Source organism: Ursus arctos, unplaced genomic scaffold, assembly GCF_023065955.2.
Source record: "Ursus arctos isolate Adak ecotype North America unplaced genomic scaffold, UrsArc2.0 scaffold_4, whole genome shotgun sequence".
Classification (NCBI taxonomy): domain Eukaryota; kingdom Metazoa; phylum Chordata; class Mammalia; order Carnivora; family Ursidae; genus Ursus; species Ursus arctos.
In genome coordinates this window covers 71,668,567-71,812,745 of record NW_026623056.1, presented here as the reverse complement: position 1 = coordinate 71,812,745, position 144,179 = coordinate 71,668,567, and the positions used below count along the sequence as shown (strand labels likewise).

At 34.3% G+C, this 144,179-nt stretch overlaps 2 pseudogenes; one reads left to right on the top strand and one right to left on the bottom strand.

Annotated features, from left to right (window-relative positions):
* Positions 1-62,087: 62,087 nt before the first annotated feature.
* Positions 62,088-133,033, bottom strand: LOC113256966 (magnesium transporter NIPA2-like; annotated as a pseudogene).
* Positions 133,034-136,356: 3,323 nt separating this feature from the next.
* LOC113256973 (heterogeneous nuclear ribonucleoprotein D-like) lies at positions 136,357-143,073 on the top strand (annotated as a pseudogene).
* Positions 143,074-144,179: the final 1,106 nt, after the last annotated feature.

Sequence of the window (144,179 nt, the reverse complement as noted above, 5' to 3'; positions counted from 1 at the left end):
AAGGAAAATCGGACCTGGACCTCATAGTTTTCTTTAATGTCTCCTTGAAAGTTGAGCATGATGATAGCCTAGAATAAATGGGTGAAAATGACAGTACTACCTTGTTGGAGTATTGAGGAAGGCATAAGTAGGTTCAGAATATATTTAGGACATAACATCTAAGAATTCTGTTTCCTGGATAAGCCCAGAAAATACTCCCTTCACTGGAAAATAAGGAATGTAGTGAGGGGACTACTGTTATCTTCCATGGACTCCATGGTGGCTCTTCTCTATAGACAAGAATTAGTAGTGGGTACTGTTGTCATGGAACTTGAGTCCATAGTATATTGGAGACTTTTAGAATGGCAACATGCAAACATCAAAAGTGAGATGAAAAGAATGCTATAAAAGGCAGAAAGGTCAGTTACAAACAAGGTATTTGACCACCAGGGAGCTGATAAAGCAGGCTGATTCACCATGGCACTCCCAGGGGCATGATAGGTATACAGTTAACTACAGTGTTTCTTGAATTGTCTGATTTCAATAATCATAAATTAATGACAAGATACACAAGCAAAAAAATAACAAAAGCAAACAACTAAAGTTTAGCACTTCATGAAAAGTTATCTCCCATGCAGTGCATAGATGTAAATCTATCACAGTCTCTTGATCACAAAGTGCTGAGTCCTCTTAAGAAAACAAACACGTGCTGGGGGACGTATGTGTAATAGATATGCCTTGCATCCTACCTGAAAAGATCAGTAGCCAGTTGTGAACTCTTAGACTTTGAATCTTAGTTCACATTGCTAGGGCACCACAAATATCATACAAATTGGATAATTACATAGACTTGCTAAACCCCACAGAGCATGCTATTATAAGGCTTTATTGAGGATAAATTATATGAACACGAAGGGAAAACGAGTGTAGACAAGTTTGGAGGCCCAAAAGACTCCCAGGCATATCCCTCAGTGTTCTTTTTTATAAAGCTATTTCTTCATCTTCAGAATTTGAATGATTAAGGTTTGTGTGAAAAATGTGAATTTTAGGAAAACTCCACAACAGTTTCCAGTAGGATGTTTTATATCCTTCTTGTCACATTAGCGACCAATAAACAAGCCAGACTTGGGAGCCAGTATGGGAATTTGGATCCTTAAAAACCATATTATAAATTATTATTTAGCCCATTCGATATTGTTTTGACCAGAGATAAGTATCAGAATAACAAGTTTCCTCGGAGATAAGCAAAACGCAGTCCCAGTCCAGCTATAAGATAACCTCTTATACTAGGCCCTAAAATACTAACAGATTTTCTGGTTAGTTTTTTGATGAGTAGAGTTTTGGTTCAAGCCTATATCACAAAGAGTTCAACTTGGAGGGATATACTTAGGATCTGAGAATTCTCATGTCTGTTACCTCACCTGTGGAATAAAAGGACATTATTTTAGGAAATGGCTTATTTCTGAGCAAAATAGCAAATCAAAAGCAATTTCAAATTTTAGATGGAATTCAGATTTGAGTTCCATCACCAACATCTTGAAAGAATGAAGGAGTGGTGATTCTCATCAGTCCCCATTCATTTTATTTCTCTGGCCTCTATCAAACCACATGGTTATGGTATATGATTAAAAATGATAGTAAACATAATCCTAAAAAAATATAGCCCTAGTTATATCTTCTGTGATAAATGTGGTCTCCTAACTGTAAGAGATCCACCCAATATTTGGCTGTTGAGCTGTTGAATCCATTCTTCCTAATCTTTATTATCAGAGAGGATCAAATTCAGTTCATCTTTATATGGCAAGGGCAAGAGTGCACATATACTGTCTTGCCACAGAACTAATTAAAAACTTCTCTCTGTCATAATATAGTTCAAGTCCTTGACCCTGACATTCCAAATAATAGCTTCCTTGCGCATTATATAAATGGTATGTTAATTTGTTCTGGTAAGAAGGAAGGGCTGAGTTCTTTAAATTTTCTTATAAAACAAACTCATTCCAAGACATAAAAGATAAATTCTGTGAAGATTCAGAAGCCTACTCTATATAAGCAAATGTTTTAGGAATCCAGTCATCTGGCCCATATTGGGACTTGTAAAGTAGGGGATTTTTTTTTTTTTTTTAAATCTGACTCTCCTTTCATTAACGCACAGCACTAAGTCAGCCTCTTTGTATTGTAGAGACAGTATAATTTCAAAAAACTATTGTGAACATTTTGGTAGAGTTAGAAGGCTGAAAGTTTCAAGAGGATCCCAGAGCAAAAGTAGATTCTGAACAAGTTGGTAATGTGTTACAAACTGCATTGCTACTTGGACCATATAACCCTGCAGATCTGAGAGTACTAGAATAGAAGGATGTGTCACCCATGAAGATACTTTGTTCCCAGCTAACTTCAGTAGAAGAGTAATAGTATAGAATCGAAAGATTCTAGAGCAAGGCTATAACTTCTACATCAGAAAATTAACCATCATTTCTAAAATAGCTCCTCACTGCTACAGGACTTAATACTGGACATTGGAACATGCGACATCAAATGATAATGCAATTATATAAGATCTTCATGAAGTGGGTATTAGAATCACCAAGTGACAAGGTTAAACACAAATTGAAATAATCCTCTGTCCATTGAAGTGGTTTGTTTGAAGTCAGGCTAGAACAGTCTAGAAGACATGAGTAAATTATATGATAAGAGGTCCAAACGACTATGTTACTTGCCTCAAAGCTAGAGATTCATGGGGCGTTTCTCTACAACTAACTGATGATAGAGAAGGAATAGATGTAGGGCTTCCTCACAGACAAATTAGGGAATTATGTTGGTGATAGCCAGAAATCAAAACAAAATTGTCACATTAGTAAGCTGCAGCAGCTTCCTATTAACAAGGGAAAGGTAACTAAAAGAACAAACCTCTCCAGGATGAAGGTTGAGACCTATTACTAGTCAAGCAACCAGACCAGTAGAAATTCTGGCTGAAAGTGGACATATTGAATGGGTTGTGGAAAAGGGAGATCATTCACACCCTTGGGTAGTGAGGATTGTAGATTGTTTCACTTATCCTCTCACCGGGTCTTTTCAGGTATTGTGGCTGCTCACCAACTCTTGGAGGTAAGAAGTAAAGGCATATTATTTGTTATATAATTTAGAGTTTCCACAGAGTTGGATGCTAGCTTGATAATAAGGGCACAAAAGGATCTGAATGGGCTAACATGACTTTATAAGATACCTAGATACCATCTCAGATCTTCTTGAATCTCTTTCCTGGCCCTTGGTCATTTGCTTCATCCTAGATTCCACTGGGACAACTGACTATGAGTAGGTTTTGCACACTATAAATCAATTTTCTGGATTAAAACATAAAAAGGCAAAATTATTCCATCTTATCTATTGTTACACTGATCATTAACCATTAAATTGACTATACTGAATATTTCAGATTGTTTCTCCTGTTAATATCTGGTTATTTTAGTTACTGGAAGATATGTTTAGTGGCTTAGTAGAAATACAGAAAGAGAGTTAAGGTATTTAACTCAATTTATTTTCTTAAATTACCCAATATATCTGTATTTACAACAATAGGTGTTTTTTTAGGTGTTAATTTAAATTTTAGTTAATGCATAGTGTAATATTAGTTTTAAGTGTATAATGAAGTAATTCAAAACTTCCATACCACATCCAGTACTCATCACAACAAGTGCATGCCTTAATCCCCATCCTATTTAACCCATCCCCCTACCCACCTCCATTCTGGTGACCATCAATTTCTTCTCTACAGTCAAGAGTTAGTTTCTTGGTTTGTCTCTCTCTCTTTTTTTCCCCTTTGCTCATTGGTTTTGTTTCTTAAATTACACATGTGAGTGAAATTATGTAGTATTTGTCTTTGACTGACTTACTTCACTTGGCATAATACTGTATAGCTCCATCCATGTCCTTACAAATGGCAAGATTTCATTCTTTTTTTGTGGCTGAGTAATATTCCATGTGTGTGTGTGTCTCTGTATATATATATATATATATATATATATCCCAAATCTTCTATACATTTTCTTCAGTCAATGGACACTTGGACTGTTTTCATAATTTCATAGATAATGCTGCTATAAACATCAGGGTGCATGTTTTTGCCCTTTGAATTAGCATTTTTGTATTCTTTGGGTAAATACCTAGAAGTGCAATTGCTTGATCATAGGGCAGTTCTAACAACAGACATTTTTGACACTGATTACTGTTCAGGCCTGATCATCACCGATTAAGGATAAATTCAGGGTCAAGACTCCAAGCAGAAATATAGAGTGTCCATTTGCCTGTTTCACAGGAATCTAGAGCATGGAAGGTAATATGCAGGAAGTTCATACAGTAGAAGAAAGTGGAAAGCTAACATCTTGGGTAAATAACTATTAAACAATACTTCAACAGTAATCAGTTGGACCAGATTATGCAATTTTTACATATCTTTTTTCTCCAGCCTAGCTGTTTGCTTTTCTTTTCATAAACTCACACTTTAAAGAAGAGATATATTAAAAAATGAGAGGAAATGCAAGCATCAGTTATTATTTTTAGTATTTACTCGATAAAGAGTGAAAAATATATACAATTGGCTAGTGAGAGTATGTGGGATTATTTGAATTAACTTTTCACTCAGCTTTGCTGTGCTGACATTAACTATATAAATGTAAATAAATCACACAAAGGGCAGCAGTAAGCATGACATATTTGCTCCCCTGGTATACTAGTCAGACAATATTTTTCAGTGTGTGCATTTAATCTCACTAAATGTGTGTGTGTGTGTGTGTGTGTAAAGAGAGAGAATTTTCTTCTGATTTAGAATAATAAAATACTGAAATAAGTTATGTCTTTTATTTTTATTTTTTTTAAAGATTTTATTTATTTATTCAACAGAGATAGAGACAGCCAGCGAGAGAGGGAACACAAGCAGGGGGAGTGGGAGAGGAAGAAGCAGGCTCATAGCGGAGGAGCCTGATGTGGGGCTCGATCCCATAACGCCGGGATCACGCCCTGAGCCGAAGGCAGACGCTTAACCACTGTCCCACCCAGGCGCCTCATAAATTATGTCTTTTAAAAAATTAGAGAAGTTGACCAGAAACATACCCACACCTATTTTATAAATTATGACTTATTTAAGGCAACTTAAAGAATATGAAGAATGAATATGAAGAATATGAATATGACTTAAAATATGAAGAATAAATTCATTTATTTTAAAATGTCAAATAAAATATTTTCCCTGGAAGGGATGATAGATAAAGATGTAGATACAGGTTAAATTGTATAGCACTAGTTTATATATATGTTGAAACACAATTATTGACCCAACAATGTTTTATATTATTATAATATTAAGAATGTTTCCCTTAGTTTAACAAAAATCTTATTTAAATAGAAATGATTCTTGGTGATGGGTAGTAAGGAGGGCACATATTGCATGGTGCACTGGGTGTTATACACAACTAATGAATCATCGAGCCTTACATCGAAAACCGGGGATGTACTGTATGGTGACTAAGATAATATAATAAAAAATCATTATTAATAAAAAAAAAAAAAAAAAAAAAAAGAAATGATTCTTGGAAAACTAGTCACTTACATATTTGTATTCAAATCCAAATATTCATTTTATAATTCTATTTGAACCATGCTTTAAATTGAATTTTTAAAATAGTCCATGAAAATCTTTAATAGGAAAACTAGCACTCTCCCAATAAAATCTAAAGGAATAATTTCACTGTTTATAATCTCCATGAACAGCTCATTTCAATTGCAATGAACATACCAGCAGTGGTTGTATGTAAGCTGTTTTGGGAGAAGTCTCCTGCCATAACAGTCTGTTTTGTATTAATAAAGTACTTTCATGAGAAGAACCCCAAAAGGCTTTATAAATATTATTTCATTATTCCCCCAACACTCAAGTGGCAGGTATGTAGTGAAAATTATCTTCCCACTTTGTTATATAAATGAGCCAAAGATGGCCGCTGTGTATTGGTCCCTAGGTTGTTTATTTCTTCACTGCAGGCTGAAATCCATTAGTTTAAAAGTCCACCAGCACCAGACTCAAACTTTTACACATCCAATTATTTCAAAAGTAGCCTCAAAAACCATATTTTTAGTCATTTAGAGCCTGCCTACTTTGCACACCTATGAAACTTCATCCTGCGTGTGCTGTCCTTTGATAAGACAGGACTTTGGAGTTCTAAGGCCTCAGGCTTCTATGGCCCTGTGTAGCTCTCTGACCCAGAGACTCTCTGCCATGCTCTTGAGCAACATTACTTAGACATGTCAGTGCTTTCTCTCATCCCCCTCTTCCCTGGGATTTCCATTACCCTCTTCCCTTTCCGAATGGTGGCCCCCTCACCTTAAGTCTCTGAATGGTCTCATGTTCTCAGGGACTTCCCCTCTTACGAAATCCTGCCCAAGCATCCCCCAATAAAACTTACTGTGAGTTGCTGCCTCTTGTGGTCATTACCTTTTTCCTTCATTAACCCCCACATCCCTTGAACCACCTACACGCTTTTCGATGGAAATCAGGCATGGATATCAGATAGTTATGTAGTGAGCTGATAGCAGACAATGGGTAACTCAGCCCTGAAACTCCCAGCTTGGCACTTTATCCAGGCATATTTCTCTTTTCAGGTTATTATTTTCCATAATCTGCTTTGTGCACATACGTAAGATCCCTGGAGTGTGCTTGTCATATTATGTTCTTTCACTGTTTCTACAGAGGTTTAGTGGGTGGATACAGGATGCAACAAAGCATAAAAGACTTTGTTTGACGCTAGGATTTATTTAATGTTTATAATTGTGCATTTTTAAGAAGCGATAAAGTTAAGGTATGAGATTGAATGTTATACCAGAATAAGCAAAATCGTTATGGTTATACATGTAAATTTTATTTTCTCATGTCGTTAACACTAGATCTATAAAGAATAATTAGTAACATGAGGGAACTGGCATGGTGATTTTGTGTATTTTATATTTTTCTAATTACAGGCTAGTTTTATGTATGGGCATGTGCCTGAATAATAAAAACATAATTTGAGGGAAGTGGTCTGGTGTGAGGAATAAAAGAAAAATTGCAAGGGTGCCTGCATGGCTCAGTTGGTTAAGCATCTGACTCGGGCTCACGTCATGAACTCAGGGTCCTGAGATGGAGCCCTGTGTCATAGGTTTCCTCGCTCAACAGGGAGTCTGTTTGTCCCTTTCGCTCTGTCCCTCCTCTTGCTTGTGCTGTCTCTCAAATAAATAAACAAAATCCTAAAAAAGAAAGAAAGAAGGAAAAATTGCAGAGAAAAAGACACAGCGAATACAAGATATGCTATAAACATTTTCAAGTCTGAAGGCATATTATACCAGCACAGGTGGTATGTAATCTTTATATCATTGAAATGTTGAGATCAAATATAAACTCTTGGCTCACTGAGTCCACAAATTTCACAGCAGAAATGAATGAGTAACCTGAAGAAAATAGGGAAGAAAAAACAAGGACACTGGAGGAAGGTGAAGCCTCTGGCACCACAGCTGCAACGAACATAAACAAGCCCAGCCTAGCTGGATTAACATAAACCTCACACTAGAGGCCTTTTTATCCCAGTTCCTATTACCTAATATATTATGCCTGCCTTTTAATAACAACAGCAACAAAATATAAGGCATACTAGAGACAGGAAGAAAAACACCAACGTGGGAAAAGACAAAGCCTGCATCAGAACCAAACTCAGAAATGACACAGATTTTGGAATTATCAGTTAGAGGATTTAAAATAACCTTGAGGAATACATTAAGAGTCTTAACAGAATAAAAAGAGAACATTCAAGAACTAGTATGTGATGTAAGAAATGGAAACTAAGAAAGTGGAAACTAAGAAAGAATTAAAAGGAAATACTAGAAATAAAAAACACTGTAATAGAAATGAAGAATACCTTTGATGTACTCATCAGTAGGTTGAAAATGGCCAAAGAAAGAATAATTGTGCTTAAAAGCAGGTCGATACAAATCTTCCCAAACTAAAATACAAAGAGAAAAATTAATGAATAACAGTAAAGAACATCCAAGAACCGTGGGGCACTTAAAAAAATGTAACATATGCATAATTGTAGCACCAGAAGAAAAAGACAGAGCAGAAGAAATATTTGAATAATGGCTGAGGACTTTTAAAAATTAATGACAGAAATCAAATCATTGATCCAAGAAGCTCTGAGAATAACAAACAGAATAATTGCTGATAAAACCCGACCCACTGATCAAACAACAACAAGCTACACTTAGGCATATCATAATAAAACTGCAGGAAACCAAAAACAAAGAAAAAATCTTTAACAAAGCCAGAGGAGAAAGAATACCTTCCTCATAGAGAAACAAGTGTAAAATTATGAGAGACTTTTTGTTAGAAGCCATGCATAAAAGGGGAGAACGGATTGAAACATTTAAAGTGTTCACAAACCACCAAAGAAAAACAAACAAAACCCGCCAACTAAGAATTCCATATCCAGCAAAATTATTCTTCAAATGTACAGTAGAAAAATGACTTTCTCAGCCAATAGAAATGGAAGGAATTAAGAAATGTTAGACTTTTTTTTTTTCTTTTTAAGAGAAGTGGGACATTATAGAGGTCAATAACACAGATCTATCTAAAGAAATGTAGAGTGTCAGAGAAGAAATAATAAAGGTTAAAATAAGGTTTAATAGATAACTGGAATGTAATGGACAATGTGAGGAAGAAATTGGGAATACTGTATTATAAAGTAACTATACTACTCCTGAATTTGAAGTTGAAAACTTACCTGAAAGTGGACCTAGATTAATTTTAAATAAATCTTGCAAATGCTAAAGCAATCTGTAAAAATAAAGGCTAATTGATATGTTTTGATTGATAAAGTTGCTTCCCATAGGATTATAGTTTAAAAATTCTGTTACTGCTGTAAATGTGTTATGAAATTTAAGAATTAAATAAATCATGGCAGATTGTGGAACCAAATTTCTCATTGTTGGAATGGGAATTTACAGTAGAGAAAGCTAGAGTAGTCTATGTGGTAATGAATACAAGTTGATGTAACAGAATTCATGTTTAGTTTAATATAAATACAGATGGTTATATAAAGAATATTTATAGGTCTGTGTGGATATCCAGAGTTTGGCATATACACACATATTTTCTCCATCAGCTAACAGGTCCTAGCAGAAATTACCTCTCAGTTACAAAGAGCACACCTAGCACCTGGGTGTTAGTTTCTAAAACCATTCTCCAATAAAATGAACTAGCAGTCCTTGGAGAAATGGCTTATTCTAGGATTAGAACAGGAAATATAAAACATGGACCTGGAGCATCTTGTAGTACCAGAAAAATAAAGAAGAGTTCAAAAACAATAACAACAACAACAACTTTCACATTGATAAGGTATGTAAAAAGGGCCCAAGTGCCAACTGAAAGAGGTCCCAATGGCAAAAACAGGAAAAATTTGAGCAAAAAATAAGTAAGGTAATATTGGATTATAACTCAAACTATACAATAAATATCCATGAGTCTATACAGACACACATAAATGATCAAAAAATTTAATAAGTGGAAAAGACAAATCACCCATGCAGAATTCAAAATAATTTACATAGATACTCCACTCTTAAGAAGGGAGAACATAACTCTCCGTGTAAATGTGGGCTGTAACAATGACTTCCTTTCAAAGAGTACAGTGTGGAGATAGAGAAAAAAAAGAGTAACTCTAAAGTAGTAAACTTGACAAACTGTATTTCATCCAGATCAAGGTCTATGTCAATAGTCATAAAACTTGATAGTATGTGCCTTTTGTATGATACAATGGAAATAACATTGTACAGCTATGATCTTCCTCCCAAAACCCATAACCTCAGACTACTCATAAGAAAAATGTCAGACAAATTCTAACAGAAGGACATCCTACAATAAGCCTGACCAGTATTCCTCAAAATAGTAATCTACAAAAAGTAATCAAAATCATGGCAATTCTGAGAAGCTATCACAGCCAAGAGGAGCCTACGGTGATATGACAACTAAATGTAAGGTAATATGTTGGAAAAATCCAGGAACAAAAAGATATAAAGTAAAAACTAAGGAATTCTGATAAATCCAGGACTTCATTTAATAACAATCTGTCAAGGGGCACCTGGGACTCTTAGTTTCAGCTCAGGACCTGGCGTCAGTGCTGTGAGATCGAGCGCGATGTCAGGCTCTGTGCTCAGTGCAGAGTCTGCTTGTGATTCCCTCCTTCTCCCTCTCCTGCTTGTGCTCTCTCTCTTAAATAATAATAATATTAATACAAATAATAATAATAATAATCTGTCAGTATCAATTATCTAACTATGACAAATATACCACTCTAACATAAGATGTTAAAATTAGGGAGAATTACATGAGGTGGGGAGGTATATGGGACCTCTCCATACTACTCATTTCTATAATTCTAAAATTGTTCTAAAAGATGTAGAAAATAGGTATGTACACTAAAGCGATGATTAGGAAATTTGTGCATGGTTATACTTGTCACGGTGCTCCAGAAAAACAGAACTAATGGGATATATAGAGAGAGAAAGACAGAGACAGACTTACAGGAATTGGATCATGTGGTTAAAGAGGCAAAGTGTCCCATGATCTGCCATCATTTGAAAGCCGGAGACCCCAGGAAAGCCAGTGGTATAATTCAGTCTGAGTTTAAAGGCCTGAGACCCAGGAGTGTGGATGTGGAGGACAGGGGAAGATGGATGTCTTAGTTCAAGCAGACAGAGTAAATTGACCCTTCCTCTGCATTTTTGATCTATTCAGGCCCTCAGTGGACTGGATGGTGCCTACTGGCATTGGCAAGGGCCATCTTCTTTACTCTGTCTACAGATTCAAATGCTAATCTCTTCCAGAAACACCGTCACAGACACACCCAGAAATAATGTTTTACCAGTTATCTGGACATCCTTTAGCCCAATATAAAGTTATCATTACACTTATAGTCAAGAAAGAAAGATTATAATAAAAATAATACAATGTTTTGATAGAAAAAATTGTTAAATGAATTAAGGATTGAAAGTAGAAAGTGTAGATTTTTTACTTTTAGATTTTTTTCTCTAATACTATTGTCACTTTCAATTGTCAATTAAAATTCTGCATAAAATAATAAAACCTCTGATAAAAATAATGGAATTACCTAATGGGATGCCATAAAAAAGTGATTATAAATAGTAGACATATTTAGATGCTTTTTCAGAGCCATGCTTATTAAATGATATTGGAGCCAACAGAACTGGAACTTTCATGTTTTCTATAAAAATAATACATTTGGATGAAGATTTGTGATACCCAGGATATGAATTATCCATAACTAACCATGTTTCTTCAATTAACTATGCATGTGTAGATGCATTCAAATATATTGAAAGAGAATTCCAATTTCGACCCACTGTTTTGAGGAATGCAGATAATCATCATATGCAATTATTTCATGAACAATTATAAGTTCAATTCAGCACAACGGACTTGCCTCTTTAAAAAGCTTATTGCAAATTGTCCTTTAGATCTCCATTTAATTATTAGCAGGCTTTTAAAATAACTGTGTTTTCTCTTTGTGTGTAAAAGGAGTGAAAATTCCTGACTTTTTCTCAAATGCTCATAGGTATTTCTTTAAAGTAGAGAATAGGTTTTGCTAGAGACCATGAACCTGCTGTGAGGGTGTTCAAAGATATTCAAAATAGATAAAATTATTATTGTGTTCAATAAGTATGGCTTTGGTTATTTCAAAACAGTTATTTCTGTCACATATAACAGTAGGAAAAGAGATACAAAAGTGGTAGGTTATGAACCTGATATGCATTACCGTTCTTATTGCTATTATTTTTTATAAAGGGAAAGAAGCCAGTGGCTCATAATTAAAGATAATTTTTTAATTCTGTAATTCTTTTCTAATACACTTTACATAGTGAAATAAAATTCATGTCTTAATGATTGAAGAGAATCCAAAATCCTAATATTGCTAATTATTTGAAAATATGTGGTCACAGTGCCCTATAAAGAGCCAAATGTGTATCTGAATTCCTTTCCTTTTGTAGGGTGGAGAGCTTTCATTAGCAGTGGTTTGGGATGGGAATGATTAACTGGAGAACTTGGGAGTTGTGAATAATTCCTAACTGGGGCAGTGAGACTTATCTGAATGGAAGTTTGTAATTAGGACAATTTGTGCTTCTGAATACAAGTTAGCATGGTAGAAATTATATACCACGCTTGAGCAAGAAGTTTCCAAAGAAAGGTATGAGTCTTGGGACACCTGGGTGGCTCAGTCAGTGAAGCATCTGACTCTTGGTCTCAGCTCAGGTCACAATCTCAGGGTCATGAGATGGGGCTCTGTGCTCAGTGTGGAGTCTACTTGAGATCCTCTCTCTGCCTCTCCTTCCCGCTCTGACCCTTCCCCTGCTCCTACTCTCTCTCTCTCAAATAAAATCTTAAAAAAAAAAAAAAAAAGAACGAAAGAAAAGAAAAGAAAAGTATGAGTCTTGGGTCTAAGTCATTTCTCGGAGCTACTGAGGGTCAAGCCTCGGTAGGCTTGAGATAGAAGGCAGGACTATTTGCAACTTGAGTGAAGGACAAATTCTTAAAGGCTCCTAAATGATCAAGAAAGAAGTTATGGACATTTAGGTTGCCCTACTCATCTAATGTGTCTTATTCTCTGCCTAGGATATTTGGAAGCATGGAAAATTTATACACTGAAGCCTTAGGCTTGGAATAATTAAAATTTGAATGTAATCTTTTGATGCAGATAAGACGAGCCACATTGCACCCTCTGATGAAATATCCCTTCCTCTTACCTGTTTGGACACTTTTCTGTGGGAACAAGAAATTGACATTATGGTGAAAGGTTATTATTAAATGTTTCAAGTAGCAAAAAATTTAAAACTGACAATTATATTTTTATGTGCTGCTCATATTATAGTCTGGAATTACAATTTATTTGATCAAGAAAGATGAGCATAATTCTAGTTAGTAAAAGAAATAAAGACTAAGTTAACTTGAGTTTTTCAATATTGTGTCCTGTACTGTCAATTGCAAAGGTTTCTGAGGACCAACACTAAGAAGAATTGACTTCCTGGGGCTCCTGGGTGGCTTAGTCATTAAGTGTCTGCCTTCGGCTCAGGTCATGATCCCAGGGTCCTGGGATCGAGCCCTGCATCGGGCTCCCTGCTCAGGGACAAGCCTGCTTCTCCCTCTCCCACTCCCCCTGCTTGTGTTCCCCCTCTTGCTCTGTCTCTCTCTGTCAAATAAATACAATCTTAAAAAAAGAAGAAGAAGAAGAAGAAGAAGAAGAAGAAGAAGAAGAAGAAGAAGAAGAAGAAGAAGAAGAAGAAGAAGAAGAAGAATTGACTTCCTAATGTATCATGGGTACCATGTTGTCACTTTAGGAGCAGGGACAAGAATGAAGGAAATGGAACCCTGTCTAAACTCTTGGCTTGGGTTTTTACTATCATGACACTGTTTTTTGAAGAAGGACTTGACTTCTATAATCCTATATCCATGAATGCACAAGATTTCCATTTTCTTCCTGTTCTTCTCTCCCCTCCCCTTCCCTTCCCTCCCCTCCCCTCCCCTCTCCTCTCGTCTCCTCCCTTCTCCTCTCCTCTCCTCTCCTCTCCTCTCCTCTCCTCTCCTCTTTCCTTTTGTTCCCCTTCCTTCCTTCCTTCCTTCCTTCCTTCCTTCCTTCCTTCCTTCCTTCCTTCCTTCCTTCCTTCTTGTCTTCCTTCTTTAACTTTATTTTTGTAGAAATTTGCCACATGTACTTCAGTCTGTGCCTCAGAGTATCTTTCCTCCACCTTTGCCTGTCTAACAATGGCTTTCAGTATTATATAGCTTTCATTTATTTCCTTCAGATAATTTCATCAGTGGAACTGATGATTTAAAAAATATTCTCCTGTTTACCAAATTGCTCTGAAAAGTCATACTGAAGTAAAATTTCATAATTACAAGTGGAACTCTCTATTTACTGCCACCATCACTACCCCAAGAAAGTAAAATTTTAGTAGGTTAGGTAGGAAAAATACTTCATTTTTAATAAAATATTTGTATTGCTGAACAGAGTAAATGTTGAGTTACGTTTTAATTGATAATTTGTATTTTTTCTTTTGTGAGTTCCTTCTGCCCATTTCTTTTCTTTTTTTTTTAAGATTTTATTTATTTATCGGAGAGAGAGAGACAGAGAAAGAGAGAGAGAGCACGAGCAGGGGGAGGCGCAGAGGGAGAAGGAGAAGTAGACCCCCTGCTGAGCAGGGAGCTCAACAGAGGGGCTCAGTCCCAGGATCATGACCTGACCCTAAGGCAGACGCTTAACAGACTGAGCCAGCCAGGCGCCCCAAATGACCATTTCTGTATTGGGGTCAGCCAAACATATTCCAGCTTGAACGGTCTGTTTCTGGGTTTTAGGAAGAGCAATAACAGTTTTTCAAAAAAGTGTAAGTTCTGAAGTAGTTTAAGGTAAAAGTGGACAAAGTTTGTGGCTTTGTGTATAGGATTAACAAAATTCTTTGCTAAAATATATTTATTTGGCAAATAAATATAATTACCAAGTAAATATAAATATAATATGCTAAGAATAAATATCTACTGTGTCCAGACTTTGTTGTATGAGAGCCTAAACATAGAGAATCTTTATCAGCAGAGGTAGGTATAGAATTGTCAAGCCTAGAATGTTACAGCCAGCCCTCAGCTGTTATGGGAGTTGACTGGTAATGGCTCACAGCTACCCCATATTTTTAGGGAATTTCCCTTGACTGATGGGAGCTACATCACTAGGAAACTTAAAAACACCACCCCTTCTTTAGGGACTGGCCTGTAGCCCATGATTTAAAATATGGGAATTTAAAAGCTCTACCCTCTGACCTAAAGAAGGAACAATCTTGTGGGGTGATGAATAGTCCAGACCCTTTGCCTCTGTGCCCTCTTTGCTCTTCTTTTACCCTTCCTTACGCTGCTTCAATTCTTCCTTGCAGATCACAGCCCTCCATTCCCCAGGTTCAAGTACAGTCTCGGGCTTTGCTTCTAGTTAACTTGTTCTAAGTGTCCAGCTCACTGCACATTAAAAACAAAACAACAAAACAAAAAACCCACGAAAAACCAAAACTTTGAGGCATTTGAGAGGGTATTATCAATAGTGTTAAAAAATGATTTTTAAAAAGAATAAAACCATGGCTTTCATACTGATATAACATTGAAACTGTGAGAGATTTTATCAACTCATGAGGGGACCAAGCTGATGATGGAATTGATTCAAAAAGGAATCCAAAGAAGAAACGCATTTATAAATTAGGAATGTTGAACATATAAATGAAGGCATTTTTTTTTCTTCAGAGGGTAAGAAGTTTGTTAATTGAAAATCTATTGGCCATAACAATTTAAATGTTCATAGGAATAATTTTGTTTGATTATCTGTTGCTACCACTGCAGAGTTATAAGACAGAAAAGACAATGGAAGACTAGAATCAGGTACATAATGTGGAAGAATGTCCTCTTCTAGACACTGAATAGCTTTAAATATCCATCCAATGAATCACATTTTTTATAATAGCAAATAATCAGTGAATAAGCTCACATGTATACATTTATTTTATCAAGATGGATAGGTAGTATTCTTATTTCTAATGCTTTTCCCCCCCATTCTTCCATTTTCTATTTAGTTTTCTTCAATATGTTGTAGGGAGGAGTGCCATATCAAGGAGAAGCTTATTTGGCTAGACATCTATCTAAGAGTAACACTGTACTGGGGAAAATTGGTTTATAAATACAGTAAATAGGTACCCTGGATAGACATCATTTGAACAGAAATTAATCAATTTAACTATGAGTTTCCTGATGAACAGTTTTACACAGTTAAGTAGCCTCAGACTTATATAGTAGTCAGAATACAATGTCATCAGTATTTTTAAAATGAATTGAATTTGGAAAATGTTGAGGGCCTTCAGTGAAACAATGGGTACAATATGATTAGTCTGCTGCCCTCTCCAGTTTCACCTTTGCCATTTTTAAAGCACTTATGACTTTTAGTTAGTTTATCTGATGACAAGCTTCTCTCTTTCAATGGGCTATAAATGCCTCCATGGCGGGGGCTTGATTTATACATCATAATAGCTCCAGCGACTAGTACTGAGTCTGTTATAAAATACTTTCAATATATTTATATATTTTTTAAACTGTGAATGAAGAGAAATTTAAGATGATTGAAACTTTGCCCATTTGGCAATTCTGCATAGGAATGGATATGCTTAGATTTAAACTGCACATTAAATATTAATAACTGCCCTTTTGTACTCCTGCCCTTTTGTACTTAGAGAAGCATTTTAAATGTGATCTCCCTCTCTCTATTTCTCTCTCACTCTCACACTCTCTCTCTCTCTCTCTCTCTCACACACACACACACACACATACACACCCAGGGATGTACACATTCAGTCCTATTAATATCTATCCTAGATACATAACATAATAGTCAAAAGAGAGATAACATTGCACATTGCTCTGAAGAGAAGTTAATAATATTTATGTCACAACCTACAAAGAGTTTCCTTTCCTTGTGGGAGCTATACATTTAAATCTGGAAGTATTTTGTTTATTCCAAAGAGAAAATAAGTTTTATAATGAATAAAAGATAAATTAATTTATGTGTTGCATTTGTGGAAATGTGATGATAAATGTGACAAATACTATTAATTACAGTCATACAAATATTTGCTCCGTTTGTTTTTATGCAACACTGGATAAGTTAGATTAAACGAAAGCAAATGTTTAGGCAAATTTTGATACCTATCCATGAACTTCAAATAAAAATGATCATCTTTTAAATTTACGGCTACCACAAAAGGGTGAATGAAGAACTCAACCCTGTATATCTAATTATATCATTCTCTTCCCAGTGATGTTTCTGTGTTACAAAATCATTGTGGTGTTTTTAACTGACATTTTTAAATGATAATATTTTATGAAGACATTACTTTCATACAGTATATTTAATCCTTTTTTAGTATAAAGTTTCATGACTATTGATAAGTGCATATAGTTCTGTAACGGCTACAACAATCAAAATAAAGAAAAATCCATCAACCCAACATATTCCACTGTGTTGCTTTGTAATCAGTTACTTAACCCCATGAATGTTCATAAGAATAGGGGGGGATTTGAACCCCTTATACATTTACTCCCAGCAATTCCACTCCTAGGTAAATTCCCAGGGGAATTGAAAATATGTTAACACCAAAATGTTGCCCTCGAATGCTCTTAATAGCATCATTCATAAGGCCAGAATGTAAAAACAACCCAGTGCCTGTTAAGTGATGAATGGATAAACAAAACATGATATATCCAAACAATGAAATATTATTCTGCCATAAAAGGGAATGTAGTACTGATACATGTTTCAAAGCAGATGAACCCAGAAAACATTTATGCTAAATTAAAGAAGCCTGACCAAAGAAAAAAGTTCACATATTGTATGATTTCATTTATATGAAATGTCTGTAATAGGCAACTCCTTAGGAACAAAAAGTAAATCAGCGATTGTCAGTGACTTGCTGGAGGGACGGTTGTGGAAATGATGCCGATATGGGGATTTTTAGGTCATGATAAAAAATGTTCTGGAATTCGATATTAGCAATGGTTGTACAATCTTATGGGTATATTAAAACTGCTGAATTATACACTTTAAAAAGGTGATTTGTATGGTTTTGTTAATTATATCCCAGTGAAGAAAAACAACTACAGAGACTGGGAAAAGGTCAATGTTTGCCAGGTTTTGGTGGGTGGGAAGTAATTAACTACAAAAGAACAGTGAAGGAGACATTTTAAGGTAAAGGGAATGTTACCTACGGTGTTGGGTGGTAAATGCATGACTATGCATTTGTTGAAATTCACAAAAAGCTATACATCACAAATAATGAAATTTAATGTGCACAAATAATAACAAAATCAAACATGAGGTTCGGGATCCTAAGATGGGACATATAGTATGAGAAACGAATTTAACTATGTTATAAATACAGAGACATAACTACCCTAGACATACTACCCTGAGAGGCTTCAAGGGGGAGAAAAAAGGAGCTGGCCTAAGTAATATTGGGAAAAAAGTGTTTTCACTGGAATCTGTACACCTAAGACAAAATGAATTGTGCCTAGTAAATATTGTATTAGTGTTGTAAATTAATTTCCTATAGCCATACAGTTTTAACATTCTGAAACTCCTTTACATGTATATTTGATGGAACAAATGTGTAAATATAGGGTTTATGATGGTAGCAAGCTTCACTGTTGGCATAGAAGTTGCAGATAAGCAAAAAGGGAAGGCTAGAATAAACTGTTACATTAGAATTGAAGACCCAATGAATTTATGCTTAGCTTAATATAAATGCACATGAATAGATGCAGAAACAGTTATAAATATGCATGTATAGATGGACTGGTCTATGTAAGTATATTACTAATTTTGTCTGCTCAGAGGACCTTGAATCGATGACATGCCAGTAACAACAGGCACTCCTTATCCCCAGATCTAGGCACTAAATACTTTTCTTTAATTAATAGAACCAGGGCATCTATGAGAAATGGTTCTACAGCAGGGGCAGGGCAAATACAAAATGGATCTGGACTATCTTGCATTAAGCTGAAACATAGGGAAGTGTCCAAAAAACAAAAGGATGAGGGTATGTTAAAGGACACAAGAGCCAACCTGAAATAGTTAGCACATGTTGTGATGAGCACTGGGTGTTATACGCAACTAATGAATCATTGAACACTACATCAAAAACTAATGATGTACTATATGTTGGCTAACTGAACATAATAAAAAATAATAAAATAGTGATCAAATCTGGAGCAAAAAAATAACATTTTACTAGATTATAAACCCAACTATAAAATAAATACAAATTGATAGAATTACTGAATAAATAAAAAGTAAAGAAGAAACAGATATTTCTTACAGGGCAATTCCAAATAACATATGTAGGGTAATCCCCCTCCCAAAGGTGCTTAATATCTCCCTCTTTAGTGTGTGGTCTAAACTTGGTGACTTGCTTCCAAATTATAAGACTATAGAAAGGGGATTCTATAGGACTTTAAAGAGAATTCTGGAAAGATCTGGCAAAAGCCACTTTCACCAAGGGTTTAAAGTTACCATCACAAGTGATGTCATATGGATATCCTATAACTCCTTAATTTGATGTGATGAGAAGGTTACTTTGCCTCTGTGGAATTCTTTTCAACAAAATATCTGATCCTTACTCATCAAAATTGTTAAGGTCATGAAGAACAAGGAAAGTCAGACAAACTATCACAGACTAGAGGAGACTAAAAAGACATGACAGCTAAATGCAATATGGTAACCTGTACTGTATCTTAGAGCAGAAAAAGAACATAATGTAAAACCTCGTGAAATTTGAATACAGTTTGGAGTTTAGTTCATTAAAAAAAAAGTGCAATTGAAGTAGGAATTTAGACTGAACTTGGTGCCTTGCCTTTAAAAAGTATACAAAAAGGCTACTTTTATTCCAAAAAACATTTTGTGTTAAAGTGGTTAATTCTACCATAATGACAGTAATTATCCAGAAGAAAAAGTTAATCATATGTGTTATCAAATCTGCTATTTTCTTGAGGCATAGATGTCTAATGGTAATTAAATAATATTTAATTAAAATAGGGAGATGTATCAAATTAAATAATATTTTTCAAGAAATGTAAAGAAATTGTTTTTTAGGAAATTCACTTAAAAATAATTAGCAAATTAGTTACCCATAATATGTTTATTTATGTCTCTGTGTTTGTTTGCTTAAAACCTGTGACTTTTTTTTCCAATCTAAAAGACTTGAAATTCCAAAGAAGTATACATATTAAACCCTCAGTTAATTTTAAGTCAGAATCAATGCTCATATCTTATGGGAGTTCACACAATGTGCATGTTTTAGTATTGAAAAATCCTATAAAATTACAGAATTTTGAAATATATTAAAATGAGCACAATTGGAAAATGCTGGTTATTAGTAAAGAAGAATAGTAGTGCAATATTGTACACATATAATTTAATTTTTTAAAGGTGTTAAGTTTATTTTCACCTTTTATCAATATAAATTTATTTAGCTATGATCGTTCAGTGTAAAAGACAGGTTTTTTGGAGGAGAATAAAACCAACACACTCAGTTTTATTTTAGACAATAGGAGAAGATTATTACTGGTTGATTTCGTTTCTTTCACTATTTATGAAGGTCAATTATGGAATTCAATATGTTGAACTCAATATTAATACTGCCACCTAAGGCGGAAGTAATCACCACCGTCATTAGAGGTTTTAACATGGAGGTTTAACCTTAAGCTGAATGTCCGAGGCAAGAAGCTACTGAGGAATTATGCTTGAATATTGCCTGAAAAGTAAAATGGAAGAAAGGTAAGGCTATATAAAGAAAGGTAGGGTTGACACAAAAATGAGTTTACAGTGTCTTCTTGCTTCTCTTAATATAGATAGGACTAATCACTCTCCCATTTTTGATTGTTCACGTCAATTAAAGCAATCTTCACTTTCTCAATTCTCACTTCTTTCTCTGGACGTTTCTCTGTTAACCTCTTCATTATTGTTGGCTTGTCTGTTTTATAATAAAAATGATTGTATAATAACTTTAGAATGAATCTTAACAGCCAGCCAGCTCTATGTTAACTTTTACCATGGGATCCTACTGCTTATGTTTTAAATTTTCTTTTATGAAATGGATAAATAAATTAAAGAATTATGGCAAATTATATGCATGACCAAAGATTCAATCTATATAAAATAATTTTTCGCTACTAATACTTTTGTAGGATGCTTCTCAACCCATTAAATCAATTTAAAAAGTGGCATTATAGAATACTTTGTTTTTCAAAATTACATCTATTTTCAAGGATTGTAGATAATCAAACATTAAAACTACTTTCTAATTGAATAGAACGTACTAGTCACAATTAAATGTGATGTCTTTTTATTGAACAACTTTTGACAAATGTTATAAATACATTGCATTATCTTTTGCTTCCAGGCTCCATATTTTTTTTTGTTGCCCACTAGTTATTATTATAACTGTCAAAGCAATTAATTTCACTGCTTTTATCCTTAGAACAACAACAACAAAAGGTAGGATTAAGTACATCTGTGAGCTAGACAAGTCTTTTAGAGAATGTATTCCCTTTAATAATTTGCTTTTATACATACGTATATACATATATATGTATATGCAGGTACAAATACGTAATCTTATATCTATCATTTTGTTTTTAATATTCTGTGGTTTTTACAATGCAGTAAATTAATAAGTCTAATATGTGTTTCCTGTAGCCAAAAGAACACTCAACCCTTTCCTAAATAAACAGTTCTACATACCTTATATCACATTTATTTACATATAGCTGTGGCATATTAATTAACTAATTGCACACTTAAAACTTAATATTCATTTAATCACTTAACTTTTTTCCCAATAAACCTACTAGTTCTTATGAATTTTTCATTTTTATCATTGTGGAATTCTAGTTTAATTTTCCTTACCAAATCTCTAGAAATTTTCTTTTAAAGTTTAAGAAATTCCTAAGTTAGCACTTTTGTCTTATATCTGGGGTAAGAAAGAGATACTTTCCCAAATTTAAGTGTTTCCTCAGTTTTCCTTTTGAACCTTTTACATAAATAGGAACATTCATTTATATACTAACAACAATAATACAAAAACATATACACAAACACAAATATGTACAACATTTATTTCTACATCATATGCTTATTCTCCATGGTTTATCTCTTTGGAGTTTAATCATTTAATATCATCTATTAAGAAAATACTAATATGATAGTGTGGGAGATGAAGTTATTCTGAGAGCTTGTACCATGTAAAATAATCTGGAATTTGGATAAAAGCTAAGGGGATTGTGAAAGGAAAGAGAGAGTGTAAACCAAAGTACAGCCAGCATATTCAGAAAACAAAACAGTTCAGTTTTAAACAAACAGAAGAGAATGGAAAAGGTAAATAATTAATTTAAGAGTAGGTTGACATTAGGAAGAAAAGCACAGTGTATTGAACATAATTTTACTTCTCTTTCCTCTTGTGTTTGCATTAAATCATAATAATAGTGTCAAAAATACAAATCCATAAGCTCTACTATACTGCAGAGAGGAGAGGAATCAAGTGTCTTTAGAAACTGAGGAAAATGGTGCTTCAATAGACTTAATGGAGCAAAGAAGCTGAAAGCTAAGTCTCAGCACAGGAAACAGGCAAAGCCAACAGCAGCAACCTGAACTTTGTCACAGAGACCCAGAAAAATACCAGGCATTCTGAATGTAAATGTGCTAATTGGTATTAAACACAGACAAATTACGTAGAATAAGTATTTCAATGATAATATTCTATTGCTCAGCCAGGAAACAGTTCTGGCAAAGACCAGATTTAATCTCTAGAGGTCTGACCAAAGGGAGTCAACTCTAGGACATTAAAAACTACTAAATGCTTAGATACTGAACTTTGTGTGGACTGAGAAATCCCTGGTCCTTTTCTCCCTGCTTGTGTAATAAGATACCTAAAAATCATAGAAAAACTTTTTAAAGTCATATAGTAGAGTAGGAGAGTAGAAAGATGATTATTATGGTAACACTTACAATTGATACAAAAATATGTTTAACCCAGCAAATTCAGGAAGAAATTAAGGTGTCTCTATGCGGAAAAGAAAAAACAAAACAAAAACCTAGAAGCCAATCTCTCGGATGAACATAGGTGCAAAAATCCTCAAAAAATATAAGTAATCTGAATCTAACAATACATTAAAAAAACTCATTCGCCACTATCAAGTGGGATTTATTACTGGGACGCAAAGTGGTTTAATATTTGCAAATTAATCAATGTGACTCATCACATCAACAAGAGAAAGAATAAAAATCATGATCATTTCAATAGATACAGAAAAACATTTGACTAAGTACAGCATCCATTCATGACAAAAATCCTCAACAAAGTAAATTTAGAAGGAACACACCTCACATAATAAAGGCTATATTTGAAAAAACACAGTGAACATCAAGCTCTAAGAATAGGAACAAGACAAGGATGTCCACTCTCACTGCTTTTATTCAACATAGTACTGAAGTCCTAGCCACAGTAATCAGACAAGAAAAAGAAATAAATGTATCCACATTGGTAAGGAAGAGGTAAAACTTTCATTATTTTTGCTGATAACAAGCTACTATATATAGAAAACCCTAAAGATACCACCAAAAAACTACCAGAACGGATCACATGAATTCAGTAAACTTGCAGTGTGCAAAATCAAGCTACAGCAATCTGTTGGATTTCTATAAACTAAGGGTGAAGAAGCAGAAAGAGAAATTCAGAAAACAATCCTGTTAACAAATACATCAAAAATAATAAGATGCCTAGGAATAAACCTGACCAAGGAGGTGACACACCTGTACTCTGGAAACTACATAAGACATTGATGAAGGAAATTAAAGGTGACAGCAACAAATGCGAATATATTCCAGGCTCATGGATTGGGAGAACAAATAGTGTTAAAATACTACCCAAAGCCATCTACGGATATAATGCAATCCCTAGCAAAATACCAACAGCGTTTTTCATAGAACTAGAACAGATAATCCTAAAATCTGTATGGAACCACAAAACACCCCGAATAGCCAAAGCAATCTTGAGAAAGAAGAACAAAACTGGAAATATTGCAGTCCCAGATTTCAACATACACTTCAAAGCCATAGTAATCAAAACAGTATGGGACTGGCACAAAAGTAGACAGATCAATAGAACACAATCGAGAGCCCAGAAATAAACCCCCGATTATATGGTTAATTAATCTATGGCAAAGGAGGCAAGAATATGCAAGGGGAAAAGGCCAGTGTCTTCAACAAGTGGTGTTGGGAAAACTGGAGAGCAACATGCAAAAGAATGAAACTGGACTACTTTCTCCCAACATACACGAAAATAAACTTAAAATAGGTTAAAGACCTGAATGTGACCTGAAACTGTAAAATTCCTAAAAAGAAACATAGGCAGTAATCTCTTTGACATTGCCTTAGAAACATTTTGACATTTTTTGCAAAAACAGAAAAGTTTATCCTAAAATTCACATAGTATCTCAAGAGGCTCCAAATAACTAAAACCATCTTGAAAAGTAACTCCTTTTCAGGAAAAGCCGTGGTGTTCCACTGTTCCTTTTATTATGTTTCTAATTACTATATCTTGCCTGTGGTCCTCTCTTTTGTTTGCTTATTCTGTTTCGTTTTAGTTACACATCATGACAGTATAAAATAAAAATATGCATTCATCCATTGATTGATTGATTGATTGATTGATTCATTCTTTCCTTCCTTCCTTCATCAGTATTTAATGACCATTCCGTGTTGAGCACTGTTCTGAGTGCTGGTGATAGTTTAAAAGGCACTTACAAATAAATATATGCATAGATACACACACACAAACAATAAATGTATATTCAAAGATCAGTATGAATTCTATGAAGAAAAGAAAGTGATGAATATTGAGGAACATACAAATGGTACTTAACGAGGGTTATTACCCACCTTTGAAAATGTATTACTTAGCTATAGTCATCTCCCAACTCATTTGAAAATATAGGGCCTTAAAACAACAATCATTTATTTTACTTAAAATTTTGTGGTTTGACAATTTGAGAGGGGATTAGCTGGGTGTTATTCTGATCTCAGGCTCACTGGTACATCTGTGATCAATCGCTAAAGTGGCTGGTTTGGGATGATCTAGTTGGGATGGCTTTTCTCCATTCTGTATCATCTCTTATCTTCCAGCGGAGAATCCCGAACTTCTTTACATAGCTGAACACTTCAAGCAACTGAGCCAAAGTGCTCAAAACCTTTTAAATACTAGGCTAGGAAGAGGCATAAATGTCACTTTTGCTGTATTCAATTAGTCAAAGCAAATCACAGGGCCAATCCTCTTAAAATGGCTGCAAAGGCACATTGCAAAGCAACAGGCTTATAGAAGAGAGAAGAATTGTTGCTATTTGAAAACAACATTTGAGCAGAGAGTTGAATAAAGTGAAAGATAAAGGAAAATATCGTTGGAGGAGATGCGTTTCTAGTAGAGGAAGCAAGTGGCACAAATTTCTTAAGGTATAAAAAAGCTTGGCGTGTTCTAGAAACAGAAAAACATAGTCCAGTGCTCAATATTCTACCTGAAGCTAGAATCTGAGGGAGAGAGTTGCAGGAGATAAGGTCAGAAGTCAAAGAAGTAGCCGTGGAGACATATTGGCAAGGCCACTTAGGTTATGTTAAAACTTTCTAAATTGAAATAACACTTCTAAGGTCCTCTTGTTTTGAAAATTGATAACACCTTTATTAATATTCTCTATTTAGTCTATAGTTGAACCTGTGTTAAAAATGAGCTATTTACTTTAATATAATATAATCCATAAAAGGTTCACTTAGAATTACATATTTTAAATACCAAAATTATAGTTTAACTGGAAATATAAAATCATGTCTTGAAATTAGATTCCACTCATAGTTTTTACTTATATAAAATATACTTTTGTAACATAGATTTCCAAATCTATAATCATTACAAATCTAAATATATAATTGAATAGCCTGCATTTTTAAGGTTCTACTTTTTAAAAAGCCAGTAGCACAGTACTGATGAATGCTCCAATGATGCACACTTTCTTCCCCCATTTTCATAGTGTCTCTCATGCTACCCTTTCCCTGACCTACATGTGAAGTTTGGGTGGCTCCTCTGTTCCTTAGAAGCACCAAGCATAGTCTCACATATTGTTAATATATTTTAACACAAAAATCATGCGTGGATAGAGGGTCACTGTGGTAACAGATAGAGCAGCATCACAGAAAAGAAATTCAGATTTTGTTAGGCAATCTAAGACTTAGTCCCAAAATAATACACCACTGCCTTATTTCACTGCATGCTTAAATTCACAAGGTCAGGTTAAGTCACCGCAGTCAGAGGCTCTTCTCTTTCACTCTTTCTATCACTTCCTCTACGTTTCTCCAGAGATTGTTGCCTGCTTGATACTCCCCACTGATGTGGCTTATTAATGTGATAAATTTTCATGTTTTACTTTTACATATAGAAAGTGAAAAAGCTGTTTAACAATGCCCATCTAAGAAAAGCTGGTTTAATGCCAACTTTGTTTTTTCTCATGGCCAGCACTTTGAAAACTACAAAGTTGTCAGTATAATATATAAACTGGAATTGAAGGAAATGGTCAGTAGGTATATATTCAAGATTCATCCAGTCCAGATAAATGTCATTGCAATTGCTGTGTACTTGAGGATTCTTTTATTAATATGCTCTTTGGAAATAAATGAAGATCACCCAAATGAAGATAGTCTATTCAGAGCTTGCTATGGTAAACTTCAGTTTGGCAGAGACTCAAGGACAAGCAGGGCAGTGGGAATGCCTTACAGTGAAAAAATGAAAGCCTTCATGTGTGCTCTAATTGGAAGTCATTTTCATGAGGTTGCTTGAGGTCAGCTAATAGCAGGGCATTTTATGTGATTGGTTTGGGGAACATATTGGACATTCTCTGGTCCTAAGTTGGAGGCAGAGACAAAAATAGAGAAGCTGGTGTCATGACCAACCCCTGAACATTTTGGGTCAATTGATGCAGAGGCTGTTCTTGGCTTCTAGGACTTATATCGATTACAGTTCTTTCATCATATGTATTCTGGCCATTGTATATTCCAATAGTCATTTTCTCAGCTCTGCAGTCTTGTCAAACTTGAGTTACAATTGAGCTAAAGTAATGATACAATGTCACGTAATATATTATAGTGTAATATGAAGTAATGATATTATTGGTCACTTTATAATTATATGTTTTAAATGCAATATTTTTAGATTGGTTAAATAAAAATTGCATCTGAAGATTGACTGCATTAGAATTTTGTTATTTTAATGGAAACCATACTTCCTTCATATATATTTCCAAATGTTTTCTCAGCTGTTTACCACATGGTCAAATGAATTGAGAGAAGTGGTGTCAGCAAGACGGCAGAATAAAACGCCACAGATTCTCTCTGCTCCCCACCCCCCTGACCCTGAGACAAGGGTTCAACAACATGTGGAACAGTTCCCTTTGTGAGAAACTAGTGAAGAGGCTCCTGCACGCCAGGAAAGTGAAAAATCAGCCACATCCAAGCCAGCAGGAAAATTCATGACCCTCACTCACCATAGTCCCTCCCTCTGGGTTCAGTGCAGTGCTGTAGGCAGGAAACTCACAGCTCCTGGCTTCTTAGCAGGGAGGGAAATAGAAAACTGAACTATACATATGCAGTATTTTGACTTTTCACAAGGGATTCTCAAAGGACTTGCTTATGTCTTGCTTGAATGAAAGTGCTGAAAAGAAAACACTAAATTGGGGTCTGCTGAGAGCAACCCAAGGTTTAGACTATCATGCACTCACTCACCAATGCCCCTCCTCTTTGCCAGTGTGGAATGAACGGGAGAGGTTTTCTCCTAGCTCTCCCAGAAGAGGGAACAAGTTGGAGCATGCATCCAGTGTTCCAGCTTTTCAGGGGAATAGTTTCTGTCTTGCTTATCTTGGAACACTATGGGATTTGGCATATTCTACATGTCTGGGAGGCACTGAGAACAAAAGAGAGCTGGGTGGCGTGCTGCTGCTCCAGAACACCTACAATACAGCAGACACAGGCCAGTGCAGCTCAGCAGCATCTCCTCTGGGACAGGGTGAGGGTGGGAGACAATAGTAAAGCATATGTCTAATGTTCCAGCTTTTCAGGGGGCTGCTCAAGAGACTGGTTTCTGTCTTGCTCAACTTGGAGTGATGATGGTACTGGTATACTAGAGAAGCCAGGGGCTGTGTAAACAAAAGAGAGCTGAGTGCCTGCAACAGCTCCAGAGACCCTGCATACCTCAGACACCATTGGAAGCAAGAGATTATGATCTCCTGGGGGTGGGGGGGAAGGTAAATCACTCTGATTGTGAATTTGCATTTACAAGTGCAGAGAAGATGTGTCCATAGAAAAGGTTTTAGAGGCCCCCATAATCTCTAGACAAACTGATTGGTTAAGGTCTTTCCTTTGTATGAAGCTAGTCCATAAAGACTGGGAAGTTTGCACAGATCGCCCCAAAAAGTTAAAAGCCATGAAGAAATAGGGAAACATGGCCCAGTTAAATGAACAAAAAGAAAAATCTCCAGAAACAAGTGGAGGTATATGACTTACCTAACAAAGAATTCAAAATAACCACCAAATAGACACAAGCTCAGGAAAATAATGTATGAACAAAATGAGAAAATCAACAAAGAGATAGAAAACATTAAAAAGTGCAAAACAGAAATGCTAGAGCTAAAGGTTGTAATAACCAAATTGAGAAATTTACTAGAGGTGTTCAATAGTAGATTTGATAGAGAATTAAAAATCAGTGAAATTAAAGACATTTGAAATGATCCAGTCAGGGGAACAAAAAGAGCAAAGCATGAAAAATAATGAAGAAATCCTATAGGATTTAAGGGATACCATCAAGCCAATCCATATATGCATTGCAGAAGTACTGGAAGAAGAGAGAAAGGGGTAGAAAGCTTTTTGAAGAAATAATAGAGATCAAAGACCACAAAAAAATATATGTATCTCTGGAAGATACACAAAATAAAATGAGAAATGAATGTAAGCATGTCACCATAAAAAACCAACAAACCAAAAAGGGAGACAGCAAAAAGAGGAAAAGAGGGACAAAAAGGTGTAAGAAAGGCAGAAACAATATGGTAATAGTATTTCCTGCCCCATCAGTAACTGCCCCAAAAAGTATTGGATTAAACTCCCTAGTCAAGAGTAATTTAGCTTTTTTGGTGTCAGGAAATGGGTTTCACAAAATTCATTGCTGATAAAGTGTAGGACTAGTAAACTGACAGAATATACACTGCACACCTTAATAAATGATTTTTTTTGTTTGTTTAATTTTAATACCAGTATCGTTAACATACAGTGTTATATTAGTTTCAGATGTATAATATAGTGATTCAACAATTCCATACATTACTAAGTGCTCATCATAGTAAGTATACTCCTGATCCCCTTCACCAGAGGACAATGGGGGGGGGGGCGGAGACTGAATGGGAAGAAATCAGAGAGGGAGACAAACCATATGGGACTCTTGACTCTGGGAAACAAACTGAGGGTTGTGGAAAAGGAGGTGGGGGGGATGGGGTAACTGAATGATGGGCATTAAAGAGGGCACATGATATGATGAGCACTGGGTATTATACTGAACTAATGAATCATTGAAATTGTCAAAAACCAATGATGTACTATACCTTGGCTAACTGAATTTAAACAATAAAAAACTGTAAGGGTGCATATATGTTTTTGAATTAGTTTTTGTATTCTTTGGATAAATACCCAGTAGTACAATCACTGGATCATATGGAATTTCCATTTTTAATTTTTTGAGGAACCTCTATACTGATTTCCACACTGGCTGTAACAGTTTGTATTCCTACAAACAGTGCATGAGGGTTCTTTTTCCTCCACATTTCACCAATATTTGTTGTTTCTTGTATTTTTTATTTAGCCTTTCTATCAAGGGTGAGGTGATATCTCATTGTGGTTTTGGTTTGCATTTCCCTAATGATTAGTAATGTTGAGCATTCTTCATGTGTCTGTTCACTATCTGTATGTTTTCTTTGAGGAAATGTCTGTTCATGTCTTCTGCCTATTTTTAATTGCATTATTATTATTTTGGTGTTGAGTTGTGTAAGGTATTTATATATTTTAAATATTAACCCCCTATTAGATATCTAATTTGCAAATATCTTTTCCCATTCAGTGGGTTGTCTTTTTATTTTGTTGATTTTTCTTTTTTCTGTGCAGCAGCTTTTTATTTTGGTGTAGTCCCAATAGTATATTTTTGCTTTAATTTCCCTTGCATGAGGAGACATATCTAGAAAAATGTTTCTAAGTCAATGTCAAAGAGATTAGTGCCTATGTCTCTTTTTAGGAATTTTACAGTTTCAGGTCACATTCAGGTCTTTAACCTATTTTAAGTTTATTTTCGTGTATGTTGGGAGAAAGTAGTCCAGTTTCATTCTTTTGCATGTTGCTCTCCAGTTTTCCCAACACCACTTGTTGAAGACACTGGCCTTTTCCCCTTGCATATTCTTGCCTCCTTTGCCATAGATTAATTAACCATATAATCGGGGGTTTATTTCTGGGCTCTCGATTGTGTTCTATTGATCTGTCTACTTTTGTGCCAGTCCCATACTATTTTGATTACTATGGCTTTGAAGTGTATGTTGAAATCTGGGACTGCAATATTTCCAGTTTTGTTCTTCTTTCTCAAGATTGCTTTGGCTATTCGGGGTGTTTTGTGGTTCCATACAGATTTTAGGATTATCTGTTCTAGTTCTATGAAAAACGCTGTTGGTATTTTGCTAGGGATTGCATTATATCCGTAGATGGCTTTGGGTAGTATTTTAACACTATTTGTTCTCCCAATCCATGAGCCTGGAATATATTCGCATTTGTTGCTGTCACCTTTAATTTCCTTCATCAATGTCTTATGTAGTTTCCAGAGTACAGGTGTGTCACCTCCTTGGTCAGGTTTATTCCTAGGCATCTTATTATTTTTGATGTATTTGTTAACAGGATTGTTTTCTGAATTTCTCTTTCTGCTTCTTCACCCTTAGTTTATAGAAATCCAACAGATTGCTGTAGCTTGATTTTGCACACTGCAAGTTTATTGAATTCATGTGATCCGTTCTGGTAGTTTTTTGGTGGTATCTTTAGGGTTTTTTATATATAGTAGCTTGTCATCAGCAAAAATAATGAAAGTTTTACTTCTTCCCTACCAATGTGGATACATTTATTTCTTTTTCTTGTCTGATTTCTGTGGCTAGGACTTCAGTACTATGTTGAATAAAAGCAGTGAGAGTGGACATCCTTGTCTTGTTCCTATTCTTAGGGGAAAAGCCTGAGAGCTTTTGAGCTTGATGTTCACTGTGGGTTTTTCATATGTAGTCTTTATTATGTTGAGGTGTGTTCCTTCTAAATTTACTTTGTTGAGGGTTTTTGTCATGAATGGATGCCAAATGCTTGAATGCTGTACTTAGTCAAATGCTTTTTCTGTATCTATTGAAGTGAACATGATTTTTATCCTTTCTCTTGTTGATGTGATGTGTCACATTGATTGATTTACAAATATTGAATAAATCCCACCTGATCCTAGTGAATGATTTTGTTAATATGTTATTGGATTTGGTTTGCTAATACTTTGTTGAGGATTTTTGTATCTATGTTCATCAGAGATATTGGCCTATAGTTCTTTTTGTAAGGTCTTTTTCTGGTTTTCGTATCATAGTAATGCTTGCCTCATAGAATGAATTTGATAGCTTGCCTCTCTTTTCTATTTTTTGGAATAGTTAAGAAGAAGAGGTATTAGCTCTTTAAATGTTTGGTGGAATTCACCTGGCCTGGGTTTTTGTTTGTTGGGCGTTCTTTGATTCAATTTCATTGCTGCTAATTGATCTGTTCAAATATTCTGTTTCTTTCTGATTCAAAATGGGAAGTTATATGTTTCTAAGAATTATCTATTTCTTTTAGGTTGTTCCATTTTTTGACCTATGGTTTTTCATAATATCCTCTTATAAGCCTTTGTATTTCTATGGTGTCAGTTGTTATTTCTCCTCTTCCATTTCTGAGTTTATTTATTTGAGTCCTCTCTCTCTCTCTTTTGATGAGTGGCTAAATGATTATCAATATTGTTAGTCTTGAAAAGAACCAGCTCCCAGTTTCATTGATCTGTTCTTTTGTTTTGTTTCTATTTTGTTTATTTTGTTCTAATCTTTTTTATTTCTTTCCTTCTATTGGTTTTGTGTTTTGTTTGTTCTCCTTTTTTTTTTCTTAGCTCCTTTAGGTGTTAGGTTAGGTTGTTTTATTGAGATTTTTCTTACTTCTTGTGGTAGGCTTGTATTGCTATGCACTTTCCTCTTAGAACAGCTTTTGATGCATCCCAAAGATTTTGGACCATTGTGTTTTCATTTTCACTTGTCTCCATGTATTTTTGATTTCTTCTTTGATTTCTTGGTTGACCCATTCATTGTTTAGTAGCATGTTATTTAACCTGCATGTCTTGACGCTCTTTCCAGATTTTTTATGTGTGTGCGAGTTCTAGCTTCTTAGTGTTGCGGCCAGAAAATGCATGGTATGACTGATTTTTTGTTGAATTTGTTGAGACTTGTTTTGTGGACTTATAAGTGATCTATTCTGGAGAGTGTTCCATGTGTGCTTGAAAAGAATGTGCATTCTGCTGCTTGAGGATTGAACAAACGTTCTGAATGTATCTGTTAAAACCATCTGGTTTAATGTGTCATTTAAAGCCACTCTTTTCTTGTTGATACTCTGGATGATCTATCCATTGATGGAAGTTAGGTGTTAGAGTCCCTACTGTTATTGTATTACTATCGATCACTTCCTTTAGGTTTGTTATTATCTGCTTTATGTATTTGGGTGCTCCCATGTTTGGCACATTAATATTTATCATTGTTATATCATCTTGTTCCCTTTATATTATGTAGTGTCCTTCTTTGTCTCTTGTTACAGGCTTTTTTTTTTTTTTTTTTTTAAAGATTTTTTATTTATTTATTCGACAGAGATAGAGACAGCCAGCGAGAGAGGGAACACAAGCAGGGGGAGTGGGAGAGGAAGAAGCAGGCTCATAGAGGAGGAGCCTGACGTGGGGCTCGAACCCGGAACGCCGGGATCACGCCCTGAGCCGAAGGCAGACGCTTTAACCGCTGTGCCACCCAGGCGCCCCACAGGCTTTGTTTTAATGTCCATTTGTCTGATATAGGTATTGCTACTCCAGCTTTGTTTTCACTTCCATTTGCATGATAAATGCTTTTTCATCTCTTTACTGTCAGTCTGCATGTGTCCTTAGGTCTGAAATGGGACTATTGCAGGCAGCATATAGATGGGTCTTGCTTTTTTATCCATTCCTTCACCCTATGTCTTTTGATTGGAGCATTCAGTCCATTTACATGCAAGCTAATTATTTATAGGTATGTAATTATTGTCATTTTGTTATTTGTTTTATGGTTGTTTTGTGGTTCTCTGTTCCTTTTTTCTCTTGCTTTCTTCTCTCATGGTTTGCTGGCTTTCTTTTGTGATATACTTGGATTTCTTGCTATTTTTTTCACATCTATTGCTGGTTTTTGATTTGTGGTTACCATTTAGTTTATATGTAACATCTTCTGCATTTAACAATCTGTATTAAGTTGATGGTCCCTTAAGTTTGAACCCATTCTTTACTCCTCATCACTGCCTCCAGCAAGGAAGCCTTACGTTTATATATTTTATGTTTATTTCTCCTTCTGTTGGACCCAGAGGCTGGCATTAAAACTGCTTCATTTCACTGGATGAAATGGGTGGGATAGAATTGCAGTTACCTTAGTTAACCAAGGATTTTTTTTTTTTTTGTAGTAATAGTGATTGAAATGTGGCAACATCAGCTCTGAAATGAAATCATATTTCTTTTTAACTTCAAATCACAGAGAGCTGAGTAGCTGCAACCTGCAAATTGTGTAAGCTACATTATGTAGCAAAAATTAAATTATGTATTTTAATATTTTGATGACCTGGAAATTTCATATACTAATCATATAAAATGTTTTTTTGGTTGTATCTAAATTACTTTAATCAGCAACAAATCTTATTTTGAATGTAATGCTTCATGATTAAGATTATAGACTTTCACATGGTAATAGAAGTAATCAGTGAGTAAATTAGAACAATAATTTATAGCTTTCTAAGTTTTCTTTATATATAGAATATTATTTTACTCTATGGTTAGATGAAACACTGCATTGTTATTGTTATGATAATAATGGAGATGATTATCAGGCTATTTAAATGAAAAAACATTAGTTACAATATTTCAAGCAGTTGGGATAAATAAGTTTAAGAATGTAAAAGTGTATCTATAGGGAACCTGGGTGGTTCAGTCAGTTAAGTGTCTCCCTTCAGCTCAGATTATGATCCCAGAGTTTGGGGATCAAGCCCCACATCAAGCTCCCTGCCCAGCGGGGTGTCTGCTTCTCCCTCTGACCCTCCCCCAACTCATGCTTGCCCACACACACTCTCTCTCTCTGAAATAAATAAATGAAATATTTTTTAAAAAGAATGTAAAAGCACATCAAAATAAGTGACACTTTATCAACTCTACTATATTTAGAGATGCCAGTTGATTAAAAGAAATAATTTTTACTTTGTAACTACTTTTTTTTGTGATTAGCAAATAGAAAATACTTTCTACTCCCATAGAAACACAATTTTTAAATAAATTGATTATTTTGAATATGTCTTTCACAATTAAAGTGGTAAACATATTTTCATACATCACAATAATTGTATCATTTATATTTTTTCAGATTTAAGGTATTTCTGATTTGTTATTGGCACTGTATTATTAAGCCTTGTATAAAATGTTACTGTAACATAGCCTTGATAATACAAATTAACGAACTTGATAGAATTATTTCAGTAAGCCTTTATTGAGTGTATAAAAGTCATTTTTTGTCATGTATATAAGGCACTGCATTAGGCTCTTTGGGGATTACAAACATAAATTTAACACAGATTATCACTGTTTAGAATCCAACATTCACATAAAGATGACAAGTTCTCTCTGTGGTGGAATTCAATGCTACACTTATGACTCTAAATATGAATTATTGATTATGAATTTCAAATAAATAGAGTTTCTTAATCTAGGTTTTCCCCAAAGCAGAGCTCAAGCCAAAGAATTTTATATGAGTAGTGCATTTGGAATGATAATGATGTGAAGGCAGAGAACAGAAATGAGAGACATAATAGTAAAACAGGGAAGGGGAAAGAGTCATGCAAAGAATCATCGTGAGCCACCTCTTCACACCACAAGATTCTCCCATCCATGAAGTGGCTACCTTAATGAACTAATACACAGCTACAGGGGCAATTGCATCAATTAATAGTATATTTAAAAAATGTTTTTTTAAAGCAATGGAAAATTTTATTTTTAATGAAAGAAACAAAAATACACAGTCATATCTGTAGATATAGAGATTTAAAAGTTAATTTAAATACAGACACAGGTATGAATGTACAGGTATTATAGACTGAAGAAGACAGTTATTGGTTCATTAATAAAACAAATATTTATTGAACAATCACTATTTAAACAATCCCAAAATTCTAAAAACCTAAGAAATTTCTTCCTTAGCTAATATATTGATATTTATTCACTTATTAAGAAGAATTTTATTTTATTTGTTACTCTATCAATAATTATTAAAGCAGTGGCATCAACATTGTGACTCTGACATTTAAAAGATTCTTGAATTTAACCTTACAAATGACAGAATTTCTGGGGCACATCTGGAAATATCAATTTTCTTTTATTAAGCATTTATCTTTCCAGCGATATCTGTTATGCTATGATTCATTCCTGACAAGCAATGCTCTTGGGTGAAACATGTTGGCTTTTCATGTCACCCTGAAAATCTCACAGAGGAAAGTTTGACAGGTTATATACTGTGTTCTCAGTGGTTTATTTTGTATTATTCAATGTAGTTTCTACATTTTAACAATCTCTATTTTAAAAAGACAACTTCCTTAAAGATATCATAAAATATCTTTTTAACATAAAGGTTCAGGGCTACATATATTTAAGTTTTCTATGACCTTATAGTGCCACATGTTTTTAGGGTATTTGATTAAAAGAATGAAATATAAACTTTCATTGTTTCACAATTAGTAAAAAATTTCACTTTCTATGTTGCTTACATCAATATAAATATGAAGCCCCTTTATTTAAAAGGAGAAAAATGATTATATTTTGGAAAAAATTCTCCTAAGAATTGATTTATTTAATTTTAAATTGTTTTGATAATCTTCCAAAAGTAGTTCCTACATATTCGATTAGTAACACTTCAATCATACTTTTGTTGAGTTTTAGATTTCAGTATTTGAGAGTTTATCATCAAAATTATAAATAATAAGTACCATTTGTTATCACTTTCTATGTGTAGCTTAGATGCTCTATAGTTTTTCAAATGTGTGACTTTATGAAAAATATTCAAACTCTAAACATCTCAGTTTCTTTATTTGTAATGTGGTAATGATAATTTTATGTCAAAATTATGAGACATAATGTATATAGCTTGTCAGAATACCTTCTAAGAATTTTGCAGTAAAGAACAACTACCATGTTTATATGTTGGAGATAGCACTTTGCCTCATACTTTACTTTCATTATCACTACTTCTTAAAACTCAAGTGTTTTTTACTTTAAACTGGTTTAAAAGAGCCAATAATTTTTCCCTAATTTTGTATACCTTCACTTTAATATATATATATATATATATATATATATATATATATAGTCTTTACTAAAAAACAATGTCTCACTTTAAATGTCTTTTAATGATAAAACACCTCAGTGTACTGAATCAGTGGTACTAAATTTTATGCAAGCTTTTTGGGTTGCCTGTTTGATAAGATTTTTGGCTTCCATGTCTCTTTCAGACTTAATGGCCAAAACTCTCTGGGCTGTTTGATTTCAGTTTTATTTTTTACTCCCTGACTAAGTCTCTTCACATCTTTGGGGCTTGTTTATGTAAAATATATCTCTTCCTTTTACCTATAATCATGCCACCCAACAGATTGGTCTTTCTGAATTATATTCGTCCATTAACAAATTGCGTCTCTTGATCTGCCGTCTTGTACAAACATATCATCCTACTCATGGAGCTTTGGCATAACATATTTCTTATCTTGGGCTACACAATAACCCAAATATATTCCAATATGGAAGTCAAAATTGAAGGAATAATGTGTATATATGGTTAGGAAGATGGGAAGGAAAAAAGGGAAAAAGGTACAAAAAAAGAAGAGACATTATAGCTAGCTATTCTCCAAATGCTTATAAAAACTAGCAACAAATTTGACCACTTGGAACATGTTAGAATGTAAGACTACTTTAAGTTAGGGAAAACTCTTTGAATTATAGCTGAATTACAAAAAGATTTTAAAAAAAAAAGTAAGTTTGCTTTTGAGAAAATCTATCATTATTATTTTCTAAATAAATAAATAAATAAATAAATAAATAAATAAATACATTGTCTAAAGTTTTATGGTTCAAATTAGAGAATTCTTCATGATACTGACTGCATGAAAACATAAATTGTAATTATTTATGTAAGTTTCAAGATGAAAAAAATCATTTTCCAAATAAGTTGAACACCTAACAAATTGCCTTATTCTGTTTCTTGAGAAAGCTCAGAATGGAAAGATATATATATATATATATATATATAGGTAGGAGTAGCCAAATTGCAATTCTATTTGATAACTCTAAGTCATAGTCTCTTTATTTAACATTTACAGATTCTGCCAAGAAATGAAATAATTTTCATTTTTATTACTGTACTTAAGCATAGAATCTTCAGTAATAAAAGCTTGTAAATGTTTAAGAGAACACTCTCTCGTCCAGGGTCACTGCTCTTAATTTTCTGTAAGTCGTGCTGAAGTTCTTTTAAAGACCTTGCTAAAGAAAAGTAGTCTTTTCCCCTCTAATATTTCCAAGTATTTGATACTGAAAAATATTAAATTTCCTCTGTTGAAGTGTTTTTTGTATAGCTTTTAATTAGGTAATGTGGGAGACTGTATTTTAAAATAGTGTTAACTGGAATGAAATATTCACTCTTTCACTCTTAAACTCCTTAAACTTGAAAGTAATCTTAAAATATTGAAGGTTGCTCCTAAGTAAATACATGAACTTATTGTTATTGTTAATAGTATTTGAAGAAGTGTGTTATGTTTCATTTAACATCAAGTAAAAACTATTTGTAAAGAAGCAAAATAGAATGATAGTAACATATATTGCTAATAGTGACTATTCTATCAGGTTTTTTTTAAGATTTTATTTATTTGTTTGACAGAGATAGAGACAGCCAGCGAGAGAGGTAACACAAGCAGGGGGAGAGGAAGAAGCAGGCTCATAGCGGAGGAGCCTGACGTGGGGCTCGATCCCATAACGCCGGGATCACGCCCTGAGCCGAAGGCAGACGCTCAACCACTGTGCCAGCCAGGCGCCCCTATTCTATCAGTTTTAAATGACTATTTTAACTTAAAACCATCAAATGAGAATTTTAACTACATAGTTTTCTCATATGTATGTAAATGTCTTATTTATAATTGTAAAAAATGTTTAAAAAATATTTACAAATAAGACTTCCATGTTGGGTTGTGACTGAATAGTTTTTATAAAAATAAACTTTCTGCTGAAAACAACAATGAAAGCTAGAAAATATACAAAATACTCTTAAAGAATACAAGAAATTTTTTAAAAAGATGAAATGTGAGGGGTCAACTAAAAGGGAAGTGCACCGATACAAGCACTTTTTTTTCTCAAAAAAACTTTACAAATTTCCAGGAAGAGGAATAGAGTCCAATAAGAAAGATGCCATTTGGGGCTTTCATTAGTCTCATCTGATACTGCAGACAGGTGGAAGTTAAGAGTTAGCAAGGCAACTGGGTCTTAAAAAGAAGAAAACACTGGTCAGCCAAGAATTCTCCATGCATACAGTCTTCCTGGGTCATTTGTCAACTTCTAAGCTGGGCATGTATAAATGGGAGCTACAATATGAAGAAGAAAACAATCACTGGAATACAAAAGAACTAAGCAGAGACTTTAATAGCCTGATTCTGAGAAGCAGAGATTAAAGTATAGGGCATGCCATAGTAAAGAGTTGAGGGATTTTTGGAAGCACCCACAAAGTCTAATCTTTAATAGTAAAGGCTAGGTTCTAGGAGTGAAATCTATATCCATTGACTAAGATGAAGCCATATATAAACTAGACACAAATGAATCAAAGGTATTGTCTTAATTCTAAACAATAGAGAAAAATTAGACCATTCTGAGGGAAGAATATATCAACCAAGGACTGATTTTTTTTAATAAAATTGAAGAGATTTCAATAAAAACTTTCCAGACATGCCAAAAAGCCCCACAAAAACTCCTCACCAGGTTCAAAGTACTAATATTTAAAGCAGGGGGAAAAAAAAGAATGTAGGAATGGATAAACACACCAAGCAATAGTTTTCAATCTTTTCTCTCTCCATATTCCAAACTGGATACTCTCTACTTCTTTCTCTTCCAGTTTCAAGCATGAGAGAAAAGGGGCTTTAAAATGTATTTAAAAAACTTACAATGAACATATGGGAACTTGTAAAGTGGTCTAATGGTAATTTAATTAGAAAAAGCTAAAATAAGAGAAACAATTTTTGCTGAACTATAGGTTATTATTTTTGAAAGTAGATGAAAGACTGAAACCAATGAACTTAAAAAATGTGTGAACTGGAAGTAGGATAATTACAAAGAAAAGAAAGCCTCAGAATAGCACAGTAAAACTTCTGAATGCCAATTCAGAGGAAAATCTAAAATCTTAATGTGGTCAGATAAAAAAGACACATTATCTTCAAGGAGGAAAAAGAGGACTGACAGATGATCTTTCAACTTAGAATATAAAAGTCAGGAGACAAAGAAATAACATTTTAATGTTTGGAGGGAAAAAAAACAAATCTAAAATTCTATAACATGAAAAATCTTCCTTTAAAAATTAGGATGAAGTAGATATTCCTAGACAACAAACAAATGAAACTCCTGAGATTGTATTAAATAAAAGTATTGCATCAATATTAAGTTTTCTGATTTTGAACATTGTGCTATAACTGTACTATGGTGACATAGAGAATTAATCTATGTCTTAGAAAATACACACTGAAGTATTATGGAGTTAAGGGTATGATATGGGCAACCTACTTTCAAAAGTTTCAAAAGATAATATGTATATTTTTTAAAAGGGACAGAAAACCTGGAAGGCATGTAATGGATATTATTAATGTCCTAACAAATATGTTACATCCTATACAGTTCCAGTTCCTGCCTAAGTCTTCCTGAGTCTTTTGCCTCCAAGAGAGCTTTCTAGCTATAGGACTGTAGCAGCTTCTATGGGGAAGGTTGAAGAAAGGTAATGTCCAGACGTGATTCTCAATAAATGAGGAATGAGATATGAGGACAAATTCCCTGTACTAACACTTCGGCCGATTCTAACACTTTGGCCTCCCACATGCCCATTTTGGGACCCCTGTGATTTCCTTGGGCCACCTAGATAGTCTAAACTAATCTCTAAGGTCAGTTGATCTATAACCTTAATTCTATTTGTAACCTTAAATCTCCCTTGTCACATAACCTAAAATAGTTGCAGATTCGGGAGTTGGAACATGGACACTTTGAGGGAATGTTCTTTTGCCTATGCTATAACCCAAGGTATTTGACCCAAAATGGGAAATTCTGGAAGTGTGTTCTCAATCCCCAGTGAATTCATCCCTATTTTCCCACAACAGTTATCCATTCACTTACACAGGCTTTTGTACCTTTTTTTGCTCCCTTTCTTACTCCACCATTTCTTTATAAGCCGTCCTTGGATCACTTTCCAAATAACTACTTGAACTCATCTCAGGTCTTGCTTTAGTCAAAAATCAAATTTGATAAGGTGCTTAACTAAATGTAATACCATAATATCCAATTAACTTATAAAAATGTGCTTAACATTATGTTATAAAAGTGATATCAATTAAAACCACAATGACATAATGCAATATATTGACCAGAATGCATTATAACACACATACACAGACTCTCACACTCATACACCCTGAGGACAACAATAAAAAGGAACTCTTATGGTGGGACTATATATTCAATGTCTATTTGGAAAACTTCTGGGTAATTACCTATTAATACGTCAGAAATTACACTTCTTAATATATATTCTTAGGGAATAAACACTAAAGTACTAAGGACTGAGTATGTTGTAAATGCTCTCAAATGGTTCAGACAAAAATAATGTGTATAATTAAAAAATAAGCAGAAGGCTTTACCACATATGTAACAGTTGGTGTTATTAACCCACTCACACACTCTAACTTATTCTGGAAGTCATGTAAGTGCATATGTGTAGCTAAAGCATATGTTTTTGGTAGATTTGTTCATAATATATCAAACTGGAAGCAACTGAAATATCCATCAAAAGCAAGATGCAAATTATTATCTACTTATAAATTAAAACAAAATAACAATGAGAAAACATAAATTGAAATTAGCATAACAACTAATATTTTCATTGCATCATGTTTTTCTTGTTACTATCATAATTAGAAACATCCAGACTCTACACCTGTTTATGTGTCAAACTTAAAGATTTCTACATGATGTTCTGACCACTGTGCTCTGAATGAGCCTTAACTTTCTCCCTAGTTCACAGGAAACACCTGTGGTAAGGCTCAACTGTCATATCTTGCTTCTCCCGAATCTCTCCTCATGGAACTTTGCCACCTGTCTTTACTTCTTCTTTCTTTAAAACCAGCCCTACAAAGCTTTCTCTTAATCCGGAATCCTCATTAACTTTCCTCTCCTCAAAATTCATATTATGGTCTGAAGAGTCTTATTTTGAGACAAACTCCCCCAATGATTATAACTCTATTAAACTTTCAATTCATTTTTACCTTCCCCAGAGTGCTGAAATAAGAGAAAATAATTAAACACAACAATTCTTTATAGGGAGAAATATAAAAAAGTGCACTTCACATTTGCCTGCTCAGTGGTTTGGTTATGGGAGCCTATGATGAATGCCTAAAATTAATTATATTGATGTTGTTAGTATTTTTAAGACATAAACTCTGAACATTCCTATTGGTATATCATGCAGTCATTCTATAAGACAAATTTTCTTTTTTGTCTTGTTTTATTTAATAATTTAACTTTAACCTCTAAGACATTTCTTGTCCGCTTTTTATGACATGTAAATAATTGCATTTATGTACAGAGGATCTGACTTACTGAAATATCCCTTAAATGAAGTATATATCCGTAAGAATCATAATTATAATCACATAATACTTCTATTACATGATTGTTCAAACAAGGTTTATTTTATTACGTCTGACTTTTTTCCTTTTTTGTTACCTGTGAAAGTCATGATTAGTCCTGGTTGGTAGTCAATGCTTTATGTCACCATGTGATCAATTTTATTATATATTATATATATATATAATGTGTGTGTATGTATATGTGGTCAGATATTAGAACTGAGTATTTTTTCTGGGCATGGCAGAAAACTTTAGCCACGTATCTCACAAATATATGTAAGTTCTCTTTGAAAATCATCTGCGACCTAATAAGTATCCCTGCAAATTGTTGCAGAGGGATTTGTATCATAAATATTGCTAAAGAAAGGTATAGCACATTTAAAAAGTTACATATTTAATAGAACGGGTGGAAGGGTAATGCTATTTGACAAGAAACCAAATGCTGTTATGAAAATATGTAAAATAAAAATGGAAGTACAGTTAAGAATACTTAGCAGAGGAATACATTAGTAGTGTTATTATTAATATATAGTACCCTCTAAAATACAAATAAGATCTTAAAAATGAAAATTGAAATAGTGAAAAACAATATAGTGATACAAAAATAACAAGTTGCAGTTTTTTGGATTATTGTCTTAAGTACACAAGAACAAAGCATCTGATGAATGTTTTACTACTATTTTTCATTCGGGAAATTGGTGGTCAAAATTTGGGAACTAATATCATAAAAGTGAACAGAATAAAACATACACCATCCAATCATAAATATTGTCAATACTGTGTAGATTTTTCCAGACATTTTTTATAACATGCTATAGATACAGATTTGCAGTATTTTTATTCACTATATCTTTAACATTTTCCCAGGTCAATACGTTTTTATCTATGTTTTTTCTTTAAATAGTGATACCACCCAAGAATTCTCTCAACATCATTTTACAGAATCTACATGAATCACTTCTGTTTGGGAAAAATTTGTGTGAGTTGCTTGTGAAAATTCATCTTATTACCTTCCTAGTGCCTTGTTCATTCTGAGTTCTTAATCTTAGTGAAGAATACTACCATAAACCCAGTAGTAACTCATGTTGAAACTTGGAAGGTGAACTTGACCCCTTCCCCTCCTTTAATGAGCAGAGGACTTGAATTTAATTGCCTTTCTTAGCCCACAATGGCATTAGCGTTTTGAAAAACGACTTTCATCTAAAATTACTACCACGACTTAATTGGGTGCCATCCCACTACTCTTCAATTGATGCTTCCCTGTGCCGCTAGAGAAATTCTTCTAAAAATGGATCATGACTCTTTCTTGTTTAACACGCTTTATTGTATCTCTTTGATTTTAGAATAAAATTCAAACTCCTGAAATATGGATTCTAAGTGCCATAGTCCATTAGAGCTGCTATAACAAAATACTACAGACTGGGTAACTTACAAACAGCAGAAATTTATTATTCGCAGTTTGGGAGACTGGAAGTCTGAGATCAGGGTGTCCCAGCATCGTCAGGTGAGAGCCTTCTTCCAGGTCACAGAACTCTCCTATCCTCACAGGATGAGGCATACAAGTGGCAAGGGAGCTTTCTCAGATCTCTTTTTTTAAGGGCACCAATCTCATTCATGGAGGCTCCACCATCATGACCTAAGCACTTCCCAAAGCCTCACCTCCTACTACCATCATCTTTGGAGGTTAGGGTTTCAAGATATGAATTTTTGGGGAATACAAACATCCAGGCTGTGGCACTGAGATTCATTGTGACCTATAAAGCTAAGGCCCTTTGTGATCTCAGACACACTAAAATTTCCTAAGCATCTCTTCCTTGGCTGGGGAGCTTCATACTTGTTCTTCTATTAGACTGGAACTTTTCTTTCCAATCTCAGATGAATGTCACATCTACTGAAAAATACCCTCTGAATCCAATTAGCTTAGGTTAAGTAATCCAGTTGCATTTGACGGATATTGCTTTATTGTATCGTCTGTGCTAGATTGTCAGCCCGGTGAGGACACACTTCATGTGAATGTATCTCAAAGCTTCTCAGACAGCCAGGAGCATAGACACTTAGACACTTAATAAATCTCCCATTATTCAAATGCAAAATTAAAGGACATTGTAGACAATATTTTTGCTAGTATTCTATGCATATCTGATGAATTATGGACTATTTTCTAGAATTTAATTTTGACCAAAAAATTGATGTTTGACATTTTTGAGGTAGCAAGCTCAGAATGTGCTTAAATTATCACAGGATTCATACCAAAGTACATATGGGGCATGGCGGTGGACTCTAAAAATACAATGCTAATGTTATATTACATTTATTGTTCAAAATTCCAACCTCTTTTCAAAAGGAGATTGAGTACCTTTGTATTAGAATAAAAAAGAAGATAACGATTTTATGTGAAGGAGAGAGCAAAAGGTCTGGAATTATGAGACTCTGATATATCCTACTTCCAATATGTATGTTAGCAAAGTAACAATTTGCAGGTCACGGAAACTTTCTAAGACAAGTCCACCTCTAGTAATTAGGAAGTTGCATTAAATGAACTATTAAATTCAGTTTCTGTGAAAGAAGTTCTCAAAAGAGTAGCATAAGATTGAAATGGGTATTTAAATAAGAATATTCTGAGAGTCTAGTTCTAAGTTCAGTTGATTTGAGTAATTTCCTCACCTATTACTGAAGTTAAATATCAGCTTAATTTCCTAGTGGCATGGTGGAATAAATGTATATGTGTACATATATAATATACATATATATACAACTTTAAGAATAGCAACCCATTAGAGTTTAACTTGTGATTTTATTTTAGAAAATTTCTGACAATTACATTAATAAATCCAATTATGTTAGTTATTCCTTACTGAACTTCTACTTGTTTCATAAATATGGGTACTTAATAGGATATGATACATAATTAGTATTTGAAATCGTAACAACTTTATACTTTGTGCGACACATTATACCATTAGTATAAAATCACTAGAATTAAAATACAGATATGGAACATAAGAACTAGGAAGATCGGTAGGGGAAGAAAGGGATAAAGAAAGGGGGGTAATCAGAAGGGGGAATGAAGCACGAGAGACTATGGACTCCGAGAAACAAACTGAGGGCTTCAGAGGGGAGGGGGGTGGGGGAATGGGATAGACTGGTGATGGGTAGTAAGGAGGGCACGTATTGCATGGTGCACTGGGTGTTATACGCAACTAACGAATCATTGAGCTTTACATCGGAAACCGGGGATGTACTGTATGGTGACTAACATAATATAATAAAAAAATTAAAATAAAAAAATAAAAAAATAATTAAAAATTAAAAAATTAGAAAAATAAAATACAGATATAATTTTTAAAACAATTTTAAAAGTCTGGACTCAAATTTACTCTCCATATATGTCATATACATACACACACATATATGTACACAAACACATTTATTTGTGTGTGTGTGTATATATATATATATATATATATACACCATAAGTATAGAATTGCAGATGTTTTCTCTTTACTTACTATTTATTTCACTCAATAAAACAATAGAATAACATCATATTTAAAAAAATATGTCTCTGTTAAAAAGGGAGAGGAAGAAAACAGAGGGGTACCTCCCAGAAGGGTATAAATATTATAAATAATATTTCCCTGAAAGATACATCTGTTACACTATTTGCAAAACCAATGAATCATTTACTTTGTTGTAATTATTAGTGTGGGTAGTTCCACATATTAATACTACGTATGTTTATGTGGTTTTTTTTAGTGTTTAGTGTTCATTCAGATTTCCTTCGTTCTCTTATTTATAAAAGTTTGCAGTTTGTCACCCCTAGAGGTAAGTGTAGGTGGGAAAATAAGCTAAGAAAATAATGAAGAGGGAAAAATATGAACCTTAAATTTCTTGTGGGTGTCTATGACAGGGAACCAGTTTATATCTATATTTACCCCACAATGTTTATATTAAAAGTTGGATACAGGGGCTCCTGGGTGGCTCAGTCGTTAAGCGTCTGCCTTCGGCTCAGGGCATGATCCAGGGGTCCTGAGATCGAGCCCCACATCAGACTCCTCCGCTGGGAGCCTGCTTCTTCTTCTCCCACTCCCCCTGCTTGTGTTCCCTCTCTCGCTGGCTGTCTCTCTCTCTGTCAAATAAGTAGATAAAATCTTTAAAAAATAAAAATAAAAAATAAAAGTTGGATACAGTCTGAAGAACACAAAACAAAATGGTAATTGTGGTTCTCTCCTGTTTATAAACTTAAAGTGAAAACAGTTTTGTTTCTGTTTATTTGTACCTTCTAATTTGTCTACACCAATAATGGATTAGTTATCTGATTATAAGTTAAAATAATAGAACAAAACATAAGCAAATGGAAAATTGACTCCTTAAATATTGTATCTTACTTTTGTTGAGAGTTTGCTGGGGAGGCTTTATGGCAGTGCATTAGTTACACTGTTTCTTTTTATTCTAACCATATTTGCATAATTATTATTTCAATAATACCTTCAAGATATTAAATGCCTCATGATATAAAATGAATATGAAATCCAAAACAAATGTAAGGTGAAAGTCACCTGACTGTAAAGTACATGGACTATTCATCATTCTATTTAACCTTCCAACAAAAATTTAAATTCGTGAGAGTTTCCCCAGAATTTGTGAAGAGTAGTACATGTTTCTGTTTTAAAGCAAAGCATGCTGCTCAGACATCCAGATTATATTTTATTGTGCTTTCTGTTTATAAATTTCTTCACTGATTTTATGAATATTTTTGAATTACACATTTTCCTGATGTTTATGTCAAATATTGTATTTGCTAAGATTATTGGCTTCCAAGTTAATAAATCCACTTTCCTTCTCTTAGATTCTCATCTGTGTGAATTGCATTTCCAATATTCTATCAATGAGTCTGCTATTTGGAAGTAGAAAATGAATCCATTTGGTCTATAGTACAAAGGATAATCCATCTAGGTTAGTGAGGGTTTCATTTAATTAAAAATCACACTGCTGGAATATTTTATTTATTTTTGTGTATTGAAGGTTCAATTTGTCCTTCTGAGATCAAAAGAAATTTTCTTCAACTTTCATTGTGCTAAGCTGAGTTTAATATGTTTGCCACAAAAATAAAATTGTAAAGTGATAAATTGAGTTTTGGAATTTGAAGGGAAAGCTACAAATAAATAAGGAGTAAAAAATGGAAAATATAAATAGATTCTCAACTTTAAAATTGGGACTATAAAGTACATCCTACATGCTAACTATTACTTAAATATCATCTTCTATAAATATTTCACTTGTCTCAAAAGTTGTTTCATTAAGTAGCATGAAACTCAATAATTTTTTTTGAAATCTATGAAGCAAAAAAATGAAATACTTAGAATAAAACACTTTGGTCATTTTTTTAAGAAAACCACTTTTACATGAATGTGGGGAACTTATATGAAGATTTTAGACATTGGTAAAGCCACTTCCTCATTTATAATCTCTGTGGTAGGCACCTTCTGAAATGGATCCCAATGTTCTTCACCCCCTGATATTTATACCCTGTGTAAAACTCTCCATTTGAATATAGGCAGGAACTGATGACTTGCTTCTAATAAATATAAAGTGGCAAAAGTTATATTTAGATATGTCACTTCTAAGATTAGACTACAAAAGATTGTGATTTCCATTGTGTTCCATTTCTCCTTCTCTCTCTCTTGCTCACCGTTTTGTTTGCTTGCTTTGATGAAGACAACCATGTTGTGAATTGTGAGTTTCCTGTGAAAATATCCACATAGCAAGGAGACAAAGGAGGACTTTGGCCAATAACGTGCAAAAACCTGAATCCTGCCAACAGCCACATGAGTGAGCTTGAAGGGGTTCTTTCTCTAGAAGGCCTTGAAATGACTGCTGTTTTCAGCTGCCTTGAAGGTAGCTGTTGTGGCAACCAAAGCCATTAGACCCAGATAAGCAGCACCTAGCTTCCTGACCCACAGAAACTGAGATAATAAATGCTGCTAAAAGCCAGAGAGGTCACGGATAATTTGTTATACAGCAACTGATAATTGACACAATTTTATATAAATTATGTTCTGAATTCCTATAATGACAGATTCAACAGATGGTAATTTCCCAACAACTACACATACAGTGGAACTAATTCAGGCAAATAAATATACTTAGTTGCTCTTTTCTGTAATCAATGGGAGTGAAGAAAGGAAGGAATTTAAAAAATGTGAAGTACATATGCATTTTCTACCAAATTAATAGAATACAAATTTTCAATAATTTATAATTATCCATCAAAAATATATACTATATTTATTTTTATAAAGAAATTAATAGAAGTTTAAGAGTTGCATATATTGTAGGGCAATTTCGCTTTCTAGATGGATTGTTTTAATGTCACCATTATAACTTAGCTCTAATCAATAGTCTGCTTATAACTTGATGGGCTTTATGTAACTAGTTTCTGTCTCATGGACGAAGGTGCTAGATGAGATGATCTTTAGGATACATAACAATTATAAGATTCTATGATTATAATTTCTGATTTTTTACCCATTTTTATACGTTTAACACTCATAAACTTCAGTGAACTGAAGTAGAAATTATCATTGGAAATACAGATTAAAAATAGATCAGGACAAATTTAAAACAAAACAATACAACAGGACTTTCAAAGAAACCTAAGGCAATTTTTATATAAAATATTTTATAATTAAAGAAGATTAATTAAACTCTAGCTATTTTGGTTGATCACAATATTTATATTTGTACCTTATTATTCCCAGTTATAGATAAAAAATGATTTTAAGTGACAAACTTATAGGCACATATTTATAAAAGAATGGAGATAAAGTTTTAAATTTTCATTCCCAAATCATATAATCACAGTGGTCACTTAACATGTATATATGTTAAAACATTTTATTTTGTTTTAGTTTATTGAAGACATTTTAATTTTGTGTTAGGGAATGAAATATTATTTAAAAATTTAACTCCGTTAAAATTAGTTAAGAACAACTGGAAAAATCTTCATCAAATAAAGACTAAAATAAGTTTTATAATTATAAAAGCAAAAGTTAGTGTTTACACTGGAAATTAACCCTGTGATTTGATTAAAAAATGTACAGATAACTGGTAAAGCAGTTGCCAGAATATTGACCTATTTCTCACTAATAGGTAAAAGTAAAATTGGATCATCTCTGAAATAGTGGGCACGATTACAGCTATTTCCCTCTAGTAATAGTGAAGGATCATTGCTTTTCCTCTTAAACTACAAATTTAATTAAGGTTGTGTTTAATTTAAATATCAAAGTTTTTTTTTTTAAGCCAAATAAATCCAATTCATTTTAAAGAGCTATTTATGTGCTGGGTAATAAGCATGACACTCTGGCTCCTCAGGTGAAGCAGAAAGATAAAGATGGCTATATTTAATTTTTAAGAGATGTGACACATAACATAATAACTGACCTTAAATAAGAAATCTCTGTAATTATATAAATCAGAGAGCTTCTATGATATGAAATAAAGCCTCCTGGGTAATATATTGCTGAAATGGAAAAAGCAAAGCTGACAGGCAATGAGATTAAGCAAAGGGCATAGAGGGCACCTTCTAATGCTTGACTTCAAGAGGCGATATAATGTAACAGAGCCCCCTCCTTTTTAATAATAAACTTTCACTTACTATTTTACGGTTTCTAAGTGTTGTTTCATAAATGGAAATAAGATTTCATAGTACATATTATATAAACATGTTTGCAGTTCACCAAGAAAAACCCAAATCCTTAAATCATATATCCATTATGTTCTTTGAAGAAACAATAAAATAAGTATTACTTAATTGCTATTTGTTTTACTCTGTACCATTTTACTGGCAGTTAAAATGACTTCCTATATCTTGTTTAAGGGTAATTGGGGAGCATGTGCGTAGGTAATTGGACCAATATAAAAGTTGATTGGCCTTATCAGCTCAGTCATCATTATTTTTATCTGATCTTTTGATAGGAAGATGATCAGAAAGAGTTGTAGCATCAACTTTGAACCCAGAGCTCATCTCCCTGAATTAAGAAGCAGAGCTAATACTGAGAGAGCTCACACTTTGGAGAAATTAAGCACAAAATTATTAAGTGAATATATTAAATCTAAATTATAAAGTGAATATATTCAAACAAGTTTTGAAATGTTAAAATACATAACCATTTATAAAACAGATTGTTACAATCAAATCGTGTTGGGGTTCTCGGCTGTGGTGGTACACTGTGACTGATGACACTTTCATGGTTAACTAAATATGGACAACAGAGTAAACAGATCAAAAGTATTTCAACTTTTCTATTCTTTCATTTTTATTTTCAATATTATTTGCTGAAAATTTTAAAACACATTTCCTCAGATCTTCTTAAGGTATGCAAGTGCATGTTTCCATTGAGAATTTTAGACCACCTTTATTATAATTTTCCCATAATTCACTATATTCTGTCCTATAATTCAATAATAGATCTTGCCACTTTTATTACTAATGAATGTGTCTACCTTTGCTATCAAGAATTAAAATTATTTCTTTAAGGTTGTGCTTTAATAGCTCTAAATCTAGCCAATTATTCTATTAAATTGCTAACTTAAGACAGGCAAGGGATATAATTCAGGAACTACAGTAGCTCTATATTTAGACTGACATTTTGGTTCACTTTTTATATAAACTGAATTTATCTGATAGTTCAAGCATTCTATCTTCCCAATAGTAGACAATTTTTGACTGACCTATAATTTCCTGATAATTCACATGTAAATACCCAAGTAGAAATAGAGCTGTCAAATTTTCCATATAATTCAGTCATTAAGGATTAATGCAATGGTGCTTCCACCATATTCAATTATGAATAAAATTGATAGGAATTTTTGAATGTTATTTACTTAAAAATTGAATATTTTGATAATAACAATACATTATTGGGTAAAGTAAAAGTCAAAATTAGTTATTTTCCATCCCTTACTTTGCTGGATAAATACAAATTTTTACTAATAAATTTTTGAAACATCCTATAGAATATTTTACAATTGAACTGATTTAACACAGGAATGAATACTCTAGGGGCTCGTGGGTGGCTCAGTCAGTTGAGTGTCCAGCTCTTGATTTGGCTCAGGTCATGATTTCAGTGTTGTGAGATCAAGCCCCATGTGGGGTTCTGCAGAGTCTGCTTGAGATTCTCTCTCTCCCTCTCCCTCTTCCTCTTCCCCTCCTGCAGTTCATGCTCTCTTCCTATCTCTCTCTAAATTAAATAAATAAAATCTTAAAAAAAAAAAAAAAAGAAATGAATACTCCATAATATTCAATTGTATTCTCTGTAAACTGCCAATTAGGAATTTAAATATTATCTACAGTCTTTCAGAGAGCTATACTTCCTTTCACTCTAACTCATAAATATATGTGTATGCAAATCTTTCAATACATATATACATTTATAAACATGTATAAATATGCATTCATTCATATACTAAGACACACCAATTAGGATGAGGCTTAAAATAAGTGACCAAATTAATATATTGCAATTAATAACTCTAGTTTAATAATATTTTGTATTTCTAACATACATTCAATATTGTCTCAGGTCTTCTTAATCTGGTATTTTACTCTTTTTTTTTGGAAACAGGAATCATTTGTAAATCCATATCTTTAGACTAGTCTTGTGAGGCAGTGCAAAAAAAAAAAAAAAAAGAAAGAAAGAAAGAATAAAAAAATTGAGGACAAGTCTTATTCCTGACAAATAGGACCCATGTGTATTAATTTTACAAAAAAATAGCATGTGTTTGAAGATTAATCAGTGTTTATGACTGCATTTTTTCCCACTTTCTAATTTTTACTAACAACGCAAATTTGACTGAACTTGGGAACTTGCAACTGTAATCACTATGCAAGTGCTAAGTTTCATGATGTCATTTGCATTCTATGATTAATATGGTTAATTTACTTATTGTATGTCTCATTTAATTTTTTGAGTGCATAAAAATACTTTATAACCTATATTAATATTTGGTGTTACTCAAAAATTATAATTATTGTTCACATATATGTCTTCAAACACGATATATCCACTATTGAACTTATCTTCCATAATAGTTCAAATCTTATTTCTAGTAAAATATCTTTGAATTAACCCTTTCACTCAAAAAGTTTAGAAGGTAAACATTTATGAGTACCTAATGGTAATTTTAATTTTGTTGAAAAATAATAATTTTATCAATTTGATGAAAGTGTCATTTCAGACAAAATATTAATATTTATATTTCTTCTTGAAAATTCTGTGGTCTGTTTAACTTGCAATTGAACCTCCCCATAGCTACTGAGAATAATTATTATAATCCTACTATTAACTATAATTTTTTTTAAATTATCAATCATTCAGGGTAAAGTGAGGACTACAAGGAATATCATATTCATATTTTATAGACAAATTTTGAGGAAATGTGGAGGATAAGATTTTTGCATATTCTTCATAACATCAGCTTAAATTTGTTCGGCTATTTCCTTAAAGACTAACAATTATGCCTATTGATGGTTTTATGCTATAGTAGCTTCTTTGCCATCATCATAAGGATATTTTTATGCTTTTAAAGTTGTCATTTATCATCTAGCAAATTTTTTTTTAATAAAATATGAAAACCAATGAATGGATATCTTTCTAATATATATGCAATTCTTTAAGAAAATGACATCAATTTAATCTGTGGAATGAAACAGGAAACTGATAAAAAATATATATATACCTCCTAAAGAAATAGAAATATGATGACTGTTTTTGAGAGAGATACTTAAAGGCTAAGAAGCATTTCTGCTATTAAATCAATTTGAACATCAGAACCTGTCTGAAAATGCGTTATCCTTATATCAGGCAGAATTTTAAGATGGACCTTGTTCAGTGCTACGCCCATCAAAATCCCAATAGCATTTATAGAGAAATAGAGTAGACAATCCTACAATTAATATGGAATCACAAAGTACTTGGAATAGCTTTAAAAAAGCACAAACAGAAAAACCCCAAGAAAACATAAAAAAAGAAAAAGCTTGAAGACTCACACTTCCTGACTTCAAAACATGTTACAAAGCAACAGTAATCAAAATAGTATGGTATTGGCATAAAGACAGACTTATAGTCAATGAAACAGAGAGCCCAGAAATAATCCTATGTACATATAATTAAATGATTTTTTTACAAGGGGCCAAAGATATACAATGAGGAAATGATAGTCCCTTTAACAAATAGTTGTGGGAAAACTGGATATTCACATGCAAAAGAATGAACCTGGACCTTCATCGTAGATTACACAAAAATCAAGCCAAAATGGATTAAGGACTTAAAGGCAGTTTATGAAACTCAAAAACTCTTAGAAGAAAACATGGGGGAAATCTTCATAATATTGGTCTTGGCAATGACTTATTGAATATGACAGCAAAAGCATTAATAATGAAAGCAAATCAGACAAGTGGGACTACATCAAGCTAAAAATCTGTACGGCAAAGGAAACAGATTTTAAGATAACCCAGGGAATGGGAGAAAATATTTGCAAACTACATATCTGACAAGAATTCAATCTCCAAAATATATAAGGAACCGCTACACTCTAGAGCAAAGAAACACAGGGCGCCTGGGTGACTCAGTCAGTTAAGTGTTTGCCTTCAGCTCAGGTCATGATCCCAGGGTTCAGGGATCAAGCCCTGCATGGAGCTCCCTGCTCAGCAGGGAGTCTGCTTCTCTCTCTGCCCCCCCTGACTCATGCTCTCTCTGTCTCTCTCGAATAAATAAAATAAATCTTTTAAAAAAGAGCAAAGAAACAAATAACTCAATTAAAAAAATGGACAAAGAATTTGAATAGACATTATAGCAAAACAAGACATGGTAACGGCCAATAAGTACATGAAGAGGTGGTCAACATCACTAGTCATACAAATCAAAATCACAAGGATACTTCACCTCACACTTGTTAAGGTGGCTATTTCATTAAAAACAAAACAATACAAAACAAAAAAACACCAAATGTTTGTGAGGATACGGAAAATGGATATGGAATCTTTGTATGCTCTTAGTGGGAATGGAAAGTGCTGCGTCCATTATGGAAAATACCATGGAGGTGCCTCAAAAATTAAAAACAGAATTACCTGTAATCTAACAATCCCATTTCTGGGTATATTCCAAAAAAATTTGAAATCAGGATCTCGAAGTGTTATCTGCACGCCCATGTTCATGGTAGCATTATGCACAGTAACCAAGGTAAGGAAACAACCTATGAATGAATGGATGCAGAAAATGGGATGCATATATAGCAATGGGCTATTATTCAGCTTTTAGAAATAAGAAAATCCCGTCATTATGCAGCCACATGGATGAATTTGGAGGACTTTATGCTGAGTGAAATAAACTAGTCACTGAAGGACCAATTCTACATGAATCCACCTGCATGAGGTATCTGAAATAGTCAAGTCCAAAGAAGCAGGGAGTAGAATGATGGTTGCCAGGGGAAATGGGAATTTATTGCTCAACAGGAATAAAATTTCAGTTTTACAAGATGATTAAGTTCTAGAGATCTGCTATACAGCACAGTCCCTATAGTTAACCATACTGTATTGTGGGCTTAAATATTTGTTAAGAGTGTAAATCTCATGTTAAGTGTTCTTACCATAATTAAAAAAAAAAAAAGATGGCCTTTGTAACCTTTGCTTGTGGCATTAAACCAGTGATTATTTTATATTGTATGGCAAAGGGGATTTTGCAGATGTAGTTAAGGTTACTAATTTGGTGACTTTAGGTATAAAGACATTGTCTGAGTGGGTGTAATTGAATCCCATCTTTACAAAGGGGAAAGGTTTCTCAGGCTGGTGGTAGAAGTCACAGAGATTTGAAGCACGAAGAGGATTCAAGCCGCCATTGCTGGCTGGAAGATGCAGGTGGCCATGTGACCAGGAATGCAGCAGGCCTATAAAATCTGAGAGTGATCTCTGGTTGACAACCAGAAAGGAAGCTGGAACCTCACTTCTACAAGCAAAAAGACCTGAATTCTGCCAACAGTCTGAATGAGCTCAGAAGCAGATCCCTCCACGTAGGAACCCATTAGACCCCTTTCTCATGCCTTGCAAAGCCCTTTACAGAGGTTGCAGATAAGCCTGACCAGACTTCTAACCTACAGATTTTTCAGGCCTTCATAGACAGATCTATCAGCTTTGCTGGTTACACTCTTACTTTGATATTGCATCAGAGAGATTAGAACAGAGAAATAACATATAACTCCTGAACTTAGACTAAACTAGCAGAGAAATGCTAACAATAATCTAAGTTACTCTTTCCTAAACCTAGAAAGTACCTATTTCAACATTTGAGCATGTATACACACACACACACACACACACACACACACACACACAAACACACATTCATTCTCTAGCAAAAGCTGCAAGGTTGATTTTCTAAAAACCTTGCTTTGATGATGCCAATATTCTGTTCATTTTACAATGTCATTAATTGTCCTGCAATTACTTTCTGTTTTCTACAAAATAAAAGTTTATTCATTGTTCTGATAATTAAACACTCAGATATATATCAGCCTATCAACCAAACAGTATTGGTGGGTTTTTTTTCCCTTGCTACAGTTTTAGAGAATGGATGATCTTTCTATTCTATTAGGTCTATTGTTTTTTTGGTCCAACACAAACACTAAGATAATATTTCTCTTGTCATATATAGACTTTATTGTGTGTTATTTCTTCACTCAAATTATATTAATAGAGTAGTTGAACCTTCTATACTAGGATAGAAATAACTAAGAACAAGGAAAGAAAAAGAATATACAAATACTTTCATTGAACAAGGGGATTAAGATGTATTTCATTTGTTTTTATAGCATGGCCATTCAATTCCTCATTTATTCCACAAATGTTGATTAACCATTTTCGGTATTCTAGAAAAACACTTGGCCAGGTACCTTCCTGAGTATAAGGAAGGCGTTTCCTGATTATGTATACTATTATACTGGAAAATGTTCAAAGGTGACTTATCATTATTACTGATTAAATACGCTGAACACTTTCTCACCTCCATGACCAAATTTTTGCCCGTGTTTATAACCATTCCAAGTTTAAAACTTATTTCAGTTGCATGTTAAAGAAACAAAAGAAGATGCTTTGTCTTATATAACTGAAAAGTCAGGCAAGGATAAATTCAAATGCTAAATGATCTTTTGTCTACCTCTGGACTCCATTTTCCTTGATTTTAGTTCCTTTTTTTATGCAGAGGTCTGAATTTAAACAAATTTAGATGGAAATATTAAAGATGCCAAATAAGGCCAAGCCAGGTGGCAAATTGATCTTTCCAAGACTATATCTATCTCCAGAAATATCAGCAATTCTTTCTCAGAATCAAAAACCATAGAGGAAGTCTGATTGACATATTTGTGTTTACTTTTCTATGAACAAATCACTTTGTCCAGAGGACTAGGATATTTGGCTACATTTGGCTCACTTATTCTCCTTTGTATCAGGTAAAGACAATGTACTAACTCTCACCAGGAAAGAGGTTTTATTACAAGAAAAAGGAAAAATGGAAAGTATATAGTTACAAATCTACCACTTTCCACTCGAACTTACTATTAGCCAATGTAATGTGTTCGCTTTGATTTGATGGTATTGGGGTTTTCAAATTTTTATTCATGTCATTTTAATCACATATCACACTCTTTTTCCATTTATATTAGAGTATGCTGTTACCTAGAATGTTCTTTATCTTCTTCACTTTTCCAAATCCCTCTTATCTATGAAATTATAGTTCAATTTATATAGCCTATATGAAATCTTTCCTATGTTAAAATAATCTCCAGTTCCCTTAAGGCTTTATGGTATTTAATATTGCTATTAATTGTTTTCCTGTATTAAATTGCCAATAAAACCTTAAACAATAACATATCTCCTGGAATGTGCTTGCATATTAGAGAGATAATGGTTTTCTTACGGTTCTCAAAAAAACATTTCTTAATTACAAATGGCTTTCTAAATGGAGTGCTACCCATGTATAGATATATGCAGACACATCCAAAGCTATGTCTTCACTGCAATGGAGCATTAGTATGACTATTCAAGCCCCTAAGGTGATTTAATTATACAAAATAAAATTAACTTACTCTGCCAGGGCACTTACAGCTGCCTGTGTCTGTCTATCTCATCACAACCAACATTTCAGGACATTTTCTAAAAGATCTTTGTGTTTTTTTTTATCATATTGGAATTTGAAATATACATAAAAGGACTTTAGCAAATTTGTTGATTTAGAGCATATTTGTCCAGAGAATACCAAGTACCAGTTAGATGAAAGTGGGCTTAATTAGGTGTGTTAAAGAGGTATTCAACAAACTCTTGCTCCTTTCTAAAATGTTAAACATACCTTAAAATTAAAGCTCCTTCATCCTTGGATTGAAAGTTTTAATTATAATGATTTCTAGATTTCTACAATGTGTGAATAAATGAAACAAAATCATTTTTGACACTTTCTGAAATCTCTGGCAAACAGAACTGTCTATTTTTGTTAAAAAAAGGCTGAGAAGAAGTATGCCAACCCATATTCCTGGTTCATACCCTAAGCTTTCAGTTAGATCATGAATAATGAGACATCTGAGAGATGCTACACTCATCTTTTCTGAAATTTGGAAGCTTTTATTAGATGGCATTATTCAATTAGTTTATAACTAGTCCAATGTGAGTAGAGGAGCTAGAGACAAATTTTTCACTCTCAAGTTAAAGAAAGGTCTGGAGAAGATATTTCCTATAGATACGTTAACTATGGGGTGAATAGAAACAAAGCTAAACTTAAAAATGTCACATTGAGCAAAAATAAATGCATAAGTAAAGAAAGAAATAATAAAAGAAAAAGGAGGTTAAAAATTGCTTAATATTTATAAGAGAAAAGCTAAAGTTGTTATTTTCACATTTTGAGAACATAGTTTTATTTATGAGCCAAGAAATTTCTCTGAGATAGGACTTTATGCATAACTCGTAAATAAAAACCTTGGTTTGCTTATGAAGTTGTCTCCTTGAGTTCTCTAGACTCTATTGAATAAAAAAGAGTGAACCATGATTTTTGGATCAAAAAGATGAAAGAAAACTGATTACATGTTAGACTGTTCTGTTATGACTTTAATAACTAAACAAGAAAAAATATTGAATTATTGATTTAATTTTGATCGATAAAAATATTGATTAAAATGCTTTAAACATTTTCTAACTGGATAGATAAATATGTGTCTACATATCTAAATATTTGCACATATATAATTCCTTTGGAACTTTTCTCTAACAGTGTAAACTGTTTAATATTAAAATTTTTAATTGTATAAGTAAATCTGTATTATTTCTCAGTTTTTTGCAAATGTATAGAAACTAGTGTGTTAAAACAGGATTTTTCACAAAATCATTTACATTTTATGCTATTTAAAAGAAAGCATTGGGGCACCTGGATGGCTCAGTCAGTTAAGCATCTGCCTTTGCCCAAGTCATGATTCTGGGGTCCTACTCAGTGAGAAGTCTGCTTCTCCCTCTGCCCCCCACCCCCCACAGTCATGCTCTCTCTCTCTCTCTCAAGTGAATAAATAAATCTTTAAAAAATAAAAATCAAATAAAATAAAGCATTGTTTTTTCTTAATCTAATTTTAAAAATTTAATATCAACCACATGATATATTTAAAATATTTTTCTGAAGTATCTTTAGAAAAACTTTGTTTCATTACTATATATTACATTTTTATATACTATAAGAATTTCCCACTCTTCTCATGTAATTTCACACATTCTTATATTTTTTATTTTCAATCATACATGAAAAGTTTATACTTTCATATTTGTGTATACTCAATATTACAAAATAGTTCCAATAACGTCACATATCTTAAGTATTATAGTAAAATATTTTTTTTGCTATATTTAAGAGCAGCATGTCATACATAGACTTATTTACCATCTCAGAAAAGTTTCAGAGAAGGACTGCTGTATGAAATAAGTATGGCTTATTTGGCTGGACTTTAGTTTTCTTTAAATATACTCATCTATTTTTCTCTATAGCCAAAATTGAACATTCATTCTTTCCACTTAGTCTTTAGTGCACTTTATTTCCCATTAGGCATTATAAAACTTTTAGCTTAAGTACTGTACTCTAAAATGTATTTTTCTTAAGTAGACTTAATAATATATTCCTAAACCTTTCCCCTGTACTACCTTCATCTGTAAAGCTGACTAAATAGTCACACTAGGAAATTGATTACTTGGGCAATGAAGCAGAGCATAATCTTTGATTTTTAAAGATAATTCTCTGTCCTGGCACAAGGTAGCTCTATTACATAAAGTTCTTTTCTACTTTTCATAATGCTAGATACTCAAAATAGGGGAAAAAATCATTTGTCATTTGAATTCAAATATATTTATCATTAATAAAATAATTTTGTATATCATCGTTATGTATTACAATAGTAATGTATTATAGTCAGTCTTCAGGGATGGTTTTTAATGGCCAACAACTATATTTATTTGCTGTGTCACTGATTCTTTGTAGTTGTTATTTGCTTCAGTCATTCCATATTTATGGATAATTTAATATATAACATAATTGTTTGCCACCATTATATTGAGGACAAAACAGATCTCCTTTCCCTTAAAGAAAGTGATTATGACTAAACGATCAACCTCAAAAAAGAGAAAATAAATTTTTGCTTTAAATATGAATAATGTTGTAAACAGTTATAAAACATTCTGTACTAGGTAATAATTATCTCTAAGGCTATACTTCTGTTATACATCATTGAGAGGAAACTAAATTGAAGGTGATTAAAGTCAAAATGGAAACTAAAATGGAGCCTTCAGTTGTTAACGTTCTCCTGTTAGGTCAGGGTTAAACTCTAGTAAAAACAGTATTATTCTTATTGTTACAATAAGTAAATTGATAATAGCTCTCCCATACCCAAACCATTATATTTTTCATAAATTATACCTGGTATTAGACTATTCTCATCAAATTTTTTATTACATTTTTTATTTGAGTTTAGTTGGCACATAATGTTACACAGTTTGGATATGCAACTTATTGATTTGACAAGTTTACACATTATGATATATTCACCACAAGTGTAGCTACCATCTGTTCTGTTATATTGCCATTACAGAATCCCTGACTATGGTCTTTATGCTGTGCCTTTTATTCCCAAGGTGTATTCATTCCATAACTGGAAGTCTGAATCTCCCTCTCTCCTTCACCAATTGCCCAACCCTCCACCCCTCTACTTTCTGATGACCATCAGTTTGTGCTCTGTATTTATAGGTCTGATTCTGCTTTTTGTATGTTCGTATCCATCAATAGACAAATGGATAAGAAAAAAATGTGGTGTGTGATGTGTGTGTGTGTGTGTGTGTACACACACATATACATAGACATACAATGGAATATTATGCAGCCATAAAAAGGATGAGGTTGTGCCATTTTCAACAGCATGGATGGACCTAGAGGGTATTATGCTAAGTGAAATAAGTCAGACTGAAAAAGACAAATACCATATGATTCTACTCATAAGTGGAATCTAAAAAAACCAAAAACCCAAAACAAAAACAGATAATGCTGTATTACAAAAACTCACAAAATATCAATGGCTACAAAGCAAACATTTATATCATACTTAGGAGTAGTACACATGATGATTAAGATTGTTTATCTCACCTGCAGTCAACTAGGTACATCTGGGCTAGGCTTAACTCCAAACGTTGGTGTGTATCCAAGTCACCTCTATACACCTTCATTGTTGGACCTCGGCTGAAGGTGGAATCCAGGTTGAAGCTGCCACATTCACCTGGAGGCTGCTTCATCACAGCAGGTAGCAAAAGCTCCAAAAGGACTGAGGGAAACGGGGCATGCTTCTTATGGCTTTATTTTAGAACTTGACCCACTGTTACTTCTGTTTTCTTTCCATCTGCCAAAGTAAGTCTCATGTTTAGTCAATGAGGGGTGTGAAAGTGTAATGAACCCACGAGGAAGCCATGACAAGGTTGGGCAGAATAGAAATAATTTGGGGAAATAATACAGTTTATCACATTAGAGGTGGATTTTCTTTTTTTTTTTTTGCCTTAAGTTTTAATAGCAAAGAAAATGCAAATTCACCAGTGAAGAGGTTGAGCTTACTAGTGCATTTCCATCTTCTACAACTGTTATTTCACCAATGAGGAAATAAAGTTTTTGTTGATTCTTTAAATTGCCATTAGTGCGTTTATTTTTTGTTAAAGTTGTCAACCTTTAAAATATCTCTAGAATAATAGAATGCTAATAGAAATAGAAACCAATCATACACTGAAGTCATTTTTGTGACCTATTACGGTGTAATTATAAGAGAGGTAATTGTTCTTGTTTTAAATTAGAAAATAAGATGATTGTCTTTAGAGAATGTTGTTTTTAGGGACTGTTTCAGGTTTTTTTGTTGCTGAGTAACAAATTACCTTAAACTTCATAGCTTGAAACAACAACCTTTTATTATCTCACGGTTTTTGTTGATGAGAAGTATCGACAGGTTCAGCTGTGTCTCTGCTTAGTTATATCCAAAGACAAAGTTAAAACGTTGAGTCAAGATGCTGAGTTCTGGGGAAGAACTCTCTTTCAATCTTACTTGGGTTGTTGGCTGAATTCAGTTTCTTGTCATTTTAAGACTGAAGTCCCTGTTCCATGTCTGGCTGTCAGCCAGGATCTGCTTTTGGTTTCTAAATGTCACCTGCATTTCTTTTTGTATGCTCTCTCCATTTTCAAGACAGCAACGGCATGGTAAATCCTTGTATTTCAAATCTCTCTGACTTCATCTTCTGCCAACAGTGAGAAAACTTTCTGCTTTCAAAGGGGTCATGTGATTAGATTAGCACCACCTGAATAATTTCTCTGTTTTATGGCCAACTCCTTAGTAATCTTACCTACATCTGTAACATCTTTTTCTATGTAACATGACATAATCATGAGACTAACACCTGGAGGTAAGGTCATGAGGGATATCTTAAAATTCTGCTTAACACAAGGAAAATCCTTTTTCAGTCACATTTGATATTCAAATTCATTTAGTAGCAGAATTACAGATTAGCCTTTTAAATATTTTTTCTCATAAAGTCATCAGATTTCCATTTCTTGAGGGGATTTTTTCCAGTTTGCTATTCAGTTGCCCAGTTAAGTTTTCTTCATTATTATGAAAAATGGCATACGTATTAGAGAGATCATCATTCATTACATTTTTCATGTTTTTTAAAACACATGGGCTGACTTGATAGACAAACCTGACATTCTTTAAAGGCACAAGAATATTAGTGTTTTTCCACTAATGGTGCGATAATGGTGACATAAACACTCATAGTACCATCGATAGGCACATCTTGTCACTCCTTAAAAAGAAGAGCTAAACTAATTAAAACTGAAATTGTAAAGAATACCTAATATAATAGAATCACTATAGAAGTGTTGAATATATCCAGGGCCCTATTTAGACATAATTAATCTCCGTGCTTACAAAGACTATAAAGCTAAACAGAAGAATCCAAGCCAAGGGATATCCAGTACAGACTCCCACAAAAAGGTATTTAATAACAATACCCAGACCTTTAAAATGGGATGCTGAAAATGCTCCAATTACAGAGTAAGCATATTGTTATATAAGCGTCTGTACTTCTAGAGCAAGATACTACCACAAAGATTAATATTAAAGACACAGTGATCACAAATACTTCAAAAAAAAAAAAAAATCCACCAAACCCAGATCAACTAACTTGTGAGACATGTTTTAAAAGTTTCTATCCTCTCATCCTCTCTTTCTTTGAAGCATGAATGACAATAATTGTAGATCCCAGGCAGCTTAACAATCACCCAATTTTCCTGTGAAGATTTAGTCTTTTGTTAAGAAAGATGAAAAAAAAAATCACTTACTAAGACATAAAGAGCTTCTAAAATAGTCACTAATTGGCCGTTGTAAATATAAGCAAACAAAGCTGGCTGTCTCTACAATTTCTAGAGGCTACCTATGTTCCACGTAATGTGGCTGCTTCTGTTTTTATGCCAGCAATGACAGGGTGAATCCTTGTGCTTCAAGTCTCATAGTCTTCGTTGCCTGTCCCCCACTGATATCCCTCTAGCCTGCTACAACCATTCTTTAAGACATACATGACCACTCTGAGTTGTAATAAATATCTGGTCTTCTGTAGTGAAAGAACTCCAGGCTTTTATGTCACTATATTGTTCATCCAGTACCAAGTGCAAATGTTGAGACCATAGTCAGTCATACACACTGCCTCCTTCCTGAGGGAATACTAAAATGATACAACCCCAGTATGGCTTTGGGCTATGGCCACCACCAGAACACAGGCACTACTACTGAGGAGGCTTGGGCACAGCTGAGTGGTGCTATTTGCATTTTATTTAGAGTTGTAAAATTTAGTATGCAAGTATTTTGACACAGGGAAATGTGTCAGGTCAGAATCCAGACATGAGTCTTGTACCTTACTTCTTTTATACTTTTTCATGGTCAGTTTCAGTTCTGTGTAATTGATTTTAGGTCGTAATTTTACTGATGGTAACTGTGTCAAAATTTTGACCTACTCATCTCACACAATGATCTTACCGCCTACTTTTTCTGTCAGGGATCATGCTTCCTCCTGAATAGATAAAATATAAATGCCATGAGGCTGAAAGGCTGAAAAAAAACCCCAAGAGTATATCCCTCCTTCCTCCTATACTTTGCTATTTCTTTGCCTACATTTAGTTTGCCAGTGGAGGTTATCCAAACTATATAATCAGTTCATCACCTCACCAGCTTTCTTCACTTACTCCATTTAAGCATCCATTTTTACCATTCCTTTGAATGACTCATAAATGTGACCCCCATAAACCTACTGATTGCTCAATCAAATGGATACATTTTAATTATTATTTAATCTCTCTGAAGCATTTTATATCATTGGCATGTCTTTCTACATTGTGATGCTGTCCTCTTTCTCTTCATGACTCCAAGGCATCAAGGTTTTACTCCAATTTTTCTGGCCATTCTTTTTCAAATGTCTTCACTGAATCATCTTTCTCTGACTATCCTCTTACTGGTGAGTCCTGTTATCAAGTTCCCTATGACCACACTACACATCCACTCCCAATTGCTTTATTTTCATTTCTCCTGTATATTCTTACAATTATCAATTCTGAACTTCAGTTTATACCACTTTTATCAGTTGCAGGCATATATGGCTCCACTGAGAGATTCTTCAGACATTCACATTTGACCTAATCCAAGACAGACAGACAAGAAAAAACATACAAAATTTCAGTACATCAGTATTTCTCTTTCATGAAAAAAAAAATCAAGGGAATTAAGTTATGTTTTTAAAAGTAAATAACTTAAAGAATTGAAATTTAAAGAAATTTCTAGCTCAAATGATAAGCAACACTGAAAAATTGGGGGAAAAATTAATGTTTGCATTTTCTTTAAGATTTAATCACTGATGGATGAGATGAATGCCACCTGGAAAATCCATGAACAGGGTTGCCATAGAAAGGAAATATAGTATAACGATACTCTTATATTAGCAAGGCATCATCATATTATCACTCTTGTCCCCTTAAATTTTGATCCATTTGATTCCAAGAGGAGACACTTCAGTTCAATAATATCTGAGGAATAGATAAAAAAGATGTGGCATATATAATGGAATATTACTCAACCATAAAAAAGAATGAAATCTTGCCATTTGCAACAACATGGTTAGAGCTAGAGAGTATTATGCTAAGTGAAATAAGTCAAAGAAAGACAAATACCATGATTTCACTCATATATTGAATTTAAGAAACAAAGCAGATGAACATAGGTGAAAAAAAAGAGACAGGCAAATGAGAAAACAGACTCAACTATAGAGAGCAAACTGAGGATTGCTGAAGGGAAGGTGGGTGAAGGGCTGTGTTAAATGGGTGATGGAAATTAACAAGGGCACTTGTGATGAGCACCGGGTGTTGTATGTAAATAATGAATCACTAAATTCTATGCTTGAAACTAATATTACACTATATGTTAATTAACTGGTATTTAAATAGAAACCTGAAAAAAGAAATATCTCTGAAGACACCTATCATAAGAAAAAGTGAATTTTAAAATAATATCTTATAAATACTTAGAAAAAATGGAAAGTTTTTTTAGAAGAAAAATGAGATTTCGATGAGGTTAGGCTAATTCAAAAGAGTAGAAAATTAAGAAACGCTAAAACCAAGAAGCGTATTGAAGTATGGAAATAAGAAAACAATACCTAAATTATTAGTGACACTTAAACTTTGCCTTTCTACAGTAAGAATAAAATGGCTTTAATCAGATCCCATTAAATGTGTATGGATATTTCATATTATGGAGAAAAGTTTTCTTTCATTATTTTAATGTTGTATAACAAAATTCTGTACATATCTTTAGTAAATTTGGCACAACCGGCACATGAACATTTTAGCTTACGTGGTGTAGTCTTACTTTTCTCTAGAAGCAACGGAATGAAATAAGGTTTCAGAGAGAGAAAGAGCAACCCTTGATAACAAAAATAAATAGAAAATAGATACCATTACTTTCTCCCTTGTGGTATGAAATTGGGCCCAGGTGAAGGGTAAGGAAAGGTGATCATGACTATGACCTAGGGTCAGTAAGATGGTATCATGTTTTAAATCTACTAGCTAGCCATGTACATCATCCATCTATCAGTTATGGCAGCAGTCTTTATTGGAAAAGAGAAACAGGAAGCATTGAGAGAAAAGACAGATTAATCCTAGTAAGTCTAAAGACTCATTGCAGAGTGTATCAAAATGATAGGGCCTACCTTCCTTGTAATTATAAAACTATAATGCAACAATTATGATTAACCAAAAAAAGTACTTCAATCAAGTAAGTCCAGTATGTCTTCTTTGAGGTTTTTATGTCAGGATTGTATATAAATAGACAATTATTTATTTTGAGATTCCTTTTTTATAAATTATAAAAGGATACTGAGAATGAAGACTCTGTGTGCAAAGTGCAATAGAATTTAGGGGAAAGAACTGTTTCTTCCTGCTGACTAAATGCTAAATGATCAGTCTCCTCAGATATCAAGCAGTACACATTTAGCAATCATCGAAGAAACCACAAAAACTGTATAAATACTTCAGCATTTTAGACTGGAAGCAGATTTAAAATTTTAGTTCAAGTAATCTATTTTGGGAATGAAGAAAAGACTGAAAGGGTTAAGTGCAATATGAAATATCCTAGAAATATTTTGAGACAGCATGCATTTTTGGATTTTGCAACTAGTGCTATTTTCCAAACTTCTGTTGGCTTAGTTTCCCTTTAAAATAAATAAATTCAAAAAATTCTACTTTGCAAAGGAGTAAAAGACAAAATTGTGATCTCTCATGCTGCCATGGAAATGTCTAATTGCTACTTTTTTAACGCAAATTAATTTTCTCATATGCTCAATTTAAGTATCATCCAATTTTCCTCTCTGTGGCCTTTTGCTTAAGGAGTAATTACATTGCTGACATTTTTAATTAAAACAGTGCTATCTATTTTAAAAAGCATTAAGCCTGCCATTGATTTCAGATCCTGAATAAAATTTTGGTCGATGAATCAGGATATGTGTCTTAATACTCTATGAAGCCTGTATGTATCAGACAACAATTTAAATTGCATAGTATTTGGATAAAAAGTTAATTGTAAAAATTCAATAACATTCAAAAATTGGGTCCTAATACAATGAAACATATTTTTAAAAAATATACATATATTTAAAATATTATATATATGGTCCATTCTGATGAAGCTATCACCTAATAATTTTAATTTACAGTTGGAAAATGTAAATTAATTTACAGCTAGAAATGTTGGAAGTTATAGTTGGAAGTATTGATTTACAGTTAGAAACATAACATTTTAGCATTTTCTGGAGTCTGAAAAATAATCTCTGGCTTACTATATATTTACTAAATACATTTCCAAATTCTGGAGAATGTTTCAAATGCTTAATGAGGAGGATCTATGAGCCACTTAATCAGTACGGTGAGAGCATTAGTAGCTTTATGAAGGATGCTGCTGGACAGAGTGGTGGGGAGGAAATGTGCAATTCAACAAAATGGACCTATGAATTCTGAAAGTGAAGATAATAATCTCACTGGACAAAAAGAATCTTAGTAATCTGTAAATGAGGACAAAGGAGAGATTTAGCCAAGTATATAGCAAAAGAATCTCATGCAGAAAATCCCTAAACCAAGGCCCTGACATCTAAATAGAGGTGGCTCTTAATCTAATGCATATGAACTGTATTATAAAGTGGGAAAGAGAGAGAGAGAGTAGATCTTTAAAGTTCTCATCACAAGAATATATTTACAACCACATATGGTGATAGAAATTAACTAAGCTTATTATGGTGATCATCTTGCAATATATGCAAATCTGGAATCATTATGTTGTACACCTGAAACTAATATATTGTATGTCAATTATATTTCATTTAAAAAAAAAGTGAAGAAGTGTCTATGATCAATTCCTGTAAGTTATATATAACTTGACTTTGGTTTCAAGGATAATTCTACTCTTGATATCTTTCTTAATGGACAAATAAAATCAACAAGCATATCTTCAGTGAATGGCATGAAGGGGAAGATATAGTTCCTATTTATATTCATTGTGTAGTAAAAAGGGGCTTTAAAACTAAGGATATACATACAATATAATTAATGTCTATGGTTATCTACTTATATCCCTCCTAGTGTATTCTTTGTTCTGTAATCTTCACAAACTGAAGTTAAAGAGCTTAAAGACTCATTTTCAGGGGCTCCTGGGTAGCTCAGTTGTTAAGGGGTCTGCCTCGGCTCAGAGCAGCTCAGGACTCTGGGATCAAGCCCCACATCAGGCTCCCTGCTCTGCTGGGAGCCTGCTTCTTCCTCTCCCACTCCCCCTGCTTGTGTTCCCTCTCTTGCTGGCTGTCTCTCTCTCTCTGTCAAATAAATAAATAAATAAAATCCTTAAAAAAATATGGAAATGCAGCACCAGATGCAAACGAAGGTGGGGAAGTAGGGTGGGGAAATAGAAAAAAAAAGACTCATTTTCATATACATATATATGCATTATATATATATATATATAATATATATCCAATTATATTACCTGTATTTAATGTTTAAATTTAGTTTAAATATATCTTACTTAAAAATATCTAATATTATGTATAGTTGAATATATAATTACTTTGAAATGAGTCTTCTTTTCAGACCTTCAACATCACATTTATGACACTCATTACTTCATTCTCTTAATATTCATTTGACCCAACAACACAACATAGACTTAACTTTCCTCCAATAATTTCCTTTGATTTAAATTTCCTCAACTGTTAAGGAATTTGATGTATTCCATGTATGGGTGGGGGCTGTGATTTTTCCCACTATGAAAAATTATAGGTGGTAATACATGTTTTCAAAGCTTCAATTTTTTTCTTTAATTTGAGACTCTTTTAGCTAATTCGCATATTTGGGAAGCTCCAGGCATTAAGCAGTGGGTGGAATTTAATGATGAAAGCAGCAGATGTCATTAATGCAGATACACCAGCTGCATCAAATTCGTATTTAGAAGAAGTGATGGTTGGGCAGGGGTAAAGTCAGGTCCTTTTTTATTTTGTAATAGGTACTTTTCATATTGACAGAACACAAACAAATTTCTGCTGCATTAAGGAATCTTTTAGAAGTCATAATGATGAGGTGAAGTAAGAAAGAAAAAAGTGAGGAAAAATATTAAATATACCACTCATAATCCTGGCTAATAGAATCCAACAGTACATTAAAAGGATTATCCATCATGACCAAGTGGGATTCATCCCTGGGATGCAAGCGTGGTTCAACATTCGCAAATCGATCCACGTGATACATCATATCAACAAAAAGGACTCAGGAACCATATGATCCTCTCAATTGATGCAGAAAAAGCATTTGACAAAATACAGCATCCTTTCCTGATTAAAACCCTTCAGAGTGAAGGAATAGAGGGTACATTCCCCAATCTCATAAAAACCATCTATGAAAAGCCTACAGCAAATATCATTCTCAATGGGGAAAAGCTGGAAGCCTTTCCCTTAAGATCAGGAACACGACAAGGATGCCCACTCTCACCGCTATTATTCAACATAGTGCTAGAAGTCCTTGCAACAGCAATCAGACAACAAAAAGGGATAAAATGTATCCAAATTGGCAAAGAAGAAGTCAAAATGTCTCTCTTTGCAGATGACATGATACTCTATATGGAAAACCCAAAAGAATCCACGCCCAAACTATTACAAGTTATAGAGCAATTCAGTAATGTGGCAGGATACAAAATCAATGCTCAGAAATCAGTTGCATTTCTATTCACGAATAATGAGACTGAAGAAAGAGAAATTAGGGAATCCATCTCATTTACAATAGCACCAAAAACCATATGTTACCTTGGAATTAACTTAACCAGAGACGTAAAGGACCTATATTCTAGAAACTATAAATCACTCTTGAAAGACATTGAGGAAGACACAAAAAGATGGAAAAATATTCCATGCTCATGGATCGGAAGAATTAACATAGTTAAAATGTCCATGCTACCCAGAGCAATCTACATTTTCAATGCTATCCCGATCAAAATACCGATGACATTTTTCAAAGAATTGGAACAAATAGTCCTTAAATTTGTATGGAACCAGAGAAGGCCCCGAATCGCCAAGGAACTGTTGAAAACAAAAAACAAAGCTGGGGGCATCACAATGCCGGATTTCGAGCTGTACTACAAAGCTGTGATCACAAAGACAGCATGGCACTGGCACAAAAACAGACATATAGACCAATGGAACAGAATAGATAACCCAGAAACGGACCCTCAGCTCTTTGGGCAACTAATCTTTGATAAAACAGGAAAACATCCAGTGGAAAAAAGACAGTCTCTTCAATAAATGGTGCTGGGAAAATTGGACAGCTACATGCAAAAGAATGAAACTTGACCACTATCTCACACCATACACAAAGATAAACTCCAAATGGATGAAAGACCTCGCTGTGAGACAGGAATCCATCAAAATTCTAGAGGAGAACATAGGCAGCAACCTCTACGACATCGGCCAAAGCAACCTTTTTCATGACACATCTCCAAAGGCAAGAGAAACAAAAGATAAAATGAACTTGTGGGACTTCATCAAGATAAAAACTTCTGCACAGCCAAGGAAACAGTCAAAAAAACTAAGAGGCAGCCCACGGAATGGGAGAATATATTTGCAAATGATGCTACAGACAAAAGACTGGTATCCAAGATCTACAAAGAACTTCTCAAACTCAATACGTGAGAAACAAATAAACAATCATAAAATGGGCAGAAGATATGAACAGACACTTTTCCAATGATGACATACAAATGGCTAACAGACACATGAAAAAATGTTCAAAACCATTAGCCATCAGGGAAATTCAAATCAAAACCACACTAAGATACCACCTTACGCCAGTTAGAATGGCAAAAATTGACAAGGCAAGAAACAACAATTGATGGAGAGGATGTGGAGAAAGGGGATCCCTCCTACATTGTTGGTGGGAATGCCAGTTGGTACAGCCACTCTGGAAAACAGTGTGGCGGTCCCTTAAAAAGTTAAAAATTGAGCTACCCTATGATCCAGCCATTGCACTACTGGGTATTTACCCCAAAGAGACAGACATAGTGAGGAGAAGGGCCATATGCACCCCAATGTTCATAGCAGCATTGTCCACAATAGCTAAATCATGGAAGGAACCGAGATGCCCTTCAACAGATGACTGGATTAAGAAGTTGTGGTCCATATATACAATGGAATATTACTCAGCTATCAGAAAGAACGAGTTCTCAACATTTGCTGCAATATGGACAGCACTGGAGGAGATAATGCTAAGTGAAATAAGTCAAGCAGAGAAAGACAATTATCATATGATTTCTCTCATCTATGGAGCATAAGAACTAGGAAGATCAGGAGGGGAAGAAAGGGATAAAGAAAGGGGGGGTAATCAGAAGGGGGAATGAAGCATAAGAGACTATGGACTATGAGAAAGAAACTGAGGGCTTCAGAGGGGAGGGGGGTGGGGGAATGGGATAGACTGGTGATGGGTAGTAAGGAGGGCATGTATAGCATGATGCACTGGGTGTTATACACAACTAATGAATCATCGAACTTTACACCGGAAACCAGGGATGTACTGTATGGTGAGTAACATAACATAATAAAAAAAATTTAAAAAAATAATTGCGCCAACTTATACAGTTGTTGTAAATCTTAAAAAGGTTAATAAATAAAGAACTTGGCACATAAAAGGGGCTGCTAAGAGCTAATATTCATTTATGGAACATAAGAAATAGGAAGATCGGTAGGAGAAGGAAGGGAAGAATGAAAGGGGGGTAAACAGAAGGGGGAATGAGCCATGAGAGACTGTGGACTCTGGGAAACAAACTGAGGGTTTCAGAGGGGAGGGGGTGGGGGATTGGGATAGGCTGGTGACGGGTATTAAGGAGGGCACATATTGCATGGTGCACTGGGTGTTATATGCAAATAACGAATCATGGAACATTGCATCAAAAACTGGGGATGTACTGTATGGTGACTAATATAACAAAATAAAAATTAAAAAAAAATTATGATGAGATATCACCTCACACCTGTCAGAATGGCTAAAATGAACAACACAGGAAACAATAGGTGTCGGCAACAATATGGAGAAAGGGGAACCCTCTTTCGCTGCTGGTGGTAATGCGAAGTGGTGCAACCACTGTGCAACAGAGTATGGACACTCCTCATAAAGTTAAAGATAGGACTACCCTATGATCTAGCAATTGCACTACTAGGTATTTACCCAAAGAATACAAAAATGCTAATTCAGAAGGATACATGCACCCCAATGTTTATAGCAGCACTACCTACTATCTACAATGGCCAAGATATGGAAGCAGCCCAACTGACCATCAGCCGATGAATAGATAAAGAAGATGTGGTATGTATATGTATATATATAATGGAACATTACTCAGAATGACTCTTGCCATTTGCCACAACATGGTTGGAGCTAAAGAGTATTATGCTAAGTAAAATAAATCAGAGAAAGACAAATGCCATATGATTTCACTCATATGTAGAATTTAAGAAACAAAACAAGTGAGCAAAGGGAAAATAAAAAAGAGGGGGAGGCAAACCAAAAAACAGACTCCTAACTATAGAGAACAAACTGATGGTTACCAGAAGGGAAGTAGGTGGGGATGGGTGAAATAGGGGATGGGGATTAAGGAGGGCACTTGTGATGAGCACCAGGTGTTGTATGGAAGTGCTGAATCACTATATTGGACACCTGAAACTAACATTACACTCTATGTTAACTGAAACTTAAATAAAAACTTAAAAAAAACAACTCATTTCTATATTTGAATTATTTTTTTCTGAAATACTTTGAAAACTACAAAAATATTTTTATTTTAGTCACTATTACCTCATTGTGTAGGTTTGAATTTGAATGGTTCACTCATGTAAACTGTATTTTGAATCTGACTCATGTAATATATAAAGATAGAGCTGTGTACATATGGAAAATGTTCTCTATATTATGTAAAAAATTTTCTTAGGCATAAAAAGTTGAGACATGGGAAATTCAAATTTAACTTTCCTCTACTTATAAAAATATCCCAAAATATTTAATCACTAAATACTAAAGATCATGGAATTTAAATAAAGAACAGTATAATGTTTTGTTATTTTCTTTGTGTTTAATACTTTACTGAACTTGCACATTCTCTGTAATAGATGTAAATTGGAAAAAAATCTTTCCCTAAAAACATAACAAAATGAGACAAAGACAAAGTAATATGAACTTTAATATAAAAGTTGATCCACCTCAAACATGTATTATCAAAATAATTTGACAAATGGCAAAAGAAAATGGTACAAGAAAGTTTATTATAGCCTTCCTTACATTTTGAAAGTATGCTGCAGAGAATGGACAAATAAAAAATATAATTTCCGATAGGGTTTGAGTGTCATAAAGGAAGTAAAAGAGTGTAGTTGAGCATCATGGGAAGGAGCTAATTTAAGTAAGGTGTTCAGGGAAGTGGCATTTGATTGGGTTCTTAAGTGGTGAGGACTTAGGTTATCAGTTCAACCGTTCGAGGCAAAGTATAAGCAAATGATAAAGAATTGAGATGAAAATACACTTGGGATTTTCAGACATAAGAAATATAGTCTGTGTGTGTTAAGCAAGGGTAAAAAGGTAGGATAGAGTTTGGATTACAGGATTGTAATCATGGGTGATAGGTGTTATAATAGGAAAAATAGGAAAACCTAAAGATGGGAATCTATTTTAAGGATGTAAAATACCTGTTGGAACTTCTAGAAATTAAAAAGTTGGAATGTCAGCCTGGAATTACATCATATAATGTTTTAAGCCCTAGGAGAGACTATGGATTTATTTAAATGTACACAGAAGCCATTTGAAAGGTTGGAAAAGCACCACAAATGTATTTATATTTTAAAGGACCATGCCTTCTTTTTCAGGGAGAGTTTACTCTGACATGGAGTATGTAAAGAGTAGAAGCAATGAGACACATCAGAAGCTGTTATAGTAATATAACTTCTATTAATATATCTATGACCTTCAGAATACATTTAATTCATGTACATGACCTTCATAATGCATTTAATTCATAAATTCATATTGCGAAGATCATGACAACCTTAACAGTTCCACTGTAACAATTAGAAAAGCTCAGTCCATTGCAAAAATCATAATTTCATAGATATTAAGAGCAGTGAAAGCAAAAATGAATAGAATTGGAATTTCAGAGATGGGGGAACTCTTCCTAGGTGAGCTATCACCTACTATACCCTATCACTGACTATTTTCTTCCTGGTGACATCTGTTCATCATAAGCTGGGATCAAGGAGGGGCTTGGCTCTGGGTCAGACTTGCCCCATGCTGAGGAACTCCATTGGACGTAAGTAAAACTGTCATTCTCTTGAAACTTTACAGGGCTGATGGAAGGAATAGAAAACTTGAAAATACCCAAATACTGGTGCACCTGGGTGGCTCAGTCAGTTAAGTGTCTGCCTTCCTCTCAGGTCATGATCCCAGGGTCATCGGATCGAGCCCCGTGTTGGGCTTCCTGCTTGGGGTGAGTCCCTCCCCACCCCCTGCTCGTGCTCTCTCTCTTTCTCCATGTGCTTGCTCTCTAACATATAAAGAAAATCTTAAAAAAAAAAAAAAAAAAAGGAAGCAAACCCATTTAAAAAAAGAAAGGAAAGGAAATACCCAAATACAGCCAGTTTTCCCCCAAAGAACAAATTCTGAATCTCCATCTACTAGCTGGTGGTTTTGTTTACAAGTAAACCAAGTAAAAACTCTTATGATTTTTGTCATACTTAGCACAAGTCTCATCAGAGAAATGGAGCCTGCCTCAAAACACAGTTAATTTTCTTTTCAACATATCTGAAAGACTTAGAAGCAGGAGGAATCAGGGAACTGGAGAGCTAAACATAACATTTCTGCAGGTCAAAATCTCCCAGGTTTTCTGGGCTGAAGAAAGACTGATCTGACAGGGTCTCAATTCAAAGACTGAAATATCCTAAGAACATGGTCCAAGAACAGAGACGGACCAGGGCTAGATTGTATCTTATGAAGACTGCACATTTAAACTATCTAAATGGTTACAAGGACAAACCATTTCAATCTCTAAGTTGAGATCAGATCTTTACCCTATCTTCATATAAAGGAAAGGGAAAGCCCCGGTTGGCAGAAAGACTTTGTGAAGGTGCTATCGTTTTCAAAAAAATAACCAGATGTGCAAAAAGGCAAGTAAAAGGTGACGAGTAATGAATACAAAGAGAATGATAATCCTAATAGTGACATTAGTACAAACAACGACTTATTATTAATTGCTCAATATATAATCAAAATGATGAAAGCTGGAAATTGTAATATAAAAATAGAATCTCATGTACATTTGAGAGTGTAAAATACATTTTCTGAAAGGAATCACTTGTTGAATGATTTTTAACAGACTGCGCAGAAGACAAGATTTGTTATGCATTTTATTATTCATAAAGTATACATACCATGTATTATATAAATGTAAATAGTATATATGGTATATATAAACATTAACACCGATTATGTCTAGAATTGCTTCTGAGTCCTTTTTTATTTTCATTTTTCCTTTTTTGATTAATGCCACTTACATTTTTAGACTGGATAATTGGCATTAGCTACTGAAACAAACAACTCCGAAGTCTCAGTGCATTAACACAGCATTTTTTTTTCTTTCCCATGATAAGTAAAATGCTAATTTTTCTCGTCAAGTGGTCCTCCTGGACAGCTCTCCACTAAATGATGACCCTGGGACTGAAGTTCTTATCATTTAGTGGCTCCACAATGCCCCAGGTCCTCATAGTCCCCTGCATTTAGTTGTTCAACTAGAAAAAGAGAGATTTTGGAGGACTGCGCAGTCACCCCCTGAGCCCCTCAGTGACGTGCACAGTACTCCTGTCTACTACCCGGTGTACAGTGGTATCATCGTTGCATTGGGAGCTGGGAAATGGCAAGTGAACAACTCCCTCGCTCTGCACAACAGAAAGGAGACATAAATCTGTGCAGTTCAGCAAGCAATCTTTGCCACAATTAATGCATGCGGTGAAGCAAATTAGATCTACATGCAAAGCAAGTGCATTGTTTCCACATTCGAACTACCTAAATGGTTACTTAATCTGTGTCTTTTCCTCTGTTCTCTAAAGTCATCCCTTAAATTGTGCCTATTTATTTAATTGGACAAAGTAAATTTTGCACATCTTCAATGTATAAAGAAATTGTCTCTAAAAGTTTTAATTGCTTGTAATTTATCAGAGAAAAAGGATTATTTGTCTTTTCATGTTTATCTGTCTCTTTTTAATGTATAGATTAGATGTGTGCCTCCCACACTTTGAATTTACAGGCAAAAAAGAAAAATTATGGAGTTATTCTGTAAATATTTGTATACATGATGCATCTCTCCTCACTTTTCATATTTTTCATTCCAAAATAATTTTTCATAGGAGGAAATTTATAATTCCTTACTAATGGATTATCATTTTAACTAGGTTTTCTAACCACTATTGCTTTTTAAAAAATTACTTATTCCTTTTCTCTTTCCTTATGTTAAAAAGTAATAAAAAATTTAAAGAAATGTTTGCTGTATGTTTCCTTCGAGTATAAGTTGGTGATTCTACATTTTCTAAATAGCTTCTGTTTACCTTCCTGATACACTTTCCCATCCTACCCATTTATCAAAGTCTTCAAGCCTGATCCATATAACATCTTCAAAAGGCACCCATGCACATTTACTACCAGAAAGTTTCAGCCAATGGAAACCTTAAAAGGAGGTAGAAAAAGGGAATATGGTAATGTCAGTGTACTTATTCTCCTGGGTCCATCCATGGCCCAACACAGTGATGAGTGGGCTCTTTCTCTGGACTGAATTATCATTACATCTCTCAAGGTGATCTTTTCCATATGACTCTCTCCTTCTAGGTTCCGGTATAGGTTCTTTCACCCTCTATTCCTATTTACTGCTCTTTCCTCTACGATTTGCTGCTTTGTATCTAAAAATAACATTATTTCAAATTAAGTTAAGAAACACAAATATCCATTACAAATAAAACATAGGTTACATATGTATCTACACTGAACCTATTATTTGGTCATAACAAATTTTAACTATATTATTACTATACTTTAATGTATATTATTATAAAAGACTATAGTAATTCTGTCCTTTATAAACATTAATATGGATTACAAAATATCATGTATGGAATCAAAATATGAGGCTAGTAAAGAGCCAAAAAGTTGATGTGCAATTCAAAACACTAATCACATGAAAAATAACATTTAGTGTTCTCTTGCTTATCGTAAATATGCATTTTAGAAAATATATGGGAAGAGTCTAGAAAAGTGTATGAATAAAATAAGTGTTATTCATAACTTGGAGATAACCAATTTGATTATACTTATGTTATTTTCCAGCCTTTTTCACTGCATGCTAAAAATCATGATAAATATAGAGTTGGATGATAGATTTTATAAAATCGTTTCTTATTCTTAAAATGTTTTATAAACTGATTATCAGTAATTATTGTTCTTTTTTCTTTCTTGATTAAACAGTATTTTTAAATAAAATAAACTTTTTGATTAACACATGATCATAGCTAAAAATGTAATATTTTTAAACGTACATTGTTTTAGAACCTGGTACCAATCATCAAGATGTCTGGCTTTCCTTCTGAGAATATGGGGGGCCTGTACTACTCACCTCAAGTGGCAGGCATGTCCGTGTTACTTGCTATGAAATAGACATTATGTGCAGATATGAGTAGATCTATGTCTCACTTCCATGAGGAAGCATGTACTTGCTGGCATTAGTCTTTCCATGTCTCTCTTCTCTTGCAACAGAGACAGTAGGGACAATCTTTCTGTCTCTATGGATTTTCCTATTCTGGACTTTCTATAGAAATTGAGCCATACAATATGTAACCTTTTATGTCTGGCTTCGTTCCTTTAGCCTAGTGTTTTTAAGGTTCATCCGTATTTTAGTGTATTCTTCACTCATCCTTTTTAAGCAATAGTACACTAAATGTTATTTTTCATGTGATTAGTGTTGTTGAATTGCACATCAACTTTTTGGTTCTTTACTAGCCTCATATTTTGATCCCATACATGATATTTTGTAATCAGTATTAAAGATCCAGGTTTCTGGAATTTTTATTAAGTATAAATGATGATTTTTATTAAGTATAAATGATGTAATTCTTATCATACTTCATCATTGAGTTTTCTTCCATTTTATACTATCTACCTTTTCAAGAGTAGAAAAGGTTAAAGGCAAAATACATTTGATTCTATAGCTGACCATTATCTACTAAAAAGTATTAACCCAACGACAGCTTAAAGGAAAATACAAAAGTATTTTCTTTTGCTGTTATAATACAATCTCCTAAATATTTCTAAAAATATATTGGAATTATGAGGACTTACCTACCTTCTGTAACTCAGTGTGAAAGGAAAAGTGAATCACATAAAAATTTAAACATTTAAATAGATATGTTCTATAAACAAAAAATAGTGAAAATCTTTATTTTGATAACTGATAGATTCTTAGACAATTTCTGTGACATTTAAATTACGCGGAAACCATCCTTTTTTCATAAGTAGAAATGAACTATATCCTGAAGTCTTAGGATCAAAAGGCATTACATTTTACTTTAATATATGTGAAGTTCTAAGATGCAACTCAGGACCGAAAAAGCTACAAATGAATTCATCACCCTGGGTATTACTGACAAAAAGGATTAAATAAATACATTGGATTTCTTTTCTTTCTTCTACAGCATAAGCTAGCTACAGTAACAGAATAAAGCTTCAGAGTTCTTTTTTGTACTCTATTGCAAAACTCTTATCTAATGTAAATTGATATTTAACAACTTTTTCTCTTCCCTATGAGGATTTTGTGCCTTAAAAAAATCAATTCCTCTTTCAACAGCCCTAAAGTTAGTTTGCCTCCTATAAATTCTGTTTTTGCTAAAATATGTATTCTCTTCCTCACTCCTGCTATGTTATTGCTTCTTCTTCCTACCTTGTCTCACTGAAGCTCTCTGCACTCCCATGGATTCTTCACTATCATAATGATGCATTTGATCCTCTAGTTACATTCATCTTTCCAGAATCTCAACTTTTTTTAGAAAATAATTTTTATTTTTAATTGAAGGGTTAAGCTGTTAAATGAGTTTGGCATATGAAGAACAAATAGAAAATGAAACATAATACGTGGTTATCAGACTCCTGTCATTTTCAATGACTCAGGGTCTTCCGGTCATGTCCTTTGTTATTTTTCCAGTGGTTATTTACAGACGCTTTTTCAAATAAAGGGACTCCTTGGCTAAGCCACTACCACATCATTTCTAAGATCTATGCCCTGCATAAGTGCTGCTTTTAAGGTGAATATAGTTTCAACATCTAAAAGATAAAGGTCAGGTCCAAAATCATCATCTGCAAAGGCACCTAACTGTCTGTTTCCCCAACAAGCCATTCCAGTGTCGGGCCCCCACACAAAAGCACAACATGGGATTTCTACTTTATTCCGCAACTTTATCTCAAAATGCAGTGCCTTCCAGTATCGCAGTTAACCACTACTGTTCTGCATTTTCTGCTCTGAACAATTTATGAGATAGTCATGGATTTATGGTTCAGGCCTAGCAATGTGTTCATGTTGTTACTCACTTTCATGGAATTCGCACATATAAGTTACTTTAATGTGTCCACTTATCCAGGCTACAGTACCCCTTTGCTTAATCAAACAGAATTCCAGGTATTACTATAAAGCTATTTCGTAGAAGTGGTTATCATCTACAATCAGTTCACTTTAAATAAAGAGATTATCCTCCAAAATGTAGGTTCGACTCAGTTGAAGGCCTTACGAATGAAAACTGAGGTTTCCAGAAGAAATTCTCCCTTAAGACTACAGCATTAAACCCTTTCCAGCCTACTGGACTGCCCTACAAATTTCAGACTTGCCAACCCCACAAACACGTGAGCCAGTTCCTTAAAATAAATCTCTTACATACTACCCATGTGCGTGCACTTTTGTGTGTGTGTAATCTGTTGGTTCTGTTTCCCTGTAGAACTTGACTGATACAATCATCATATCTTTCTTTTCTTCTCCACCTTCCCTTCTCCATCTCCTATTGCCCCCTCTCTCTCCCTTCTATGCAGTAGAGTTTGTGCTGGCCAAGGTGATTGCTGAGATCTGGGTGAGGGGAAGGTATATTTAGTTGAGTTTGGTGGGATACATGTCCATGATTTTGCAGTGACTTCCCTCTAGATTTCTCTTCTTTATACATGTTTCCTTTCTCACACTATATCCATACCATTATAATATCTTCCAAGAATGCTTCTTTTGCACACTGTGCTGATACATGTGCAGGGCTAGAATTATAACACGGTGTGAACATGCCCTCCAGAATCCATCCCTAGAATGGGAGTAAGTAAGGGACAAAAAAATGTTTGAAAGAATGGCACAAGAAACTAGTTTTTGGAAAATTCTTACACATCTTGGAGACCCCATAAATTATTATCTTGACAGAGGTTTTCTTTCTAAACTAAAAAAATAATAATAATCTTAGGGGTGCCTGGCTGGCTCAGTCAGAAGAGCATGTGACTCCTGGTCTCAGGATCATGAATTCGAGCCCCACGTTGAGAGTTGAGATTCCTTTAAAAAAAAATTTAAAAACTAAAGAAAATCATGAGGATTTTTTAAAAATATTTTAAAAAATAATCCTAAAATTTGGATGAATAAATCTGAAAGGGAAAATATCTGAATAAGAAATAAATCTGAAGTTAACTTTCACAAGTGATATATTAAAAATGTGTTTTGGTCAACCATGAATGAAACATCTTCCTATCCTTTCTATAGAATATATTTTAAAATTGTTACATAATTGTTGGTAATCTAAGAATATGCAGCAAAAAAAGTAGAAAAAATACAGCACCGTCTCAGGCTAAAGTTAATTCGTAAAAGTTTTATTTTCATGGATTGTGATGCTTGTAGTATTTGTCACCTTTTTAAAAATTTGTAGTATTTTAATGTTTTCTCATCCTAACCATTTCTTTTTATATATAAAATCATATTCATAATGGTGTATACTTTAGGTTAAATTTCTTCTCCAAGTATACAAACTTTAGGTGAAAAAAAAAAAAATCCCTGCAGGGAGAAATCCCTGGTTTCTGTTCTTTATCCCCATACCTGTGGCTGTTGGTCCAATCACCTGGGCTGCTACAGCATCACGATCTGCCACTATCCAGTGGTGAACCCACAGCCAGTAAAACCTATTCTGTCATGGCCAGTAAAACCATATTCCACTGTTGAGGAGACGCACGCCACCTGTTTGTGTTTTTCGAGCTAAGGCAGAAAAAAACAGAAGAACCAAGTTCTACAGTCCCTTGATTTGTGGCATCTGGGCAGCATCAGTTCTTTCCAAACCTGAGCGCAAGAGAGTTCTCTTCTTTATGCATTTCCATTCTCTCAGCCCAGAATAGCATTATCGATAAATAGAAGTAAGTTACTAGAATTTAATTTAGTGGAATATTATTCAGCCTTTAAAAAGAAGGAACTCTAAGTCAGGCACAGAAAGACAACTATTGCATGATCTAACTTAGAAGCGGAATCTAAAGAAGTCAAACTCACAGAAGTGGAGAGTAAAATAGGGGTTGCCAAGGACTGGAAGGAGGGGAAAATGAGGAGATATTGGTCAAAGGATGAAATTGTGGGAAAAGATGAATAAGTTCTGGGGATTTAATGTACAGCATGGTGGTTATAGTTAATTATACTGAGTTGTATATTTGAAATGTGCTAACAGAGTAGATCATACAATGCTTACCACACACACACACACACACACACACACAAGGATAACTATGTGAGGTGATAGATATGTTAAATAGCTTTATTGTGGTAATCATTTCACAAAGTATATATATACCAAAACATCACATCATATACTTTAAATGTATACATCTTCTATTTGTGAATTGTTCATGAGTGAAGCTAGGAAACGTTTTTTTAAAAAAGAAATACAGATGCATTCAATTGTATTAGAGTCTAAAGAGAAATATCACTAAGATGAAATGGATATTGATTCAGAAAAGGTGTCAGTCCCAGAAGAAGCATCAATCTTCCAACTAACCTGAATTAATACTGTAAAATTAGTTTCTAACTCATGCGAATTCTCCAGGACACTTATCCTTCATGCAGTGACTCAGTGAACGTGTGGCTTTAATATCCTGGCTCTTTATTCTCAACACAATGCCTCTACCTGAGGAAACAGACTGAAGAATCATGAAGCCTTCTTCGCTGCCTCAAGTCCGAAATGTCACATACCACTTATGCTCATATTATATTGGCCAGATGAGTCAGTGTTCCACATGGACACGGGGGAAAAAAGGAGAACTGTATATTGGTGAGAAGTGGATATTGTTCTGCCTCAGAGACTGAGAAGTGAAACTTTGATTTATCAATTACTACAACGTAATGCTAGCAGAACACCTCCTCTGTGGTTATTTAAGTAAATTCAACAATTAATGGATTGAGTCCTGGGGAAAATCTTGGATTAATTTTTAAACTGTTTTGTTGTTACATTCCAAAAATCTCTATATATTTATTACAGCATATTGTTATAATTGTATTTTTTCATTAGTTCATCTCTCACTGTGCTTAATTTATAAATTAGACTTCATCACAGGTATGTATGTCTAGGGAAAAACATGACATATATAGGATACAGCACTATCAATGGTTTTCAGCATCCACGGGGTCCTGGAACATATCCCTCACAGATAAGGGGGCACTACTGCAACAGAGACATGTTCATGGTATTTAGGCAGGAGAAATTACTCGAGATAAAAGGTATAAAGAAATAAGAAAGGAGAGGCATATTAAGAAATGTTACTTGGATAAGGTTCTCAACATTTGAAAATTGTCTATTTTTATATTTTGTTTAACTAGAATTTTTAAAGTATTGTTTGTATTTGTTTCTTGAACTATTCTTTGATCATAACACCATTTTGTGATTGAAACAAATTGTCACAGCTTCAGGAGCATGTAGAATGCCTTTTATTCCAGGTGATTGCTTGGAGATGCTAAGACCTGAGCATTTGGAGAGGTTTTGTCATTTCTAGTCACAGACATTAAATCTCTGTTGAGCGTTTAGAACCTTAAATCTTGGCTTACTTGGTGAAACGCCCAATAACTGAGTTTCCATAAAAAGTGCCTGAAAGGTAAAACAAATTGAAGTCGAAGATTTATCTTTTACCTGAGTAATAACAAGACATAATTTATTTAAGTGGAAATCACATTAAACACAACTATTTTAACGATCATTCTCTTATTAAATAATGTTTTTTTCAACAAGGGTTCTAGCCTGTCTCTTGGTTTTGATCTACTAATCTATAAATAGAGACCACATCCTTTTACAAATTGCCTTTCTTGGATTTATGGTAAAGATTATGGGTGGTAAGGTTTTAAAATTTTTAATGCCATTTCTTTTGTTGGGGAGCATTTTGGAATGTTGTTATAGAACATCTATGAAAGAATTATGCACGTTAGAAGAGCATTTTAGAATACCGTTTTAAGCTGTCATTAGTTGCCAGTTCATTGCAATATTAACCATAGAAATATACATCTCAAATGAATTGATAAAATATATTTATTTAAATATTTTTATCCTCCGTTATCGTAAAGTAGGTGTAATTAGTCTAGATGGCTTTCCCAAGTTTGTGCAAATTACCCTTCCTCTTTTCTTAAGTCTGATAGGATACAAACCCTTTTTATGGCTGCCAGTAAAAATACTAAGACAGAGAAAAAGGAAGGTAAAACACTAGTTAGTACTTATTTGGTGTTCTGTATATTTAATTGGTACGCTTAACAATTTAATATTAAAAACTGTTCATGATTTGTGTCAGACATGTGGGTGTAGATGTAGAGTTCTTTCATTGGTAGAACTTCTATTGTACAACTTTCTCTTGATTTTCCACAGCCTTGATTCCCACAATGCTGATAATGTCAATAGTAATAATAATAAGAGGTGCCTGCTTATATACTATAAGGAGAATATAATCAAATCATACAGTTTCTGATAAATAATTATTTGATTTTGTGATAAGCATAATATGATGTTAAGGAATCAAAGAATACGTATGTTAAAACTTGCACTTGATTTACAAATGTTTTAATACTAACAATAAGGTTTTGAAGATCAAATATAGCCCCAAAATGTAAACAATTGCCATTAATAATAATGGAATATTATATTTACAGTAGGAGATTGCTATAAACTGAATGTTTGTATCTCCCCAGAATCCACAGGTTGAAATCTAATCCCCAGTGGGATGGTATTTGGAGGTGGGGCTTTTAAGAGGTGATTAAGTCTTAACGGTGGATAATGGGATTAATGCCCTTGTAAAAGAGGCCCCAGAGACTACTGTCTCCCCTTAAGTCATGTGAGGATACAGCAAAAAGACACTGTCTATGAATCAGGAAGCAGGCCTCACCATATGCAAATCTGCAGCTGCCTCGATCTTGGATTTCCAGCCTCCAGAACTGTGAGAGAGAAATGTCTGTTGTTTATAAGTTACCCAGTCTGTGGTATTTTGTTACAGCAGTACAAATGTACTAAGAGATAAAAGGAAGCATATGTTCCAGAGTCATGCCTTCTTTTTTTTTCAACAAAATTAATAATCCAAAAATTACTACTCACAAAGATAGCAAATATCTTCAGATCCTAAAGCAGAAAAGAATCTTGAATCCTTATCACTCCACTTAGTAATATTCAATAATACTAGAGCACCCTTAAAACTAAAGAGGCCCAGAGAAAGTCCAAATTCAGGGATAGCGAGTTCTCAGAGCCATAAGCTAAACTCTCTATTTCCATGCAAAGCAAACAAATAAAAACATTAAGGGAGGTGTTTCCAATGAAAGAACAAATTACAAACATATTTTAAATCATCCTTGGAATGTTGGTTAACCCAATCACTTGTAGTCTTCATGCACACCAATATTTCAACATCCGAAACTAAACACCACATTCAGATTTAATCACATTTGAATATTTAAAAAAATTTTCTACCATAGTCTCCCAAATTCACTCAAAATATCCATCACTGAAATTAGCCTAATTTGCTCTACTATTCAAATGTATAAATAATGTACGTTATTAAGTTCAAGTAGCTGTTTTTAATAAATTCACAATTTGATATTTCTCTTATGGGAGAGATTGATAATATATAATCAGTATCAAGCTATGTTTCTTAAGAAATGTTAAAGAAATATAGAATAACAGATGCATCTAAATCTTTCTAAAGCAAGACTTGTTCTAAATAAAAATAGACATAGGGACATTGTTAAAAAATAGTTTTCAGTAAAAGTTTTAAAAAACAAGCACAATTGAATTATTCCAGCAATGTTTCTTCTTATTAGCCAAGATGTCTACCCACCTTATTTTACTTTCTTTTGTTCTTAAACTTAATACATTTATACTTATACATACTGATACATTTGGTATAATTATGTCATTTCAAAAATTCCCTTTAACTAATATAGCATATAATTACATAGATATGACCAAAAGCTTTATGTATTTCTTAACCATACTTACTGAGGTAGAAAAAATATATTTTCATTTTTAATAAAAAATAAAATATAACTATACTGAAGCATATTCTTCTCCATGTACTATCCCAAAGAGTATGATTACACACTGGTTATAAACCTTGGAGGACTTCTGGGGGCTGAATTAATTAATGTAAATTAGGAGATGGGGAAAAAATTTAACACTCTACTGGATAGTCTGTAATGGTGCAAGAAAAAGAAAAGGTGATGAGATTGAGAGATCTGACATTGTGCCCTCTGATGTGGAAACTCCAGGATCCCCTTTCCCCTGGTAAAATCAGCTATGTCTGGGATTGTGGCTGTTCTGTTAGCCTGATTCCTTGAGTGACTATCAAGGGTAGAGTTGTCAGATAAAATGCTGATTGCCTGGTAAAATTTGATTTTCAGATAAGAACAACAAAGTTAGTAGAAGTTAGTAGAAGTATATCCCATACTTACACTATTTGGGGACATTTATTGCATGGGATATAGTTATACTACAAAGGTATTCATTGTTCATCTGAAATTTAAATCTGAGTACCTTTTATTTTTATTTGCTAAATCCAGCCACATTAATGAAGGCTCCCTGACAATACGTAACAAGACGTAGAATGAGGGAAAAAAATAAACTTACGTATTTAAATCATGAGATTATTATAGTAAAGCCTAGCTAATTTAGACTAATACATCTACCTGAAGTCAAACATCTATTTGCACCAGGAAAGGGATAATTATAATCAATTAGGTTATAGGATATTTAGATATACAACTTATATAGATATAAATAGATATAGATATATGGATTATAGGATATTTGAATTTAGATCTTAACTCCTAAATTACAAGGTCCAATTTGTTTCACAGTTAATGGAATTATCCTAATGTATGTCTATATAACATTTAACTTTCCCAAGAGAATAATAAAAAAATTAAGCATTGCTGTTTATTTTTTTTAATTCTTTACCATATACAAATTTCAGCTTCACATGTTACACAACTCTGAAATTTATATTTCTAGCATTGACTGCATTGACAAACATTTTTCTAAATCAGCATTATACTAAGTCACTGGCAAATAGCCATCTGGTAAAAAACTCAATGCACTGTAGCCAAATTTGAAGAAAACCTACCAAATGAAAAGCAATGCTGGAGATACCTACATAATTATTTTGAAAGCCTACAAAGAGACAGATGTTGAATGCCTAGAATAATTTTTTTTTTTTGCATCTTACTGAATCTTACTGTGTTTGGATAATCACTTTTTCTATATAACCACAGGGAATCATTTCTTAAAAAGGTAAAAGAAGAATGAAAAAGTAGTTTAAAAGATAACATTTTTGTATACTCTGCATGCTTTTGCTTTCCGTTTTCACATGAGGGTAATAAGTATGCATCTTTGAAATTGTATCTAGGCAGGGTATTTAAAATTAGATCATTTTAAACTCAGAAAAATTCCATTTGAAAAAAAGGCAAATACAGTTTTCAGTTAGCATATACATGGGCTTACATATCAGCTTTGAAATATATCTCATAGCAACTGGGACTGGCACTGACTGATAAAATAGAAAATCTTACCTCTAACTTGAGAAAAATGCTTACTACTCCACAGGTTTTCAACATTGCTTTAAAAACAATTGTAATAGTTGATCAAAGAGGGAAAAAAGGAGCAGAGTTGAGCACTAGGAAATAAAGAAAACTATAGAGTATGAAGTCTTCAAAAATAGCTATGTAGCTAATATACATTTTTTTTCTTTACAAGATACAGACTAAAATTTTGTAACAGAGTATTTGCAAACACTCATATTGCTCAAAAAGCAAGGGAGAATTAAAATTAAATCAGCAATATTTGCTCTTTTGGGGGAAAATTTATCATTGTAAATTCATTTTTTAAAATTCAAAAGTATTTTAAGCTGTAATACTGTGTTCAACAAAATTGTTGTATTCTGTGCTAGCCACAGTTTTAAGTGTGGGTTTTGAAACAGCTAAATAACAAAAATATAATACTTTATTTAGTTTTTATTCTAGTGTAAGATCATAGAAAATAAAATAAATAAAGCATTATATGACAGATGGTAGTCATCGCTAAGGAAAAATGTGGAGTAGGAAGAGAGGCAATATTGGAGTAGGAATGGTCTTACAGAGACAGTGAACAAAGAATTGAAGAAGGCGAACAAGGAAGTCAGGCTGAGGACATAGACAATAAATAAGACCCTGAAGTGGAAGGGAAAATCTGCTCAATTTTTTAAAAGATTATTCTCACTTCTCTGTTGAGAATAGACTTTGGAGGCTGGGGAGAGGGTAATAAAGTTTAGAAACAGTGAAAGTAGTTAGGAGTCTCAGAAAATACAGCTAAAAGATTATAATGACCAGGATCAGCATGATAGCAATGGAACAGAGAGAGGCAACTAGATTCAGGAAATACTTTGGTATAACTAGATAGAGCCAACATATTTACTGACACTTTGGATTTAGTATGTGAGAGGAAAAATGAGGTCAAGAATTCCAAGGTATTTCCATGAGTAAATGATTAAAAGGAAGGACAAAATTGTCATCCTTAAGTGTAAAGAAAACCAAGCAAGAGCAAGTTTGGAGTAGTGATAGTGAAGATCAGGAGTTTACTGTTGGAAATGAGAATTTCCAGTTGCAAATTGGACGTCTAAGTGAAGGTGTGTAGTAGGAATTTAAATATACGCCCCTGGAATTTAGAGGAGGGGAGCAGCCTGAGGTTATAAATTTGGGGGTCCTTAACATGAGGATGGCAACTAAACCCATCAAGTGGGATGAAACACCAGAAGATAGAGTTTGATGGAGGAAGAAGGAAGTAGAACAAAGCCTGGTCAAAAATCAGAGGATTGAGAAACGATGAAGAAACAGATTAGATAAAAAGGAACCATGTAAGAAGTAGAAGGAAAACAAAGAAGTACAGGATTTAGAAAGACATCAGAAAATAGTGTTTCAAGGGTGAAAGAATATTAACCGTGATAAAAACTGCTGAAAGGTCAACTGAGATGAGGACTAGAATTGGTCATCTGTCTAACCAGTCAACCTGATAAATTTAAACATAAAAAGAAATAGAAATCCATACCAGTGCTTCTTTCAAGTGTTTGATTGAGTTGCTAATCTCTGTAATTCCCTTGACCAAGGCAATTATTTTTATTGACTATATTTTTAAGGGAAGGGAACTTAATGGGCTTTATTTTGTTGTTGTTGTTGTTGTCATTGTTGTTGCTGTTTGGTTGGATTTTTTTCACCATAAAATCCACATTACAAATGTCAGGGAACCACTGTGAGAGATTTTTCCTGTTGCAAGATTATCCATTCCAAATACTCTCCAGATTGAAGAAAATATCATGGGATTATTTTAGTTTTAGGTACCCCTGGACCCACCATGAAGCAGATATGGATAACATACCAATTATGTGAACATCCTCACTAGCAGATAGGGACCCCTAGAATCCATCATAATAAAGAACTACTATTCTAAAGGTCATTACATGTCCAAATGTTTTCCTTTACTGAGAGCACACTTAGGAAATTGTTTCAGTTTGTTATAGGAAGACTACAGAAACATTCTGAGTATCTACACTGAAAAAAACCTTCCTCTATGATAGTCTCTTGAACTGTGAACAGACTCAGGCCTAAGAGTTTATTTTACAGTAGAATGAGTAAGCATCTGTTCATTCTTGTTAGGTTTGCTATTAAGTTGTATACAATCATTCCCTAGTAGGAGCAGGGAAAGAATGTTCACAGGAATAATCCAACAAGGATCTTTGAGTATACATTCCTAGTATCGAATAGTATTCACCAGAAGAGAAATTCATTCCTCTACAACTTAATCATGGAAGTGGTAAACTTTCATTTCTGCTGTGATATATTGACAAGAAGCCAACTACTAGCCTTAGCCCACACTCAAGAGGGGATTGCAAAGGCACTAATACTAGGAGTTGGAGATCAATGGAAGACATCATATATGTTTATTTAGGACACAATGGGATGTATGTATATATATGAAATTAGTGTCATTTCAAGTATGGGAAACTATGTTTTTTACACTTAATTTAGTCATAATTTTATTAAAAGAGATTATAATTGACTATTTACTTGCCTTAAGAAACATGATTGTATTTTTAAAGGGAGTGAGGAATTTAAAATTTGATAAGAGACTGAGGGAATTCAGTGTCTTTCTGTGTCCCTTTAGGTTAAAAATATCTATCCTCCTGGGGTGCCTGAGTGACTCAGTTGGTTAAGTGTCCAATTCTCGATTTTGGCTCAGGTCATGATCTCAGCATTGTGAGATTGAGCCCCATATCCAGCTCTGCACTGAGCATGGAGCCTGCTTGAGATTCTCTCTTCCTCTCCTTCTGCGCCTTCCCCGCTCATGCATTTTCTCTCTCTCTCTCTCTCTTTCCCTCTCTCAAAAAAATAAAATTAAAAATATCTGTTCTCCCTACATTTGTTGTCTTAAAATATTAATATTAATGCTGATCACACTGCCAATGCAAATTAAAAATTGTTGTCTGTAAACTTAAAGTTAAATTTGTAAATTATATTATTTTGACAAGAGCTGAAAACTAGTCATCACTTCTCACAATGGGTATATGAAAAATAAATAAATAAAGGAAAATTGAATCTACGAATCTCATTATATATGTTTAGTCCATGTTATGTGACCTTCAATGCAGAGCACTGAGAGAGTTTTGACTTAGGGAGAAGAAAGGAAAATAAGGAAGAAGAAAGGAAGGAAATAAGAGATTGAATAATTCACTTGTGATTGATTCAGAGACCACCTAAAAAAAGAGTTCTTGACTATTTTTACCACTTCAGCACAGTAAACAGAAGAGTTGAAAAAATAATGAGGTAATTTTAGAGCATTTTACTTTTCTGCCAATTTTTTTTATTTGACAATACTAGCATGGATATGAATTTTTCATATAAAAGGAGATAAATTGAAAGATATCTTTGGGGAAAATATTTAGTGGTTTGAAGCAAAATTATTAGTGAAAATGAGAATATCAGACTGACAAAAGAAAAGCCTCAGGAACTATTCATATAGGTTTGGATAATTGTTTTGATTTCTTTAAAGAAATTTTGCAAAGCACTGTCTAAAAGACATTAAATTAAGCAGAAAAAGACATTCATCATTCAGAACATATGAAATAGAAATTGGAAATATGTTAGGTTGTCTCCTTAATTGAAAGTAAAAGCACATCTTTGCATCAAATATTTCAGTTGAAATAAAACTTTTTATAACTCTCATTTAAACATGTAATACAGCTAAAGAACCAATTCAACTACAGTAAAAATGACAATAACCTTATTTGGTTCCCCTGACAAGAGAATCTTAAAGGAAATTTGCAAGTGACATAACTGATAAAGGGTTAGTACCCAAAATCTACAAAGTGCTTATTAGACTCAACACCCAAAAAACAAATAACCCAGGTAAGAAATGGGCAAAAGACATGAATAGACACTTTTCCAAAGAAGACATCCAGATGGCTAACAGACAAATGAAAAGATGCTCAACATCACTCATCATCTGGGAAATGCAAATCAAAACCACAATGAAGTACAATCTCAAACTCACCAGAATGGCTAAAATTAGTAAGACAGAAAAAATAGATGTTGGATAGGATACGGAGAAAGGGGAACCCACTTCCAATTTTGGCAGGAATGCAAACTGGTGCAGGTACTCTGGAGAACAGTATGGAGGCTCCTCAAAACATAGAACTACCCTATGATCCAGGAATTGTTCTACTAAGTATTTACTCAAAGACTACAAAAATGCAGATTGGAAGGAATACACCCATCCCACTGTTTATAGCAGCATTATCAATGACAGCCAAACTATGGAGAGGGCCCAAATGTCTATTGGCTGATGAATGGATAAAGAAGATATGATACACACACATACACACATGCACACACACACACCATGGAATATTATCCAGCCATCAAAGAGAATGAAATCTTGCCATTTGCAGCCACATGGATGGAGCTAAAGTTTATTATGCTAAGTGAAATAAGTCAGTCAGAGAAAGATAAATACCATATGATCTCACTCATATGTGGAATATAAGAAAAAAAACAGATGAACATATGGGAAGGGGGAAAAGAAAAAATGGAGAGAGGGGAAAAAAGCCATAAGAGACTCTTCATGATAGAGAACAAACAGGGTTGATGGGCGGAGGCAGGTAGGGGATGCGCTAGGTAGATGATGGGTATTAAGCAGGGCACTTCTTATGATGAACACTGGGTGTTGTATGTAAGTGACGAATCACTGAATTCTACTCCAGAAACCAATATTGCACTGTATGTTAACTAACAAATTTTAAATAAAAAAAATAAAATTAAAAATAATAAAAATAATAAAATAAAAAAATATTACAGAAACTCGCACATACCACAGGAAAGCACATAGATTATGAGCTGACATTAAATTTTCAGGTAGTTGTTTCAGTGTAAACTTAGACATCATTAAGGGTAAATTTACACCGAAGCAACTATGGATTTTATGACATTAGTGTGATAAAGTTTCAGGGTTTAATATACATGTGGCTGTCCACTGACCATCAGTCTGTGATATTTTGTTACAGTAGCCTCAGTGGACTAAGACAACATTTGAGTAAATATGTGTCTTCATTTTAAAATTTTCATTCCCAGACTTAGGGTGTTGACAAATAATTTTTCAGTATATTATAATATATCTGTAAATTAGATAATTAAAGAAGTAAGGAGAGGGAACATTTGATGAACACTAGTAAAAATTAGTAAAGCAAACAGTTAAATATTTTATCATAGGATATAAAGTCCAAGTTATTTGAAAATGAAGGAGTAATCACACACACACACACACACACACGCACATTTTCAATGTAAAAAAATTTCCATCTAGATAAGTTTTCATTGTCCTACAATACAAACTACTGTCCTAAAAATGTTAGTTGATAACTACATGCAGAAATGAATTTCTAGTCATATCAAAGTTATTAATTTCAATCAGTAAAAGTCTATATAACCTGGGGGATGGATAAATATGAGCTAAGAGATAAATAAATTTCGAAGACCCTCAAAAGCTCTAGTTTGCATTATGGAAGAAAAGCACAAATGACTTCACAGATTTAAAGTTAACATTACTACTAATAAAACCAAACCATTTATGATACTTGCTTCCATAGAAGAGTAATTTAATTATTAAATTTTATAAGGTGATGATATCTCATTCTCATATTTAACTATGTGTATGACAGTCTCTTTACAATGAAAGGGCAGACTATTGAAATAATTTATTAAGTTTTGTCTACTGAGGAGCAAAAAGTAAATGCAAACTAAAGTAGTTTATCTTACAATCAAAGGATTTATAAATGGGAACTATAAAACATTTTCCTTGAATTCAATAAAAAAATTATTTGCTTAGAAGTTCTAGTTACATTAATCTTGATAAAATGAACTTCTTACTAAACTAACTTTCTGAGATTTATATTCGGAAAAAATAGATGTAGGGCTTAGTCTTATTTGGCTCGATAGATTATGGATGGAAATGATAGTGTGTAATTTCCTTAAAGGAATCCTATGTTTCCCCTTGACTCATCTTACTCATCTTATGCTTCAACCACAATGATGAAAAGAACATGCATTGTGTAATCTGACAGACCAAGGTGGATGAGAGACATGTCAGCTAACTCAGGCCAACCTATAGCTTACTATAATCGAGTCTGTCTCTGCTCAGTCTACAGCAGCTATCTTCAGCTGATCTGAAGAAAAATGACCAAATTTGGTGTGTTTTTTTGTTTGTTTTAAACCACTGGGATTCAGGGTGGTTTCCTATATAGCATCATTGTTTCACGAGGTAATTGATACACATGGATGGAAAGAAAATATTAACAGTGGTGACTTCTTCTCTCCAGTCTATTTAATATTGTACATCTTCTACAGTGAGCATATGTAATTTTTAATCAAGGAAATAATTGTTAAATTAAATCATTAATTTTGCAGTATAAAACTGTGATCACAAAGACAGCATGGTATTGGCACAAAAACAGACACATAGACCAATGGAACAGAATAGAGAACCCAGAAATGGACCCTTGGTTCTATGGGCAACTAATCTTTGACAAAGCAAGACTAAACATCCAGTGGAAAAAAGACAGTCTCTTCAATAAATGGTGCTGGGAAAATTGGACAGCTACATGCAAAAGAATGAAACTTGACCACTCTCTTACACCATACACAAAGATAAACTCCAAATAGATGAAAGACCTCAATGTGAGGCAGGAATCCATCAAAATCACAGAGGAGTACATAGGCTGTAACCTCTTTGACATTGTCCACAGCAACTTTTTTCATGACACCTCTCCAAAGGCAAGAGAAACAAAAGAAAAAATGAACTTGTGGGACTTCATCAAGATAAAAAGCTTCTGCACAGCCAAGGAAACAGTCAAAAAAACTAAAAGGCAGCCCACAGAATGGGAGAAGATATTTGCAAATGACACTGCAGACAAAAGACTGGTATCCAAGATCTACAAAGAAACAACAAATGTTGGAGAGGATGTGGAGGAAGGGGATCCCTCTTACATTGTTGGTGGGAATGCAAGGTGGTACAGCCACTTTGGAAAACAGAGTGGAGGTCCCTCAAAAAGTTAAAAATAGAACACTACATCGAAAACTAAGGATGTACTGTATGGTGACTAACATAACATAATAAAAAATTATTATTAAAAAAATTAAATCATTAATTGAATATATAGAAATTAGATGTAAATTAAAGTTTTAGGACAAAAAATAATTAAACTCATTCTCTAAAAGTAATAATGATCATTAACATTTGTATATACAAAATAAAGTATGTGAGTTTAAAGTATGCCACACAGACAAATGTATAGGAAGGCAAAAGATAGTTTATATTCTCTAAGAAATCTTTTTTAGTGCTAAATGTTTATACTCCTTAGATCTAATCCCTCCTTCCTTAAAAAGAATGACATCGGTATCTATCTCTTCTCCTTATCTCACCAAAAAGATTTCCTCCAGGGATGCCAATAATATTGGATAGTGATAACTAAATTTATGTAATCCGTCACCTGATCCCCTTTGTCAATATGGCACAAAAAGCATCATTTTCTTATGCTTCCATATGATACTATTATTTTTGTACAATTATTTTTTAATTTCAATATACTTTTAAAAAATTTTTACATAATCTTTACACCCAACATGGAGCTTGAACTCACAACCCCTGAGATCAAGAGTCGCATGCTTTATGGACTGAGCCAGCCAGGGACCCCTAATTTTAATAGTTTTGAATTTTTTTTCAGAACCTTTAATAAGTTTATGCTCTTAGATAATCTATATCACTGTAGTACTTACCCCATCATTTTTCTTGGAACTTGACACTTAGCTTCTTTCAAAAGTAAATCTCTGTACTTTGGAGGGTATGATTAGATTGGGCTGTTAAGTCTGCATTAACTTGCTATTTTTGGTTATTTCTTCTTGATTTATTGGAGTCACAATCTCTTTTGTGTTCTATTTTTTTCTTGAAACCAACCTCATATTCTTTAATAGATGTACACAAAATTTTTTTAAATTCTCTGGTATACTTGACTCAAAGGACATAATTACAAATCACATATGACCAATAGTTGAAAAGCATATTTCAAATACCAAATATATTGAACATTATGTACTTAGTTGGTTATGCTGTAGTCAGTGGAAGTATATGAGATTTGAATTCAAGAAAGCCCGTAACTAGATTGCTGTTATATATCCTTAATGATCTGCATGAGGCTGGGCAAGATATTAAACCTATTGGACTTCGGCATCCTTATCTATAAAATTGAGTTTTAAAATAGCTCAGAGCTTGATTGTGTCTACTTTCACGAATAATTTTAAGTGGCCTGGCATATAGTAAGTACTACTCATTTTTTTAAGGTCTTCATGTCAGTAGGGGGAACTGAAAGAAAAAATGGAGAAATAATATAGAACGTATAATTTTATAGTTACAAGACACAGAGATAATCTGCTCCAACCCCCTCATTTTATAGATGGCTAAATTGAGGTCAAGAGAAATTTAGTGTTTTGCCTGAAATCTCTCAAGAAGGGAGTGGCAGGAGGAGGATTACTTCTTCATAATTATATAATAAATCTAAGGGCTGAAAATGGCACTTTGCAGTTTTTGCTTTTCTCTGGGTATGGGAGGCCCATCTACGTTAGCAAGGCTGTGTCTTCGTATCATTTAATATTATCTCCAAGGAATTTGAGCATTTTATAGCCAACTATTACATTATTCAGTATTTCTCAAATACCCAAGTTTTTATATCTCCCTTAAATCTCCTTTAAAAGTCTGTTTTACCCAGTGACTGTTATGCAAAAGAAAAAAATAGTACAAACTTAAAGTCCAATTTATTGAAAATTTCTTGCTTCAGCATTAGTTTTTGAGACTCCCCCCCCCCCGTCCTTTTTTTAAAATCAGTTTAGTTCATCTAGGTGGCTAGAGATACACATGACCATTTTATTTATCTTCTCCAAAAAACAACACTGGCGATCTGATTTTGATTTTGAAGAAAAAGTCATAATGGATATTATTTCTGTTGTCATCTTTAAATTCGAATACTGGGCGCAGTGTATTTGATAAAATTGGAAACCCCTTGGGGTAAATAAAATTTAACTTCACTAAGCATGTACATTTTAATGCTTCTTCCACTATGGACTCTGGGAAGATGTGGAATTCTTACTCACATGTGGGTTTATATTTGCCTGAGTCATGTATTTCCTGGTTTTAACTGAAGCCATAGAGACAACTACACCTGTCACATTTTCTCCCCAGACACAATCCAGGATTACCAAAAATCTCACAAGCCATCTTGCTCTTGAAAGATTTACAGCAAGATTTTCTGACCAGATAAGTTGGATAAGTTAGCTCCAGATCTCTATCTGAAATGAACTCCTGTACCATTTCAGGTTTATCATGGGCAATACCATCAAAAAGTAGCACACAAAACTTACTTTCATTGGCAGGAGAGGACTTTGGCAGGCTGCCTACAGAGAAAATACCTGCAAGTCAGAGAACTATGATGACTTTCTTAAAAACTTTCATACTTTTTCAAGGTTTCCATTGAATTAGGGTCATTTAGCTCTACTCTCTACTTAATTGACTTTAACCTCCCTTTATGAACCTTGATACAAAACCCCCATGGTAACCAGGAGTTTTAATTATTTCTCCCAGGTTCTGGGCAGGGATGTTTATTATCTTACTTTGCTCAATTATAATAGTTCTTAAAATGAAGGGGTAGCTCTGAAAGGGGCAAGGATTTTTCAAATTAGTGTTTTTTGTTTATTTCTAAATTGACTAAGAATCAAATTTATTTGTTGGTTTTCTGAAAATCACTGTTCTTTTGCTTTTGTGTTTGAGGAATACATCAGCAGCCGTTCGCACTCAAACACACAATTTTCATCCTATTATATTTCATTGTCTTTAGAATTAACATTTGGAATTAAATAACAATTTCAAAAATTAACATGGGCTTGTTTTCCTCTCGGTCACTCAGTGCTGTCTCACTCTTCTTTCTCCTAGATGGTGGAAGTGCAAATGCCAAGCCTATCTGGAAAATAATTCTTTAAGTGGAGTCCTTAGGTACAGGACAGAAGAAAATAAGGGCTGTCTTAGAGACTTGTTCCCATGTTTCTAAATTGCTGGAATGTTGTACATCGGGTTTTTCTCCTCGGTACTTTCCACATGTGTACACGCTGTGAATCCAGACTGCCTGAATCTCTTCAGAGTGGGTAATTTACTTAATCTCCCCTCTGCCTCAGTTTCTCCCAGTGTAAAGCTGGAAAAATAATAGTTCTTATAAAATTTTTGAGGATGGTTTAGGACAGGAGATCTCACACACACACACACACACACACACACACACACACACACACGGAGTATAGGTGTAAACTACTTTCTATTATTACATGCCCCCTTAAAGTACAAGTTAGTACAAGTTAAAACGACCCAAATTTTTAGGAATGAAGCATTGGGTAAAGGAAAAGAGAGTGAAATATAGCTTATGATCTCTTTATTTCTCTAACTTGAATTTGACTTGACCAACCTGGAATTTGGAAAATCACAAATCATCACCAACTAACCTCATCCTTCCTAGGGAGGGTCCTGAATTTTTACTCTGGGAAGCGGAATAGTAGCAAGAATGAGTTAGCTGGACTCACAAGTGTAAATCACAAGGAAAAGAAGAAAATAAAAGGTAAAAATGGAATGGTTAGATCCAGGAGAAGGAAGAGTATTAGTAGGTAGGTAACAGAAAGGAAGAAGGAAGGAGAACTTTGAGTAGCAAATCAGACTTGGCTCTGGTGAAACAATGAGGTGATGAGCTGTCTTAGAATAATCAGTACAGCGGTCCCTCCTTGTCCTGGGGGATGTTTCGAGACCCCCAATAGATGCCTGAAACCATAGGTAGTACCTAATCCTGGATATACTATGATTTTTCCTATGCAAACGTACTTATGATAAAGTTTAATTTATAAATTAAGCACAGTAGAGATTAATAGCAGTAAGTAATTATAAAAAGAACAATTATGACAATATACTGTAATAATAGTTATGTGAATGTGGTCTCTCTTTTTCTCTCAAGATACCTTATTGTACTGTTCTCACCCTTCTTGTGCTGATGTGAGGTCATAAAATATATATGTGATGAGATTAAGTGAGGCAAATCTTGTAGGTATTATGTTATGACATAGCATTAGGTTACAGCTGATATCTGAGGATACATCAGAATGAGGATCATCTGCTCCTGGACTGTGATTGACCCCAGGTAACAGATGATGGGAAGTGAAATGGCAGATAAGTGGGGACTACTGCACTGTGTTTTGTTTTTTCTTGCTATTCCAACATGGCACAGAATACATTTGTAATACATTTTGGGTTTTTTTAAAAAAATTTTATTTAAATTCCAGTTAGTTAACAGACACTGTGATATCAGTTTGAGGTGTACAATAGAGTGATTCAACACTTCCATACAATACCCAGTACTCATCATAACAAGCACCCTCCTTAATCCCCATCACCTATTTCACCCATTCCCCACCAACCTCAGTTTGTTCTCTACTAAGAGATATTTCTTGGTTTGCCTTCCTCTCTCTTTTCTTTCCCTTTGTTTAGTTTTGTTTCTTAAATTCCACATATAAGTGAAATCATATGGTATTTGTCTTTCTCTGACTGACTCAGAAAATGAAACCGTACTTTTGAAATATTTATATTATTTCACAATTTTAGCTATGCTTTTTCTATTAAAATGTAAAGAATATGACATTTTCCAGTAACATAATTATTAAGTTTGGTCTCTATAGTTAAGAGTCTGTTTCTTAGTTTGCCTCCCTCTTTTTTTGGTTGAATAAAAGTGCTCAGTAGCTGATGCAAATATTTTGGGTTTTGTGAAGTCAATGCCAGTGATTGCCAATTGAAAGAAAATCTGGCAATGAGGTTTTGTGCTATGATTTTTATCTATTTCCCTCCAGAAATTTTAAAAGTAATTCTGTAGTCAGAGGACAAAAAGGAGGGCTTTACACTCTTTTTTTATAGTTGTGTTGAGATATAATTAACATAAAATTTCTCATCTTTAAAATATATAAATAAATAAAATCTTTAAAGTAATAAATAAAATACAACATATAATTTGTAAATTTTGACACTTAAAACCAGTACAATTCAAGATGGTAAACATATCCATCAATCGCTTGAGCTTTCTCATGCCCCTTGCATTTTCTCTCTCCTGTTCCTATTCCCATCCCCTGCCCTCATCAAGCAGCCACTGTTCTATTTCTGCAGGAATCATTACATAACATTATCCAGAAATTATATAAATGCAATCATATGATCTGTATTCTTTTTAAATATTTTTTCACGCAACGTAATTATTTTAAGATTCATCCGTATTCGTGCTTATATCAAGTTTATTTCTTATTAGTACTACGTGGTATCATATTGTACCAACGCACCAAAATGTGTTTATTCATTCACCCAATAATGTACATTTGAGTTATTTTTGCTTTAGGCCATTAGAAATAAAGCTTCCATGGGCATGAATGTTTGTGAACAAGCCTTGCATGGACGTAGTGGACATTTCTCTTGGATAAATACTTAGTAGTGGAATGCCAGGATCATGCAGTATATGCATATTTGACTTTTTTTTTTTTTTAAGATTTTATTTATTTATTTGACAGAGAGAGACAGCCAGCGAGAGAGGGAACACAGCAGGGGGCGTGGTAGAGGAAGAAGCAGGCTCACAGCAGAGGAGCCTGATGTGGGACTCGATCCCGACACGCCAGGATCACGCCCTGAGCCGAAGGCAGACGCTTTAACGACTGCGCCACCCAGGCGCCCCATGCATATTTGACTTTTTTAAGAAACTGTTTTCCAAAGTGTTTTCCAAAGTGGATATACGATTTTACTCATTCACCAAGGGCATGAGAGAATTCCAGTTGCCCACCAATCTCTCCATCACTTGGTATGGTCAGATCTTTTCATTTTAACAAATTGAACAGATATCTAATGTTATCTCATTGTGATTTTGATTTGCATTTTCTTAAAGACTAATGATACTTAGCATTTTTTCATGCGTCTATTTGCATTCCATATATTGCCTTTGGTGAAGTTTCTGTCGAATATTTTGCCTTTTTTTAATATTAAATCGTTTTCATTAGATGTCTTAGATTTATGAGTTTATTATGGATAGTGATATAGGTAATTATGAAAAGTTTTCAGTCATAATTTCATCAAGTATTGTTTCTGCCCTCTTTCCTTCACTGACTCCAATTACACGCATATTTAGATCCTTGAAATTTTCATACAAGCTTTTTCTTTTCATTTTTAATATTAATTCTGTTATATATTTCAGCTGGAATAGTGTTTATTGCTGTGATTTCAAGTTCACAGATCTTTCATCTCTTCAGTGTAGAATACGCCCTTATCCCCATCCTGTGCATGTTTTATCTTAGACATTGTAGTTTTCATCTCTATAGATTCAATTTTGACTGTCTTTTCTTTCACTTTTTTTTGTTGTTGTTGGTTTCTCTTGCCTCTTCCTCAGTTTTGAACATACAGAATACATTTATAATAACTATCTTAATGATTCTTCTACTAATTTTAACCTCTTTGTCAGTTCTCAGACTTATTTTCCTCCTAATTATGAGTTGTGTTTTTCTGCTTCTTTTCATGCCTGATAAATTTTTACTGATGCTAGATATTGTGAATTTTGCCTGTTGAATGCCAGATATTTTTGTATTCCTACTTGAGCTCTGGCTAGAGTTAATGTTTTTATAGATAGTTTTGTCTGCTTAGGTCTTACATTTAAAATTTGTTAGGCAAGACCAGAGACGTGTTTAGTCTAGGACTATTTTTCCCCTATTCCTAAGGCAAGACATATTAGACTACTCTACACAAATATCCATAAATTAAGAGGATTTTCCACTCTGTTGGGAACAGACATTGTTCCCAGTGCTGTGTCTCAGGTACCATTTCCTCTCATCCTTTCTGAGGATTTTTTACCCTACTTCTCTACCCTCGGGTACTGCCTTCACACATGCTCACTGATCAGTGAGTATTCTTGTGAACCCTTGAAGATCAACGTCTGCATTTCTGTAAGGTCTCCGCATTTCTCTGTCCTCTGATGTCTAGTTTCCTGTTCTCCTTAAAATGTGATCTCCATCTTCTCAATTCACAGAATTTATGGTGTTCCACTTACATTCACCCTCCTCATGCTATAGCCTAGAAACTCTCTCAAGATTGTAATCTGAGACAGTCATGCAGTTTGCTTGTTTTTTCTCCATCTCTCAAATATCACTGTTTGCTTGATATCTAGAATTGCGAAGACATCTGTTTTATATAGTCTTTGTCGTTCTTCCAGGCAAGCAGATCAACGTTGTTCCTGTTCCTCCAGCTTGGTCAGAAACAAAAATCCCCTCTTTTATTGTCAAGTACGAAGACGACCTGGCACAATAATTATATGTGCTTGATGTACTATGTGTCAGCAAGACATATATTACACAATTCTGGAAGTGATTTTGGAAGATAGGAATGTGCTAAATATCTTTGAAGTGTAGTGCATGAAAAGGAAAGAGAAGGGCTAAGAACTAAACCTTAGAAAACACTGTGGAAATTTAAAAAGAAAAAAAAAGGTAGTGGAAAGTAAGGGAGGACTTTTATGAGATTAAAAATGGAGGAATGGGGTGCCTGGGTGGCTTAGTCGGTTAAGTGGCTGTCTTCGGCTCAGGTCACAATCCCAGGGTTCTGGGATGGAGCCATACATGGGGCTCCCTGCTCAGTGGGAAGACTTCTTCTCCCTCTTCCTCTCCCTCTGCTGCTCCCCCCCCCCTTGTGCTCTCTCACTCTCACCTGCTGTCAAATAAATAAATAAAATCTTTTAAACAATAAAAAAATAAAAATAAAAATGTATGAATGGAAAACGCTAGAGATTGAATGTTAATGTCCCCTCAAAATTCATATGTTAAATCCTAATCCCCAATGAGATGGTATTTGGAGGTGGGACCTTTGCGAAGAGATAAGATTTCAATAGTGGAGCCTTCATGAATGAGATTTGAGTCCTTCGCTTGAGGATACAGTGAAAAGACAGCTGTCTATGAACCAAGAAGTGATTTCCCACCAGACACCAATCTGCTGGCACCCTGATCTTAGACTTCCAGTGTCCAGAACTATAAGAAATAAATTTCTGTTCTTTATAAACCACCTCAGTCTAATGTATTTTGTTGCAGAAACCCAAACAGAATCCCCAAGCCTACATTTCTTGAAGAGAGTAAGAAATAGAAAATAAATAAATAAAACAAAACAACAACAAAAAAAACCAATGCGAAACAGAAATGGGTAAGACGCTGTCATACTACCTTCGGGAAAAAAAATAGTTCTCAATTTCTTTAAAAATCACCAGAATTAGAGAGAAAGAGTTATTTGGAGATGGGAAAATGGGAAGTTGGAAGACCCCATGCCTGACACTTTAATAAAATGGAATGGTATATCATGTATCCCCTGATACAAATTGCCTAGCAATGGTCATTAAATGCTAAATGATAATAAGTATATTTGCTTTTTACATAAAAGTTAGGGGACTCTAAATATTACAATTCTATTGAAGAATGAGTAGTCAGAGTCGCCATTGATCTTTCTTCATCCACTGAACAAGCAGGAAGCCCACAGACATTCTTCTAATTTTGAAAACATTAAATCATTAAGGTATAGAAAATTAGTTTGAAATGCACAATTCCTGACTTAATAAATGTTATAGATATATAGACGTGGAAGAAACATAAAGGTTATCAAGACTAAGCATGTTCATTATGTGGATGAGGAAACTGAAGTTTTATAAAGACAAAGTACTTTTACCAAATGCAGTAGCCGCCAGGTGGCTATAGATAGATGATACACAGTACACTCCCACTAGAATTGTTTTTTAATTCCACAAAACCAATGAAAGTTTATGCATGGAGATGAAAGCTTCTTTACAAATACTGAGAAGAAAAACAAGAGAAATGTATTAAAATTTCAAATGTATTGTCATTTCCTGAACTAATAAAGACTAGTACTGCCATCTTGTGTCTTTACGGTTACTTATCAAAAAAAATTACATATCTAATTCTATTTTTATTGTCAATATGATTTGTTGTTAAGGATTTTTATTATCAATATAATTTGTTGTAGAGAGGAAATCAGTAAGATCAGCATGGTGTGTCAGCTTTCTCAATTCGCAAGGTAACACGAAACTGAGAGGGGCAGATAGAGATGGAATGAGTGATAGGTAGCTGTCACGCCACTTCTAATCTGCAACTTAGCAGTTTTATAGTATACATTTTGTAGTAAGCATGGTTGTACCTTTCTGATACTAATATGAATTTGAAATAAAAACATATTTTACCTTAAAATTAAGGTTATACATTTTAATTGGATAAGTTGGAATAGGGTTAAAAGTAGTGGATTATTATAAGACCAAAACAAATATGAATATATTTCCTGCAAGTGCCTTTTAGTATCACATGGGTCAAGTGACTTGTTTACATATGAGAAATTACATAATAATGTCAGGCAAAGGCAGAAACATACCTATTCTGTATACATATATATTTATATATACTTCCTTACATACATATTCATTTTACAAACACTATAGCTTGGGATTTGTTGAAATATGGGCTGTATGTTGAACAGCAGTTAAAGTCCTTTTTCAACAAAAGTTTGTTCAAGAAAGATACTTTTATTTTAAAACTAGAGAAAAAAATTTAAATTTTACGGTCACAGATGATGGAGACTTAACCACAATTTGCCTATCTTTTGTGATAAACAATCTTTGATAAAACCTGATATCATTTAGCAATACATTAGCAAAATATTCAATTATTTTCAGATTAAAATAAAACCATTTCTAAAGAAGGAGACAAGAGCAAAACTGAGTTTTTTATTAATGCATTTAATATTTATTAAATTCAATAAAATATAGAAGAGATACATTTATTAGTTAATGAAATGTTTATCACAAATTTTGGAGGAGCAGGTGCTGAAGTAGAAACTATAATTACTGTTCTGAATATCAGGGACCTAATGCTCCGAGAAGTAGGTGAATATTCAAGGTCAAATACTTAGCATATAGAAAATTAAAGAACTTGGCCCAAGTGTTTTAATGCCAGTTTATCTGTCTTTCAACATCACAACTATCTCCCCTAAAGCTATCTATAATCTATTCCTTACTAAGACATACAATTTACAAAATCAATGATGTATGTGCATGTTTTATAAAGGAAACTATTCTTTTATGCATTCTCAGCGAAATAAATAGATTGATGTATTGGAGAATGCAGTCTATGTACCTTTATGAAATATTTTGTGCTCTGCCATATTTTATTCAACAATTTATTTCTCAATTCCGGTTGTTATTTGTTCTGAGCATACAGAATGACTTTATTAAAGCATTTGGAACTAGGGTAGTAATTGACTGCTGTTGTCTGTGAACTACAAAATCAAAAAGAAAAATACTAGATAAAAGAGATGACACTTTCCAACACTGAATTCTTTACAAATTGCAGAATAAGTGAGTGGCTGGTTATGCATTTCTTTTCAAAAAAGTTTCCAAGACACAAAATAGGAGTGAATAATAACCACCATTCAGTTTTACAAATAGCTTGTGTACGCATTATTCCGATTGCTCCTCAGTCTAATGAGGTAAGTGCTTTCATTGACATTTTACTGAAGAAACCAGCCTCAGAGAGGTTAAATTACTTCCATAGCTCACACAGCTGGTAAGTGAGAGAATTAGGCCCCAATCATAGAATTTTAACTTCTAAATTCTCATGAACTTTCACCGTTCTATTATGTTTCTACTTTTTCTAGACACCTGTTAAAGTAGTTTGTCGTTTTAGAGATTTTTATACCATTGCTTAAAGTAAAGGCTTGCCTCGTCCCTCATGGGTATATTACTTGAGATTGGTGAATTTTAGACAATTTTAGCTGAAGCTTAGACACATAATCTAGAGGTTGTTAAGCAAATGCTCAGGATTAACATCTTTTTTTTTTAAATTTTATTTATTTATTTGACAGAGATAGAGACAGCCAGAGAGAGAGGGAACACAAGCAGGGGGAGTGGGAGAGGAAGAAGCAGGCTCCCAGCAGAGGAGCCTGATGTGGGGCTCGATCCCGGGGATCCAGGATCACGCCCTGAGCCAAAGGCAGACACTTAATGACTGAGCCACCCAGGTGCCCCAGGATTGACATCTTTCTAGTTTTAATAATTTCTCATGCAATGTTCAAATAATTTTGTTTGGTGCATGCATGTGTGTATGTTTGTGTGTGTGTGTGTGCGCCTATGTTGTTGTTTTTTTTTTTACTTTTATTATGGAAAAATATAAGCATATACAAATTGAACCAACATTATAATGAGCCTTCATGTGCCCATCACCCAAGTTCAACAATTATGAGTATTCTGCTATGTTTGCATCATTGATATCTCCATCCACATTTCATCCAATAGCTGGAGGGGAATTAGGAAGATGACAATGATGATTATGGCTATCTGTGCAATTTTTATAGACATAGATATTTTGTTTAGGTATAATTTACACTCATTAAAACTTAATTCACCCTCTTTAGTGTATGTGTTTATGAGTTTTGACAAAGACCGACACTTATATGACTATTACCACATTACCACATGCCCAAATAATCTTAGAGTTGGAACAATAAATTGATGAAAAATAAAGGTATAATATTATTTCAATGATAAAATATGTCTGGAAACTATAAATCCACATGGCATCAAAGTAAAATATCATCCTTAGGCTATTTTTGTCCCCTGCAGTAGGCTGTTTAAAGTACCTTAACAAATGGAAGTTTATGTAGCCATGCAGAGAAAAAGCTGAAATCTATTCCATGAAGAACAAGAACCATGATCAGGGCAGATCACAGGAAAGCAGGAGTTGGCATATTTACCGGGTTGAAAGATTTCAATTCTCACACTCCATAATTACTGTTACTTAGAATCTCTGTATGGACTTGTTCTCTGACACTTCAAGTGGTAATTTTTTTTTTTTTTTAACTATCAGTTCAACAATCTATGGAAGCTAATTGTCTATGCTCTAGTTTTCAACCCATAATTATTGACCACTCTATGTGGGGACCCAATTGACAGTGGATATTGATCTTTCTTCCAATATGGGCTAATCCCAGGCGTGATTCCCTGAGCAGGGGATTGTGTGAAGGGACAGTAAATCCAACAGGGTGTCAGATTCCACTTTTTGCATATCAAATAAAAACTAATATAAATTGGCCTGGACAAAAAGGAAAGTTCTTTTCACATAAATTAAAAATTTCACAGAGTAGGTTGACAAAATTCCTGGCTGGCTTCAGGGCTCAATTTTGACATATGAGTCAGTTTCTGTCTCTCTCTCAGCATTGTCTTCTCTTGTAGTTTTGTTATCAGGTAAAAATAGCCTACCCAACTTCAGCCCTTACAATGTTTAAGTATAGCGTATCATAGAAAACACTAAGTGTCTCTTGCCCAGAGTTTTCATCAAGAAAACTGATGAAATCAGTTCTGAATCCTTTTGTTCTGACTGAATCAGGTAACAATACATAAAGCAATCACTGTGGTCAAGGGATTAAAAAAAACTGTTTGTCTTAGATCTAGAGTTCAGAGAAAGATCCCTGCCAAAAATTTATGGATCAAATATGGAGAAAAGGAGATTTCTAAATTCCTATTAGCAGAAGTAGAGGTAAGGGGTCTATGTATTGGATGACCAAAAAGTAACAAAGGCATATTATCCTTGAAAAACTTGGTTTTATCTAGAAGATAACTATCATAGGTAATTCATAACATAAAATCTTATAAATAAATATTTTTGTTGCTCTGACATGAGTATTTTAACACTGAATTCCTTTTGTCAAGAACAGCATTATTCATCTCATCGTGAATAACAAATTTGATGTTTATGATGTTACTATAGTAGAACTCTTAGTATTTTTCTGAAAATTACCAAAATATTTTAAAATAGGCTTTTGATGTCCTATATGAAGTTGGACTAGTAAACATTTCAACTTATTTTTTAAATTTTATAAAAAAATAAGTTAAAATTAATAATCACCTTAAATTCTAAAAACAGATATTAAGATTTTTTGTAATCAACTTGAAACCCCTTGATTATATCTTCTGCGTTATGAGGCAGACACATGTTTATACAGTGAAAATCAGACACATAAATTATCTGAGGGTACACATCACAAATGCATACATTGTATTGCTCAGATACAATACATGCATTGAATTATGTGTTACTAATAACATATTATAAAATGTATAATATATTGATGTACTGTGTTATAATATCAATAAACCATATTTTATAATATATAAATCAGTATGGATTCTATTTATATTTATATTGAATTTACATTGCATATTTAATATTTATAAAAATCATATACTTATAAAATGTATATACTTATATATATAAATATCTGCATTTCCTGACATTATTATTACGTACCAGAAATAAAGCAAACTTTTATTAGTTTTTGTCAATCTAACAATTGAATAAAATTAAAAATAATTGTTTACTTTTTCCCTTTCTTTCATATTTTAAGTTATTATGCGTTCATAGTAGCTTAGTGCATTCCATAGTTGCCTTCTACTATATGTTAGATAACTAGCTGCCACTGCAGCAAGATGATCACTGCAACCTAAAAGGTGTTCTAGAAAGGCCTGGAAACAATACTTTAGGGAGCCTACCACAGTTTTGAAATTGTGTTATTATCAATAATAGTGCGCAGAGAGTAGAAGTTACATACAAACTTAACTGCATGTTTAGTATTCTAGCAGAACTACATAGCTTCTCTAAGACCATGAAAAAGAAAAGATAAAATACTGCCAAGAGCTCACAACTAAGATTTAGGTGTGTGTTTCTAATGAAATTACTGAAATTCATATACAAAATTTCCCCAAGGGCCTCATAAGCATAAAAATTACATAAGATTAAATGATTACATTTCAATCACTAAGGAAAATGATTAAAATTAATATAGAATGTCAGAAATAATGTAAGAACTCAGACTAATCTAAGTGAATGTATTAAGTCTCTCAGTGCAAACATATACAGATTTGTTTAGAGGTTATGTGTGAAGCTGGTGCTCTCTGACTAAAGGTTAAATCACCATTTTCCTCACCATTAAAATATTTCCAGTGATTTTTCTTTAAATATAGACTGATTATTATAATTCAAATTACTAGAAAGTACCAGAAAGCTCACTCAATTCAGTCAAGTGGAAAGGAATATTCCACACCCCCAACATAATTATTAACATTATTCTACATTATAAACTATTTTTTTCTTGGTGTCCGCAGGTGGCCGTATTGTACAGAGTAAAACAAAAATGCAAAGTTCTGTGTGATTCTAGGTCTCATGCGGAAAAGTTAGTGGGAATTACCATTATTCCTAGTCACAATGGCCCAGATTGAAGTCCTAAATTCTGCCTTCATGTCACTCCTCTCTCTCTGTAGCAGAATGTCTTTACTGAACTTGGTAAACTTGGTAATTAGGAATTTCTTAATCATCTGTCCACATATTAATCAGATGAAGCAAAAGCCCCTGCTGAATTGTCCTAAACAAAATTCAAGTATCTATTGGGTCATATCCCTGTGTCCTGACTATTAAATGATGGTGGGTGTCTTGATACAGTCAAACTCTAAGCCCTGCCATCTTCTAATAGTTAAAGCCCAGCAAAATTCACCACATCAAGGAGAAATATTCTAACCATAATCCGTCTGGCATGGATCTAATTCACACATTTACATGAGATCATGGAACACATAACTGATATACCAGCATCAACTTTGAGGCAACGACAAGGATATTTAAGTTTTGTCTTTTGTTTGGGAGAAACCTTTTGCAGAGTAACACTTTGTCAAATATTTACACCAGGACAAATCTGTCGACGAGGATACCATTAAATATGAGGTTACAAAACACTCCAAGGGTGAGATGTTAAATATATGAACCCTTTTCGGGCCACATGGAGACTTTCAGAGAACTCTTGCAATTACCTCATTAAGAATAAAACCTTTATCCATACCATTTATAAAGAATAATCAAACAAATATTGTAGTCTTTCTTTTCCTGTGTATCAATGCTCCTCAAATCAGGTAGTTCTAAAAGACATCTTCTGACGGGAAATCTCTTCACACATAGGTACATTTAACTGTTACAAAGTCTAAACAGTTATGTGTGTTTATATGAGTTTACTGCAGGACTTACCAGATTACTAAATATTGCTAACAATATATAGCACTTACTGTGTGCCATGCCAAGTTCTAAGATCTTTGTGAAACCAATAATCTTTAGAGCAGCTTAATGACGGAGGTATTATTACCATTGCTATTTAAAATATGAGCAAATGGATAGAGAGATTAAGTGACTTATCTTAGGTCACATAGATGGTAAATACCCAAATGCTTATGATGACTTCTCAACAACGAAATTTAGAAGGCATCATTTCCAATGTTAATTTGAAAATATCGTCTCCACCTAAACACCTAAAGTTTCTCAGGAAACATGTTCTGTGTAACAATATGTGGCCAATGTTATTTTGTATAGTTCAAATATTTCATCAATCTAAATCAAATCATGGGGAAACTACCTGATAGACTAAATCTGTATTGCTTCTATTAGATTCACTCTTACTAATCTTTGCTTTTACACTCCACTCTCTATATGCACTCACACATGCTATATGAAATGCTAATGATGGATTTGTAGTCATGACAAAGGACAAGATTTACCCTTCCACATTAAATAAAGCAATATAAAAATCCACAGAAATGTGCTTTCAACCATTAGACAAGAGGCAGCTCGGGACAATGATCTCTGAGAGAAAAGAAATAAACCAAAGTAACACACATACCAATTCACTACTTGAAGAGTTTCTCAGCCACAAAACAGGAGAGGAAACTCAAAGGGAGCCATTCCAGGAATCTCGGTGAGTTGAGGACACAGGTTCAGAGTATAAGAAGGCAAACTACCAGAGAGGAAAGAGTTGCACAAAGAAAAAGAATCTTTAGATCTGTACAGGTGTCCCTTGAGTCTTTGCATGGAGGGAACCATAAGAAGGACCACAGAGGATTAGGTCACTGGAGACCACATGCACCTAGAAAGACCTCTTCAAGTAGCCAGTTGAGCCCTCAGAAAAATATTGCCTCAGTAAGGGGCCCAGATTAGCCTTAAATTCAAGGCTGTTCTGGTGCCACCCAAGAAAACCTTCAAAAGCAAATTTCAAATTGATTGAACTAGTTCCAAGAAATGTAATCGTGTCCCAGGTACAATACCAAAATACTTAAATGTATAAATGAATGAGACTTTTTTTCCTTTGTTACCTGAATTAATCACCATTTAAGTCAGTTTCCTACCTGTGATGTGACCAAGATGTCCTAATTGTTCCTCTCATATTGACTAAACTTAGCTAGGCTTCTCCTCACTTTAGGCCTCTGAACTCCCTTTTCTTAGAGCATTTTAGAAAACATGCAGTTGTACGTTCTTTCTCTGCCCCTCGGATATGCAAATATTCTTCAACACAAGAACATTTTTCTTAGTGACCCAGGAACAATTCCTCTGAAATGTGATCATCAGGAAAGATAGGACCCTGGTTACCCAGCCTCTGTGGAAGAGTAGGAGCCTCACTAAATAAGTGAAAATTAGCAAACATGGACGGCTAATCACATTGACCATCCTCCCTCATGAAGTCCTCTGCTACTTCTCCATTAGCTCACCCCAGATTTCAATTTTTTAATTTTTATTTTTGGCAGGTAGAAACCACAATTTTATTTTTTTAAGTTTTTATTTAAATTTCCAGTTAACATATAATGTAATATTAGTTTCATGTGTGCTATATAGTGATTCAACACTTCTATACAACAGCTGATGCTCGTCATAGCAAGTGCCCTCCTTAATACCCATCTCCCCCCTCCTCCCCCCTGCCCCCCTTCCACCCTGGGCCCACCTCCTCTCTGGTAACCATTAGTTTGTTCTTTCTGTTTCTTAGTTTGCCTCTCTCTCTCTTTTTTTCCCCCTTGGCTTGTTTGTTTTGTCATCCTAGGTTTTTATAAAAACCCTACCTTTTATTTCAGTGGAGTGGAGTTTAATCTCTCTGTCCTAGTGCAGTAGTCCTGAGTAAGGTCTCATTTGCCATGTTTAACAATGTGCCCAGTGAGTTTTTTTCTTTTGTAAGCATGTAGACCAGTAGTTTCGAGTAGATTAGTAATATTTGAGATGGAGTATTAGAAGTTAAAATTTGTTTCTGAACAAAGCCACATTCCCTATCTGACTCCTAGGCAGGTTTTTAAATTGGTATGGAAAACATAGAGGAAAGGAATGTAACTGAGAACTAAAAAACCCCACATTAATTAACAGGAAATGTTCACAGGTAGGACATATCCAGATCTCGCTCTCTTTCTCTGTCTTACACATGCATGCACACACCTACACACTGAAAAATCTTAGAGCACTCCTTCTATTTCTGAACTATCAAATGGGTGAGGGAGGAACTTAATTCCCTGACTATGCATAGAATCCACACATGGGTCTGAAATTTTAATGAATAGTGCAGACCCTTATTCTTTTTTAAAAGTGAGACACATGCGAATGAAGTCATTGTCCCAAGGGAAGCTAATTAGCAAAAGAACAGGGGATATAATTCAGATTTCCTGAAGTTTTACTACCCTAAATTTATACCTGACTGCACTAGTAGGGATATTTTACATCAGGATTTTATATGGAAAGGGGAAAATACTTTTCATGTTTATCAGATAATGCCAATAGTTATTGGCAATTAAAATGAACTGTGCTCATTAGCACGTCTTAACCTGTGCTTAAGCAACATCAGGAAATCCTCTGTGCTCAATTTCCTCCAACTTTCATTGATCACCTTATGTATTCTGTTACACATTCACTTGAGCAGAAATGCATAAGCCAAGTGGCAGTGTTAAAATAGGAAGAATCATACAATTATCAGCATTCAGTCCAGTTACTTTTGAACGGGACGCTCCATTTTATTATGTTTCATTTCTCATAAAAAAGATTGAGGGTTTACCTGTTTGTAAATTGCCACAGTTACGGATGATTTATGTTGTCATACTGTCAAAAATGAGGGGGGATGGAATTTTATGGTCTTAACATAAAATTACCTTTGAAAAGCCAGTAAATGGCTCTGTTCAGATGTTCTTTGGTCTCATATTAATTTCATGTCATTGAGATTCAGAACCTAACAGAGCAAACACTAGAGTATGATGTGTTTATTTAATGTGCCTACATTTATGCATTTGATTATTAATTAAGGTAGGTAATTATTTTTTATCATTTTATATTTCTCAGCAAATATATATCATATATATTGATCATGTACTGATAGACTTACCAAGTTCTCTAGATCATTTTTGCTCTGCAAATTATCTCAAAAACAATATAGCAAACCTCCATGCCCCCAGACAGCAATTCACGGGGTGACTGGAGATACTTCTTGGCACAATTCTCGTTAGCCTTTCTCCAGTTTTGGCTAACAGCAATTCACAGTCTCAGCTTAATGTCTGCAATGATGCACCCTGATGAGTGAGAGCTTTTCTCAGCATGGATCTTATTAGCATTTTTCTGTGCTTGGCAATAAGCAACTCAATACTGCCTATATCCTCCCTCTTTATTGCCCCCAGCAGACGGCTCTGATTTCTTTAAAGAAAGAAGCATTCTCTACTGGCTGTACAAAGCATTTTTTTTAAAGTTTGCCCTATTGGAGACAGGTGAAAGACTGACTTTCAGCAGCTGCACGGGAAACTACTTCCAAGGGTTCTTTGCATTAATATGTAAAGCAATAATCAGTAAGTAGTACCTTTTGACAAACAACAGGTGGCTTTTCATTCTAAAAGAAGCAGTATCTTATTGTAAATCAAAGATACCCCGTGGTTCTGCCATCACTTCCTGGTACCTCCTACCAGCTCAGCCTATATAGATATCCTCACAGACGAGAGCAGCCTCACTCTCCCCAGAGGTGCCTTCCATGCTTAAATTGAACTTCAATGGTCCGGCAAGTCACTTCACCAGTATGCGCTTTTCCTGCACTCTCAAATCACAGGGGGCTTTTGAACTGAAAAGACAGGCTTCCTAATCAGAGAACAGAAACCATAATAGAGCATTCTCTGTAAAAATACTCAACACTGAAATAAGCACACACAATGCAGATTTTCTTTTCCTTTTACCCCATGCTTACTACCCAGAACCGTGTGCTCTGGAATGAAACACTTCTTACTGAACGAACATGTAATGCAGTTACGAAACGATTTCTAACCTTTCATAATGCGTAGTGTTTCCTTTTTTACAATATTTAGTTGAGTACACCAGCAGGATTAGAAGCGTTGAGACTACATTTTGGCCCTAAAAGAATGAAATTAATTTTCCAGGAAATAAGATACAAATGCTTTCCTTTTGCCTGAGATATTAAACACCATATCTACATAGGTAAGGCAGATTAAGATGAGTTAGATGTTTACCTATGTAATATGAAACCAACCCAGAAGTACCATAGCGAATGGAGACCCTGTCCCAGCCTATTATCCTTAGTCCCATTAATAAAATAGACATTGGATAGACGTGTGAATGTTATGCCTTTTTTCCGCATAACAAGTAAATTATTGAGGCGTCTACCATATTTCAACAAGTATTTTTAATCTTAGAATTTATAAATAATTGTAAACTGTATGATATATATTCTGTTACGCTGCTCTTAATTTTTTTTTTTTTTTGGTGTCCAAATACATTTGTAAATGAAATACATATTGTCTTTATCTCTATTTCTATTTAGTTGTCAATCATCATATTTGTATATAATGCTGTTTTTTAAAATACTCCCATCTTGTCAAAATTTAGCAATATTTAGAAATATGTTGACTGACCCAATGTGCTAGATTAACTGGAGAGTGGAAATTAGAGTTTATTTTAGAGAATTGATTGAGTTGAGAGTATTTGATTGATAAATCCACAAGTAGTCAAGATACTTTATTAGAAACTGGGGACTGTGATATCAACCAATTGAAGTCACTAGCAGAACTTTCGGCTTAAAAATTATTCACAGAAGAAAAGAGAACATCCTAGAGTGGGGAACTAGTGAAGTAGGAAGTGCAGAATCCATAAATTTCTAACAACAGTGACATAAACCAGAAATGAGATTTGATTATTAACTTAATTATAAGATAGTGGACCTTATCATCTTAGGGTGTGAGGCACAATAATATTTAAAAATTTTTTAAAAAATTTTTTTTAAAATCTTTTCTCTCTCTTTAGGTTTAGGCAGTCTTAACAAAAGCATTGTCCAAGAAATAAACACCAGACCTTAAGATCATCAAAAGAAAATGATGGTTCCATTGGAATTTCTTAATGTAGACTTTGTTTCTGATCTAAAACATCTGAGAATTTAAAACAGGCACTATTCTTTTGTTTCTAGTCTAACCTATAGTTTATACTTCTCAAATGAAGAAACTAAGGCTGTAAGAATTTAAATGATTTGCTTAAAGTGATCCAAGTAAGAATGCAGGAGGGTGCTTCATATTTAGTTAAAAGAATTTTTCAATATGCTGGAGTAGCTCTAAATGTAAATTTAATAAAGATTACTGGTCAGTGCATCTATACTCTGTAGTAAGAACTTTTGAACATTTCATTCTGCCCTTACAGTAGCTTTTTTTTCTTATAGTTTTTATCCCTTCCTAAAAGTAAAGAAACTAAGCCAAGTACAGATTGAGAAGTCTGTACATTTTACAAAAAGAAGCAAATTCAATAGTTAAAACAATCCAGATCGATATAGAACACACCTGCACACTAGTGTACTATGTTTTTTCAGAGATAGAAAGAATTGTTCATATTTCTGGATTTTCTCTGAACACTGAACCATAGATTTGCTGTATTAGCCTACCAAAATGCCCTGCTAGAACAGTGTTATGGATAATTAATATTTTCTAGTGAGCACTAAAACATTTCTGCATTTAAGCTGGAGTTACTGTAGTAAGGGAAGGGGGAGCCCTGCACCCGGATAAAATATAATGGTGCCTTAAAATGAATAAATTAGATCACAGTACAGCATGGATTAAAACTATCTATATATCCACGTCTTTCTACCTGTCTTTATCTGTCTGTCTGTCTATCTATATGTTTTAAGCACTGAACAGCAGGAAATAATGCACAGAGGTGCACAATGCTTCTCCAATTTATTGGCGATACTTCTAATATAAACTATGCCTGCAAATATGTCAAGCTTGAGAAAATATTTAAGGATTCTGTAAGAACACACATTATAATTAAATGGATATATTTCCAAGGTCACTCGTAACTGATGTAATGTAGTTACAGATAGAGCCAGCAAAATGACAAAAATTAGTAGCTAACACTACATCCAATGATCTCAGCTGGCAACTATTATAACTGTGTCTAAATTTGCTACTTAAGCTCCCGTGGCTATCTATGCAGATAATTCATTGGATAAATTATCCACTTAATTTAATACAATTACAAATCTGTTGTTAATCTAAATATTCCACAACCAAGAAAACATCTTAACCTTTCTTTATACAGAATACATCCAGTTATATTAACAATTATGCTTTAACACTAATGAAGAGTGTTGTCTAAGCTGGTTTTACACTCAGCATGAATAAAATAGATAAGTGGCATTAGAACATAGCACAATGATCCCCACCATGTTCTTGAAGTACCAGCAGACTAAATATTATAATTCAATGTATTTATGCAAAAAACCCCTCTAATTTAGATCATTTATGTGCCTGAACATTATTTATATTTTTGTACTATGTAGTAATTGTTCTGATCTGATAATCCCTATAAAGTGTTTTGAAATTTTTAGAAGCTTAACTTTTTAAGTTAATACATTCTTCCTAGAGCTTAACCCATATTAAATATCAAGACTCAGATGTAATCTTCCTCTTCCAGATTTAGGCGAGTTTTTTTAAATATAAGCCTATTTGTTATTTCTTAATCAAAAATGAAAGAAAACATACTGTATCTGTTTATATTTGTGATTTACAAGGTCCTAAAGGACTCCACTAAAATACAGATTCATTTGATTCACACCTTTCTAAATGACTAGTTATAGACTGTTTTATTTTCTAACAAGCAACAGATGCAAGACTGCAGTCTGAAATGAGGTAACACGGAATTACACTATTTTCTTTTTAACTTGTTCTAACTCCAAATTACTCTGTTATGTTTTGTTATAAACCTTGTTTTGCCACAGACTGCCTTTTACTTTTTTACTCTACACCAATTTTAGAGACTCAGGTTTCCTTAAGAGTCTACCAAAGAAATTAGATTATCTTGTCAGCTAACATGCTCAGGACTACTTTTTTGTGTCCTCTCTTTATAGCTCAGAATACTTTTGACATAAATGTGTAACCACCAGGTGTGAACGGATATACAATAAAAGGAAACACCTCGGGGTGCCTGGGTGGCACAGCGGTTAAGCATCTGCCTTCGGCTCAGGGCGTATTCCCGGCGTTATGGGATCGAGCCCCACATCAGGCTCCTCCACTATGAGCCTGCTTCTTCCTCTCCCACTCCCCCTGCTTGTGTTCCCTCTCTCGCTGGCTGTCTCTCTCTCTGTCAAATAAATAAATAAAATCTTAAAAAAAAATAAAAAAGGAAACACCTCTATTTGAATGCATTGGTAGAGGACTTGCTGAAAATATGATAGACACAACAACATACTGAACCATATTCTGGCTGTCTGTGCATTGTAGAAAATAAATAAATCAACTTTCTGAACAAGTAAAATGATTATTCAAGTGATGGAGTGAAGTTAGGAATCTAAGACGCCATACTCACAGAGTAGAATAATCTAATTCAAGGCTGGTTTACAATAACTAAATTTGGTCTACAATTCAGAATTCTGGAAGCAAAACAAAACAAAATTTCTAGCCTTTATTTAATCTGCCCCTTTTTATTTTACAAGAGAGTCTCAATCTCCAGAAAGCTTGTGTAATCGCTTTTAAAACAACTATTAGTTTCATATTCTCAACTGTAAATGTGCTTTAAGATTTGTATTAGGTAGTGAAGGGTATTGAGGAGGGCACATATTGCATGGTGCACTGGGTGTTATACGCAAATAATGAGTCATGGAACATTGCATCAAAAACTAGTGATGTACTGTATGGTGACTAATATAACAAAATAAAAAATATTTAAAAAAAAGATTTGTATTAGGTAGAGGGGGGCAAAGTGATATTCTGAACTTATTTTAATCAGGGCATGTAGATGCAGCAATTTGCATAGGAGTGTGTGTGTGTGTGTGTGTGTGTGTGTGTGTTTTAAAAAGAAAGCAAATGCCTTTTTTTTTTTTTCCTTTTCTCAGGTCTCAAAAGGAGTTATTAATAAATGCCAGTTGAACCTACATATATTTGAATCTCTTGCCTCTTGACTGCCCCTTTGAACCAAACTGCCTGCTCTTGACATGTGATTGGCAAAGAGTAGTCAGCCATACCCAAGCCAAAGGGAAAAGATTTATAACTATTTAATAGAATCCTATCATAAAAAATAACTCTGTAGAAGAATAAAGTGAAAAAGTGCACTGGAGCATTTCACATATTATGCTAACCCTGAACCAAAAAAAAAAAGTTTTTTCAGAAAGGTTTAAACACGCAAATACAGATAAAGCACTTTTTGTTTTTATTCATATATAGGGTATCTCTGTAAATACAAGTACATAAAATGCAGTTATAATGTGTGTAATCTTTAATATCTATGATTTCTAAAAATATTAGAAAGGGTTGGTTGCATTCTAAATGAAGGTATAGGAAATTCATAATTTTTCTGCATGTAATCAGGAGATACCTTCTAATCACACGGGGCTATAGGTACAATATGTATATAAAAAGGGTATAATTAGATGTAAAATTGAAAACCAGTAGAATATTTACACTTTCATCACTTCTATGATCACTTTAGGGCAATTAAAACTAATTAAAAATACAGAGAGAAAGCTAATGCACACCTGGCTTGACATGAGAGCCATGGGATATATTTATATTTCTATAACCGACTATTTAAGTTTAAACTAGAACAAAGAACTTTGTCCCAAGCCATTGTTAAATTAAAAAATGGTATAGTATTCATTCGATGTTTGCCAAGTAGTACAGACATGATCTACATCAATATTCTTATAGTTAGTTGAAGCCGATGTACTTACCACAATCCAAGAATTGGCAGATTATTCAGATTAACAATTTGTTACATTATTCTAGTATTCAACTATTCATATTTAAGAAGAGTTTTTAGACTAGACCCCAGAATTTATTCAGATGTCACCAGTTTTTCCACTAATATCATTTATCTGCTGTTGGATCCAGTCTAGAATATTTGCACTTAATTGTACTGTCCCTTTAGTCTCCTATAGTTTATGACAGTTTTTCCAATCTTCTCTTATTTTTCGACCTTGAGATTTTTGAGGCATATTTTGTTGGTATTGTGTAGTATGCCCCTCAAATTAGGTGTATCTGGTGCTTTTCATATAATTGGACTGTGGTCTGTTAGATTCTAGAATACTAAACTCTCTAGTCTTATTATCTCACTTTGACTGTTTCTCAGTCACACTTGCTGCTTTCTCTTTTTCTCCTTTACTTTTAAATTTGAGTAAGTGACAAAAAAAAGTGTTAATGATGTGAGGTGATGGATGTGCTAATTATCTTGATCTCGGTAATCATTTTACAATGTATGTGTATATCCAATCATCATATTGTACACTTTCAATATATGCAATTATATTTGTCAATTATTCCTCAATAAAGCTGGAGGGAAAGTTTGAGTGAATGATTTAAAGCTCAGGCTTAGGTCCTATCATCTTCTTTATCTACCTCTTTCCCTTGGGGATCTCCTCAAGTCATATGACTTTAAGTAACATCTACATGGAGATGATTCTAAAATATAACTCCAGTCCTAACTTCTGTTATGAATTCCAGGCCCACTTTTTGCTGCCTATTTAACACCTACTTTTGGATGGCTGATGGACTTGTCAAAGTTAAAATGTTCAGAACTAAATTCCTAATCTCCTTCTAACCCCACCTCCTGTCAAAATCTAACCCCACCTTTCCCCATATATCTCATTCAATGGTAGTTCCATTCATTCAAGTTCTCAGGCCATAAAACTTGAAGTTAAAATATGTGAACATTGACGGTTATAGTAATGAGTCTTAAAACTGTAAACAACACTGGCATTTTTAATTTATGGGCTTATTTAAGTTCCTAATTGAAACAAGTTTAATAAAAAAAACATTGATGTACCAAAAGTTTCTAGAGTACACATTGAGGGTTTTGGGGTAGCTGCATTTTTGTGTTAAGAAAAAACAATGTGTGCTTCAGCGTTCTATTAAACCCCCATAACTATGCTGCATATTAGGTTAATTCCAGAGGATGTGATTCTAAAATTCTGGCCTTCCAGGGACCAGAAGTTTCTCTGAAACAATCTTTTCATTTTTTATGAAATGGATTCACATATACTGGAAAGGAAACATCATTTATTAAACAATTAGCTGTCAAAAACTGTGCTTGGGATATTTATATTCCAAGACCACAAAGTATTAGAAGGTTGATGACTAGTCCAGGATGGATTGACGTTGATCTGCCTGGAACAGTATAATTTTCAAAAGATGACCTTCGGCTGGTATTTGCCTAGGTAGTCATACTATAGGGTCTGTCAATAGATATCCAGACATGTTATGCTGGGAGATGAAGTATGTTTCATTATTACTAGAAAAACATTAATCTTGAATCTAAGGAATTATGTCTACCTATTATGACAATTGGCATGTTCCATCCATCAAATGACATAATAAAATAGTCTCTTGATGAATACATCTGTATGTAAACATACTATTTCAATATGTATGTACTGTTGTAAAAACCATCTAAAAGTCACTTTTGTCCATTCAGTCAACAACTCATTGTACTGATGTAGGAAAGACAACGTTAGGGTTCAAAGTCAAGGGTCTAGAAAGAATCTTGAGACATCTTTGATGCAAAAAAACTGGTTTTATTAAAGCAATGGGGTCAAGACCTGTGGGCAGAAATTGCTGCACTGGGATCATTAGGAGAGGCCCATTGTATACCTTCAAGTTGGGAGGGGGTGAGGGATAGCATAAGTCTCTAAGGAATTTTGGAAGCAAGGTTGCCAGGACCTTGTGGGGGGCTAGCTATTGTTCTGAAAAAGTCATTTATTACCGTCTAGTAAAACCTTAGTCATGAGACCCTTCAGATGTATATCAGTAGACCATATGCTTCAGGGGTTATTGCCAACATGTGTCTTGGGGGTTTAAAGATAAAGGAAATTTCTAAAGGAATTTTTATATGTTAAAGTAGACTTACAGTATCCTGGGGCTGTGGGGGGCGGGGGAGGTGATCAGCCTAGAATTGCCTTTTGCCCTTAGCAAAGTGTCAACATCGAGGCAGTTGAGTCCCTAGAGGAATGTCACTCTGCCTATTTCAAGGACTTGTCTGTGGGCTGAAGGTAGTAAGGAAATTTAACAATTTTTCTTCTGCCTTTGTTTCCCATGTCAGTATGATAAAATGGACCAACATCAGAGATCTTTATCTACATCTTACCCTAAGAAGAACCATGTCTGACTACTCAAAACAAAGTTACGGAGAAAAACTCTGTTCTATATGTAGCATAAGATTTTTTCTCCAGAATTCATTCAATCAATAGTCATTATGGAAATATTTCATTCAGACTACAGTAGCCCGCCAAAAATATGGGACACCCAGTTAAATATGAATGCCAGATAAACAGTGTACATTATTTTAGCAATGTGATGTTTGGGACATACTTATACTAAATAAATTATTCATTATTTTCCTGAAAGTCAAATTTAACTGGGAGACCTATCATTTTTATTTGTTAAGTCTAACAACCACAATTCTGAAAAAAAATAACCCATCTCAAAAATATTCATTTATTTATTCGCATAATACTTATTTATTGAGCATCTAGTTTGTGGCAGTAATACTCATGTACAAGTTCCAAAGAATAAGAATTGGTCCAGTTCCTCAAAGAGCTTACTGTATAGTAAAGGAGAAAGACAAGTAAATGGGTACCTCTAAGCAGCGTGATAAGTATACAGTAAGCGTTCAATGTACCATGGCGATTGGATGTGGAGCTACCTCAACCATGTATGGGGATTATGGAAAATATCAGAAAAAGGTCAACATCTAAGTTAATTTCTGAGAGACAAGTGGACAAGCAACTCTCTCCTTCATCCTCTGTCCTTTAGTCTTCCTCTGGTGCTTCTTCTTGGCAGAAACTCATAGGGAGGCTACAGGCAAAGTGGAAACACAGATTGCAGAGTCCTGGCTTCAGCACCAAAAACAAGATGTAGAATGACAGCCTGACATTGAAAGACAACTTGGTTAGCACATTTATAGCTCTTTAATGAAGATAATCCTATAGACACTACATTCATCATGTGTTTTTTCTCATAATTTTTGCTTTTTCTCATCAAGCTTTTCTATGATGTCAATGGGAAAAAATAACTTTATGTTAATTGATTTTTTATCCCTTCAATCAGATGAAAGTTTTCTTGATACTTAAGTTTTTCGCATGCCCTTTTTCTCCTCTTGATTTTTATTTTATTGTCAGGCAGAATTCTCTCTTTTGCATGTCAATTGTTATCCCTTACTTTATTGGTCTCTACCGAAAGGAAAAAAAATAATGAAACCATGTTTCACCAGCAATTTGGTTATTAATGGTACTACAATTCTTTCATTAGTCACCTGGGACGTACATTAAAGAGTTATGCCTTTCTGCCACAAATTAGAATTCTTAATGAATGTTAGAGAAAGCCATGTTTTGTCCTTAAAAATGAAGTGAGATGAGAAAGTTTGAAGTTTTACATATCAATAGGTTAAACTAGGAAAGAGTTTGAACCCCTCCGATTTTATCCAACAATAAACTACCTGCTATTATTATTAGCAATGAGCATGTTTACAAATTTATGCCTGCTCCCCATGCCAACCATAATCTTTTGATCTAACACATTGGGACAACTTCAGGTATAAGTGGCAAGTATTCAAAGGACTTCCATAAGATAGCTATAAACTATAATCAAAGACATGTATTACATATTAAGTATAAAATTATTTTTAGTCCCACATTATATTTTATGTCACAAATGAAAGTTATCTTTCCACATTAGTAAAAAACTAACCAAAATGGATATATGGTGACATCTATTAAAATGGTATATATTTAACTAAAGTCATGTGAAAATTGGAACTCATAGACATAATTAACTTAATCTGAAGCTCAAGGTAACAATAAGCCAAATAAAACCCTTTTGTAGTGATAATGAAAATGAAATGCAAAAAATAAATCTAAATTATAGTTAACAGAAAAGGCAACAGCTGGAGATTTTGTATCCTCTGGTTTAATACTCAACTCACTGATATTGATATAACCAACATTATTTGGAAGAAAGGGAAGATGATTTGTGAATTTATAGGGTTTTAAAATTATGTTCATATTGTAGTTTTCTCTGATACAATAGGGATCAATACAGTAAAGCATATTGTGTAGTATCTGTCCAATTAATGGATCTCATGTGGTTAAATGTTCTGTACTAATACTAGTAGTTGCAAAGATGGGAAATTCAAGAATGCAACTGTTATTTTCTTCTACATAGTGTGAAATAATGCTTGGTAACTTCTTTGTCCTGATCAATGAATTGTTTTGCATTGTATACTATATGTTCAATGTGGCTATAAAATGAAATTTCCATTCCTATTAAAAGACATTCATGATCACCAGCATAAAGGGCAATACAAATATGAAGGAAAAGTTTCCGTTCCTTAATTTATAATTAGCAACATGTTTTGAACATGTCTATCAAGTGGACTGGGATGAACATATGTCGTTGGTCTTGAGGTAATTACATAGTATGATAATTCACAATTACCACTAGCCATTACCCTCAATCCATGCCCATTAGAAAATGCAAATTAGTTAAAATATAAGTTGCTGGTATTTCCTGAAAGCAGTATTTATCTGATTCCTACATGGAGGAAGTGTCCTAAGAACCTAAAATGATGTAGAAAAGTCTGAGTAAATAAATACAAAAACATTGAGATTTTGTGTCGATTCAGTATAACTATTTAATTTTATAGAAGAGAAAATATGTGGCTAATAAAACTGTCAGAATGAATTTTATGTTCTTTATGGCTTTGACCATAAAGGAAGAAGCATTAAGGTTTCCTTTGTATTATATCTTAAAGCAAAGTCATAATTCATACAGAACATTTATAGTAGTTAAATATGTCTTTAAGAATATATCTCACTTTAACATAGACACAGGAATAAGCCAAGGAGATAAATTCAGTTATCCAATCCTTTTGGATTTTTTTTTTAAATTGCCGATTATATTGAATTGTGGTCTATATGAATAGTGTTTTTAAAATGTATATATTTACAAACATCTCTCTAGATATCAGTTTATTTAATACTATTTTACAGAACCCTAAAACAAGACACTATTAGGGATGAAATCTTTCAAATAATGATCATGCATGAAAAAAACTTCCATACACACTATTATTGCTCTCTTCTGAATATTGAACTATCGCTATCACGCTGTGAAATAAATGGGTTCCTGCCTCCTCCTGTGGCCTGTGTCAGTGACTTTATTTAGTCAAGCAATCATGAAATCCAAAATGATTTTCTGTGTGGGAGATAAAAAAGCAGAGCAAGAACATGAAATATGGTGGAGCAGAAAAAGAAAAAGAAGGAAGAAACGCAAGGAAAGCGTGAAGTCATTTAGTGAGAAAGAGTATGTCTAATCCATAAGAACATTTATGAAATAAACAGAGACATCCCAACCTGCTCGGCGTGAGAGGCTATTATCTCTATTGATTTTAGTTTACAAGTTCTCAAGTCCTTTCTTTCTCTTTCTCATTTAAGAAGGTAACATAAAATCCATAAATAATACCCATCCAGAGAGTGAGTTTCACTAGAAGAATCCTGAGAACTGCAGCACATTCATCTTATGACTGTGCATTGAACCACTCAGAGATATAAAATTTAGAATGGCCTCTCGAGGGTCTAAAGAAATCAAGCTCATGTTTCTGCCCTCACAGCCCCCCAGAGAAATATTTAATGGTAGTCTTGGAAATCCAGAATGCTCATGCACACAAACACATGTACGTATGCTAAGGCAGATGCACGTAGATATGTACATGGATGGCTGGGCAGAGGAGTAGAAACATAAATATTACTTGAAATTTGGGCAAATTAAACATTTACACAAATAATAGTAACAATTAAGCCATTAGCACTCTCCGGTTTGAGCCATTACATTCCAGTTGCCTGTTTCATTGTCAATATGTCTCTTGTGACATCTGCTGTGGCTAATATTGCTCTTTGAGGTAGGACCAACAGTGGGGAAGACACTTGATATATAATAGCAGAGTACAGACACAGATAACCAAATGAAAGCACGTCTTTCATAGCATAAGTTCGTTCAGGTTCAATAAGCAAAAAAAAAGAGTTTCTTTCCAACTCATTGCAACAGCACAGATCACCAATAACCTTCAAGTATTCCCTTAGCTTACAATAAGAAAAAAGAAGAAAAAGAGGAGGAGAAGGGATCAAGAGTGTGAAGGCAGCTGTTTACCGATAAGAATATACATCTTAAATATAGCCCAGGGAGGACCAAAATCAGAAGACTTGGCACCAAATCATCGAACCAGATGCCAATGTGTGAGTCTGCTCAGGCTGCCCTAATGAAATACCACAGACTGAATATCTTAAAAAAAAAAAGAAATGTATTTTTTCACAGTTCGGCAAGCTGCAAGTCCAAGATCAAGGTGCCAAAGGGTTGGTTTCTGGTGGTCCTGTCTTTTCACTGTGTTGCAGGCACAGTTACCCTCCAAGCACGTGCCCTCCTGTGTCTCTTCCTCTTCTTTCAAAGACACCAATCCTGTTGGATGAGGTCCCCACCCTTATACTTTATTTAACATTAATTATCTCCTTAAAGGCCATATCTCCAAATACAGTTACATTGCAGTTTTGGGTATCAACATATGTATTTGGGGAGGACACAATTCAGTCTATAAAATCAAGGGGCTTAAATAAGTGCGTAGATTTTGACATTGGAATGCGTGGCTTGAGTGATGGCTCTGCACTTAAGACTGCTATTGACCTTGGATGGCATATATCATTTTTCAGTACTCAATTTCTCGTCAGTAAATTGGGGCTGAGAGCAGTAATTCCCTTATACAGTTTTTGTGAAAACCTAATAAGATTGTTAATAATCCATAAATGGTACTTATAAATATTATTTTATCTAGATGAAGTATACAGAGGCCACAGTTATGATGAGAATTTCTTTTTTTTTAAGTTTTTTTTTTTTTTAAGATTTTATTTATTCGACAGAGATAGAGACAGCCAGCAAGAGAGGGAACACAAGCAAGGGGAGTGGGAGAGGAAGAAGCAGGCTCATAGTGGAGGAGCCTGATGTGGGGCTCGATCCCATAACGCCGGGATCACACCCTGAGCAGAAGGCAGACGCTTAACCGCTGTGCCACCCAGGCGCCCCATATGATGAGAATTTCTAATTGTGGAATTACTTCATTAGTCACTTGGACAAAACATTCTGGTTTTGCACCTTTGTTTACTTATCATTAGGATGGGGAAAATACTTGTCCTTCATATGTCACAGTTATGCTGTCAAAAAAATGAAATAATGGCTATGTAGTCTCAGTTTCAAAGGTATTATTCCTACTGAAAATATAGATTCTAATGTCAATAAACGCCAGCTTATATATTAATTTAAAAATAATTTCTTTATAGTGAGAATTTACAACTGACTGGTATATGTAGTAGATGAGTAACTATGGCTTCTGTTTGTGAACTGGATGTGTTTTTTTCATTGTGTTGAGTTGTATTTTGTTTTAACACGAAAACATTCTCAAAAGGATGGAAAAAAGAGAGACGTTCTGAATGATATCTAGACTCTTACTATTTGACTAGGTTACTACTTGGAGCCATGAACACTGACTTCTATGATTGACAGAAGAACCTGAAGGAAATCCCTGTCACTTTCCTGTTCTCCCTCTATTTGTGTGTGAATGAAAATTTCAGGAATAATGAATTTAGGGGAAAGACAGTAATTATCAGCTACTTGTTACTTACAAGTTTGCATAACTAATACATGAATTTTTCAATTAGTCTATTTATCAAATTAACAGTGCATGATAAAACATATTTTAAAGATTTTTGAAAAAGAATGAGAAAGAATATATTAGCATACTTAGCTATAAAAAAATGTAGGCCAATGCAAAAAATAGAAAAATCAACTCAGGAGTGTTAGATAGACATTTTTAAAAGGGTTATAAATTCAAATATGTAGCTAAAAGTCCAAGAATTACTCTTCTGCTAAAAAAAAAAAACCCATGAAAATACCACACTTTATTTTATTTTGACTTTTTACATTAATTTATATTTGAAGTTTTAGGCTAAACTATTTCTAGTTTTATAACTACAAAAGGTCTGAACAACACACTTAAGCTACTTTTATTTACACTTGGCTTATTCAAAACTGACACAACACTTCTATTAAAGCATTTTCCCCCCCAATGTTTCTCTTTGGATTGTGTGGAAACATTAAAAATATTATCTTAAGAACATTTGTAATAAAGAGAAACAGATCAAAAATAAAATATATAGAAGTGAATTTTAAGACAGTTATAACATTGACTTAAAAGATTTCAGAACTTGTTTTTCTTTGTTAATGTGCTTCTAGAAAATATACAATTATTTTAAATCAGAGACTTGACACTATTCAGATGAAAGAATGAATTGCAGGTGAAAGAAAAGGGAAACCATTATTCACTATTTCTACTGAACAATATCCATTTTCACTAAAACAAACACGCTAATTTTAATTATTTAAGACATTTGTTTTACTTATTAAAGATACTTGGACATATTTTCCTTATAGGAATTCTTCTCTAGTTTGTATTTCACTTTCATCTAACCAGAAATAATAACAGAAATATCTATGTGGGATGCTACGCCCTTTTCATTTCATTGACTAAAGACAGGGGTTGAAAAGATCCATGAAGAGAGTGTGTGTGGATATGAGTGTGTGCATATGGATGGTTATAGAAATTTCTCTTTCCCAGATCCTGATATATTATCATAAATACAGATTCATTTCTACTATTATCTGATACCAAAAGCTATTGGAAAACTATCAGAAAATTGATATCTAGCTCCCTAGATAAATGCCGGAAGCATATTTGTTTTTCAGGAATACCTTCCCCACAGAAACATGCAGCAAGTTGTATATCTATCCATTGATGATATGAATTTTTAAAATACGTATGGGGATGATTTGCAAGCAAAGGAGAACTTAAGATTTCTTTTTGATATAAATAATTGTATTTTGATTTATTAAACTTAATTCATAATTCAGATACTTAATTCTACTTTATTAAATTTTATTAACCTTTGAGAGGTTTCAGAGTAAATTTCTATTGGTTTGCTGATTTAATATCATTAATATCATTCTAAATTACACTATAAATGCTTGATTTCCCTTTTAACTAATAAAGTCTTATGATAAATATGGAGAGCTTTATGTTGTCAAAATATTATACTATTCTTTATATTGAACAAGTTTAGGAAGAGCTTAATTGACATCCTAAGTTTAAATCAATTCTTTAACTGCACCTGCAAATTGGAGCTATATGGTTGATTCTTTAGAGGGCACAATTCTCTTAAACATTACAAGAGTATAAAATATCAAATATGCACAGCTTCTTAACTCACAAATATGAATACTGTGACTTTTTTTGGATTATGTACATTATTCTAAATCATTCCAATATCAAAAGAGCCTTACTCATTCAAGGAAGGCAATTCCCATCCAATTAAACAAGATATTATAAGCAGAGATTTTGACCAACTCTGAAACAAGAACAGCAGAAACCCAGAATGTTTTTAGTAGTTGTCTTACTGAGACTTTTCTGAATAGGTTTAACACCTTGAAAGATAATCGTTCTTAAGGCTTGAATTATCTAATTCCCTATCTTTTTTGGTAAGATTTTATTTATTTATTTATTTATTTGACAGAGAGACAGCCAGCAAGAGAGGGAACACAAGCAGGAGGAGTGGGAGAGGAAGAAGCAGGCTTCCAGCCGAGCAGGCACCCTGATGCAGGGCTCGATCCCAGGACCCTGGGATCACTCCCTGAGCCAAAAGCAGACGCTTAACGACTGAGCCACCCAGGCGCTCCTCTTTCTTCTTTTTTTAAAAAGATTTATTTATTTATTTTAGAGAGAGAGAGTGAGCAGGGGGAGGGGCAGAGGAAGAGGGAGAGAGAGAATCTCAAGCAGACTCCCCGCTGAGCAAGGAGTAGATACAAGGGTCCATCTCACAACTCAGAGATCATGATGTGAGCCAAACTCAAGAGTTCAATGCTTAATTGACTGAGCCACCCAGGCACCCCTAATTCTCCTCCTTCTAACTGAAAGTTGCAACTTGAAGTTTGAACACACAGCTGGATGTTGCGTTTTCTTGGCTTTTTTTTTTTTTTTTTTTGTATGTTATGTTAGTCACCATACAGTACATCATTAGTTTTTGATGTAGTGTTCCATGATTCATTGTTTACGTATAACACCCAGTGCTCCATGCAATACGTGCCCTCCTTAATACCCATCACTGGCCTAGCCCAATCCCCCACCCCCCCTTCTGAAACCCTCAGTTTGTTTCCCAGAGTCCATAGTGCCTTGTGGTTTATTCCCCTTTCTGTTTACCCCCCGTTCATTCTTCCCTTCCTTCTCCTACCGATCTCCCTGCTATTCCTTATGTTCCATAAATGAGTGACACCATATGATAATTATCTTTCTCTGCTTGACTTATTTCACTTAGTATAATCTCCTCCAGTCCCGTCCATGTTGCTTCAAATGTTGGTAATCGTTCTTTCTGATGACTGAGTAATATTCCATTGTATATATGGACCACATCTTCTTAATCCATTTGTATGTTGAAGGGCATCTCGGCTCCTTCCACAGTTTAGCTATCGTGGACAATGCTGCTATGAACATTGGGGTGCATATGGCCCTTCTCTTCACTACATCTGTATCTTTGGGGTAAATACCCAGTAGTGCAATTGCTGGGTCATAGGGTAGCTCTATTTTTAACTTTTTGAGGGACCTCCACACTGTTTTCCAAAGTGACTGTTAAAATATATAGAGGTATTTTTCCTCACTGAAAAAAACTGCATTTTTTTCATACTCATGGATATACAGAATTCAATAGATATTTAAAACAATACCCAGGGGCACCTGGGTGGCTCAGTCAGTTAAGCACCTGACTCTTAATTTCAACTCTGGTCATGATCCCAAGGTGATGGGATCCAGCCCTGGGTCAGGCTGGATTCTCTCTCTCTCTCCCTTTCCCTCTGACCTTCCCCCCATGCACACATGTGCTCACTCTCTCTCTCTAAAAAAATAAAACAAAAGTAAAAAACAAATAAAACATATCCAAATGTCTTCTAGATATAGTACATCTTACAGCCATGTCTTGATTGCCATCAAGCCTCTGACATTCTCCAAGTCTTGACACGTTTTTCTTCCCCATTGTATGCCTTCAGCCTAGGCTTCATTTCTTTTATTCTTCCAACCCTGCAGCACACGCTGCTCAAACACAAGGTTGGCCAGATCCCTCACAAGATGGGCTAGTTGTTTCTAGCCTTCTCTTTAAAAAACTGGATGCTGTTCCCTGTCAACCTTGGTTTTGATAGAATTCTTGATCCATATTGGTTGAACCACTGGGACCCATGATTCTATAATTTGTTGACTTGCAGAGTACTCTGCTTAACAATGAATGGTAATATAAGACCCTTTACGTAATAGATACTCTAGATATAAGCATTTACTCAAATTAAGTTCAAAGACAACCCCTCCCTTGCAGACTATAATTTATGATTTTCTTCACCTGCTAAAGGGTTAATGCTACAGTTGGATGACTCCCTTTAGACCTTCATGCACTCAGTTCTAGCTTCTTCCTTTTAGTCATTGACTATGGTTGACTTCCTAGCAAACCTAGGAACTAACTCAATCTAAGGAAAGACATATTTGGGACCCTTGAATACTGTTTCATCTAAAAAATACTATGTTTTGGATATATTATTCCGAAGAAAAAAAATAATAAAGTACTGATACACACTTTTAAAATACTATGTTTTTTTGCTGCCTTTGTTACTGATAACATTTCTTAAGTATCTGTCTTCATCTTAGAACCCAGTACTCAGAAGAAAATGTTGAATAGATGATTTGCATCTTCATCTTTAAACATAACTGAATTTTCTTATATTTTCCTACTCGAACACTTTCTGCAAAGCAAGTGCCTTTTTATTGAATTTTAAATATTCCTTGCATTACATAAAAACTATAATAGAAATATTTTATAATAACCAAGAAGGGTCTCTAATGTCTTCATATAAAAAATATGAATTGATTAAACCTGTAAGAAAGGTAATAGAAAGATCTTGTTTTCACATTGTTCTAAAGAGTCCTCCCCAGAAAGCATTCAGATCAATGTGGGGATCACATTGAAGTATGTTATAACTCAAAAGTCTAGAGCACCATAATATATCCATATTATAGGAGCAGAAGTAGAGGTGACCTTTTTAAGACTGAAGAAAAATAATTAAGGATCATGGGATCATTATAGAAAGATAAACGAAGAGTATAATTGTGCTTTGTCCTTGCTCAATATCTGGGTTAGGTCTTCCCGATAAAGATTTAAATTTGAATGAAAATATGTGGTTTAAGGCATAAGGAAGATGTAAGGGGAGAAGATAGTAAGGGATCTTTGGAAAACCTTATTTTACTGCTTAAGACTACATTCCCATCTGCCCTGTAAGGATCCTTCCTTCTTCAGGAAAAGTGATGGACTTAATGACTGTCCCTAGCGTAGCATCATATGCAACACCTAGGCCATTCTCAAGAAATTATCTAAGTATGTTACATCAATGGGAAGGAATAAATCATGAGAATTTTTTTTTTTTTTTTTGGTTTTTACATCTTGTTCCATATTATGAGAAGTTTTGCATGCTTCCTATTTATAAAGGTTTTGATTAGAGAAATAAAAGATGCTGGTTATCAGTGCTCTGAAAAAAGAAAATAAACAATGCTATGGATGAAATCCTCAGTGTCAATCATGTCAGGTATAGAGAAGTGCAGCTGTTCCCTGGGCCTGAGGCTAGACGCTAAGAGGCAATGTCTTCTGTGCTTGACTATGAATGAACTTCTCTGGGGGTGTGTCTTCAAAGACAAGGAGGAGGTGGAATTATTGAGGGAGGAAGAACTTCCTCACTGCTAATATTTCTGAAGAAAAATAATTCAAGAAAAGTTATTTAAAGAGCAGAAGGCTAAGAAATTAGGGTGGCTAATATCAGATAACTATCTTAAATATAAAATAAAAAGCCCCTGTTACTTAACTCTTTGGAATAGTATCTGTCCCTTAACAACTGAAATTATCACTCACTGATTGATGAAAAGAGACAATTTTCTTTAGGGCATGGCAAAGAGAAGCCTGTTTCCTTAGACTTATAGAGAAACAACAATAGCAAGCAACTAAGGAAGAGACTTTCTGGGCAGTGTGTGATTTGGGGAGAGAATAATTCTTTAGGATACTCAGATAAGAAAACTTGGGGCACTGATGCCTCCATCAAGACTGAGACCAGAGGCTGACAGATAAATAAGTAAGCAAGTAAGCTTTCTCTTCTCTTTTTGTCCTGCCTCAGAGTGGTCTGTTTCCTCTCTCTCCCTCTCTCTCAACTTTTCTCTCAGAAAGACACTGGAGATAGATCATAGATACATAGATACATAGAAATAGAAATATCTAGTCATTGCACAACGAAACAGAAGAAAGATATGAACTATGAAAAATTAGTGAGAAAAACATTTATAATACCCTTTAAACTAAGTGCTAAATGAGATATAATGTCCTTTGCATGTTGGTAGAATTTCTTTCATTTTCCCCTTCTCCACCACCCAACCTACCCCAGGGAGTTGCTCTCTTCCCAGTAAAACTTTAGCAAGATAAAATGTTAAGTAGTATACGTAACTCAGAGGGAAAGCCATGCTCTATTACTCACCAAGCAGTCCAGGGATTTCAGCAGGACCAAGTGTGCTCAGATTCATGTGGTTTCCACAAGGATTTTGGAGGATTCTCCACAAGAACAGATGTGGTACATGCATGTAGAGAATATTGTGAGGATGTAACTCAGTTCTCTATCAATAGAAAAGCTTCTCTTTGGAAATTGGTCCATTCCTTTGGAGACAGTGGATAGGGAAATAATAGAATGAGACAGTTTCTACCACTCTTCCACAACCTGCTCATGTAGGTTTAATGTGCATGAACACTTAAGATCTGGTTTCTACAAAAAAATAAATAAAAATAAGGGAGCTCTTTTTTTTAAATAAGTGTATAGTAAACAAGAAACAAGTAATAGCATTTACTCCATTAATCACAAATTTCCCACCTTTTTTCATGAAGGAAGTGTCATGTACAATCTACGCGTTTTTCTGGTGATGCTGATGGAGGGATGGATAGAAGTGGTTGCCAGGGGGCTGGGTGTGGGGGACATAAGGAAAAGTTGGAAAAAGGGTACCAACTTTCAGTTATAAAATAAATAAGGTCTGAGGATCTAATGTATAACATGGTAACTCTAGTTGATAGTGCTGTATCATGTAATTGAAATTTACTAAAAGAGTAGAGCTTAAATGTTTCCACAACATCAACGGAGAGGGTAAATATGTGAGGTGATGGATATGTTCATTATCTCGATGAGAGGAATTTTTTCACAAAGTATGCATTTATCAAAGCATCACACTGTACACTTTAAATATCTTATAATCTTTTTCAACTTCAATAAAGCTGGAAAAAAAAAGAAAGTAGCAGCTGGCAATTGGCAACTTCTCTCAAAACATGATTTGGATGTTCACTGGCCTCCATTTTCAGGTATTCATTCCTTCATCAAGTCTTAAAGCATCTTTAGAACACATTGACTGTGTACCAAAGCAGGGCAATCTATGAAGAAACAGAGTCCTTTTAGAGTGATTCCCCTTCTGTTCGCATAACGTGCGATGGGAGGCCTGGCAGCCTTGTCCATCACCCACAGGGTTATTAAATCAGAAGCAATAGGCCGCATGAGATTTACTTGTGAGTCTTTCTCAGTTGAAATTAGGGCTTCATTCATTTCGCCTCAACTGCTTTAGTTTTCTGAACAGTAAAGTGTTTAGTAACACCAGCAGCTGAGTAAAATCTTGAGGGAATTACTTGCTAACCAGTAAAAGCGTGTTACTTTCACTCTCTCATGACAGTGCCCTTAAAATCACAAACTGGATACTCATTTTCCATTCTTAATCAACCAAGATAGAACCTTCACAGATAAGCAATTTTTTCAGAAATCCCCACTGAGGGTGACATGTGAAAATTGATTAGACTCGATGATTATACCCATATAGGATTGGAGTGAAGGTGGAAAAGTATAATCTTTATTATTTCAAAAGCTCACACTTAATTTAGTCCATTAATGCTAGTCAATTTACTCAATTAACATTAATTAACAATTTATAAATGTCTTTGACAGGTTTGAATTTCTTATTTATTGAAAAGCACTGCTACCTAATTCCTGACTGACTTTAATAAATTTACATATCCAGGGAATATATAATCCTGAGCAAAGTAATTGCTTTTATTTTTTCGGGAACTGTCTGCCATCTTTGAAAACATTTTAGTAAATAAAAGTGCAAAATAGAAAAAGAAACTTGATTTTCAAAATGAATTTTATTGTAATTAAAAGTTTTCCTTTTTCTTTCTTTTTTTTTTTTTGAGAATACTGGCTGGGGACTTGTTCAGATTCCTTTAACTATGATGGGGAAGAAGGTCCGGTACACCAAATAGCTGAGGCCAGTCAAATGGATTTTACCAACTTTTAATGTTTTCACATTTTTTCTTGAATGAATAGACCTCAGTTACACAGAAGAGAATTATGATCTTTAGTTCATGGCATAGTGTCGCACTGTTCCAAATGAGCCCTCTTTTACTTACCAGGTGGTTGGTTCATTTATTTTTAGTTATATTATGGTCCACATATGAACTCACTATCCAACAAGAACATCGAAAACTTGAGTAGGGCAGAAATTATGGCTTTGCCAAGATATTCAACCATAACTTAACTAACATGAGGCAAAATGGTACTGGATTTATTTTTGTTAGTATGGAAACCTTAAAAGAAAGCAAGGATAATTTTAGCTGGAGAGAGACTTCTCCTAGGTAATTTGCAAGCATTCCAGGCATTCCTGGTTTGTTGTAACAGATAATGGACCATGGTCACAGCCTGTGACTTCCATCTGCTTTCCAGAACAACAATAAAAAAAGCAAAACAATTACTTGAGGGGTGTTCTGGTTTCCAAGACTATAGGAGTGTGATGAGTATCTCTAAAAATTTTCTTTTTTCAGGCAGTAGGTGGAGGACAAATCCTTTCTTTATCTTCTCTGCAAAAGATTATTTATAATTTGAATAATTACTTCCACACTGCTGCCAGCAGGTGACATATATGTTGTTGTTGTTGTTGTTTCCCAAACTTAGATCACATTTACTTGACCACTGCCATAGACCCTATCTTTTTAGCAGTGCTGCTGTTAGTTTGTAATGATAATGCCTTACTGTCACCTCATCTTTCTATCAGAGTCCCCAAAAATGATGAGATTTTTGTTCCAGCTCCTGGCACTAGCCTTAAGGAAAAAAAAAAAAGAATGAAAGTTTAATTTTAATTATATACTGTAATATGAAAAATGTAGAAAGTTTAGAGAGGCTCTGAAAAGGAAAAAAAAAATCACGCAATATAGCACCTGGACTGAGACTGTTAAAACATAAGTCACATCATTTCACTTTAGTTCTCCAGTGCTTCAATGTTTCCTCGTTTCTCAGACAACAAACTCTCAGTTCTGACAATGGCTTAAGAGGGCCACGATGATCTATACTCTTTCTCTTATATTTCTGACCTTATCCGTCTAACTCACCAGCTCTCTCATTTTCCCCCAACCACACTGGCCTCTGCCTGTTCTGGAGTCCACCAGGTGGGATCTCAGTGCAGAGCCTCTGTACTTTCTCTTCTCTCTCCAGACATGTGCTCATCTCAGGATACTTGCAAGTGCTGCTCCCTTGGACTGTTACCCTCTACTTCCAGAAACCTGGCTGTTTTGCTCGCTCTGTCACCTTCTTTACCAAGGTACTCAAATGTTATCTAGTCAAGAAGGCCAAGCCTACAGTTCGATTTAAAATTTCAGTCCTGGGGCACCTGGGTGGCTCAGTAGTTAGGTGTCTGCCTTCGGCTCAGTGCGTGATCCCGGAGTTCTGGGATCGAGCCCCATGTCAGGCTCTTCCGCTGGGAACCTGCTTCTTCCTCTCCCACTCCCCCTGCTTGTGCTGTCTCTCTCTCTCTCTGTCAAATAAATAAAATCTTAAAAAAAATAAAAATAAAATTTCAGTCCTATTCCTATGCCCCACAAATGCAAATTTTCTGGCTATTATCTTTGTCAACTTTAATTTTCTTCTAAAATGCATTCCCTTCTGACGTAAAACAAAACTGACTTAGTTTTGTTTATGGTCTCTCTTCTTCCAACTTAGGACAAGAAGCCAGGACTTGGATGCATCCCCAGTGTGCAGAGGAATCCTGTCCCATAGTTTCTACTCAATAAACATGCAACTAACACTGTTTATACTTTATCTTTAAGTATTATCTTCTGAGATCGTTTTCCTGCCATGTACATTGTTATTGTTTATCTCTCAGTTATTGCTATCCAGTTCTCCATAAGCTGCCCCCAGCCCTCCTCTCTGTACCAGATAGGAGCACAAGTCAGATTTGACAAAGTTGCAGTATCCTGCATCTAGTTGGTAAGGAAGGATTTGCAAGTCTAATGTTTCTCTGTGCCTGTGGGCCCATTGTCTGACAACTTCCCTCAACATTTGGCAGCATTACAAGCAACAATTCCAAAACTGACACCACTCTTAATCCCCCACTCATCATAACTATTGTTGTGAGGTCTTTCTGCCTGTCTGATCCTTGGGCTTCGGCATTACATGGAACAAGTTTCTCTCTCTTAATTTTCTGGCCTAGAAGGGAAATCAGTCCACTATCTGCCTGCTTGCTTGGGCCACACACGCCATGCAGGATTTCTTTCGGGGATTCCCCCGATGCCTGATGATAAGCACAAATTGGGTTGGCTCCTGCCCAGCTACACGTCTGAAACTGTTACTGCTTTTCCTGCTCCAGTCCTAAAGATCACCCCTTTCAACTTACATTTTTTATCTAAAATCAGTGCTTTGAACATTTTGGAATACACGAAGTTGTTAACATGATTTTTTTAAATGAAAGCAAAAGAGAAAAGTATGTGATTTTGATAGAATTTAAGTTTGCGTCTATTATGGATAAAGTCCTGCTAAGAATCTTTGGGTGTGATTTGGAAAGATATGAGTCCCTGGGGCCGAGGTCGGGGCTGTGATATAGACAGGGGATGTCTCCAAAAAGCCAGAGTATACAGGTAACATCAAAAGGACAACAGTGCTTTCCTCAGGGGGAAGCATACACTACCAAAAGGCAGACTATCACTGCTACGCTAATGTGCTTTCTCTCTCTCTCTTTCTCTTTCTCTCTCATGTCTCCTGGAATTGTGCTAGTGCAGAGCTGTGCTGACATTACATCCAATGAGCGGGAAGAGGAATCTCTGTCCATTATGTCTTAAATGATGAAGACATTTTTGTGATAAGGGCCTGTACTAGTCTAGTCTGTCTGATAATAGAGGGTAAATTACCTCTTTGACAGAAAAGCTTTCAATCATTTTGGGTAAATTCTCCCTCCATGGCCATGAGTTTCGCCCTAAAAATAGGAAAGAATATGAAACTCTGTACATCATACAAAGCATTACCTTTATATATTTTTTTATCTTTTAAATCTTTGTTTAAAGATTATGTGGATTAGATACATAACGACTTCTGAGTTTTTACCCCTGACTTTTGAGAGACATACATAGAAAAAGATGGATGACTAATAAATTCAAAAGTTGTTTTCAATCTATTCTTGCTTTGAAATATAAAAGTATCAAAGTATGGAACAGTCGCATGGGCATGTAATGTTAAATGGACCAAATTACTTAATGATCCTCTTAACACATGCTTGTGTAATTCAGACTTGCTCCTGTAGCTCTTCATAGTTTATACAGTGTATGGAATCTTAATCTCTTCATTACATCATCAGCATTCAAGATAATGAGGTTTTGACATATTTTAAAGGAGGTAAATCTAATGAAGAAATCATATACACAAGTCAAATTACATTTAAGATGTTTTCCTACTTATCACTAGAATTAAAGGTGTAATTTAATATGGATTTTTGATTAAAAACAGATGGTTCACATCTGTTCCCCAAATGGGGGGGAAAAAAGCATTTAGCTGAAAAGTGTAAGTCACTGAAGTAATATCTGATGAGGAAGATATGCTGAATATAGTTCGATTCTGTGACCATAGATAAGTTCTGTTATCCGTTCACTCAGAGAGTAAGTAGAATAAGAATAAATACATTTGTGGAACAGTCTCCTCACAGGAATTATCCCATGCTGCAAGATGTTCCAAAGGTCAGATGTACTAACTTTCAGGCAATGCCACCTTGTCCAAGTATGCATGGGAACTTCGTAGACTGAGCCCAGGCAAGAACCTAAGAAGAGGTTGACAAATTTGAGGAGAAGGTGATGTGGCCAAATAGATTTTCAACTTGCTTTTGGGGAAATGAGGTTCTTTAAGAGACACAGATTCTAAGGTGGACCCTGTGATTCCTGCTGCTTGGTATTCACATCTTTATGCACCTGTAACTTCCTCTTCAGTGTGGCAGGCCTGTGACTTGCTTCAATCCAATAGAATATGGCAGAGATGAGAGAGTATATGTAATTACATGTACATGATTATTTTGCATAAAACTGCAACACCCATATTGGGAAGAAACTCTTCCTTGTTGGCCTGGAAGAAGCAAGTTGCTATGTCCATATCAAAAGGCAAGAAGTTGAGGGTGGCTAAAAAAATCAGCAAGAAATATTGGATCTCAGTCCAGTAGCCCCAAAAGAAGTGAATTCTGTCAACAACCACATGTATTTGGAAGTAGGGTTCTTCCTAGGCAGGCCTCATAAGAGACTGCAGATTGCAGCCTGGCCATCACCTTGACTACCTGTGAAAGATCCTAATGCAGAGTACGCAACTAACCAAAGACAAAACTGCTGACCTGCGTGCAGAGAGCTTGAGATGATAAATAGATGTTATTTTAAGCTTCTGAATTTATGGCAATATTATTATGCTGCAATACATAGTTAATATAACCATTTTTTGATCCACATTTCATAAGATGTTCCTTCTTACTAAAGAAAGGCAAAACATGCAAAATTGGCAACGATATTACAGGAGCAGGTGAACCATTGGAATGGTTCAAGGCGACACAGAGACGTCCAGCTCTGGCCCTTCAGGAATGGTGATAAATGATTTGTACAAAGGTAATACTGCTAAAAATTATGTAAGAACCGATGAGAATATAACTTATTGAGCTTAACAGGGTGGTATCTTGAAGGAAATAATTGTTCTTCTTCATTGGTTCAATTTGATAGTACATCAAGGATAGTGAAGGTGCTTAGGAAGCATTCCTGTGCTATAGAGATTATGAATGCAACATCTTTGCAGGATGCTAAGATATTGTAGGAGTATAAGGAGCACTATTCCTGAAACTAAGAGGCCACATTAGTGTTAGAAGACATCACCTTGAAACATAGATAGTCATATGACCAGGAATATGTTCCAAAAGTATAGCTAATGTCATAATCTTAGATAGAAGACAGGAGCCAGTGATGCTAATTGTAACAATGAAAATTCTTATCTGGAAATTATTACAATATAGAGTATAATAATTAAGTTATGGATATATAAGAAAATGGAACATTAATTTATCATATATTTATCCATTATAAATTTTTTGATTTGTTGCTATAAGTTATCCATTCTGTTGAAGTTAGAGTATCTGCAAATTATTTTCTGGATTGTAGAATCAATTACAAATATGTTTTCTCAAATATATGCTAATACAGGTTTTTTTTTTAAGTCAGGTTAAGGATTCAGTGAGCAAGTGTATGAAAATAAGAATTTTCTTTTTTGTCGTTTGTTTTAATATTATTTTTTTAATATTTTATTTATTTGAGAGAGACAGAGATAGCAAGAATGGGGTGGAGAAGGAGAGGCAGGCTCCCTGCAGCAGGGAGCCTGCCACTGGGCTTGACTCCCGGACTCTGGGATCATGACCCGAGCCACAGGCAGATGCTTAAAAGACTGAGCCACCCAGGTGCTCCAAAAATAAGAATTTTCTATAGTGCCTTTTAACTTACTAAGTTCTTATGGATTTAACCCATTTCTTTATGGAAATCTCATGTCTGTAAGGTACAATATATCATTTTCTTCTTGTTATTTTATTTTCAAATTCTCCGTTATAGAGAATACCTACAGCTAATGGAATGATGTAAACATTATCCTCAGTGTAATTTCATAACTCTCAGCAGATAAGCATTAAAGAGTTTTCCTCTACAATGGCAGATGGCAGCATGTTAGATAATTGTAAATTATTAAGAATTATACTATGATGGAAACTAGAAAGAAAAAGAAAGTGACTGATAATTTTGTTGAGAAGACAAAGAAAATGAAGACTGAATTTTAAAAATCAGAAGCTGTATATTGCTACAGTATTGACCAAACTATATTTTTTGAATTATCATTCAACACAACTGGTCAAACTACACAACGGGAAAGAAAAAAAGTCCTGCAGAGATCGCAGATGACAGCCCAGTGCACAAATTCCTAATCAAATCACCACCATCTGCATAACTTGTGATCAAATCTGCTTTGGCATTTGGCTTTTATCTCCTCAAGGATATTAGCCTTAATGCACAGATACCTTAAATAGAGAAGAATAATGGATTTGCAAATGGAAAAGAATAGCATGACCCACGGAGACTCAGAGTCAAGAGCTATGTTTATTATTATTATAAACTCTATTTCCATGCGTTTGTGACTGTCTCCCAAGACTTAACTGATTGCATACAGGATGGGGATGATGTTCTGCATTCTGACTCCTCTGTATTACCAGTCAGCTCATAATTGATAAGTGCTAATTAACTGACTCACTTGCTAAATACTGACTGGAAAACACAAGGAATAATCTTGAGGTCAGGGAATTATCTATTTCTGGAGTATATACAGGGTACTCCCTTGTTTCTTTCCTACTCCTCTCCAAAACACATCTAATCTATGTACTTAAAAGTTTATTATGTTTCTTTCCTTATTTAAAAATTCTTGTACCTAGATTGGGGAAATATGCTGAAATGCATACATGTCAGTAGTAAATTGGATCTGCAGAGATCCATGATATTGTAGTTCATTTTGACATGAACAGAGCCAGATACATACAAATACTCTTAAACCTTATATGTTATTTAATGCTTTTAAATTATGTAACGGAACCAACTTAATATGCCTCATAGAAGCCCAAAGCAGGAATGCATGGGAATTTAGGAAGATACTGGAACCAAGCACTGTAAAGCTCTTGGCCTTTCTCTCTTCTCCCTATTTCCCTATCTCTTTATTTATTTTCCCTTCTAGAAGTTTCTTTGCTTCCCTAGACCATGTGACAAATATGCTTGTCTGTATCATTACTGAGGTTAGGTGTTATAATTTCAGGCTTGTGAATGGACTAATTGCTCCTATTTGCAAATTTAGGGACATAGAGGACAGTGAACCAACTTGGAAAGGTATTCATTGCTGGTGCAACCAGCGATGGCCAAGAGAATGAGTCAAGGTGGAATATAATGGCTCATAGCAAATTTCCAGAGAAAGAAGCAGCCCAGCTACAGCTTAATCTTAGAATATGATCTTAATCAAGAAATATCATTCCACTGCTTTTGTTTTTAGACACTGCTTTTCCTTTCGTCAATTTAAAGAAAGGTAGTAAATGTTTAAACCAATTTTCATTTGTGTTCAAAACTCTCAGTCACTACAACCAACTAATAATCTATGTTATTTCAGATATTTAATGTCAATTAGTAAATGAAACGTATGAAAGACATCTACTACCAGTGGTGTGCTAGATCCGGCATGTGCCTGCTAATGAGAGCTGGTCTTACAATTTGGTTGTAAAATATAGCTGTTCTTGAAAGTTAAATTATATAAACTTGCATTAATTATTTTTAAAGATTAATTAATGCTGAAAACTACATCAAAATTATTTAAGTATATTTTATTATCATATATGCTCTTGAGGTTATTTTATCTATTTCATCTATATGGGGGAAATAAATAATAGTGTACTACAACACGTCTCTTTCCAACTTTGCATTCAGTAATATCACATTGTTAGCTCAAAAGTGGTCATTGGGGGGGGGATTGATATTCAGACAATAACATGAGCAGATGTTACAATCAGGGTTTTTGTTGTTGTTGTTGTTTACCAAGCTTATTGTTTAACATTTATCAGCTTAGTGTATATTAGTCTCTAGAGGTATGGATTATATATTTTGGGTCTTCACACTGTGGTTCTCTAGAGATAGAGGGATAAACTGAAAATCCCAAAGAATCCCAAAGTTGGGGAAAATGACCTGTTTTGCTTGTTTCTTTTGCTTGACAGTGTTGGTACCACTGGTTTGCTGAGTGCTCAGTGCAGTGTTATGGGAAATGTGGGACAGTTGTTTGAGCCAGGCTAATGTTTATTGGACTTGAGGTGGGATACAAGCAAGAAAGTTCTGACTGAACATTTGTCTCAATTGGGGAAGGTGTAGACTGCACAATTAAAACAGATCCAGTGGGGGCGCCTGGGTGGCACAGCGGTTAAGCATCTGCCTTCGGCTCAGGGCGTGATCCCGGCGTTCTGGGATCGAGCCCCACATCAGGCTCCTCTGCTATGAGCCTGCTTCTTCCTCTCCCACTCCCCCTGCTTGTGTTCCCTCTCTCGCTGGCTGTCTCTATCTCTCTCAAATAAATAAATAAAATCTTAAAAAATAAATAAATAAATAAATAAAACAGATCCAGTGACTGGAAGATCAAGAGGATTTAGATTTGTGCTTTTCAAAGATGGTGCTTATATTGATAAGGTTTTGGAATGGAAGAAACACAAACTGGATGGCAAATTGATAGACCCCAAAAGGGCCAAAGCTTTAAAAGGGAAAGAACCACCTCCCCACAAAAAGGGTTTTTTTTGGGTAGATTGAGCCCAGATACTTCTAAAGAACAAATTAAAAAATATTTTGGCGCCTTTGGAGAGATTGTAAATACTGAACTTTCCTTGGATATGAAAACAAATAAAAAAGGATTTTGTTTTATCACATGTACAGATGAAGAGCCAGTCAAGTAATTGTTAGAAAGAAGATAACATCTGAGCCCTGGATGTTATATGTATGTGATGAATTGCTCAATTCTACTCCTGAAACAATATTACACTATATGTTAACTAACTAGAATTTAAACAAAAACTTGAAATTTTAAAAAATAAAAATAATAAAAAATAAAAATAAATAAATAAATAAATAAATAAATAAATAAATAAATAATAAGAGCAGTTAGCATCACATTGGTTTTAGGAAGTGTGAAATCAAAGTTGCACAACCCATGGGGCGCCTGGGTGGCACAGCAGTTAAGCATCTGCCTTCGGCTCAGGGCGTGATCCCGGTGTTATGGGATCGAGCCCCACGTCAGGCTCCTCTGCTATGAGCCTGCTTCTTCCTCTCCCACTCCCCCTGCTTGTGTTCCCTCTCTCACTGGCTGTCTCTATCTCTGTCGAATAAATAAATAAAATCTTTAAAAAAAAAAAAAAAAAGAACAAAGTTGCACAACCCAAAGACGTATATAGGCAGCAGCAACAAGAAGGTGGAAAAAGTGCTGCTGTTGGCGGACAAGGTGGTACTAGAGGCTGTGAATCAGCTCAGGGCTGAAACTGGAACCAAGGGTCTAATAACTGTTATGACCAAGGATATGGAGATTACAATAGTGCCTATGGTGGCGATCAGAACTCCAGCGGCTATGGTGGCTACGATTCTACTGAGTGTAACTGTGGGAACTATGAATATGGCCAGAGATATGCAGATGGCAGTGACCAACAGAGCACTTATGTCAAGGTGTCTTGAGAGGGTGGCAATCACCAAAACAATGACCGGGCATACTAAAAGAGGACTTTGGAGAAAACCACTGGTGATTGCTAAAGTCTCCCATCTTGCAGGATGACATTGAAGACTGGTCTTGTGTTGATCGAAAATGATTATTTTGTAAAAGACTTTGCAGTGTACAAGACACAACGGTGTCCAACTGTATATAGCCGCCCATTACTTCTCTTTGTTTTCACTTTGTCTTTTGTTATCTGTGTTATGACTGGATTTGGATTTATGTTTATACAAATTTTATTTATATGATGTCACATTAAACCTCAAATAAATCCTTCCTTATGTGATTTTTTTTTGTGTCAGGTATTAAATACCTCTGTAAAAATGTAATTTTATTTATTTATTTATTTTTAAAGATTTTATTTATTTATGAGAGAGAGAGGGAGAGCGTGCACGAGTGGGGGGAGGGGCAGAGGGAGAAGGGGACTCCCCTTCAAGCAGGCAGTCTCATGCAGGGATAGATCCCAGGACCTTGAAATCATGACCTGAGCCAAAAGCAGATGCTTAACTGACTGAGCCACCCAGGCGCCCCTGTAAAAATGTAATTTTAAATAAGCAATAATTAAGGCACAGTTTATTTTGTAGGGAGTATTGGTCCATATGGAAAAACTGTGCTCCTTTATGAATAGCCGACGGTGTCACCTTTTGTCCATTTTTGTCAGATGTATTCTGTGCTCGAAGGCTTTATTTCCCTGTTAACGGAGGTGTTCACCACACCTTTAATGCTCCCCCTCTATGTATCTGGAGACCTTGTCATAGTGTTGTCGTTCATGGAAGCTTTCTAGCAGACCTTGAATCTCCTGGATTATATTTTGAAGCACACCTTTTTAGCACAAAGCATGTTGTTAGCTCCTTTCATGAATAGAAAACACTGTACTTCGTTCCTGTCTCTGGAAAACCATTTGTTATGATATGCTAACATCAGACTTAATCAGTGATCTGCTGGAAAGAGCTTTGGCTAATCATAATACCATAACTTTAATTATTCTCTTGATAAAAATGTCCAGATATACTCAAGGAAAAGGCACTATTAAACAGTGTGTACGAGTTACAGTTTAACTAAAAATAGTTACATTTTAACAAGGATTTGGCAGATAGGTATGAGGTCGTTA